General features: G+C 46.1%; 2 protein-coding genes and 1 non-coding gene across 15 annotated transcripts; 2 read left to right on the top strand and 1 right to left on the bottom strand.

The window, feature by feature from the left end:
• The first annotated feature begins 24804 nt into the window (after nucleotides 1-24804).
• On the top strand, nucleotides 24805-118406 carry Atp2b4 (ATPase plasma membrane Ca2+ transporting 4). 4 transcript variants are annotated; one of them, XM_047521708.1, is made up of 22 exons: nucleotides 24805-25269; nucleotides 70508-71168; nucleotides 83140-83337; nucleotides 84017-84274; nucleotides 84833-84958; nucleotides 85404-85529; nucleotides 86584-86619; nucleotides 88200-88361; nucleotides 90814-91028; nucleotides 91368-91610; nucleotides 92203-92444; nucleotides 93388-93619; nucleotides 94825-95004; nucleotides 95710-95797; nucleotides 96641-96747; nucleotides 100551-100742; nucleotides 101190-101403; nucleotides 101800-102011; nucleotides 103037-103144; nucleotides 105162-105338; nucleotides 108885-109062; nucleotides 113902-114079. In XM_047521708.1, the coding sequence occupies exons 2-22, from the start codon at nucleotides 70976-70978 to the stop codon at nucleotides 113925-113927; spliced, it is 3513 nt and encodes a 1170-aa protein (XP_047377664.1). In that variant the 5' UTR covers nucleotides 24805-25269; nucleotides 70508-70975; the 3' UTR covers nucleotides 113928-114079. The 4 variants fall into 4 exon arrangements, with proteins under 4 accessions (XP_047377664.1, XP_047377665.1, XP_047377666.1 ...); XM_047521710.1 differs by having other exon boundaries at nucleotides 24806-25269; nucleotides 108885-108989; nucleotides 113902-118406; XM_047521709.1 differs by lacking the exon at nucleotides 113902-114079 and having other exon boundaries at nucleotides 108885-109070.
• On the bottom strand, nucleotides 57037-57145 carry LOC124962520 (U6 spliceosomal RNA). The gene has a single exon (XR_007104527.1). It is a non-coding gene; the product is annotated as a U6 spliceosomal RNA (small nuclear RNA).
• A 2448-nt stretch (nucleotides 118407-120854) lies between the features above and the next one.
• Lax1 (lymphocyte transmembrane adaptor 1) lies at nucleotides 120855-140864 on the top strand. Of its 10 annotated transcripts, none has more exons than XM_047521715.1 (6): nucleotides 120855-120956; nucleotides 130162-130346; nucleotides 134195-134304; nucleotides 134653-134763; nucleotides 135275-135354; nucleotides 138238-140864. In XM_047521715.1, the coding sequence occupies exons 2-6, from the start codon at nucleotides 130258-130260 to the stop codon at nucleotides 139036-139038; spliced, it is 1191 nt and encodes a 396-aa protein (XP_047377671.1). In that variant the 5' UTR covers nucleotides 120855-120956; nucleotides 130162-130257; the 3' UTR covers nucleotides 139039-140864. The 10 variants fall into 10 exon arrangements, with proteins under 10 accessions (XP_047377671.1, XP_047377677.1, XP_047377672.1 ...); XM_047521716.1 differs by lacking the exon at nucleotides 120855-120956 and adding an exon at nucleotides 122426-122517; XM_047521714.1 differs by lacking the exon at nucleotides 120855-120956 and adding an exon at nucleotides 129477-129814.
• Nucleotides 140865-142617: the final 1753 nt, after the last annotated feature.

The raw sequence follows: 142617 nt of genomic DNA, 5'->3' as shown, positions 1-142617 counted from the left end.
GTGTGTGTGTTTGGGGGTTGCCGGAGACTGAACCTTGAGAATGTTAAGCATGTGCTCTGCCACTGGGCTATACCTGCAGCCCCCCTTTCCAATCTCTCCCTCTCTCTCTCTCCTCTCTCTCTCCACCCCTCTCACCCCCTTTCTCCCCCTCTTTGTATGCAGTGCTGGAGATTGAACTCAGGGCCTCACACACACTAGGCACGCGCTCTACCACTGAGCTACACCCCAGTTCTTTTTATTTTTTATTTTAAGATCAGGTCCTGTTAAGTCTCTGAGGCTGGCCTCAAACTTGGGACTTGCCATCAGCCTCCCTGGGATGACAAAGCTGGGATGGCAGCTTTCATTTATTGCTATATGCACTCCTAATGCCTCTTCAGCCATCTGCCTGGTAAACCAATGGTGTGTGTGTGTGTGTGTGTCTGTCTGTCTGTCTGTCTGTCTGTCTGTCTGTCTGTCTCTTACCCACCAGATACTCACCCCAGGCTGAGCAACGTTTCCTGCATTTCTGGAGCACCCTCACCACCCGCCCTCGGGCCTGACACACATTAGTTCCCAGGTAAAGGTCTGAATTGAAACAAGCTCTGGAAAGTATCCCTCACAGCTCATCCCAGACCCTTGGTACTGTAGCAAAGACAGACAAAGGTCGCCTCAGCCTGCGGGCTGAAGAGGCAGCCAGCCTCCCTCTCTTCCTCCCCAAGGTTTGGTAATCAGGAAAGGTTTGTGCCATATTTAAAAGCCCCAGCTTCTGCATACCCTCATCTCCCCACAGCCACCCACACACCCAGAGCCTGGTATAAAACACTCAGATATTCTACCTCTGGGGAGGGAGGGGGTGGAGAACATTCCCTGGCCCCTCTCCATTCCCCTCCCTCGCGTGTCCCCGGTTTGGACCACATACCACCGGGAGATCATCGCTAGGGACCGTTGCCCAGAGAGCGGAGGGAGGTGGGAGGAAATCATTTTGATTTCTCTGGGAGCATAAATGCTTTTTTAATTGCTGTCAAGGCAGCTCCTTGGGAATGTATTATTGATAGCAATTGAAATGAAAGAGAAGAAGAAAGCGGCTCTCTGCTCTGCGGCAGGACCACCCCCTCCTGGTCCTGCCTCCCACCCCCCTCCCTCCAGCAGCCCCCAGGCCTCGGTCTCCCCTCTTGGCTGTGGAAGTCTCTTTCCTCTCCTCGTCGCCATTCCTCCCTTCCCACCTGCCCACTCTCTTCTTATCCCCTGTTGTGTCCCTGCCTTTCTCCTGTCCTCAATGTCTCCCTGCCTGCCTCGCACAGAGCTGGTGCCCTCACTTCTGGTCTTTCTTGCCATCGTCCTCCCCTCTGGCTTGGCCTTGCCTTGCTCTTTATCGCAGGGTCCCCACCTTTATCTTCAGTCTCTGCCACTTAGCGCCTGCACCCCTCCTCCCCGCCCCCTTCCCCCGCTTCCAACTCCTGTCCCCGCGTCCTGCTTGGTCTCTTTTTCTTGGAATCTTGGGCTCTTTTTCCCTCTCCAACCAGGACAGAGGCTAGGCTAGCCATAGGGTGTTTCCTGACCCCCAAACCTGGGAGATGGACTTTTTTATTTCCATTCCCCTCTTGTACTCAGGCCTCCACTGGTTCCCCAAATTCCCAGGCTTTAATCTTTGAAATGTGCCAACTGGTCAAGGGACCCTTTGTCCATCCTGCTGGTCTGAGTGGAACCAAACCCATCAGAGCCCAGATGAGGACTCAGATGTAGAAATCCCCCAGGTTCCTTCCTTCCTTCCAGGATTCCAGATTTCCACACACCGCCTCCCCAAATCCAGCACCATGGGGTTCTCCCTGCATTGGGTGTGAGATCAACCTCTTTCTTTTACCAGAGGTGTCATGGGGGAAGGGGCGCCCCCTCCAGTTCTCCTGCAGATCCTTCTGTGCCTTTAAGAAAGCTCTGAGCCTTCAGGCACCATCTTCCCTACCCCTCCCCAGCTGGGGGGAGGGGAGCAAGCCGGCCCCCTCCCGACAAGCTCATAAATAATGGTTGCTCTTCCCATGGGGGACAGGAACTGTTCTGCTCTTGTGTAGTCTGGGAGAAGGTGACAAGGCTCATTTATCTCCTCCTGTTCTCACTGGTGGCTTCCAGAACCTAGGAGAAAGCGGGACTGGGATGGGGAAGAGGACCGAGGGTTCTCCTGCTTCCCATCCTCTCCCGGCCCTCAACAGGCCTGCCCTATGCCTCTGCCCACAGATGCTTCCTGGGCAGACACTAGTGCAGCTACTCACAGCAGCAAAACTGCCAGCCCTTTGTCCTTCCCCAGACCCCCAAACCCATCCTACACCCCACACAGCCAGGAGCCCTGCTCACAGCCTCACTCTGCCTCCCAGAAGGGCCAGATCTGTAGCCTCGACAAAGGTGCCAGGAAAGCAAATCTAGTTATATGATGTTTGCATGCCTTAGTTTTTAGACCGAACATGCAGTGAATTCCCCAAATCTCTCCGAAAGTCCCTGAGCTCCTGTTTCTCCTCCCCTGAGCTGGGGCCTCCGCGCGCACTCTTCTCCTCCCAGGCCTTCCACCCCACCCTCCAACCGGCCAGCCAAATCCAGTCCAACTCAGCTGGGTCTGACCCTCCGCCGTTCCACCTCTGTGCCCTAACCTGCCCTGCCGCCTCCAGGGCCCTGGGGAGGAAGGTGTTTAGACCTTTGGGAGCAGATTTCTTTCAAGTACCTCTGCGGCCACACCTGTCACTAGCTGTACCACAGTCCCTTGCTTCCTCAGCCTCAGCTCTTTAAAGGACACACTCTGCCGCTGCTGCCACCACCACCACCACCATTGCTACCACCACCATCATGTATAAGCGAGCAGCACACCATCCCCACCCCCAGGCTGCAGGCAGACGGCCTGGGACCCCGGCTGCAGTGGTTGGCTAATGCCAGGCCTGAGCCCCTAATGAAGATGTGGGCGGCAGGCAGAGGTCATGCTGCCTCTGTTCTAAAAATGCTTTGAGGCAGATAAACCATTACCAAGGGCTTTCAACTGGCCGGGCCAGATGGGGTCTAGCCTGGGGCTACTTCTGTCGCTCTCCACTCCCCCCACCAAGCGAGCACCTGCTCGACAGCAGGCTGCTGAGCTGCACTTCCATTCCCAGCCACCCCTGAGTGCTCTCTCCATCCTCCCCCCTCGTTCCCAGCTCCCTTGCCCTGCAATTCTTTTCTGCATCTCCTATTTTCTCGCCATTCCAACTTCTTTTCCGCCTCTGCCTTTTTTTCTGTCCCCTTCACATCGTCACTGTCTTTCTCCTTCCTCTCTGCGCCCCCCTCCACTTCTCCTCCAGGCTTCCTCCCCCTGCTTTGTCCCTCCCCACCCCCCCAGATCCACACCACCTTCCCTCCTGCCACTATATTTAGCACAGAGCTGGGGGTTTAAAAAAGACGCCCGCCGCTGGAGCTGGCGTCTAGTCTTAAAGGGTCTGTCAGCGCTTCCATAAGAGGCTCCTCTGCAATGAGTTTATAACTGAGCTGTTTTCTCTTCTTGCGGGCACCAAGCCCTGTGCTGAGTGCGGGAAGAAAAGGAACCTCCAAGCACGTTGGAGAGTTCTCCCCCAACCCCAGGTGAGCAAGTTCCTCAAGGGGGAAAGGAACTGCAGGTTAATTCAGAGGGTAGATCTGGGGCCTGGTGACCAGGAGGGCACAGCAAGTTAGGACCTGTCATGGGTTAGAATCTTCAGGAACCTGTGGACAGACCTCCCTAGCAAGTGGCGTTCCCATAATTTTTTTCTTTCTTTTTTTTTTTTTTAGTAGTACTGGGGATCAAACCCAAGGCCCTTCACCACTGAGCTACATCCCCAGCTTTATTTTTATTTTTTTATTTTGAGGATCTTACTCAATTGATGAGGATCTTGCTACATTACTGAGGCTGGCCTAGAATTTGTGATCCTCCTGCCTCAGCCTTCTGAGTGGCTGGGATTACAGGTCGGAACCACCATTCCTGGCTTTGTTGTTTTGTTTTTGTTTTTGTTTTTATATTGGGGATGAACTCAGGGGTGCTTTGACACTGAGCTACATCCCAGCCCTTTATATTTTTTATTTTGAGATAGGGTGTTGCCAAGTTCCCAGGCTGGCTGAAATTTGTGATCCTCCTTCCTCATCTTCCCTAATAGATGGGATTAAGGTGTGTACACTGCAGTCTGCTTGATCTCAGAATTCTTACTGTGACCTGGGAAACTTTTAAGAACCCCTTCCCTCAAAGCGGTCTCACTAGCCTGCTGTGGTCCCTGTGACCTCCACCACTATTGCCGTTTCCCCCTCACTACTGAAAATTGAACGGTAAGTACCATACCACTGTCTGTTGAGCTAAACCCCCAACCCCTTCTCTTTTTTGTGATAGGATCTTACTAAATTATCCAGGCTGGCCTGGAGCTTGTGATCCTTCTGCCTCAGTGCAGGCCATATAGCACATCTCGTAGAGTGCCAGCCTCTCATGCTGGAGGCCCGGGTTCGGGTCCCCAGCACTCTGGGGTTCTGGAAATAACAAACAAACGAAACCTTCTGCCTCAAACTCCAGAGTCGCTGGGATTACCAGTGTGTTCCACGGCACCCGGCTTCATAGCCATTTCTTTATGGTCAACCAATGCCTTGAAAAGACATTCAATAAAAATCACATCCAATATTTGAGGGATACTTCACAGTTGACTAAGTAGTTTGACTACATCATTGGTTTTGGTCCCACGGCGATGATGCCATGACAGAGATTCAGAACAACAATGCTGAGGAGATCCTGATTAGTAGAAGTAAATCTTCAACTTGAACGTGCAGCTTTCATCTCTGTTGTGCTCTCTTCACGGCAATGAAGGAAACTGCCCATCCTGGCTAGGTCATCAGTCCTGGGGAGCCACAGGGGAAGGTCAGGAGACCTGGCTAGAATCCTGGTTCTATTACTTGGTGCCGCAATACCTTGGGTGGAACTCTTCACTCCCCGAGTCCCACAAAGGATCAAAGGGCACAAGGATCTACGTGTTCAATAAAAGATACTCAATAAAGGGAAATAGTATCACTGGAATGCTCACATAGGTCCCTGAAGGTAGGGGGACATGGGACATATTTCAAGGGAGAAGATAACAAGGGTCTGGACAAGTGTAGGCTATGGCGTGGGTGGAATGGGCAACAGAGCTGGCTAGCATATGGCAATTACATGGGACAGTGGCTGGTGGGACCTCAAATATCGGCTACTGTGTGGTACCTGAGGGGGCCCAGAAAATTATGTTGTATATACACTGTGCACACCTGTCCACTGGATTACTGCTGAGGGTTTGAGATTGGTTGGGAGTGGGAGAGTGACACAATTTCCATTTTATAGATATGGAAACCGGGATTGAGCATGGGGAAGTAATCTGCTCAAGGTCATAGCTAATTACTTCATTCATTCCCTTATTCACTCCCTGGTCAGCTGGTTAGTGAATTACCTACTACAAGCTGATGCTGTTTTACACTGGACATATCTCGTGACCAAGTGAGAACTAGAGCTCACCATACAGATCACGGTGCAGCCTTAGGGCCAGATTGGCAAGTTCTACCGGTGACAAGTGGGAATTGAACCTGGGGGAGGAATGGAGACACAGCCCCATATGGACCATCGCTGATCTTTTGGCCTATCCTACCCTTCCCACTGGCTTGAGAGGGGGCACATCTGGACATTTCTCTGAAAGATGGGCAAAAAACATGCGAAGTAAAGAGACTTTGGACCTTGAACAAGCACTGTTCTTGGACCTTGAACAAGCACTGTTTTAGGCCTTCACCTTTCTAGAACCCAACCACAAAAGCCATGTCTACGCTGCAATGGAAGAAGCCTCCAGCAGGAGCAGCCTGGGTTCCCTGGGGCCTAGTATCCAAGTCGACTGCAGGACATCATAGACATTAATTGAGCTAGAGAACAGATAGGAAGGGACTTTCCATTCCATCCACCTTTCTTCAACAACTTGGGACAAAGGAAGTTACTCCCCAGTTTCTCTCTCAACACTGCACTGATAATCTTCGTCCTGGGATGGGAACAGCATTTACAGCATGAGACAACGTAGATGGATTAAAAGATGGGAGGAACAGAGAGATAACATCAGGAGTTATAAATAGAACCATGGAGTGAGGAGGGTGTTGCCTGAGTGGATGGTAACTCTTTTCACCCACCCACCTATTCATCCATCCATCCATACATACATCCATTCATTCATCTATCCATCCACCCATTCACCCACCTATCCTTCTACCCACCTATCCATCCACCCATCCACCCACCTATCCATCCAGCCATTCAGTCATCCACTCACCCGCCCACCCACCTGTCCCTCCATCTATTTACCCATCTTTTCTACTGATCTAATTTCCTGGGCATCTAAAAGATAAATGCCGACACTCAGGTTTTGCTTCTTTTGCTTCTTTTTCTTTACAATATTCACAGGTAAGAAGTGGGGAGATTTGTTCTATAGGTCACTTCTCCCACCCATCTGCCTCTAGGAAAAACCATGCTAACTTCACAAGCAGATAAGCCAACTTCCCCCACAGATATGCCTGCTGCGAACAACCTTCACTGCCCAGAAGCTTTATTATGTTTAGCCTGAAGCACCATCTATTCGGTCATCTGGGCTCTCCCCTGAGCCCTTCTGCTTCTTTCCATTGCTGTTCTATTTTCCATTTGCTTTCTTGTTCTCATGGCCTCCTGGAAAGAGCTATGGACTTGGAATTAGAAAACCTCATTTTGAATTCTAGTTCTGTTACTCGCAGTTGAATGGCCATAGCCTCAAATTCTCTGGGCCTCAGTTTCTTCATCTGTCCAATCAGTATTATAATAGTTGCTGCGAGGATCAAATGAGCTAATGGATGGGAAGCCATTCTGTAAACTGTAAACTGCCCTACTCACGTAAAGCTTATCATTAATTCCCCTTGTTTCTCTGACACCAAAGAGAGAAGAGCTGGGGAAATCAGTGGGACTCCAGGTCAAAGTTGGGGACACATGCATTGAATCCTAACTCTGCCCTCTGGCTCTCCACGTAACCGTGGGAAAGAAGCCATGTAAACTCTGAGCCTTGGTTTCCTCATCAGGAAAGGAGGAGTCATTAGACCTGGACGCCTGCACCAGCCAAGAAGAGAAGCTGCTCATAAACCGGGATTGCTCATTCTCTTTCAGAGTCACTTCCGAGCTCACCACTGCCAATTACTATTTATTGAGGACACACAATGCAGTGTCCTGGGCTGGGTAAACAGAACTTCCAAAGGCCTAGGCCTTGCCCCCAGCAAAAGCAGATAACCTAACCCAGTCCTGCTAAGGAGCAGAGCAGAGCAAAGCAATCCCTCACCACACACACTCCCTTGACCTCTCTGCTCTTGGGTAAACCAACTTGAGTAGCAATGACAGCTGTGTCTCACATCTGACATAGGCCACCAACACTTGGAAGATCATAGAGGACCAGAAAAAGGAAGGGTTTTCTAGGCATGTCTGGGTCCATTCAGTGGCTAGGAGCTGCTGATTTTGGCTTCCCAAAGCCTCTTGCCACTGTCTCTGTCCTGTTTCTGCCATGGGGTGGGGAGTCTGCAGCTGACATTGTTGCAGTAACCTGACTGGTGCCCACAGCGTGGGTCTTCCTTCTCTTCCATTCATTCCACTTCCGGCTATGACATTGAGCTTCCTAAAACACTAACACTGCAGCTTCTCCGTTTCCTGCTGGATACTTCCACTGAGTCTCTGTTGCCAGAAAGATAAAGTTCAAAACAGAAACTTTGGAACCAAGCTGATCTGATGGAAATCCCAGGTTTACCCTTGATGGGCCGATTGCTTTGTCTTCTCTGGACAACTGTTTCCTCCATTGCAAAATGAGATCAAAAGTTCTGATATTATATTACTGTGATTAATTTTTTTTTTTTTTTTTTTTTTTTTGCGGTGCTGGGAATCAATTAAATCTTAAAATATGCTAAGGTACTGTGCCTAGCTCTGAGAAGTCCTTCAGTATGATCAGCTCTTCCTCTCTCTTTTGGTATTACCTCCCTCCACCATCTCCCTCACCTGGGGGCACTATGTGAGCTTAATTGTAGCTCCACCTGGGGGACCAGTTCTGGCAACCAATAACATCACTTTGATAAGGGTCGGGAGGGCACTGAGAAGAAGGTAAAGAAAGGGATTTGGGATGAAGGATCAGGCTCCTGACATGTCAGGCTTAAAGGCTCAAACCAAAAGGAAAGATGAAGTCTGCTCCCACAAGAGAGTCTGAGAGCCCTGGGAGGACAGATTAGAACCCTGATTCCTGATGCCTAAGAAAGGCTTTGTAGCTACTGAGTGGATCACTTAAATGGCCTTGGCTCAGCCTCCGGGGAACCCACCTTCTTTCAAAGACACTGTAAAAACAACAGAGCAACATTCACCATGGGGTCCCTGCTCCAGAGGCCAGGAGCCCAAGGCAGCCCAAGGACAAGGGCAGCAGGTGTGGGGTGTGGCAGGAGATCACAGCAGCAAGGACAACAACAACAAGATGACTTCATTTACTGAGTTATCAAAACCCACAACGTCTGCAAACCACAACTCTGCCAAGAAAGAGTGTGAGTCACCAGGACGCACAGGAAAGGGGCCGATGGGGTGGTGGGTGGGATGGGGTGGGCAGCATGGCACCATGAGGAAAGCTAGTATTTTGACAACACACGGATTCAGACGCAGACATAGCTCTGGGGACTGCAGCTCCCTGAGTCTCAGTTTCCTATCTTTAAAAATGGGGAATAATAAGAGTGTTTGCTTCATAGGTTTCTTTTTTCTTTTTTCCTCTTTTGTTTTGTTTTGTTTGCTATTGTTTTGTTTTTCCAGTGCTGGGGCTTGAACCTGGGTCCCTGTGCATGAGGCCAAGTGCTCTCTCTTCCACTGAGTCACACCCCCAAACCCATAGAGCCATTCTAAAGGTTCAATGAGTTAATCTACTTAAAGGACTTCAGCAATAAATGTGACTTATTATTTTGATAACCAAGTTCTTAATTTTTCCCCAAGTTGGAGAAATGTGTCATTCTCTCTTCTCAATTCTCTCCTCACTTTCGCTGCTCCTGAGAGGACACTTTAACTTCATTTGGCGGCGGGGGTGGGGGGGATACTGGGGATTGAACCAACCCCGGATGCTCTACCGCCAAGCTACAATCTTTAAAATTTTTTGTTTTTGTTTTTGTTTTTGTTTCTGTGGTACTGGAGGTGAACCCAGGGATGCTCTGCCACTGAGTTGCATCCTTCAGCACTTCTTACTTATTTTTTAAATTTTGAGACACATCCTCACTAAATTACTGAGGTTGGCCTTGAACTTGCAGTCCTCCTGCCTCAGCCTCCCGAGTCACTGGGATTACAGACCTGTTCATCTTCCATTTTGATGGAAGGCCTGAAGCTCAGGCCTCCCTGTCTTGATTCTAGTCCATTCCTTGTAAGGCCAGACCAGTCTGATCCAGAACCTTAAAACCCTTGGGGCCTAACTCAACTCCCAATGGAGTTTCCTTGACAATCCCAGTGCCCTGTCATCTCACCACCCTCAGCACTTCCCTTCTGATCCACTCAACCCAAATCACAGACCGTTCTGGGATGTTCTGTGTGGTTCATGTCTTATTTTATTCTGTTGTTGATTCATTATTCAGGGTGTAAGTTCTTACTCACTCACAGTACAGCCTTTTCCTAACTCTTTCTACAGCTACTACACGGTAAGACACATACCTGATCTAGGGCAATTTATATTTTCAATGCATGAAGGAGCTTAGTCTAGAGCACTAGGCTAATGAGATCAGGGCTTATGGTCCAGGCTGTAGGTGGCTCTCAGAGCACAGGCCACCTGTGCTGCTCTGCGCCCATGGTCAGTCAGGCCTTAGAGGAGTGACAGAAGGAGTAAGTCTCCTACCACCACAGCCAGAGGCACATGCCCTGCAGGGGGCCAGTCACCTCTTCCTCCACCACCCTACTGCTTTCCCTGATACTGACTTAGTTCAAGGTGGTTGATGCCTTGAGGAAAGGTGGAATCCGACGCAGAAAACTGTGTAGACACAGCTCCTGAGGCTGGGGCAGGGCAAACATCAGGTGGGCTAGGAGCAGAGTCCCAGAGGATACAGTGCTTTTGTGCTAATGTGAAGACAGGTAGTGCTGGGTACCAGAGAAGCAGAGAATAGGTCATCCATGGGGCAGCCAGAGGTCTGGAGTTCATGGGGGTGGACATGGTCATTGGGAGAGCAGTGCAAATGCAGAAGAGATCAGCCTTGAAAGGCACTTGTGGACCTGGTCACAACCAAGTTAGGAACAAAGAACTCTGGTCCCTTGTCTGGTTGGTAAGGTCCCACAAAGAGAAGGATGGAGCCTACCCCGCATGACTGCCTCACTGTTCCTGGGTTGGGACATTCTTCAGCTTCTTTTCTTCAGGTATTTGCTGGTTAGAATGTTCTTCCTCACATCTAAGCTCAGAATCTCTAGATGAAGAAGAGGAGACAAGAGGGGACAAACAGTGGAAGTGACTCACACAAGGCTGCTTCTCTCAATGGGGAAAAACAAACAAACAAACAGATATCTTGGCGTTTCAAGGCAAGAGAAATAGTTACCTCAATCTCAGGAGTCAGAAGGGCAGGGCTGGCCAGCTCTTCTTCAGGAAGGTGTACATACTGCTGTCTGTGGGCCCATGCCATTGGTCACCTGCTACTTCCCCAACCCCATCTTAATCACCTAACATCCTTAGAGCTGTTCCTGGGTGAAATGCAGCCTGGGGCCACCCCAAACCAGGCTCCTAAAACACTTTCCTTTGCTTCTGGGTTCCCCCAAGTCCTCACCTGCACTATCAGGACAATGAAGTCTGCAGGTGTGCCCCATGGTCCACACACCCTCACATGCTTGTCCTCGTGAATTCAGGTCACACCAAATTCCAGGGGTCACCTTAAAAAGGAAGAGAAGTGAAAAAAAGGTCAAGGTGAAACAGATGTGGGGAGGAAAAGAAAGCCCCTCCTGTTCCCTGGGGCTAGTGAGAAGAGGCAGTGGTAGTGTTGCTTCTGTAAGGAATAGGAACCTTGGGTTCAATATTAGTCAGGATTTTTTTTTTTTTTTTTTTACTACCAATGAAAAGAAACCCAACTATAACTGGTTTGAGCAAAATCTATGTGTATATTATGCCTGACTGCATAAAGGGCTCATAAGATGCCAGTTGAGATGGTGAATGCCTGTAATCCCAGCAGCTCAGGAGGCTGAGGCAGGAGGATCGCAAGTTCAAAGCCAGTCTCAGCAACTTAGTGAGGCCCTGAGCAACTTAGCAAGACCCTATCTCAAAATTTAAAAGTTAAAAATTTTAAAATAACAAAAAAAATTTTTTTAATGGTCTGGGGATGTGGGCTCAGTGGTTCAACACCTCTGGGTTCAATTCTTAGTACCCGCCCCCAAAAAAGAGAAAAATAACTCATAGAATGTGGATGTGACTAAGACTGATCTCTCTCCAATTCACAGATGGACTTTCCTCCATGTTGGTTTCACTCTCTCAGGCAGGAAATGGCAAGGTGGCCCCAGCAACTCCAGCTGTATACCTTGCTAGCATCCATCTTGCCGGTAGGAGTTGAGTCTCATTGCCTGGTTTGGGTTACACACCCATTCTTGGAGCCAGAGTTGGAGTCAGTTGCTTCAAAACTGTAAGTTTTTAGCATGAGGGAGCAGTGGTTTCTCAAAAATACAAAAGCAAAATCAGAGGCTGTTATCAGAAGCAGACAAGATGACCAATGATCACTATGGATCCTATCTTGAATCAGCAGCATCCAATCAATCACTAAAGTATGTATCAGGGTTAGGTGAATCATTTCAACAGATGGACGAGGTGAGCATGGTGGTGCACACCTGCAATCCCAGCTACTCCGGAGGCTGAAGCAGGAGGATCTCAAGTTCAAGGTCAACCTGGCCAACATAGGGAGACCCTATCTCAAAGATAAAATTTTTAAAAGCCTGGGGTGTGACTCAGTGATAGAGCACTTGCCTAACATGCACAAGGCTCTGGGTTCCATTTCCAGTACTGCAAAAAATAAACAATAAACAGATAGATGACATGAAGACCTTCTGACAATCTCCTGACTCTCCAAGAACCAGGGCTCAGTTTTATGCACCTTTGCTCCCCAGTCTTAAAGAGAGGCATGTGGTCAGTGCACTGGTCTTTACTACTCCCAAGGCATTTTGGAAATGTGTGAGATCAAGAAAAATGAAGGCTGTGTTGAAAAATAAACTTCATGTCTCCTGGGTGTCCAAAAGAGGTAGAAAAAAAAACTACTTGGAAAATTCTAGTTTTCATGATTCAGGAAATCTGATAACTTGGGATTGAGATACTTGTGATGAAAGTAAAAATAATTTTGGTGCCCAGACTGAGGGCATTTTGCTTCTAGTGTGACAAGAGAAGGTGAAGTCACCCAGATCACAGACTGGGATGGAAGGAATGGGAAATCAGAAAAGGGGGATTGGAGAGGTGACTGCAGAAGCTGGTGTGTGCGGGAGCCCCTGTCAACCCATCACAGATGCCAGTTTGTGGTGATTGAGGTTATACACCAAAAGGCCAGACCCAGCAATAAATTATTTTGTGAAGTTTAACCTGGCAGTCAGGTACATTGGTGCACGACTGTGATCCCAGTGACTCAGGAGGCTGAGGCAGCAGGATGGCAAGTTCAAAGCCAGCCTCAGCAACTTAGCAAGACCCTAAGCAACCTAGAGAGACCCTGTCTGAACATAAAAAAAATAAAAAGGACTGAAGGTATAGTTCAGTGGTAAAGTGCCTCTGGGTTCCAACACTAGCCCAAAACAAAACCCCAACAATAATAACCTTTCAACAGCAAACAAGATGTTAAGTACAAGAGAGGGCAAGTGGAGGCAGGGGGTAGGAGTGGAGGAAAGTCAGAGGTCTAACATCTAGGGAGCCTGGGACCAGAGTAATTAGAGAAGAACACATGGACTTTTGAGTAAGGAAACTAGGTTTGAAACAGAATAATATTACACACCAGCTGAATGACCTTGGGTAACTTACCTAGCCTCCATGACCTTCAATTTCCTCATCTGTAAAATGAAGATAATGTATCCTTTGACATGGGATTCAAATACAATAGCACAACTAAAACCTTTAGCATGACACCCGGCACTTTGGAAGTATGTGATTAATGGTGGAATAGACTCAAGACTTCCTATCTCAACAGTTTATGAGCATTTCAACATTTGCTTTGCCAAAGATGGGGCTTTTGATTGAAGTGAAGGAGAAAGAGGGTCAGTTTCTAGAGAGTCATTGGACCTATACTTCATTTCTTTGCTTGGTGTCTATGACTTCCAATGGAGTCAGGAATCCACAGCCTTGTCCCCAGTTCTGGCAGAACGCAAGGATAGCCTAAACCAGGAAGATGGTGTGGTGTTGTTCTTTTTTTGTATAATCTTTTAAAAAATTATTTATTTATTTATTTATTTATTTATTTATTTATTTATTTATAAGTACTGGGGATTGAAGGCAGGGCTTGGTGCATGCCAGATAAGTTTTCTGCCATTAAGTTACACCTTCAGCCCTTTATTTATTTATTTTTGAGCATAAAAGAGTAGAATATCATTTGTGTACAGTGTGTCAAAATGCATTCTACTGTCATATATAACCAATTAGAATAAATAAATTAAAAAAAATAGGTGATATTAAAATGAGATGAGACAAAACTCCTGGGGGCAAGTGGAGACCTGATAGGGGTTGCCCATATTGCTCTTTCTTTTTTGCAGGGAGGTTACTAAGGATTGAACCCAGGTGCTTAACCACTGAACCCCATCTCCAGCCCTCTTTTATATTTTATTTAGAGGCAGGGTCTCACTGAGTTGCGTAGGGCCTCGCTAAATTACTGAGGCTGGCTTTGAACTTGCAATCCTCCTGCCTCAGTCTCCCAAGTCGTTGGGATTACTGGCATGCACCACTGCACCCACCCAGCATGTTGCTCCTTCTTAAAAACCTCTAGGAAACAAATTTCTTGACCTGCCTGCCTCTGGAATTCTTTAACATAATTAGGATGCTTTTCCTTTTCTCTTTCTTTCCATTTTTTTTTTTTTTTTTTTTTCAGTGTTGGGAACTGAATCTGGGGGTGCTCTACCTCTGAGTGACAGTCCATCGCTTTTATTTTTTCTTTGGTGACAGGGTCTGGCTAAGTGGCTGGGGTTGGCTTTGAACTTCTGATCCTCTTGCATCAACCTCCTCAGTAGCTGGGATTACAGCTCCCCCCGCCAAGGTGTCCCTTCTTGTAACTAAATCCTAACCTTCTGGCATCTATAGCCATTTACATTCATTCATGCATCATTGCTTCATTCTTTCATACTCACTAAAATAATTATGGGGCACCTGTTATGCCAGGTAAAATGCCAGCTACGAAGATAAAGGAATGAGTAAAATACCTTTGCTCTCAAAGAGCCTGGAGTCTAGCGGGTATGAGGCAGATCATGAGGCTCATCATAGCACACAGTGAGCGCCTTGGCAGAGGGAGCTCCGAACGCTCTGGAAGCCCTGAGGAGCACCTAATCTGGGTTTGAGACAGGGGTGTCTTCTCAGAGAAGGTGGCATTTGAGCTGAGTCTTATGGAGCTGCTGAACAAGCAGTTCTGAGCCACAGTTATTTTGTGTCTTCTGTTCTTTAGCTTTTATTATGCAAGAAACTTCTGGTTGGGTTGATTATCACAAGGAGATGATATCACATTAGCAGCACTGGCGTAATTACCAAGCAGGTTACAGTTTAGCCAGGTACAAAGGTGGACCCTTGAAATTCCAGCAGTTTGGGAGACTGAGACAGGAGGATTGAAAGTTTGAGGCCACTCAGAGATACTCTGTCTCAATATAAAAAATAAAAAGAGCCAAGCTTGATGGTGCATGTCTTTAATCCCAGCAGCTCAGGAGGCTGAGGCAGGAGGACCACAAGTTCAAAGCCAGCCTCAGTAATTTAGCAAGACCCTCAGCAACTCAGTGAGATCTTGTCCCTAAATAAAACATTAAAAGGTTTGGTGATGTGGTTCAGTGGTTAAGCAACCCTGGGTTCAATCCCTGGTACCAAAAATAAATAAATAAATAAATAGGGCTAGGGATGTAGCTCAGTGGTGGCGTACCTCTGGGTTCAATCCATCAATCCCCAGTGTTAAAACAAAGCTTCAGCCCCAGTGCCTGGGATTACAGCTTGGTGCCCAGGGTCCTGAAGCAGGTGGTCCAGTCAGGATGAACCATAGGGGTTGGTGCAACTTCTGTGTTCAACACAAAGTACAGAAGCCCAGACTTCACAGAGAGGGGGAAGCTGCAGCCCACTGGAAAAGAGTGTGTCCACACAAGCCTAGCGAGTCATCTTTTCCAGAAATCTTTCTTGTTCCAGAATCAAGATGCTTTTTAGGTAATGGCAAGAACACTCCTGCCTAGAATGTGGAGGGGGAAAAAAAACAGGTCCCTTTCTGTCGGTTTCAGAATCTGGCTCTGTGTTTCTAACTTACCCCTGCCATCTTGGTTCAAGGCGCTGCCCTTCACCTTTCCCTCAAATGAATTAGCCAGGTCTCACCACCTGGGCCCCTGGCATCCCCTCTCAGGCTCCAAACCCACAGAAACCTGGAGAAGCCAGGCAGTTTGCAAAAGGTTACTCAACAAACCAGAAATAGAACGTTGCCTGTGGCCATTTACATTCCTCTGATAAGCCACCCCTCTCCACAGGACACACATAGGATTAGCTTTTCTTGCCTACCACAAACTTTCTCCCCATTCTCGACCACCAGACTTCAGAAGAAACCAAGAAGGTGGATGAAGCCATGTTGGAGCCAACTATCCGAGCAAGCCTGCTCACCTCCACACGCTGGCAAGCACCTCTCTCTCTCACCTCCACTTTTAGTTCCAGTAGGTGAAGGTGCTTCTAAGGTAGAAATCTAGGCCACAAATGTCAGTGTGGAATGGGTGCCAGGGAAGTTCTGGTAAAAATCTCATAATGTCACATACGTCAGTTCTTGTCCTTTTTTGTTTGTTTCTGGTGGGGACCCCATTTAGAATTCACAATAAGGGCTGAGTGCCCACCCTCCAGAGAGTTCGCCCCTTCTAACAGAAGCCCAGGTATGGTCCTCTCAGAGGGATCTCCATTCATTGGGCCGTATGCAGTTGTGTTTGGAGTCAGGGGTCTAGACTGGGTGACTTCCCAAGAGCACAGGGTGCCTCCTTCCCCAGAGGTTAGGGGAAACCTGGAAGAGTAGGGAGCAGGGTGGGGCAGACAGTTGTTAGGTAGTGTTAGTTAAAAAAAAATTATAGCTCAAGGTCTGCTGTGACTCTCCCCAAACTCAAGTGTTGAAACCCAATCCCTAATGTAATAATATCAAGAGGAGGCGCCTTCAGGAGGTGACTAGTGCCCTGATACAAGAAAGAACTCCAGCCAAGGGTGTGGTAGAGTGCCTGTCCTACATGTGCAAGACCCTGGGACTCCCAGGGTGCCATCCCCTCACTGCAAAAACAGAACCAAAAGGAGCCTCCTTTACCCTGCTAGCATGTGAGGACACAGCAAAAAGGTGACTCTATGAAGCAGAGAGTGAGCTTTCCTCAGACACCAAATCTGCTGCACCTTGAGCCTCAGTCTCCAGAATTGTAAGAAACAAGTTTCTGTTTATAAATTACCTAAGCTCAGTTTTGTTATAGCAACTCAAGTGGATGAAGCCATGACCCTTCCATTCACCTTTTTTTTTTTTTTTTGCATTGGGGATTGAAACCAGGGTTACTTAACCACTGAGTCACATTCCCCAGTCCTTTTTATTTTTCATTTTGAGAAAAGTTTCTTGCAAAGGTGCTTAAGGTCTTCACTGAGTTGCTGAGGCTGGCTTTGAACTTTCTAGCCTCCTGCCTCGGGCTCCCAAGTCGCTGGGATGACAGACATACACCGTTAATCTGGCCGGTCTGCACTCCATTAGCCAGCTCTCCCACTCACACCCCTCCCACTATCCAGGTTAAATGTGGAGCATGATTATCCTCTTCCCTCCTCCTCTATTGACTTAGAGCCTATGCAGTGGGCACATACATTTCAGTTTCTGCCTTCTGGAAACGGTGAAGCTGAGATGAATGGACAGCCTAGACAGGCATTTTAATGTTCACCTGTAGGCCTCTCTCTTTCCCCTCTGGTTTGGGATAGATAGTGCCCTTTTTCACAGGTCCACTCTTTCATTCAAGTAGCACAGAAGGAGCTAGTTGCCCTGGCACATGCCTCTAATCCCAGCAAAGGCAACAAGATCTCAAGTGTAAGGCCAGTTGACAATTTAGCAAGGTCCAATCTAGAAATAAAAAATAAAATGGGTCAGAGATGTAGTTCAGTAGTAGAGTGCTTGTGCAGCATGTCTGAAGTACTAAATTCATTCCCTGGTACTACAGAAAAAAGAACAGAATCAAACAGAATATACCCAGAGAGGCTGAAACTCTGCTCCTGGATTGAAGACACTACCAACCCTGTCCCCCACCCTGCCCCCACCTGTTACCCCTCCCACCCAGGGCTACTCTTCCCAGGAATCCTTTGGTCTCCCTGATACCCCTTAAGTCTAGACCAGCAGCCAGAACACTTTGGTTATATTCCTGCCTTTCTCTCTCTCTTTCTTTTACTTTTCTTTCCTTTTCTTTTCCAGTAGTGGGAATTAAATGCAAGAATGTTCTGCCTCTGAATTATGATCTCAGCACTTTTTTTTTTCTTTTTTTAGACAGGGTCTTGCTAAATTGCCCCCAGTCTGGCCCTGAACTTGAGATCTTCCCCTCTCAGCCGGCTGAGTGGCTGGGATTCCAGGCTTACCTCATCATGCCCTATCACACAGGAGGGTTTTTAAAGGTTCTGGAACAGGGGCATGTGAGATGGGACAGGCATCAGAGCCAGGAAAGATTCTTCCACTGGGTTTCCTTTGATCTTCATTTGAAACTTAATGAGCACTTAGGGCATTGCTGACACTCTAATTAGTATTAAAAATTAAATTTAAAAATCATCACTTAATTCTCTTCCTTCCACACTCACCTCCTCAGCTCTACTGAGCACAACCATTAACCAAAAACTATTTTTAAATGGCACTAATTTGCTGTACCCTGAAACAAATGAGAGACAAATATTTTGCTAGAAAAACAAATCATGAACCAAACTTGAGTTAAAAACAAAACAAAACAAAACAATAACCTAGTTAATGAGTTCAAAGTGAAATTAAAACCAAACCACCGCAGCTTCCAAAACAATTGAAGCAGAGTGAAATTTGAACAGTAAAACATGCTTCCAAGTACATCGATCTGCTTCCTGCATATCATCAAAAGCCCGAAATCAAAAAATACTTCGGATTTTCCCATATGAAATTCTATACTCCTCATTTGAGAGGATGCACCAGATGTCTTGGATGTGCATGCCACAGGATGCCAAGACAAGGAAGAGGACATCCCTTCCCTCCAGGATTGCACGACGAGGCACAGAGGTTTCTCAAGCCTCTTCCAACCCCCCGCTATGGGGACATGAACCTGAGATCGAAAAGCAAAATGGAACTCTTGGCACCCTCAGTACTCCTCATTATTGCTAGAATCAGAGCATGAAACCAGCAATGGAACAAAGAACAAAAAATCCAACACAATCAACCCACAAAGATCTCTGTGGTGACAGTGACTAGGTGGTCCTCTGAGACCAGCTCCTCAAGCCAGCAGAGAAAGTATCCTTTGATTAATTCCTCAACCCATTCTTGCAGATTCAGACATACTTTCTAATGATCTCCATAAAGGTTGTCCCCTCCAGTCCTCTCCACAGGAATCCCAGGAAGAGGAAAAAATGAAATTGTTGCTTGTAGTGTAGATGACCACCCACACTCTGCAAGGGGTGAGCCGGAAGCCAGGCCTCCTGTGGTGGGCCCAGCAAGGTTCCTGCAGAGGAGAAGGGGCCCAGCTTGTGGCTGATGCAGCTGCTGATTTGCTTCTCTCATATGAGTACAGCTAGAACTATCCATCCTCATCATTCTTGGACCCTCCCAGCTGAAGTCACGATCATCTTCCATGAGCAGAGTTCCCCCTCCTTGGTTCCTTCTAAATCAATCGGTCCTCCTCAATGGACTTCAGAATAAGCTATTTTTGTTTTTAACTGTAGATTGAACCCACATACACTTTAAACAGAGCTACATCCCAGTCCTTTTTATCTTTATTTTGAGAACAGGTCTCACTAAGTTGCTGAGGGTCTCACTAAGTTGCTAAGACTGGCCTCAAACTTGTAATTTTCCTAAGTTTCTTGAGTCACAGGGATTACAGCACACGCCACTGTGCCCAGCAGAATTCCATGTTTTGATTGTACGTGAGGATGTCTTGGAGGGGAATTCAGGCTGTGTTCCTATCTAGTTGCAGGCTTTCCTTATCTCCTGGCATCATAACCCAGGATGAGTCCATGGATTTCTGTCTGGTACCTCTGCCTAATATTCTTACCCATGGTCCTTGAGTTAGAGCTAGCTCGGTGTCGTCCCAACTGTAGGCAAAGCTTAATCAGCCTCCTATGCTCTGTCTTCTTCAGTTCAGTTTCTTCCCCATCAAAACCCTTGCCCTGACTATGTTTGATAAGGACAGACAAAGAGCATGGGAGCACATATTACTCAATTAAGTGCCTCTGTCTGCCCTGCCTTCAGCCGTTACCCCCTGTTCTGCAGGGAGATAGAAAGAAAAACACTGGGAAGAATTTTCAAAGTTTAGCTGGAACACCACCAACTCTAAGAAGCCTTCTTCAAACTTTCTCCGAGTTTTTCATCTGGATCCAAGTTTTAGATTTAATCATACTTCGGTCTGTTGTCACCTGTTTTTGTTTTTGTGGTAAGGGGACCAAGCCAAGTCCTTGAGCATGCGAGGCAAGTATTCTATCACTGAGCTATCCCTCAGCCCTGTTATCTGTTTTTTGTGGTTCTCCACCACTAGATCAGAGGTTTCTGGAAGGCAGGGACTATGTTATACATGTCAAAAGATTTTTTTTTAATTTAAAGATCTTGGTTGACTTTATCTTACAATTCTAGAATAGGCTACATGATTTCATTCCATCAAGTAGAATGCGTGCTTCAATAAACTGAGCATAAGAATTTGTGGGTTTTTGTTTGTTTGTTTGTTTTTTGTGGTACTAGGAATTGAAGTCAAGGGTGCTATTTCATGAAACTACATACCCAGCCCTTTGTATTTTTTATTTTGAGACAGAGTCTCACTAAATTACTGAGGTTAGACCTGAGTTTGCAATCCTTCTGCCTCGGCCTCCCGAGTCACTGGGATTATAGGCATGAGACAGCATACCCAGCTAGGAGTTTGGTTTTCTCTGCAAAGGCTGAAAAAAACTGGATCAAAGAACAAAAGCAGATTGGTCATTTCAAAGTTACTCTCCTTGTAAGTCAGGAATTTGGATAGGAGACATATACTTGTAATCCCAGCGATTTGGGAGGTTAAAGCAAGAGGATTGAAAGTTTGAGGCCAGCCTGGGCAACTTAGATTTTATCTCAAAAATAAAAAATGAGTCAGGTGTGGTGGCTCACACCTGTCATCCCAGCAACTGGACGGCTGAGGTAGAAAGATCACAAGCTCAAGGCCAGCCTCAGCAATTTAGCGAGGCCCTAAGCAATTCGTGAGACCCTGTCTCAAAATAAAACATAAAAAAGGGTTGGGGATGTAGGTCAACTGTGAGTGCCCCTGAGTTAAACCCCCAGTGTCAAAATTAAATTAAATTAAATATTTTAAAAAGGTCAGGGATGTAGCTCAGTGGTAAAGCACCCCAGAGTTCAATTCCCAGTACTAGGAAAAAACAGGGGAGAGGAGCGGGGATTGGAAATGTAGCTCAGTGGCAGAGTGCCCCTAGGTTCAATTCCTAGCACTGAGAAGAAAAAAAGAAAAGAAAATATAGCACTTTCTGCTGTAAGTATTCATGATATGAACTTATCTTCCTTACCTCCATTAAACTATATAAGCTTATTATCTCTATACTCATGTGGACCCAGTGGATTCTGAGACAGTAAACACTCAATAGATACTGAATTGAGCAGCAGGTATTCAGTAATACTTACTAAATGAATAAATGCACAGAAATGAGTATATCTAAATGGAGGTACCAGTTCAAAGGGTTTCTATATTACTTTCCACTTACAGTTTTATATTACTTAGTACAAATGACCAAAAAACCGAGTTTCATCTAGCATACACATGTGCGATGAGTCATGTAACTCATCTGAAGGAAAGGCGAGGGTATGAGGTACCGCTGACTCAAATGCTGCCAGCACTCACTCCAGCTTTCTTCTCTGCCTCTCTCTGCATGTGACCTTCATTCTTTTCTATTGGCAGCTTCTTCCACATGGCAGGAAACAGCCCCGACACTTCCAGAACCTCACAACTTAGCTGTGTTCACTGCTGGAACTGAGCCTTGTTCCTCGATCTTAATTTCAAAAATCCCAGGAAAGGGTGCAATTGGCTTAGCTTGAGTCCGCTGTGGGTGGGACCTCTAATAATATAATGAAGTGGGGTGATGGGGGGAAGAGAAGAATGAAGGAACTTTGGATGGTGTAGAAGAAAAAGGGGTGGGAGGGGGTGGGGATGGAAAAACAGTAAAATGAAATAGACAGTATTGCCCTATGTATATGTATGATTACATGAATGGTGTGAATCTACATTGTGTACCACCATAGAAATGAAAAGTTGTCCCCCATTTGTGTACAATGAATCAAAATGTGTCTGTAAAAATAAAAAATATTTTAATTAAAAAAAAATGACAGCCCCCTTCTCAACCATGGGGAGGAAGAGCATTATAAAGAAGCCCTGAGACTCGGTGTGAGAAGGATATTTGCTGTTCTGGATAAAGTGAAACAGTAGATATCCAGATAGGGAGTGTGCAGTCCTCCTTCAAAGGAGATGGAGAAAAATGGTGAGGGGGCTGGGAGAACCCAAGGCAGAGCTCTCAGGAAGCAAAGGAACACCTGAGGGCCAGGCACAGTGGTGCACACCTCTAATTCCAATGGCTCTGGAGGCTGAGGCAGGAGGATCACAACTTCAAAGCCAGCCTCAGCAACTTAGCGAGATCCTATCTCTAAATAAAATACAAAAAAAGGGCTGGGGATGCAGCTCAGTGGTTGAGCACCCCTGGGTTCACTCCCCAGTTCCAAAAAACCAAAAGCCAAACCAAAAAACACCTGAGGGATAGCAGTGCAGACTGCATTCTCTTCAATGTAGAGATGAGAACATCCTGACTATGAACTTGCCAGGGCGGTGCCCTCCCTCTTGCCCCAGAGGGGCAACTCGACTTTCCCACAACTAGTGGTTATTTTTATGGATAGATTTATTTTTACCCATTCTAGACCTCAAACATGCTGTTGGAAGAACACAAGGCACTGAAGGCTTCTAGGTTTCCAGAAAACAGGTTGCAGTGGCTGGTTCAGTTACAGGGATGAGGCTGTGGTCCCCTTTGGGGTCATGATGGCCCACTTCTTGCATCCTTGTGGGTTCTGGGTCCCAGCCCACAGTCAGCCAACAGAGAGCACTACTCTGAGAGAAGGGAGGATCTGTAGCCTCCACGAAACTCATAACGCTGGCCTGCCCGTGAATCCCAGCTGGTCAAAGGTGGGACAGTCCTAGAACCTCTTTCCATAGCACCTCTCCCGGGGAGCCGTCTCCCCGGAACCTGGGGAGTTTGAGGAGAGGATCTTGCCTTTCAATAATAACCAGCTATGGATGGGCATCATTTCCCAGGCCCCACGGGCCAGGAAGCCAAAGTAGATTTTTTTTCCTTTAATGGGACCACACATCTGGCCTAAATTGTTTTTCCCTCAAGACGAGTTTACTGAACGTTTAGGCAATGCCTCTGCACATAGCCACTGCAGACAAGCTTAAAATATACTTTAATATATTTAAAGAGCCATTTCAGAGACTGGCTTTCTCATGATAAAGATGCAACTGACACTCATTGGGTGCTAAAATGTCAAGTTGTTGCCATCCAGCAGGGAGCCTGACAAGCCATTAAATCTGAAGCTCTGTTCAGCCATTCTTCTCCTTTCCGTTTCCATGTCTTCCCCAACAATTGATTTGGGCTGTGGAAGTTGACATTTTGGTAGGACCTACCAAAATCTAACAAGGTATCTTCTCTGTCTCCCAAGGAAATGCCCTGGGGAGGTGAGAGGGAGCAGAGGAGTAGCAGGGGTGAAGAGCAAATGAGAACAAAAGTCACCTTTGGTGTCCTCTAAGTGCCTTGAGGGCAAGACTTTTAATCCCAGAAAGAATCGACTACTTGGGAACAATTTTCAGACATTTTCTTATAGAGGGTGACCCTAAAATCTCCCCTCATCCCTGTAAACTGCCTTCAATGGGGCTGGGTTGGGGACCAGAGGCACCAGCACAGGCAGGGGCTTATTTTGGATTTGGTTCCCCAGATAGAAGTGACAGGCAATCTCCACACCACATTGAGGAACTCTGAGTTCTGAGTCCAGCACAACTATTCCAAAATAGTTTCTTTACTGTTGTCTGTTTAACATCGCTCAGAAATGGGATGTGGATGAGTTATTGAGATATAATACAATGAGAAAATAAAGAGGAAAGAAAAGACCCAAACTACAGGAAATTGGGAAGCATGCTGTGTTTTATTCACAGTCGCTTCTCTGTGCAGCTACTTGGTTCTGCATCCTGGGGCAGGGAAGGAAGCAGGCCAAGGGGACAGGTGTGGTATGAGGTGTTGAGTTAGGATGGTAAGATCAAAGAGGCTTTTTCAAAACCCTGTTAAAAAGTTTGGAAGTTGTGGCAGGTCACCTTCTTCACAGCATAATTTACAACTATAATCTCTGAGATGATGTTAACCTGCCTTCCATAAGCATATAAATCTGAGTGAGTGTGCTTACTGAAGTAGGTGTGGGAATGTATCAGTCAATGAAGATATGTTGTGTGAGCCAGCTGATGGTGCATGTTTGTACTTGAAAGCCATAAGGTTCTATGCAAAATCTATGGGTGGCACTGTTGCACAATGCTGGTGGGTGCGTAGGTGTGGGGGTGTGATTAACAGTTTATAGGCCATGTATAAGTGTGCATGGATGTCTGCGTGTGTGCAATTTAATTAGAAATGTGTGCCATACCGTGGGATAGGAGGGCAGCAAAGTGTATGGGCTTTGGAATCTAACTTGGCCTTGATTCTGGCTCCGTCCTTAGCCACATGTGTAAACTTGGGCAGTCACTCAATCCTCAATTTCCTCAACTGTGAAATGAGGATAATAATAAATCATTCAAGATTGCCATGAGGATCGGAAATGATACTGTAGATACAAAGGTTTCGGTGTATAACCCACATACAGGAGACGTCAAAAGCAGGCAGTCATTCTATGCGCTAGGAATGTGACTTGGTGGCAACAGGGGCAAGGGGGAGCAAAATGTGACCTGTGTGCGAAATGAGGGTGAGGAGGGGTGTAAATGTGTGAGCATCCAAAGCAATTCCTTCGCCTTCCTCAAAGAGCCCCCTGTTATAGGCAGGGGCGGAAGGCTGGGCGGGGATGGTATAAGCGTCCACAGTCACCTTGGGTTTCTTGGTCCTGGGTATAAATGAGTAAGAGGTTGAGAGGCCGGTAAGAACTGCAGGAAGCCAAGGGCCTGCAGACGCTTCCTTTATTTCCCCTCCGCGTAGCAACGGTTGAACACCGCCACCCACATCCACTCCCCACCTCCCTCGCCCCACCCCACCCCTACTCTGCGCTCCTTTCAACAAGTGAGGGCAAGCGCCGGAGGAAACCCCGAGAGAGAAGAGGATCCCTCCCCGTCCCCTTCCCATTCCCCCTTAACACAGTCCAGGAAGCAGCCGCAGCACGGAACTGCCAGGCCACCTTAACAGGCGAGTAATGGTCTGGCGCGGCGCCAAGCCCCACCTCCGCTCAGCGCGCGCCCCTCCCCTTTCTCCTCCCGCACTGCTCCCGGAGAGCTGGGGAGCCCGAGGCTGGCCCGAGGTGGCTGGAGCTGTTGCCATGACAAGCATTTTCTTAAGAAAGCTCCGCTGTTGAGACCGTCCAACGCTGCGGGTGGGGAGGGGGCAGGAACTTCCTGGGGAACATCCCTCCGAAGAGAGCAAGATCCGAGACGCCCACCCAGCTGCCTGCACCCATTCTCATCCAGGAAGGTCCTTCTCATTGGAAGGGCCGGGGGAGGAGACCCAGCCCACTCCCCGGCCGTAGCTGGAAAGGCGAGAGCGCGAGGCCAGCATCTCTAGCTTGGTGGCCACGTTGGGGAGACCGGTGGGTGGCCACCTCGCCCAACCCGTCCATGGAAACCCGGAGGGAGAGTCCCGCTTGGAGAAACCTGGATCTTTGCTAGAAAGAGAGGTAGGCTTGCAGAGAATGAATTGACTCGCGATTTGCAAACTTTGTTTCCTTCCTCTCAATGGCTTCTAAAACTCCCTGAATTTCTTCTTCTTCCTAGCATATTTCATTCGACTGAGTCTGGAGGTTTGTGTGTGTGTGTGTGTGCGTGTGCGCGCGCGTGTGTGCAGAGATTTGTCGAATACTGTATTTCTTATTCTCAGTTCTGAAGAACCATATAATCAAACAAGTGATTTTCTTTCCCTAGTTCTTGTCATTCCTGGGTCGGGGGCGGGGTTGGGGAGGGGTATAGGAGAATGGGGTACTGTCTTTTTCACACCCAAATTGAGCCCTTGGATAAAGCATTTGTTCCTCCTCATCCGTTCCTGCCCTCGCCCTCCCCCTTGGCTTGGGAATGAGACGCAGAATGGAAAACTATTGCAAAAATATTTTCCGCGTCTGTTCCCTTTCTCGAAAGCCCCAAAGAGACAGAGAGAGAGAGAGAGAGAGAGAGAGAGAGAGAGAGAGAGAGAGAGAGAGAGAACCGAGTAAGAAATCTTCAACAGGAAGGAGGGGCTGCCAGGGGGCCTGGGAGGGGGCACACTGGGGGATGGGTGGAGGTAGGCTGGGAGAAGTTGGGGGGGTGGGGACCTGGGAGTGCACGCATTCAGTTTCCTTGGCTTTGCAGAGAAACCTCAGCAGTTTCTCTGCCGCTTGCAAAACATCCTCAGACTTTCACGTCTATAATTAGCTGTGGAAAAAGCTGGGAGTTCCCTCGCACCGCTGTTGTTGGAGTGTGTGTAAGCGTCCAGGACCAACTGTATGAGTGTCTCTGAGGGCACCGCCCCGCACATCTCTGTTCTCAGAGGGTAGGTAGCAGAAGGGGGCCAAGTTGAAAAGTTTTCCGTTTCAAGGCCGGAGACTGGGGACCTGGTTGAGGGTGGGCCAGGGGCGTGCTTAAGAGGGTCCCTGAGCAGCGAGTTGAAGAGCTAGAAATTAGGGCTGGGATTGTCCTCTTGCTCCCCCTCCTTTCACACACACTCACATACTTGGCTTTGCTCTCGGTGGAGGAGGCCGGCTGGCGTCCTTCCCCAGGGCAAGTCTGGCCTCACACTCTTCCCCCACGGAGGGTGCCCACTGCTCTCTTCCAGCTGGGTGTACAGGGCACGGGAGAGGCCAGCGCATCTTGGGAGAGGAGTGGGCACTCCACTGGCCAGAGGCACCTCCCTCTGGGGCATTCCTGCCGGACTTACAATAACTTGACATGATGCTGGCGCCTGCTGGCCTGGGAGGGGGAATGTCAGATGAAGAAATAGGCGGGCACTCAGCTGTCGCTGTGGGCAGGGGAAAGGACAGTGGGGAGGGAGGGAAAATGAAATCCCATTTTTACGACGCTGCCTGCTGCCTCCTCTTCTGGGTGGGGTGTCTGGCCAAGAGACTTCAGATCCTCCCTGTTCATCCTTGAGAACACCACCCCCCAGCTGTCCCTGCTTCTGATTTTTTCTATTTGGAGGCCTCTCTGCAGCCCCTTCAGCTCTGGGTCTTCATTACCTGGAAGGAAGGGAGGAGACAAGGGTCATTCCAGGCTGGGATGGAGATGCTGCAGGGCCTAGGGGTGAAGGGTGGGGAGGATTGAAGAGGAGGATGGCAGGATGCATCCCGCTGCTGGTGAACTGGGTTACCCTCCTTGGCCAAGGGTGGTGGCTGAGGAGCAGGCTCTGGAATGGGAGGGATGGTGGCAACTGGGAAAGGGTGCCCTGGGTTGTGGGTCCTAGACCTGGAGTCCCCCAGGGAGAACCTGGGAAAGAAGCAAGCAGAAGACTTGGAGGGAAACCTACAAAGGGCCCAGAGAAGCAACAGGAACTAGTTTTCATTTTGAAAACATCTCGTTTTTCATTTTGAGGTGTTTGGTGATTGATCTGACTGCACCCCAAGTCTGGACATTTCTACTCTACCTGTATTCTGATCCAGAGAGAATGTGGCCTTGCCCAGTGCACAGGGGCTCCAGGACAGATTCAATGCCCTTGTTCTGTAGGGAGGGTGTAGGGAGGAAGCCTTTTCTTTGCTTCTCCTAGGGAGCCCCAATCCTCCCTGCCACCATCTTGCTGAGTGCAACTCTGAAATCGCGCCCCTCCCATCGTGGGAGCCCATAATCCCACCTTTCCTGCAGCACCCTTCCTATTTTCAGTTCCCTGACGAGTGGGTAGATTCTGGTAGACTTGGGGAAGGCTTCACCATGAGAAGCACGTCCCCAGTTAGCGCGCACCAGGGCTCTTGCTCCTGTGGCCCAGAGCCATCGGTCTTTGGCGGCGGGTAAATGTGTCCCCGCTGCGCCGGCCTTACCCCAGGGGGCTACGGGGCAGGATGGGTATTGCAGCAAACCCGAGGCTCCCTCCCTTCTCCGCTGCCTCCTCATCATCCGTGGCCCCGCCCGATTGTCCGCCTCTCCCGCAGCTCGGCTCCACCCTCCCGCTCTGCCCTAGGCTGAGTACTGGGTGCCTACTTTGCATTTAGAGCTAGGAGCGGAGGTTTCCTGCCTCTTAGGTGCTGCCGAGCCTCAGTCCCTTCCCCCTTTATTTACCACCTCTCCGCCCCTGGATTCAAGGTCAAGTTGAAGGAACACAAGTTGCTTGCCCCTCGGATTAGCAGCACCTAGCACAGTGCCCGAGGCATTAGAGGCTCTTGGTTAATGCTTGCTGAGAGAAGAAAGGGGCCCTTTGGAGGAAATTGTGAACCTGTACCGTGGAGGACGAGGCAGGAGTGGGTGGGCTGCCCTCTGGCATTCAGTTTTCCCTCTGCGCAAGGGAAGAAGCTTGCTCCCCACAGTTTCGGTGGGAGGGAATGGTGCAGTCAAATTCGTCAGATTGCTGTGGTCTTTGATGTCGAGAGAACTCAAGTGGGAGGTCCAAGCTAGGGGGCAGAAGTAGAGCAGTTAGGATTTTCCCGAGGTGTGAGGACTGGAAGCAGTAAAGTGGTGAGTGGGGAGTGAAGGGGCCTGATGTTCTTCCCCACTCTCACTTTCTGGAAGGTCCTGAGAGGAAGGGGGACTGGGAGTGATCAACCCAGCATTTCCCCAGCTCTGCCACCTGTCAATAATCAATTCAACCCCCGCCCCACCCCCGCAACAAACTCCCAAGGGCTTGCTTCTTTTTCTTTTTTCTTTTTTTGTGGTGCAATGATCAAACCCAGGGCCTCACCCAATGCTAGGCAAGGGCTCTACCTCTGAGCTATATCCCCAACCTTTTTACTTTTTCTTTCTTTTTTCCTTTTTCCCCTTTATCTTTCTTTCTTTCTTTCTTTTTCTTTTTCCCTGAGACAGGAACTTGCTAAATTGCCTAGGATTTTGCCAAGTTGCCCAGGATGGCCTTGAACTTGCCATCCTTTTACTGCCACAACCTCCCTTTTCTCTTTTTTCAATACTCTTGGCTTTGCACCTAGCACATTTATTAAGGGTTATCAATACCCGTCTAGAGTATGACATTCCAGATCCACTAAGCTTTGGAGGGAAATAAGGAATATGTTCGTCCTTAGGATAATGCAAGAAATACCTCACCCTGGTCTGGGCTTTCCCTGGAGGAAGGAATTCTTCAGGCCATCTGCATTCTTTTCCCCCTAGGGTTCCTTCAGACTGGCCTCCCCATCTGACCCAGTGCCCTACTCCTTGAAGGGCTTCAATTCCTGTCATCCCCAGTTGCTATGTGAAGAGGGAGTATGAGAAAGGCAAAGTGTTTAGACCCTGTCTAAGTGGACTTTCTCCACTCATTTCTTTATTTTAAAAAGTTATATATATAATATATATATATATATATTAATTGACATGTAAAAATCATACATTTATAGGTACCATGTAAAGTTTGCTACATGTATACATTATAATGTTCAAACCAGGGGGAACATATCTCTCTCATTTATCATTTCTTTTTGGTGCAAACATTAAAGCTCCTTTCTCCTCTTTAACTGTAACTTAATACCTGTTGGTCCATCTCTCCTCATCTCACCGCATACTCTTTCCATCCTCTGGTAACCATTATTCTACCCTCAGCTTCTATAAGATGAACTTTTTTCAGATTCCAGATATGGATGAGATCATATGGTACTTGTCTTACTGTGCTGGCTTATTTCACTTGACAAAATGACTTCCAGTTCCTTCCTTATTATTGCAAATGACAATTTCATTCTTTTTTAAAGACTGGATGGTATTCCACCATGTAATGCATACCACACTATCCACTTATCAACTGATGAACGCTGAGATTGTTGCCATTTCTTGGCTATTGTGAATAGTGCTACAATAATCATGTGAGAGCAGATGTTTCTTTGACATACTGATTTCATTTCCTTTGGATGTATACCCACTGGTTTACCTGGTATACCAGTGCATTCCATGGTAGTTCTATTTTTAATTTTGTGCACGGGTACTGGGTATTGAACCTGAGGTCTCACTCATATTGGGCAAGCATTCTACCATTGAACTACACCCCATCCCCATTTCCAATTCTTTGAGGAACCTCCGTACCATTTTTCCATAATGGCTTTATCATTTCCTCTTTTCTATAGGTCACAGGAATGGAGCAGGTCCTGGGGCTGGTGTCCAAAAGGGCTGTGTGGAATATTCTGTGCTCCGCTTCCTCTCCCAGCACCTCTCTCTTTGTCTCCGCTTTCCTCTTTCCCTTGTGTGAGCCATTCTTGTTCCACTGACTTATTTCCTCCGCACATGTTAAAACAGAAATGACAGGCTCTACTTCTGCCTCCCCCTTAAGCCAGTCCTGTGTTCCACCCACATGAACTTAGAGGGAGAGAACTCAAAGGAGGAAGCCACCAGGACCTGGCTAGAGCCAGAGCCAGAGCCAGAGCCAGAGCCAGAGCCAAGGGCTGGCAGGCAGGGGAAGAGGCTGTTAGTAGGCAGTGGGTGTGTGTGGTGGGGCTGGGAAAAGGGTCTGAGTACATCTAGCATCAAGGGGCATGTCCTCTCCCCTCTTTTGTCTCCTTCTCTTCCTGCTCTAGTTCCTCCTTGGCTCAGGTTTTCAGCCTCATCACTTCTGTTCCCAAGTTTTACACACAAATCTCTGGGACACTTTGGGGAAGATGAACTGGTATGGGATCCGTGGGACCACCTTCCTCTGGCCTTCTGGCCATCATATAAGGTGGGCAGAGGAGGTTTGCTGTGGTGTTTTTATTGGGAGATTAAGGACTTTCACTAAGTTCAAGGAAACTTGACCCAGGACACCGCATACCACAGTCTATTTAGTTTGCAAAATCAAGCAGTTGGAGTGCAAACCAGTGCCAGCCGCGTAGAGGGGGAAGTTAGCAATATGTAACAAAACTTCATACACATTTACCCAACAATCCTACTTGTAGGAATTCATCCCAAAGGTGCACATTCACAAATAGAGAAAGATATATGCATATGGTGATCCTTCCCCTACCCTTTTTTTTTTTTTTTTTTTTTTGGTACCAGGGATTGAACCCAGGGGTGCTTAACCACTGAGCCACATCCCCAACCCTTTTAAAATATTTTATTTAGAGACAGGGTCTCGCTGAGTTTCTTAGGGCCTCATTAAGTCACTAGGGCTGGCTCTGAATTCACCATCCTCCTGCCTCAGCCTCCCAAGCCTCTGGGATTACAGGCATGTGCCACCATGCCCTGCTTTAAGACATATTTGGAAATCATGGGACGCTATCCAAATGGCCACCTTTAAGAGACTGGTTGAATGAACGTGCATTCGCACAGTAGAGTGCTGTGCAACCAACCAAGTGAGGAGAAGCCCTATGAACTGATGAGACATGATTTCTAGGGTCTGTTATTAAACAAAAACACAAAGTGCAGAAAAGTGTAAGCCACTTTTGGGGTGAGAAACCTAGAGAAATAAGATTTTTTGCAAACCTATATACAGAAGAAAGATAAACTGGAAATGAAAATGGTTTCCTATGGGGATGAATGGGAACATAGTAGAGGAGATAGGGACAGAAGTGAGACTTTCTGTTATACTTTGCAAACAGTTTCAATTAAAATATTTACATGGTTCAAAAATTAAATTAGATCCAAAAGAAAAAAAAATAAATCGTAGGGCTGATCACAGAAGAAGACAATCCAAAAAATAATTTATGAAAGAAAGAAGTAATTTGAGTAATTTTTAGTCTTAATGTTCTGATTATGTTCTTAGTGGAATATATATATTCTAAGGATTAGAAAAACTGCAAAGACCTTTGTAGGAATGTTATTGTCATGGTACTGGTGTCATAAATTGGAAATTATGTTGTTGTTGGTGGTGGTGGTTTTTGTTTGTATATTGAGGCAGGGTCTCACTCTCTTTTCCAGGCTGAACTTGAACTCCTGAGTTCAAATGATCCTCCTGCCTGAGCCTTCTAAGCACTGATATTGTAGGCTGGAGCCACCATTCCCAGCTGGAAACTTTTCTGTTTATTGTAGGATAGATCCAATAAGTAACTACATTGTGAGTTAGGCTTCTAGAAGGCAGGGTCTTTCTGTGGAAGAAGAGAGATATATGTGTGGAGTGGGGAAAGGAGAGGAAAAACTCCATGGTACTTTGTCTCATACATCTGTCTACCCAAAGAATCCAGAAGCAATGGTACACCTAGTACCTGGGATTTTATTTCTAAGTACCCCTTCCTGCTAAAAGAAACCAGTGCTGGGCTGGGGATGTAGCTCAGTGGTAGAGCGCCTGCCTAGAAACAAGTGCTCCTTGGGAAAATTCCTGATTCCAAGTGCAAGGTTGCAATAGCATATGGGAACCATGTTGTGCCAGAGAGCCAAAGCATTAGAGTACATAGGAGCCGGCTTAATGGGGCTCCCACCAGTCAAAATGTGGAATACATATACGGTGGGAAGAGGAGGTTTGCTGTGGTGTTTCTGAGCATCAGAAAAGATAAGGTCATAGATTGTAACACACTGAATTAAAAGATTCCATAAGTTTAGTCTGAGAATTAATAGGGAGGGGGGACATGAGCATGTTGGCCCACACACCTATAATCCCAGTGACTCAAGAGGCTGAGGCAGGAGGATCACAAGACCAGTCTGGGCAACTTAGTGAGACCTGGTCTTAAAATAAAATAAAAAGGGCTGGGGTTGTGGCTCAGTGGTAGAGGGCCCCTGGGTTCAATCCCCTATACTACATAAAACACACACACACACACACACACACACACACACACACACACAGGAGCTTCACAGGGCAGGGAGGATCAGGGAAGGAAAACTTAGAAATGCCAACTAATCAAATGTAGAAGTAATGACAGAACTTTTTAAAATTTGATTTTTAATTGGCAGGCAATTGTATATATTTATGGAGTATGCAATGTGATATTTTGATATATGTAGACAGTATACAATGATTGAATTAAGATAATTAACATATCCATTACCTCACATATTTATCTTTTGTGTGTGGCATATGAATTTTGAAATCTACCTTACATTACTATTAGCTCTGTGCAATAGATCTCAAAAATTATTCCCTCTAAATGAAACTTCATACCTCTTGGCCAACTTCTCCCCATTTTTCCTGCCCCTATCAGAACTTTAAATTGACTAGTTTTCAGCCTCTGATATAATAACTGATCCAGGCTAGGCTTACTAATGCATTATAAAACTATTGGGTAAAATTTTGGAGGGAGGGTACTAGAGATTGAACCAAGGGTCAATTTACCACTGAGCTACATCCCCAGCCCTTTTTTTTTTTTTTTAATACCAGGACAGGCTCTATCTAAATTGTTGAGGACCTGACTAAGTTGCTGAGACTGGCCTCAAACTTGTAATCCTCCTGTCTCAGCCTCCCAGATCTCTGGGATTACAAGTGTGCACCAGCAAACCCAGCCTGCCAGATTTTTTTTTTTTTTTAATTTTTAGTTTACCTTTTATAAAAGAAAAAAATCTGTCTTTATGACAGAAAGACCTAGCGTTTTCCACCTTAATCAGGTGGGACCACCGAATAGTAGAGCCTCCTTACACCCTTAAGTAGGAAGCTCAACCATACTATCTGTATTCTTATCTGAAATGTTTATCCTGAATTTAATTATGAAGAGAGAAAAAGAGAAATCTAGAATGTGAGCCATTTTAAATAGCAGCAATGACTCTTCAAAAAAAAAAAATGAATGTCATAAAAAACATAAGAATTGTGTACTACAGGGGGCAGGGTGTGGGAGGTAGAAACCTGTCTAGATTAAAAGAAACTAAAGAGCTGGGCACAGTGGCACAGGACTGTAATCCCTGTGACTCAGGAGACTGATGCAGGAGGATCGCCAAGTTTGAGGCCAGCTTCATCAATTTAGTAAGGCCCTGCCTCAAAATAAAAAATAAAAAGGCCTGAGGATGTAACTCAGTGATTGAAAGCCCCTGTGTCCAATTCTCAGTTCAAAAAAAAAAAAAAAAAAAAAAAGAACCCCAAAACACACACACACACACCAACCTGACTAGACATTCTAGCCAAAAGTAATGCATAAATTTTAATTGTACCCTGGCAGGGGGTGAAGGGGCATATTGCAAAAGGCATCCTGGGACAATCAGGATTGTGTGTGTGTTTGTGTGTGTTACTCAGGTTCTCATGCCTGCCAGGCAATTGCTGTCCCACTTAGCTACATTCACAGCCAAGAAAATTTTTAATATAGAAATTAGATGGTATGTAATTATTTAGCTTTTCAGGTATGATAATAGTAACATGGTTTTGTAGGGGAATGTACTTATTTCTAGAGATTATTTAGGAGCAAAGTGTCTGCAAGTTATTTTTAAGTGGTTCAGCAAAAGTATGTTTGTAGCTGGGCGTGATGGCACATGCCTATAATCCCAGTGACTTGGAACGCGAATGCAGGAGGATTCCAAGTTCTAGTACAGCCTAAGAACTTAGCAAGACCCTGTCCCAAAATAAAAAATAAAAAGGTCTAGGGGTGTAGCTCAGTGGTAGTGCACACCTGAGTTCAATCCTCAGTACTATTAAAAAAAAAAAAAATACATGTGTAAATACATAGATACCAAGAGAGAGGGCAATAGTACAACTGGTGGATCTCAGTGAAGAGTGTAGTTGTTTATTTTACCATTGTTTTCAACATTTCAGGTTTGACATTTGTCACATACTAAGATAGGGAGAGAAGCCTGGATTCCCGACTCCTCTCACCCGTCTCCAGGCCCTCAACTGCAAGTGCATCTGGCGGAAGCTCTGAGCTTCTGAGAGTCCCTGTAGAGCACACAGAGTCCGATGCAGTGGTGGCCCACAGGATGTCTTCCCTTCCGCCCCACTGCATGAAGAGTGGGCCAACTGGGCTGGGGCAGTGCATGATGGGCATTTACCCACTGTGCCATGGATGAGGTATGGAAGCTTAGGGACTGAGGGCTTCCAGAATCATCCACCTATCTTTTGAGGAGAGATCCCAGGTAGTAAGAGGAAAAATGCACCAGCAACCCAGAGGTAGTTGCTGATCAGTCTTTTGTGTCCCTTTCGAATTCTTTGAGTCTGAGGGAGCCTGGCTGTGCCTATCTGGGTTAAGCAAGGCCTCTCAGGTCCTCCTTTGGCATACCTAGCTGTACTCTCAGTGACCCAAAGATCCTGGCCATGGAGACAGCTTAGGTTTCCCAGGGACACTATTACCTCCCCCTGTGCGTGTCTGTCTGTCTGTCTGTCTGTCTGTCTGTCTCTCTCTCTCCCCTCCCCCCCTTCTCCTTCTCTCCCTCTCCCTCTTCTCCATCCCTAGAAACCTTGGGCTAGGCCTGGCATGACTCAGGACTCTTCATGTGGGAGAGGGCTATTGCTCCTTCAGTCAGTTGTCAGGGAGCCTAACAGAGCAGGATCCATGAAGTTGGGAAGCGGACAGACAGGAGGAGCACAGGACTAGGAGGAGATTTAGTGGCAGGTGATATCTCTGGCCCTTCATTTCCCTCACTGTACCATGAAACCAAGTTTTGACATACAGACTTTTCTGATCAAGACCCTCTTCTTGAGGGTAAAAAGCCCAAACCATTCTTTCATCAGAGACTAGTACCATATAAAAATCTGCAGCAAAGTTCAACCTTCTACCCAATATGACCCTAAGAAACCAGAACAGATCTGTCTTTGGACAGAGAGGTTTTAGGTCTCCCTCCTCCACCTCCCTGGAACTTCAATTAGGAAGTATTTACTCAGTGCCTTCCAGGGCTATGATTCTGCTACGTCCTAAGCTAGAAATTTTAAATTTAAAAAAAAGAAGGTTAGAGGTTGAAGTTCAGACCTTTAGGGAGTTTACTGTCTTCTAGGGAATATGATCCTCCAAGGAGTTATTAGATTGAGCCATATGAAATTGCCAATATGCAACCACTTTTGACCTGGAAAAGGAAGTTTCATATGGTTCAACCCGATGTTAATAATATTAGACACTGAGAATTGGGGATTGCAGTCAATTCTGTGGGTTGGAGAGGTTAGGTTTTTATCTGAATTGTGGGTTGGGTTAAAAGAAATTGGGTAAAGCTACCAGCTGGTAGGCCAGCTTGCCTTCCCTCTCCATTCAGACTTTGGGTCCTGAAGGTGGACACATTGGGAGGCCCTTGTCCAGACCCCATTGACATTCTCACGTTAGCCTTCCTGAAACTGGCCAGGGCCACTGCCCAGGGGTAGAGAGGACAGTACCATCCATCTATTGGGGACTATTCCTGTGTCTTCGATGTCTGGCTTCACATCTTGGCAGCTGAGGATGGAGGAAATTTTAAGGGAACAGGAAACACCCAACCCATTCTTCCTTCTGTCTAGTGTCAGACAAGAACAGGGACACAGGCTTGGCACAGGGACACATGACCATGTGATGGTTGGTAGCTCCTAATGGAATGGCTGGGAGTGGAAGAGGTGTTCCTGGGAAGGCGGAGATCAGAATTTGGCAGGACTTAACTGGAAGTTATTCTTGGAGGGGGTGATGGCCAAAGAGGATCTGAAGGAGGAGAGCTAGGATAATGGGGTGGGGGGACGCTGGGGGAAGGGCTGTGCTGCTGCACAAACACCCCCCACCCCCCCACGCTGACTAAGGACAGGGCAGAGAATCAGATGCTCCCACCTGCTGGACCGCCTCCAGCCTTGTCTGAGCCAGCACGGTGTCGCGGGCGGGATGGCATCTGGCCTCAGCGGTGGCTGCTGCCTGCCTGCTTTCCTGGCGCCCATGAACCATTATGATGATTTTTGATGTTTCCTCCCTGCCGTCTGCACTAGAGCCTTCCTCACAGGGAGCGCTGGTAGGACATCTGTTAGGCTGCGAGGACAGGCACAGCTGGCATCCCAACTTCTGGGAGCTTGCTGACCTTGTACAGGGAGACGGTCACCAGGCTTTGGCTGGGGCAGATCATTTTATTGAGCCACAGCATGTGAGGTGGACAGTTGATGAACTGGTCCAATTCCTTTCACACGTGAGAAAATTGAAACCTAGAGACTTGCCCAGGATACTGGGCTAGTTGGAGGCCAAGCTGGGGCTATAGCCCAGTTCTCTCCACTCCAAATCTGACGGGGGCGTTCCACCCCATCCGCACATCACTATAGGACCTGGATAATCACCAAACCTCCCTGGTGCCCACGGTCTCTCCCATGTGACAGGGAGAAGCATTCCTGTCCCTAGAGATGATGTGCCAGACACAGTGAGGTCAGGTGCTAGGAGGACTGGGGTTGGGGGAAAGATGCTAGAATAATGGAGCCACTGTGTTTTGGTTGCTGTCGTTTCAACGATTCTTAAGATCAAGGTCATTAGCATTGGAGAAAATGCAAAGGAGAAGCACTCCCGGCACAGCCTTCATCCCAGGGTAGCTCCTAATGGAGGAGTGAGTCTCCTTTCCACAACTCCTCCATACCTCCACACACAGGCTGGGAGAAGCAGGGTAATTGCAAGGGGAAGCTGAAGTCCTGGGAAGGGGTGGACCAAGCCTTCCTCTGACTCGGGTCTCCCTGGCCCTGCCCTTTCCTCAGGGTGGGGCTTCTCTGAAAGGAAGGTCAGAGGAAGTGCTGCGAGGGAGCGGAATCCCTCCTATCTCCATTTCTTCCTTGGCATTGACCAAGCCAGGTTGGCCCCTGAGCTCCGATTCGGGGTCTGAGTCAACAAGGCAGAGCCGCTATAACATGACGACACAGGTCGATTTTATTGCCAGCGACAATCTGTCATTCATTTGCTTGTTCATCTATTCATGTATTCATTCAACCAGCGAGAAGTGAGTACAGACCATATGGCAGCCACTATGTCGGGGTTTAGGAGAGGCGGTATCCAGGAGACAGGGAGGAGTTAAGAATCCCTGACCTTCACTTCAGAGAAGCTTTTCCGAAGCTGGGGACCCACAGCAAGTCTGGACTATGGCAGTGTTCCAGGAAATTTGCCTCCTTTCCCTGGAGAGCACTTTTGACCTTTGGCTTCGGGAAGGTAAGGCACATGGGAACTGGGAGGAGGTGTCAGACCCCATTGCTAGGCAGCCCTGGAGTTACCAATGAGACTGTGGCCTGAACGGCAAAGGACCTGCCCCTGTCCTTCCATGGGCCAGGACATGATGCTGAGCCAGGAGTTTATCTGCCTGGTAGATCCAGTCCTCGAGTTGGCATCCCAGTGCCGCCTGACTTTATAAGCCCCGCACATGCACATCTGGATTCTCTGACTCTAGGGGATAGAGACATCCCATCACTGAGATCCAGATGGTACCTAGGAATAAAAACATAAACTTGAGCAGGGAAACCCTCAGTTTCTCTTCCAACCCTGACTTCCCACTTCCGCCCATCCACCCTACCTTCAGAGGCAGTGTGATAGAAAAAGCGGATTTAACTTTGGATGGTCCAGTCTGTACACATGCCTTCCATAAAATGAGTGTAAGAGGACCTTTCCTTATGTGCCCTGTAGCGTCATGACAGACAAATGAGACGTTGTAGGTGAAAGCATCGCATAAACATTAAAGTGCAGGGAGAAAAAAAAATAACAGAATGAATCAAAAGCTATTACCCTAGGTAAATGTATGATTACACAAATGGTATGCCTCTACTTCATGTAGAAGCAGAGAAACAAGATGTATCCCATTTGTTTACAATAAAAATGAATTAAAAAAAAAGATACTCAAAAAAACAAAAAGCATTAAAGTGCTAGGTATATGTGACGCTGTCCCCACTGTCTCCACGCCCCCTCCACTGCCCAGTCCCCGAACACTCCCCAGAATACCCTTCTCCATTCTTTGTTTACTCTAGATCCTGCTCTTGCCCTCTCCTCCTTCCCTGCCTAAATCAAGACCTAAAACATTTGTTGAGTCTTATATAGCAATGACAACACTAGACGTGATCACCTGAGCCAACGTTCGTTAGTTCTGTGCTCGGTGTTAAACTTAGTTTATCTTGTTTAATATTCCCAGTCAACAAAGGGGCCAATACTAGTAGTCTTCATTTTACAGAGTAATCAAGATATTCCTAAAACAAAAGGCCGAGAAGCAACCCCACTCTAGCCTATTTCTGGATTTCCTCTTTCTATTGCTGAGTGACTAGTAGACAAGCATATGAAGAGATTCGACAGCTTTTATTGAATGTCGACTTAATGCCAGCTGCTTTCAAATTATGTCACAACAACCACCTTCTGAGACAGGTACAGGATTTGTCTTAGAGATCAGCTGGCAAGAATAGAAACCTACTCACAAGAGCAGGAGTCATAAGTATGAGAGGGCTTTGCAGGGACATTGGATGCAGTGGTGCACACCTATAATCCCAGCAACTCGGGAGGCTGAGGCAGGAGGATTGCAAATCCAAGGCTAGCCTCAGCAACTTACTGAGACACTGTCTCAAAAAATTTGAAAGGACTGAGGGTGTAGCTCAATCAGAAAGTTCTTCTGGGTTCAATCCCTAGTACCAAAAAAAAAAAAAAAAAAAAGACTGCAGAGAAATTTTACAGCACTTAGTCATGGGGAGTATAGTCCCACATGGCTGTGCCTTCTCCGGGGGGCTCAACACACCCCTTTCACAGACGGGGCCCCTGTGTCCTTGTCCACATGCCCAGGACCCAAGCATCAAGGTTCAGCCATCTGTGTGGACTTTCTGCCCAACTCTCCAAAGTAAATTAACTCTGTCTCTCAGTACAAATATCAAAAGATGCTGATTCCAACTTAGAACTGCTGTCCACCCCAGCTCCAGTTGTCTGGGTAGAGCCCAATCAAACATGGCCATCCAGACCTATCGGTTCCACAGGGGCCACAGTGAGCCGGTATTTCTAGATGGGAAATGCTTTGATCTTAGGTGGATTCAAATTCACCTGTGCTCATCAGCACACCAAACTGTCTCTAGGACAACGATTATCCTAGTCAAAGCTCCTAAATAAGAAGCCACACAAGTTGTTCCAGAATCTGTGGGTTCAGGTGGGCCTAGAAGATAATACAATTTTTTAAACCCTGGGGTGTGCTAGGCATTTTATGTTCATTATCTTTAATCCTTCTAACACTTCTGCTAACAAGAAACTGTATGGTTCCAGTTTTACAGATAAGAAAGCTAGTGCTCACTGGGCCTCATGGCACCCACCTGTAATTCCAGCAGCTCTGGCTGAGGCAGGAGGATCACAAGATCTAGGCCAGCCTCAGCAATTTAGCAAGGCCCTGTCTCAAAATAAAAAACAAAAAGGACTGGGAATGCATCTCAGTGGTAGAGTGTTCCTGGGTTCAATCACTAGAATTGCAAAACCAAACAACAAAAACCTGTTGAGTTAAACCAGACACTATAGTGTGTGCCTTTAATCCCAGCTACTTGAGAGGCTGAAGCAAGAGGGTCACAAATTCAAGGCCAGTCTGGGCAATTAATAAGACCCTGTCTTAAAATAAAGAAGAGGTGCAGATGTAGCTCAGCAGTAGAGTGCTTGTCTGCATACGCGAGACCAAGGTCTCAATCCCCAATACCACATACACACACAAAAAAAACTGGTTGAGTGGATTTTGCTTTAGTGACTTCTGCACTTTGAGCTCCTCAAAGTCAGAGGGAAAAGGATTATTCACTAGGCCTTAGAAAATGGCCCATTGAAATCAGTGGGTAGCCCTCTGGGTGTGCTTCTGTTCTCTAACCCCAAAGGCTACTTAGATGGAGAATGGTAGGAACAATCCCTCACTGTGAAAGTCTAAAGGAAAGTATGACCCTCCATCCCTGTTTCCTGTTTTGTCCATCTGACCCAGAATACTTGGCCTTGTAAGGGAAGCAGGTAAAGGGAGATTTCCCTAACACTGGAAAATCCATTTACTGGGACTAGGAAATAGGATACAGAGGTCCTATATGGACAGAAAAAAGAATGCTAATTTCCACTGAACTTTCATCCCCAAGGGTCAGACTTTATTAGCTCCTGAATCCCCTCCAGTGCCTTTCTCTACAGCCATTCCCTGTGTCCCAAGTCATCCAGTTGGCCTTCTCAATTGCAGTAGCTGGAGTTATTTAAGAGTACAAGTGTAGGGGAGTCAGGTGCAAGGGTTCAAGTTTGCCTGGTCAGCTGTGCGACCTTGGGCAGATTAAAAAGTGATACCTGTTCTGAAGGCCTGGCCCATCATAGTTGCTGATCAAATTTTAATTTTTCCTCTTCTCCATCAGTCTTGGCATCAGCCTGCTCACCTGTTCCCTGCTAATTTTTGGCCTCAGTGCATTTATAAAATGGTCATAGCCCCATGTTTCCCTGGACCTGAAAGGCTGAGAGGCCCCAGCCTCCGGCCACCGGCCACTCTCTGGCAAAGCACCTGCAGTTGTGCACTGGGGACTCCATTATTCCCATGTGACAGGTTACCTCCACTTGGTGCCAACTTTAGGGTTTTGCTTGATATTCAAGCAAGAGGAGTCCTGGCTAAATAAGGTGCAGCGGAGAAGTACAGCCATCTTGTGTTGTTTGCCCTTGCCCTGCGTTTCTCTCCCACGAGTAGGTGCTGTAAGAGCCAATGCCAGGAAATTTCTTTTTGATAGAGGGAGTCAGACCAGGTGACAATGCACTTCTTACTTTTGTAGAAGCCATGATGGCCCAAGGGAGCCATCACTGTATGGTCACCCACACCAGCTTCCAGCCACCGCTGGAGTTGAGCATACCTCTGGATAAACAGGCAGGAGTGTCCCACACCGGAACCTCCCTTGCTTCCTGTGGTACATCCACAGACACTAACTGGTATGAAGTTGCAGCTTGGCCAAGATAACACGTGAACCATTTTTGCCTTCGCTATGCTGGAAGGGGCTTTGGTGTGGGGCTCCATCTTGCTCATATTTCCTGTGGATCACACTCCAGACTTTCTTGGAGTGGGAGACATTCTACAGTCCTTGCCCAGTTTCTCAGGCATAGCATCCAGCACTGGGAAATGATTTCACAGGAAGTGACGTAGAGGCAAAGGTGTGAATATTAGTTGAGAGTTCATGCAAACAGGCTATAGCAGTATGGTTGCTGGGATGCAGCATTTCCCACAAGCCCACTCACCAACCTGTGAGCTACTTGAAAGAAGAAGCTGTGCCTTAGTCATATCTGTGTACCCCATATTTAACACTGTCTTTGGCTTATAGCATGATGATCAGCAGAGTATGCATGGATGGGTGGGTAGATGGATGGATAGATGGATGGATGGATGAATAAACAAGTAGAAAATTGCAAGTTGAGTAAAGTTTAGCCACTTTCTTCTCAGGGTCCCCATCTGTATCCGATACCTCATCATCTCATGAGCCTGAATATTTGCAGAGGCCTCCTAATGACTGGTAGGATAGTCTATAGAAATGAGTTGTAGACTAAAAGTTGGGAGACCTGGGATATGAGCCATTTAAGTTGCTCTGTCATCTTTGGGAACTCACTGAACCTTTCTGCATTTCAGTTTGTTCACGTATCAAATGAATAGTTTGGGTTAAATGCACTTCAAGGACATTTCAACTCTAAAATTCTCTGCCTCCTCCTACCCAAACAACCCTGCAGGTTAATTATAGTTGGTTACCGAAATTTAAAAGTAAGAAGATTTCACATTAAAATCCAGATTTCTTGTTTCTTTCCCAAAATCAGAAGCCCTGACGATATCAGCCTACCTTTTTTCCATGGCAACGGTCAGCAGGAGCTAAGTAACTGCTGTCCCATTCAAATAGGCATGTAATTTCTCCTGTGCCACAGTCCCCTCTACTGCAGCTCAATGCTCAGTCCACTTCATTTATTTTTGATGTTTGCCTGGTTACTGTGGCCTTTGATTGTGCACATCTAGGAAGGGGAAAGCGGAATTTTGAAGGGCAGAGTTAGAGTACCTGGGAGGTTGACAGCCCAGGAGCCAGCTCTCTTGCTCAACTGGGGGAGTCTTTCTGGGAAGCTGGAGAAAGAGCGACTAATGCCCTGCTAAGTGCTCACTCTACCATTGAGCTAGATCCCCAACTCTAGATGACTTGTTAAGAAACAAACCCACCCCACAAAACTAGTTAGATCAGACCACAGAACAACTGATCACACTCTACAGCAACAAGCGTAAGAGAAACTCACGGTCCAGAAAATAGAAAGAGAAGAGTCTTGGGACTTGGCCTCCCAGAATTATTAAACCCTTGTCTGAGAAAACTCTACCTTCAGCTATCCCCCTCCTCAGACCCATGGGGCATTTGGGAGGTCCCCTGTGACTTCCCTGTATAACTTTCTGTAGCCTTTTCTCCAGGTAGGAGAGGAGGGCGTGGGCTCCATTGGAGAACCCTGGCCATGGTGGTAATTCCTTTCTTTCTGGTATCTAACCTCCTCATGTGTCTTTGGCACAAAACAGGCCAGGCTGTTGAAAGGTCAGACTGCTTCAAATCAATGTGAGGAGATCCAGGATCCCAGCTACACTGGAATCAGCGAAGTGTACATTCCCGGGTTAACTGGCTCGGCTTCTCCTGTGCACCTGTTTCTGTCAACATGCTTTGCAGAGCTTTCTGCGCTGGCCTAGTTCATACCCAGAGCCCCAGTTTAAGCCAGGGCTGTTTCTCACTGAGCTCCTTATCATCCCGTCTGCACCCTCAGCAGCAGGGCTTCTGATACCCTAAGCTGCCAAAGCGTCCCCTGCTGACTCCACCCATAGACTCTTCTCTTTCTATTTTCTGGACCGTGAGTTTCTCTTACGCTTGTTGCTGTAGAGTGTGATCAGTTGTTCTGTGGTCTGATCTAACTAGTTTTGTGGGGTGGGTTTGTTTCTTAACAAGTCATCTAGAGTTGGGGATCTAGCTCAATGGTAGAGTGAGCACTTAGCATGCACAGGGCCCTGGGTTCAATCCCCAGCACTGAAAGAAGAAAAGGAAAGAAACCCAAAAAACCACCAGCTGCATTTTCTTTCCTCAACTGTCCATTTCTCATTTCTCATGGTCATTGCTTCTTGTCTGACACTCTGCCCTTTTACTATTTCTCCCTTTTCCTCTGAACATGGACACATCTAAACCCTACTTTTCTTTACGGTTATCCTTGTTCCAGTTACTTTCAGAGACACTACATTTCCAGGAGGGTTTTTTGTTGTTTTCTAAGTATACTTTAATGCAAGTGGTGAATTTTTAGCAAAGTGGTTCTTTGTTTTTTCAAGGATATTTACTTTTCCCCTGAGTATAAAAGTAATACATAAAAATATCTAACATTTACTGAGCACTTACTATGTATCAGCCGCCAGATGCTAAAATCACACGACCTCATTTCCTCCTCCTGACAACCCTATAAGGAAGGTGTCATTCCTGTCCTCCCTTTCAAAAAAAGAAACCAGGGCTCAGAGAGATAAAATACTTCATCCAAGTTCCCACGGCTACTAAGTGGGATTGTGGAATTCAAACCATGTCTTTCAGACTCCAGAGTCTGAGCTCTGTACTGCTTCTACCCAAGATCATCCCAGAGAGTTTGAGAAATTCAGAAATGCACAGAGAAAAATAAAATTCTATCAGCCCAGACTGTTAATATTTGGGTGTATTTTCTTTTATTCTTTTAGATATGTGAGTGAATATATGTGTGTGTGTGTGTATGTGTGAGAGAGAGAGAAAGAGAGTGTGCATGAGAGAGAGAGTGTGTGTGTATGTGTGATAAGAAATCGTGTCTAACTATATTGCTCAAGCTGGCCACAAACTCCTGAACTCAAGTGGTCCTCCTGCCTCAACCTCCTAAGTAGCTGGGACTAGAGGCACATGCCACCACGCCTGGCTCTGTGTGTGTGTGTGTGTGTTTGGTACCCATGACTGTGCGCATGCTAGGCAAGCACTCTACTGAGCTACATCACAGTACTTTTTGTGTTTTATTTTGAGATAGAGTCTGACTAAGTTGCCCAGTCTGGCAAAGTTGCCTAGGCTGACCTCAAACCTGTGATCCTCCTGCCTCAGCCTCCCAAGTAGCTGGGCTTATAAGAGTGTACCACTGTGCCCCGCAGTATATGCATTTTTGGAACAAACATGGGAACACATTGAATACGGGGCTATTGATTTCATCTTTTTCCTACCCAATGCTCTATCATGAGCATTTTCTCACATTATAAGGCGTTGGTCACAAGTCAGCCCCAAGCATGAGCCAATGAATCCAACAATAGCAGAAACTAGAGGCAGAAGGTCAATGTGGTTTTAGAAGGGAAATAATGATGTGGATGCCTGCAGCCTGTGCCTTGAAAGCTGACGTCTGGAGCCAGCCTGGGCAGGGTACAGAGGTCTGAGCCTGGGATGACAGATCAGAGAAGCAAGAAGGCTTAGAACTTGGGTTGCCTTTGGGAAATTTTTTCCACCCTCCCTATTTCAGGATCCCACATGAAGGTGTGAGATGAGCAGGCCAGTTTGTTTGATGTGGAAATTAAGAGCACAAAATGGCTTTTCCATAGGCTCAGCTCAAGGCCAGGCTTTTTGGAAAAGATGTGGCAAACCCTAAATAAGGTTCCTCATTGATCATTACTGACTGAGAGGTCAGCTCCTCCTGATGGGTTTGGAGTCTCACACTGGCCTTGGAGAGAACAATGTAAAATTAACCTTTTACATGTAACTGTGTGAAGACATGCTAAGTGTATTTCATCTGCAGCAAAGTTTAAAGAAAAGAAGTTATTTTATTTATTTTTTTTTTAATAATCCAAGAATATAGCAGGGAGGAACAGAGAGAAAGGAGTTAGGGAGATCCGGAGGCTGACAGCAGCCAAAAGATGATTGGCAAATGTAGACCTGAGGGCAGACAGTGTCTGGTGTGTATGATGGGGACCGAGAGACTAGTGCTTCCAGTACCCTACTTTGCACCCCCAGCAGTTTGCATGCTTTGGAATGACAGCCTAGGGTGCCAGCCTCTTGGAGGCAGATTGTACCAACTGGCTGCTATAAATTCGAGTAGCAAAGAGTCCTGGTGTCCTTTATGACTGAGGCAGGCTTGTCCAAGCAATGTTGGTACATGTTTAGTGCAGGAGCAAGGGTTGGGACGTGAATTCTTGGGTTCATCCACAAACTGGCACCACCTTGCTGTGTGGCTCTGGGAAAGCACTGGGCCACTCTGTGCCTAAAGTCTGACTCTGGCCCATAGAGATGTTTTACTCCTCCACTTTTGTACTTTCTGAGCACTTTTTTTTTTTTTTTTTTTTTTTTTGTACCAGGTATTGAAACCAGGGGTACTTAACCTCTGAGCCACTTCCCCAGCCCTGTTTGGGGGGGGAGTATTTGTTTGTTTGGAGACAGGGTCTCACTGAGTTGCTTAGGGCTTTGCCAAGATGCTGAGGCTGGCTTTGACTTAATGATCCTCCTGTCTCAGCCTCCCAAACTGCTGGGATTACAGGTGTGTGCCATAGTGCCCGGCTCTCCTGAGCTTCTTGGGGAGAGAGTTGAGAAAAATGGAGGGAGATACTGTGCGTTTCCATCATGAACATAGAGGATTTTTCATTATTACATGATTAACCCATAATGTCCTGCAACAAACAAGAAGGAACAGGGTATTACTGGACATGCCACTTAACTGCTAAATTTCAGCCTTTTCACTAGCCTTAAAATATCAGATAATTCTGAATACCTTACAGAATTATCACAAGAATTACGTGACAAAATGTATGTGAACATGCTTTGTACACCATACAGTGCCTACAAATATGTAGGTAATCATGTATGAAGCTTATTGAGTGGGGGAGCCTCTCCTGGCTCTGCCTGCTCCCCTGAGCTTTAGAATGCCGTTTCTCCAGCTCTATAGAGTTTCAGCCCTCTTTCTTGAGTATAGATGTGTGAGTCCTAGCAAGTGAAGGATATGCTCACAGTGGGTGAGAAATCTGGGACTCCCAGAGCACTAAAAGAGTCCCTGCATTGAGTTATACCCTTGACAATCCCACTAGCTAGCAGTGTGACCTTGAGCAAGTCACTTAACTTCTGAGCCTCATTTGTCATCTGCTCCTAACCACAAAGAATTGTTATGATAATCCAGGGAACCATTCTGAATCTAAACCGAAGTTCTCTGTTCACTTAAAAGGGGTGTATTTTACAGACCAGAATTTTTTTGTATAGACTAGAAAAACTGAGGCCAAGGAAACTGGTGGTCCCCTTACCCAGGTAGGTCACACTCTGCCCTAGGGCTCAGGCTCCGCATATACTCAGAGGGATGCTCTCCAGTTTGCCTCCCCCTCCTCCCGACTGCTGAATGAGGACTACTGAGCCCACGCCCCTGTACACACTGTAATGTCCTGGTTTGAAGATCTTGCCTTCACCGCTGTTTCCCTTCCACCTGATGCAGCCTTCCAGGCTCACTTCCCAGAATCGCTCCAGTTTTAGTTTTACTCATTTGGACACAGGGTCTTTGTATATTACCCAGACTGGCCTGGAACTCTTGGTCCTCTTGCCTCAGTCTCCCGAATCCCTGGGATTACAGGCACGCGCTACAGTGCCCGGCGTCACCCCAGTTATTTGCCCCGTCCTCTGACATCATGCATCCCTTGATTAATCAACGCTTAGTAAGCATGCATGCTGTGCAAAGTATGGCGCCGGGCCCCGTTCCCAGGGGTCCTGGCAGTACCAACAGGGACTCTCCCGAGGAAACTGCTGAGAAGTCGCTGAGCCACTGAAATCACGGGGTTTGTTTAAGGGAGTCCAGGTGAAGGGCGGGGCAGGAACTGGAAGGGCTCCCGGGGTGTCCTCCTCAGGGCGTGGTGCAGTGGGATGCGGGAGGACGAGGGTCATGGGGAGAGAGGGGACCCTAGGCTGGCAGGGCCCCAGTGAGTCACTGGTCCCCTGGGTGAGCAATCGCTGCTGCCAGGGTGGAGCCAGCCGTCTTATTTTGGGCTTCTGGACTGATGCAGGCCTCAGAGGCTTATGCATTTGTTTCCCCAGCTGCTGCCGGACTGAGGCCCGGACCGCGCTGCAAGCCAGCTGCGCTGGGCGCCGGCGACCGAGTCCGCCGAGGGCGGGGTGCAGCAGGTCCCGACCCAGCCCGCCCCGGGCTAGGGCGGCTGGGCTAGCGGAAGGCGAGGCCGCGGAGCAACGCAGCCGCCCCGGGGTTGGCAGGCCAAGTCCCCGCGCAGGGCAACTCCCAGGTGCCTGCCGCTTGTCCCTAGCCTCCCGAGCCCACAGCCACAGGGCTTGCCTGGTTGGGGATGGTCTCCATTTAGTACCCAGGAAGTCTCGGAAGGGATTTGGGTTCTGCCCTAGGCTGTTTTATTTTGGATCCCAGAGGAGATGCGCGGTTAGGTTTGTGGCCCCAGTTGCTAACTTGTAGCCTTCATCCGTTGTGAAATGTAATGACTGTCCTCTCCGCAGCCCCACCCTGAGCGGGAGATCGGGCCAACCCCAGCTCCTCCCCGCCCACTTCTGTGCTCCTGCGTGGCTCGGGTCCCTAGAGGGTGTTGCAGATCAGCCCTCAGCCCTGCCTGCCTTTACTCGCTCCTCTCTCCCACACCACGCCCAAGTCAGAATTTCCAAGTTCATTGGTATTTTATTAGGCTGATATGTTCAAATGCAGAATACTGATGATTCGTTCGACAGCAATTTCAGATCATGGAATTGACAACAGAGGTTCCTATCTTTTAAAAGAGTCTTTCTATCTTTTGGTGGTTGAGTCATGTGAGTTAAATTTTTTTTGCAGATGGAAAGAGTGAAATCTCCTTTTCTAATTCTTCTATTTCCTCTCTTTTCTCTTATTTCTAGTTCTAATGCGTTATTCTTGAGGGGCACAAAAGTGGATGAATCAAAAATGTGTGGTTCATAATGCATTTTCTTTATTGGCTTATGTTCCTTTTTTGTAATTTATTTGTATAGGTTTATGATGTATTTTAATAACCTGATGAATATACTTAAACCTACCACCCAAGACAAAAATGAGATCACTACCCTTAACTTACCTTCACCATGGACCGTTCCCATCCCTGATCTCCCCATCACCCATCCCAGCCACTATCCTGAATTTTTAATGCATGCATTCCCTTGATAAACAGATGTATGCCTAAAGAAATATTGTTTCATTTTGATTTACATGCTTTACTGTATTATTAATTAATTTTTTTTCTTTCTTTTTTTTTTTTTTTTTTTTGTCCAAAGGATTGAACCCAGAGGTGCTTTACCATTGACCTACCCCCTTAACCCTTTTTATTTTTTGAGACAGGGTCTCACTAAGTTGCTGGGGCTGGCCTGCGACTTGTGATCCTTCTTCCTCCCTCTCCTGAGTAGTGCGGATAACGGTGTTTGACACCACGCCCCGCCAGCCAACTTTTTTCTGTTTAAGTCAAGAGTAAATATTCTAGGCTTTGTGACCGTACAATCTCAGTCATAACTGCTCATTGTGCTGTTGCAATGTGAAAGCAACCATAAAAGATATGTAAGTGATGGGAGAGGCTGTGTCAATAAAACTTCATTTACAAAGACAGGCAGCAGACTGAGTTTGACCCATGTGTTATAATTTGCCAATTCCTAGACCCTGGAATTGAGTAAAAAGATCCAAACAGACATTTAACTAATGCTCTGGAAGGAGATAATAGAATAGGAATAGAACGACATTTGAAGAAGCAGTGTTCAAGAATTGATGAAATATAATCATCCTGTCTGTGAGACCTAATTTATCCCAAGTGATAAATAAAATTCACCCATAATAAAACTGCAAAACACCAAAGATAAATAAATTTAAAGTAAATTCAAAAGGTAAGTTGCCTTCAAGAGAGGACAATTGGACTGATAAATCACTTTCTCAGTATCAACAATAAAAAGCCAGAAGATAATGGAAAAATCTCTTTAAAAGTGCTGATAAAGTAACTACTGATACAGAATTCTAGCATCAGTGAATGTGGGCAAAATAAAGCCCTTTAGAGACAAATAGACCCCCTCCCCAACCAAACAAATTCCTAAAATAAGTTGTTTAAGAGTTCAATGCCGAGGAGGAAGGTCTAAGATTCAAGGAGTGGGGCTGGGGTTGTGGCTCAGTGGTAGAGCACTTGCTTAGCATGTGTGAGGCACTGGGTTCGATCCTCAGTACCACATAAAAATAAATGAATAAAATAAAGGTCCATCAACATCTTAAGAAACATTTTACAAAAGATTTAAGGAGTCATGAGTAAATAAAATGGCAAACAGAGCTAAATCTAAATCTTGTTAAGAAAATTAAGGTAACAATGTCTAACAGGAATAAAAATGAAGCTATAATTAAAATCCTTGGTAAGGTGAGTAATTGGAGTTTAAGTGTCTGAGATCCTTGCATGGTTTGGGGAGGAAGTTGAAAATATTATCAGAAGTCTAAGTTAAACATGCATGTTAAGATTTCTAGATTAAAAAAAAAAAAAAAAAAACCTAGGTGTAATGTAACTTCCAAGTTAGTAGAGGGGAAGTAGAGGAAAGAAGGAAAAGAAACACAGATGAAGACAATAGAAAATGTGGCAGTTAAAAAAAAAAAACCTACCGTTTCTGGAATAGCTGCCGCGTTAGTCACTCTGAATCATTAATCTTTGTAATTCCACATAATATATTTAAGAGTACCAGGTGCCACGCAGGCATTAAAAATGATAGTTTCTATTATTATTGGATCTCTACCTAAAACAAGTTCTCAAACTTAAATAGGCACTTATGTCTATTTAAGAATGAATTAAATGGGCTTGAATACTGATTCCAATCTAAAGTTTGCAGACTGGGTCTCCGAGAAAGGGTGTGGTGAAAAGAAGAGAGGCAGGGTAAGTCTAAAACTCGCCTCTTCTGGCCAGGAACTTCGTGGTTGTGAGCATAGTACAATATGACCCCCTGTTGTTTAGCAGGCCCTTTGTGGCTCCAGACCTGACAGGTGTAATGGGCTAATTGATTGAATCCAGTAACAACCACAGTAGTTACATTTGGGTGCTCATTATGTGCCAGCACTGTGTGCTTTTACATGGGTTATTTAATTATCTCAAAGTTCTTGAGAGATATGTACTATTTATTATTACACCATTTCATCAGTACCAAAACTAAGGAGTAGAGACTTTCACTTTCCCAAAGTCCGACAGGTAGTGATGGTGGATCTAGGCAGTCCACAGAGCCTGTGCTCTTGACCATTGCTCTGTATACTTTATGAGGTGACCAGAACCTAAGAAAGAAAGAATTCCTGCCTGGAAACACCTGGAAAGCAATAATTATGGAAAGTGCGTCCTTCGCCAAACTTAGGTTCTGGCTCTGCTTCTTTCTCTGTGACCCTAGACAAGGTGTTTTAACCAGTTTTCTCCTCTGTAAAATGGGAGCAGTAGGTGATTGATGTGTGAGTGTGTGTGTTTGTGTGTGTTGGGGCGTGTCCAATGAGATAAGATAGAAGGTATTCAGAAAACCTGGAAACTCTGCCTCTCCATCTTGGGTCAGGAAGACCTTGGCTGTACCTGTTCTCATCAGGTATCTGTCCTTTCAGCTGATGTTGGGGTAACTTTGGGAGTGCAATAGATGAAAGCTAACTTTTTTCTTCCACTCTTTAGAAAGGTGATTTGTCACCCTCTGCCAGTCACCCTCAAGGCCGTTCTATCACCTCCATCGTACGTACCCGTTCACACACATACATCTTGCATGGTGTTCAGAAAGCCGGCCTGTTTCCCAGCCCCATGGCCATGTCACTCATCTCCCAGGCCATCCTGATGAGTTGTCTAAAGTTGCACCAGGGCCCTTGCTGGGTTCCCAGCCCCGAGCATGTCAGAGGCCATTGCCTATTTTGTAACTGACTCTGTACCCCCGGCCTCCGTCTCCATTACCACAATAGGCCTGAGCTCTTGGGGACCAAGGGGGACAGTCCTGAGCTTAGTTCTGCTCTTTCCTTCTCCACCCTTCTCACCTGTCTGTGCCAGCACTTCTCTTGCATTCGTGCTTGTAAAAATGTTTTATTGTGGGGCTGGGGTTGTGGTTCCGTGGGAGAGCACTTGCCTAGCGTGCATGATGCACTGGGTTCAATCCTCAGCAACATCTATCAATTAAAAAAAAGTTCATTGATAACTAAAAAATATATTTTTAAAAACTGTTTTATTGTGATAAAATATAGTTTATTCTTTTTCATTCCCCGCCCCCTTCCTTAATGTGTTACTGGTAATTGAACCCAGGGATGCTCTACACGAAGCTACATTTCCAGCCCTTTTTTATTTTTTATTTTTGACACTGGGTCTTGCCAAGTTGCCCCGGCCTGGCCATGAACTTGCAATCCTACCTCAACCTCCTGAGTAACTTTTAACTATTTTTAAGTGTATCGTTCAGTGACATTAAGTACATTCACACTGTGCAACCCAGACAAAAATGTTGTACCCATGGACCAATATCTCCCTCCCCACATCCTCCCTCTGTCCAGGTGGGCTTGGGCCGGGGGATTCACAGAGCTGGCTGCTTCCACATTTCCTGCCCTGCTTTTGTCCTACTCCTTGTCAAACTGGATTCAATTCTGGCTTTCCTCCTCCTATTTCTTAGTGTCTTGTGGCTCAAGGAAATAAGCTAGGTTGATAGGTACAGCTGCCCAGACCCTGGTAACCTCCTCTACTTCCTGTTTCTGTGAATTTGTCTATTCTAGGTATACATGTGAATGGAATCTGCAGCATACGTCCTTTTGGGTCTAACTTATTTCACTTAGCATCATGTTTTCAAGGTTCACCCATGTCGTAGCATGTATCAGAGTTTCCTTCCTTGAATAATGAGTCCATTGTATGGAGGTACAGGGCACTTCCTTTACCCATTGCTCTGCTGATGGAGGTTCTTTCTTGAATCAGGCTTTTTTGGGCATATCTTGGCTGTTACCTAGGGAGAACAGCTTATTTTTTCCTTGAAGCAGGACACAGAGGGGGCCACACTCGCAGATGGTGGGGGGCAGGCCTGAAGGGTGGACTATTTGTAAATTGCTCCCACCCTCTTCCAGGTTTCTCCTTCCAGGAGTCTCTTCTCAGCAGGTACTTAATATGCATGACATCAACCTTTACACAGTAGGGTTTATGTGGGGGCACAACCTTGACTTTGCCCACCTTCCCTGGGAAAGAACCTATTGTGTCACCCCAGGGATCTTGTTTTCTAAAGTCTGGAGGCTGTGGAGCAACTTTTTTTCCCCCTCATTTTAATGTTTTTGGATATGTTTGTTTTTATTCATTTACATTTTTTCCCCTTATCAGTCTTTTTCATTTCTGGTCCCCTGCTTGGCTTCGGTGCCCTTCCAAAGTTTTCTCTGTGCTATACCATTTCTTAATATGGGTGCGTCTTCTGTTCTTTATTTAGACTCTCCTGGACTGGGAATTCCCTAAGGGAAAGATTTTCTCCCTTCTTTTCTCTGACTCTTCCTCCACCTTTTGTGATTCTTTCTCTGTGTGTCTCCCTTTTACACCCACTCAGTGCCCCAGGAACTACACAGCCTCTACCTAGACCGCAGTCTGTACCCTCAAGGTGTCCAGGGCCAATAAGGATGACACGCACAGACATCACACATATATTCAGCGTGTCTCACAGTCACCCCTGGGAGGAAGTAGGAGAAGCCTATATTAATCCTCTGAGGTCATCAGGACAGGAATCCCCAGCTCCAGTGTCCTGGTTTGGGCCTGAAAGTCTGACAAGTCTGACTTCATACCGACTGCCTATTCTCTTAGTACTGTTTACTCTTTTTGTTTGTTTGTTTTGAGATAGGTTCTAAGTTACCCAGGCTGGCCTTGAACTTGAGATCCTCCTGTCTCAGCCTCCCAAGTCACTAGGATTACAGGGGACACCACCTGTCCTGCTCCATTTTCTTTATCGGATCTGGAGACTGTAGTAGACCTTAGCAGCTTCTGGGCTTTTCGTATGGTTCCATGGCCTTAACTGGGTGAGTCACTTCACCTTTAAGACTATGTGTTACAAAACCTGTAGAAAGAATAATATATTCAGTCCCATCTATCTAAAGAGATTATCACAAAGACCAAATGTCCTAATGCTTTGAAAACTGGGAAGCATTACCCCAGTATGAGTTTTTCCTGCAAACTTCTTTACTCTCACGGACTGTTTTCTGCCTTTCTGCTGAGTCTTGTTTATGCCATTTAACAAGGAACCTCAGGCAGACAGATTGCCCAGCTGTAGCTGCCAGTTTGAGATTCTCGAGTGGCCTGTGATTGGGGAGTACCAATGCCTTCCTAATTACAGAGACCAGGACCAGACCCCAGACTGGGAAGCATAGAAGCTAGGTGGCCAGAGACACTTTGAGGGGCCAAGACAGTTTCCCTCCATCATCTAATAGCTTCCATTTGCAGCTCATCTTTATCAGATGGCATTGGGCCTTTGCACAGAAGGAAGTACTAATCCTCACCTCTGTATGCAGTGGATTACCTGTTGATCGCCATTTTTCAGATGAAGAAGCTAAGGCTCATGAAGAATAGATCAGGAAGAGCTGTCGTGGGAAAGAGTGAGCCATGAGGGGCAGGAGCTTCACCAAGCATGGGCCGTTCTGGCCTCCTGGACAGAGTTCCAGGTGGGCCTGGCCAGGGGGCTCACAGAGCCGAGTGCTTCGGCATTCTCAGCTCTGATTCTGTTTTAGCTCTAGTCAAACTGGATCCACTGCTGGTTTTCTTCCTGATATTTCTTAGGGTCTGGTGGTCCAAGGAAATGTACCAGGTTGATAGATATAACTGCTATTCTGTAAGGCACCTTTACAAAGATTCTATTAAAAAAATTTTGGCAGTGGGGGCATACTGGGGATTAAACCCAAGGTTGCTCTATCACTGAGCTACATCCCGTCTTTTTTATGTTATTTTGAGACAGGGTCTTGCTAAGTTACTGAGACTAGCTTCAAACTTGCAATCCTCCTGACTCTGTCTCCTGAGTCACTGGAATTATAGGCATGTTCCACCATGCCTGGCTGCCTTTATAAAGATTCTAGAAAGATGCATATAGCTTATAGTTTCCTGACCTGTACAGTAAAACTTAGGGTGAATTTCATCTCCCAACCATTTCCTTATCTGGTACTCATGTTCAGGGGAGAGCCTACACAACTATATGTAGCAGCTCTGGAAAGACCTAAGAAAGTTCCCCTTTGCTCAGGCTATAGCGCTGAGCCCACTAGGCAGAGGTGCATTCTGTGAGTGAGCTCTGTTGGGGCAGCTTGATGGTCACAAGATGACCTGCAGTGTAGACACCAGAGGCATTGGATACACACATGCAAATGGGTAAGGGAGATGTTTCTACCCTTCATTTGACACCTGATACAGATTTCTTTGCATCAAGGCCTGTTTGTCCAGTGCCCGGCACAGTGTTTGGCTCATAGGTGCTTGAAGATAAAATCAGGGTGTTGTATTAGACTTTCCCCAAGTTTCCCTAAAAGACTGGTTCTTGGATTCTGTGAGTTGTTTGATATAGTTGGTGAGGAAAGCAGGGACTTGCACTCTGAAAAGGTTGGGAACTTATTAGTGCATTTACTAGTGGTGAATTGTGATGAAGTCTGACCTACCTCCTGGCTTGCAGTCAAGAGACCACAGGTTTTCTATGCTTTGAAAAGGCAGAAGTGGTATGGAGCTCACAATGGTGCCCTAATTGCTGCCTTGGAGGGTAGCAGAGGCTTGAGCAACTCTGGCCACTTGAGTCTCTTACCACTTCTCCAGTGGGAGCCAAACTTGCAATCCTCAGCTCAGGAGGAAACATCCAAGGGGGTTTTCCTAAATTGTGGAGAGCAGCCCATGAGTCTAAAAGGGAACTCCTTGACCAGGTGACCACATTCAGTTGACAACTGCTGGGAGGACATGGTAGCATGTTGGCGCTTTACACCATTCTACCCATCTGGCTCCTTGGGAACAGAGTTGAAAATGCCCTGACCAACCAGGGGACCTGGGAAGACGGTGTCCTGATGCCAGTGTAGGGTGGGCAGTGGGCAGACCCCAGTTCTGGGGAACTGTACCTCCACCCATCACTTCTGGGCACACAGATTCACCTGACTTCTTGCAGACAGAACTCTGAGATTTCCCCAAGCAGCTCAGTTTTGGCCACCTTGGTTGATGGACAGTTGATATAGAAGAGAGGAGCTTCTCTTCCTGTTAACCTCCTGGAGGAAACTCCCCTGTGCCTGGGGCCTTATCCTCCCTCCAAGGGCCCTCCCACCCAGTGCTCACAGGAAGAGTGGCAGCTGTCAGAGCTGTCCACACTCTTTCCCCTGCTCTGCAACCTTCTCATTTTGCCCTCTCCTTTCTTGACTCTTGGAACTATTCCCATAGAAAGAAAAATGCAGTTCCCATCTACCCGCTTTAGGGCAAAACCTCTGTTTGTCCTCTTGGAAACCATGGAAACCTGGCCTAAGAAGACACTTGTACCATCTTAGAAGTTAGTGTTTCAGAGCCTTGGACTCAATCTTGTGACTCTCTAGCACTCCCTGCTCCCCCACCCCAAGGGGGACCAGAGCCTCTGATTTTTCAGATCTGCTAAAAGGAAAAAGTTTCAAAAAAACACAGCAGCCCCCAGGCAATCCTTTTATGAATAGGTTAGCAATGGGAGCAGTCTCCTTGTAGGGTCAGGATTGGGTACAGGCAGCATTTGCTGGGAACTTGAAAGAGGGCTCTGGAGTGTAGTCTGTTGACTTGGGGGCTCCTTTCCTCTTTCCCTTCTCACCGTTACTCAGAAGACCTGGGCTGGGAATGGCTAGCATTTCCTTACATCAACTCTTTTTTTCCCCTCTTCTCCCAACATGTTTGTCCTTCTGGCTCTGGTGCTACCTTTTAAAGCCCCAACTTGGGAATGCAGAGAGCTGAGATGATTAACTGCAGGAGCCCAGTGGGAGAATTCCACAGCCTTAGACGGCAAAGTTTCCAGGGCCTTGCTGCCTGCAGGGGGGACTGGCAGTCCTCTGGAGCTGGTGGTGGAGGAGGGAGGGGAGAGCAGGCCGCTGTCCTCAGCTTCTCTTTGGACCTAGCAGCCCTCAGAGAGGACTCAGCAACTGAATCCCTAAGGGCAGGCATGGTCCCCTCCCTGCACTGACAAGGGTTGTTCTCTGGTGATGGAGATCTTGCTAATTTGGAACAGCTGGTCAGGGTGTGTGAGGCTGGGGAAAACCGAGAAAGCTCCCTTGAGCAAACTTGTATAGTGAGATGCCTGCCGAAGTTTGACTCTGCTCAGTTAGGTTGCCTGTTGCTACTTCTCTGGTCCCTTCAAGAATCCTATAGGGTGGGAAGAGCTAGAAGAAAAGACACCTTGTCACCAGAGAGTTGGATTTGATCCTCCATGTGTCTACTACCTACCCAAGTTCTTTTTTTTTTTTTTTTTGGTACCAGAGATTGAACCCAGGGGTGCTTAACCTGAGCCACATCCCCAGCCCCCCCCCTTTTTTTTTTATTGTAAACAAATGGGATACATGTTGTTTCTCCGCTTGTACATGGCGTAAAGGCATACCATTTGTGTAATCATAAATTTACATAGGGTAATGTTGTTTGATTCATTCTGTTATTTTTCCCTTCCCCCCCACCCCTCCCACCCCTCTTTTCCCTCTATACAGTCCTTCCTTCCTCCATTCTTGAAAAATATGGAACGCTTCACGAATTTGTGTGTCATCCTTGCGCAGGGGCCATGCTAATCTTCTCTGTATCGTTCCAATTTTTTAGTATATGTGCTGCCGAAGCGAGCACCCCAGCCCCTTTAAAAAAAATTTTTTTTTTTTTAAATTTTGAGACAGGAACTCACTAAGTTGCTGAGGCTGAGCCTTGAGCTTGTGATCCTCCTGCCTCAGGCTCCCAAACTGCTGAGATTCCAGGTGTGCACCACCATGCCCAGCTCCCTACCCAAGTTCTAGAGGCTCAGGTGGAACACAGGTGGGACAGTGGAGCCATTTGAAGTTTGTGGTTGGATGGGACCAGCTTAGTCCCTCTATTGCTTGGACTTTCAGCTTCCTGGGGAGCTTTGAAAGGAGCCAGGGTCCTATTACAGCTCTGGGTGCCTTTTCCATCTGTCAGTCTCCCAGCCCCTTCCTCCATCTGGCTGCTTGTCTGATTTTACTAGATTGGGAGCTTGGCTGAGTACACTAAACCCTGAATTTTGTTTTTAATTCATAGGAATACTTTTATATTCCCTTCTCTTTTATCTCTTACAAATTCTTCATTTCTAAGTCCTTAATTTTTTCTTTTCTTTTTTTGCCTCAGTTTTGAGCATAGTTAGATGCTGCATCAATATCTGACTTTGCCAGGCAGGTGCCAGCCTGATAGTTTCAGAGAATGCAAAGTGGTCACAGGGTCGGGTCCTATGTGTCTTTGGCCCATCATCCATGCCTTCAGTGACACAGTAGGCCCTGCGTTGGTGCCAGCTCTGGTGGTCCCACAGTCCCTGGCCTGCTTCTCAGCACATCCTGCTCCTTCCACCATTTGCGCCAAGGTGGACTCAGACAGGACTGATTGGATTTAGAATTTACCAGGTAAGGAGGGAGGACTCCATCCGATGAGGCTGTCCCTCATCTGTGGAAAGAGAGAATGAGAGGAATGAGATGTTGTGATAGATAGGTGGTGGGGGGCCCACCTAGGTATGAAAGACAAAGACAGAGGCTTGAGAACGAGGTATAGAGAAAGCAAACTGAGGAGGTGGAACGAGTGGTACTGGATGTTTTTTCCATGATTCTGGACAACTTCGTGCTTCAGAAATAAAATAATCCAGAAAGCATCCTTTCTGCCACTTCCTACAGACCCCACCACCACCACTACCACCACTCCACTGTTCTCAGGTCTCCCTTGGAGGTGTCGGGATGCTGATTAAAATGCTGTGTGGGGCTGATCGTGGTGGCACACGCCTGTCATTCCAGTAGCTTGGGAGGCTGAGGCAGGAGGATCAAGTTCAAAGCCAGCCTCAGCATCTCAGTGAGACCCTAAGCATCTCAGCAAGATCCTGTCTCTAAATAAAATACAAAAAGGGGTGGGGATGTGGCTTAGTGGTTGAGTGCCCCTGGGTTCAATCCATGATACTAAAACAAACAAACAAACAAACAAAAATAAACTGCTGTGTGGGGGCGTTAGGAGTGGAATGGGTCCTGTTCCCCTTTGCCTCTGCCAGAGATTGAAGAATCCCTGCCGTGATGGTTCACGCCCCCCACCTCTACACTCCTGCACCAAAACCTGAGTCCTGTGACTCTGTTCTGGAGAACAAGGTGGAGGGGCATCCAGTCCTTTTCGGTCAGGGTGGGCTCAAAGGAGAAGTGCTGAAGGAGTAGTGCTTGGGACTTAGAGTTGATTCTCTCTGGTAAATGTGTCCCCCGCTGGGACTTCCATTGCTTTTCCTTTCCTTGGAGGCGAGGAGGATGGTTCGCCCATTAATTCCACATGGTGAGCCAGGCCCTGGGCGGAGGTTGGGTTTAATAGGTGATACAGCCTTTCTGCTCATTCATAAGAAAAATACACAGTACCCTCCACTCTCTCTCCCCTGAGAGACTTCCATCAACAGTGACCAGCTGGGGCTGAGTCACCTCACAGGCCTGCCCTTTGTCTCTTGTGACAATGAATCCCTCATCCACCACCATGGATCCGAGCTCTTTTGAATACATGTTCTTCAGAGTTCGTGATTTTGGGAAGCTCGGTCTGCCTTGGGATTCTGAGATGTGTCTGCATCTCTGTTTGCTTTTGTATGTATTTCCAAGTATTAGCCGCTCAGCTGGAGCTGAGGCCCTTAGATCTAGGAGAGACACACTGGTGATCTGGAACATTCGTTCATAGTTGGTGTCTTTCTACGAGCCTGCTCTCGAGTGCCCAGGACGATCGCCCCTCTGTCTCCTCTGGATCCTTTACTTGCCTCCTCCTTCTCCTCCCCTGCCCTACAGGAACTGGGGTGCTGATGACAGTTGGTTTGACAGGCTTAGAAATGATGCCTGCTCTGCTCTTTTGACCTCAAGGTGCTGCCAAGACTGATATCTGTCCCAAGTTCTGATTTTTCCAACAAGACTTTGTCAGCTAACTGGGGCTGTCAATTAGGGCTCTGACCTCTCCTGGGGCAGCACCAGGGTGCTTCCCCGCTGGAATCATCCACTTCCTTCCCCTTCTCCTGCCCTCTCTCCTCCCGGGGGGTTGTTCTCTGTATCCTTTCTGAGCCACAGTGGCATCTTGGAGGCATTTAGTTATCTTATGAGATGGAAGGAATTGGAACTCCAGGATTTGCTCTTTTTGAACACGACCCTAACTTTATTTTTATCTGGTTAATATGCCCATCAGCAGTGGGATGTTTCTTTCTCCTAGTAAATATATACCAATCAGGAAGGAGCTAGAATAAGGTAGGGAAAGAGGGATATTAAAATCTGCAGCATCTTTTGAATCCTAAACAGCTATTTCTGGAAAGGTGACTCTCTTATACACCACAAAGCGATTAGCAACCTATAGCCTATTCACCCAAGTCAGGACACACCTGCAGCTTAGTTACGTGTATGTACACATATGCTAGTGACTTCCACTCTCTTGCCCCTCTGGAGATGCCTTTGACCCTTTTTCTTATTGATTGTTTTATTTTTGGTTGGGAGAACAGACAAGGCCGAGGGCCACAGTGTCCTATTCAGTAGATGGAGATCAACTGATCCCTGACCACTCCCTACCTCCTCTGCCAAAAGCCATTCCCACGTGTCTGATGCCATGGAGACGTGACTGTCTAAGGGGGAATCAGCCTTGCTTTGAATCATCTTTCAGCATCTGAACCTTGAAACGCACCCCTGGGTGCTAGCTAAGGATCCGCGCCATCCTGGCTGCCATCTTAAATGTGTTATGCAGGGATATCCCTTCACCCCAGAGCTCCCTGAGGAATGAGAATGAGACGAAAGTTCTCTGTACAAGTGAGGGACTTGTGAGGTGCCCTTCAGGGCACCTAGAGGCTGTTCCTTGAGAGCCTCCACAGGTGCACCCAGCTCTGCTGGCAACCCTGCTGCCCAGGAGAGGGGGACAGTCTGAGCTGCTCTTCCCACAACCCTGGAGCAATCGTTAGTATCTGCATGCTGAGGTGGGGCCCAGGCCCGGGCTGGAGGAAGAAGACAAAGGGGGCATTATCCCTGTCGGCCCTAGAAGTGGAAGAAAAGTGACAGGAACCTGGGTTGGGGCCTTTCTCCTTGATAAGCTGGGGGCATCCGCAGGGCCGCAGTTCCCAAGCTGCCGGGCACATTTGTGCCCAGAGGCCCCACGGTCCCTTCTTTAAAGGAACTCATCCGTGCCCCTCTCTTCTTCCCCTTCCTGGCTCAAGACATAAACTCTGTTTTCTGGCTACTCTTTTCAGTCCTGAGAAAGTCCTGGTGGCTCCCCCCTCCCTCCTTTTTAAAAGCTGTTTTAGGGGGCTGGGAGAGGAAAACTTTAAAAGTGAAATAATAAAAACAGACCACTCTGCCATCACAGGCACATAAATAGCTACACCGTAGCCAGGCTGCACGCTCGCTTTGCCATAGCAACCTAAAACGAGTGTTTATAACAGTCTGTCAGCCGGCCTGGAAAACAGCAGCTGCTGCGCTCTGCCAGCCGCCCGGCGGCCGCTTGGCCTGGGAGCGGGCAGGCTCCCCGGGAGGTGTTATGGAGGCGGTGGGCCTGGCCCTTCTGCTGGGGCCCTGCGGTTGGCAGAGAAGTGGCAGCCTGGAGTCCAGATGTGGTGGGGGCAGTGACATTGGAGAGGGAAGGGAGCAGGGCTCTTTTGTTTGGCCTGCACCTGGGTGTTATTTCCACCCATCCCCGGCTCCTGTGGAGACAGGAAACAGGAGTGGGATGGACTTAGCTCCACCTGAACCTGGAGGGGACTGGCAGCCCTCTGAACCTCACAGGGGAGATGTTTTTTAAGTTTTTGAATAAACCCAGGCTTCTGCTGCTTCAAGCATGTTGAGTGACCTCCTCTAGAGTCTGTTTTCTTGAGATCTGAAAGGAGGTGGGCTTTCCTTGGGAAACTCATGGTTCTCCAGAGAAGGGGCTGCCCTGGGATGAAGGAAACAGAGGTCAGTGTCCCACCCCAGGACTGCAGGAGAAGAGGACAGAAGTGACGAGGCCTTCCTGCATCTTCTTCTGTCAACCTGGAGCAAGGGCAGTGCTCTGACCCCTGGTTTGGATTCTCAGAGCAACGAGACCTAGTGGTCTTGGAGATTCTTATGAGATTGATGGCGGAAATGCTTCAGAACCTCTGCTGTGTTCTGTTCTCAAAGTGTGGGCCCCAGACCAGTGGCATCAGCTCGCCTTGTTAAGGAGCTTGTTGGAAATGTGCATCCCCAGCCCTGCCCCAACTCTCCTAAACCAGTGACTAGGAGGGTCCGGCAGTAGGGTTTTACCAGACCACCACTCCTCTGAAGCACTATGCAAGCCAGCACAAGGGCGGTCCACAATCCAAAGTGATCAGATCGGTCCACTCTCTAAAGCCCTGGGCTGACTCAGTGGCTGCAGTCTGTGCCATGTGTGACAAGGCAGAGTGTAATGGGGCAGAGAGATAGCAGGTTACTAGGGAGTGCCCCAGCTCTCTTTCTTAACAGATGTCATCCTTTTTACTTGCTCATTTGCCTGTGACTTCCAGGAAATAGCTGGACTGAGAAAAGACGGAGATAGGCAAAGGAAGTGTGGAGCTCTCTGTACCCTGTGAGCTGAGACTGCCATGGAGTGGTGAGCAGTAATGGCGTGTTGACCAGGCATGAGGGCCACTGTGTGAGTGCTGGGTCGCTCAGGAAAGTTACATTGCTTCCTCTCCTGCTGAGCCCCCGGGGATAGAACAGCTGTCCACAGCTTGCCCTTAGGGCAGGAGGGTAGGAGAGATGTGTCCTCCTCAATCTGAGGCCAGGCAACTTTCCTCTGGTCCCTAGGGGCTCCACCAGAACCTGAGGTCGGGAAGCAGCCAGGTCCTGCCTCCTGTAGCCAAGGGAGATTGACCTTCCTCTCCCTCTTCATAAGCATGACATGATTCTGCTGAAATTTGTTTCTAAAAATAACCCAGATCCAATCCAGCTGCTAAAAAGCCCCTTTGTTCCCTTGGAACCAAAAAGTGGAAAAGCCACAGCAACCCCAAGAAAGGCAATCTGTGTTGCCCAAGAGAGAAGACATACTGAATACTCTCATGTCACTGCCCAAGGCCTGCGTCTGTCTGTGGCCTAGTAGCTTTTTGTCCCAGTTCTTAGGGGTGAAAAGCAGATACTCTGACAAAACCTGATCCTGTGAATTTCCCATCATTGGGTGGGAGGGATGGGGGAAGCTCCCCTGTGTTAAATAGCAGCCCTTCTGAATGACACTGTCACCCCACCTGAAATCCACTCTGGTCCTTCTTAACCAGCAGAAGGATGTGGTCAGCATTGCTTTCCTCCTCTACATTTTTTTGAGCTTGGGCTTGCTGTGACCACACACACACACACACACACACACAACACAACACACACACACACACACACTAAGTCACAGGAGGACACAGAGGTGGCCTGGGCCAGTGTGACCCAGATTATTTGGAAGGTGGTATCTTCGCCATGGCTCTGGGCCCAAGGGACTGCCATTTCTTTTTCTTTTCTTATTTCTTGTTTTCATCCCTCAGTACTGGGGATCAAACCCAGGCCGCACACATGCTAGCAAGTGTTCTGTCACTGGACTGTATCCCCAGGCTCCCTTTCTCATCTTGATAATACCGATGCTGTTTTAGGATGGAGCTAGGGGTGACGCTGACCTCTCAGGCCCATTCCTGCTTCCTCCCACACCATGGTTCCCTGCCCACACTCTGGAGCTTCCTGTCTTCACCTGGGTGCACCCTGGGGTCTCTGACCAGGGCTGGAGCTGAGAAGGCCATGTGATCAGAAGCCAGCCACCAACTATAGTCAACTCTCAGTATCACTGTTTAGAGAAATCTTGTCCTGTCTGTGGACCCTACCTTCTCCTTTTCCTCCTGAAGGCATCTGGCCAGAATTAATAAGTTTTGCCAACATTGTCACAACATGTCTTAGACAACGCAGCCCCTCTAAGACTGAGAGGTCTTAGCATCATAGCATGTTTTATTTTATAATTTTGGACCTGAGAGCAAAGGGCTGAGTCAGTCATGGCCCACTATTATCATAGGTCCATACATGACCCTGTTTTGCTCACTCTTTCCCCATGTCCCATTTCTATTCCCTTCTCTGCCCATGAGCAGCATTCTAATGTGCTAAAATGTCTTTTTGTTTAAATACGACCCTTAAAATGAGTAGTGCACTGCTTTAGATGCATGTATTTTAAATTTTTGTAAAAGCTGTGAAATCTTTTTCTTCCACGAGGCACCGTGTTTTTAAGATCAGCAGTGTTTTCATGTGTACATCTAATCTGTGTCTCTAACTGTTGCATAATGCTCCGTGTTACCTAGCTAGTGTGTCTTACCTGTCCATTGCTAGGAGAATGGACCTCAGGTTGCTTCCAACTCCCTGTGAGTCAGTGAACATCCTTCCACATGCTGCCTTGAGGCCCTGTATGAGAACTGCTTTGGGAGATGCACCCAGGAGTAGATGACTGGATCCACAGGATGCACAGTTTAACTAAGAAGCATGTGGTTTCTCTGGGAAGGAGGGATGAATTCTGGATTCCTGAGATGTGGGGGTCAAGGATTGACACATTTTCTCCAGATAGTTACTTTGATTCTAACACTGCATTTCTGCAGCTCCATTGAAGAAGATGCTTTCAGAGTAGACTTGGGGAGAGGGAGAGGGTGTATGGCAGCCTTGTGCGCACCCCTCCCAACCAGGAAGCAGTGATCACTTTCAGGAAGGAAGGAACCAGCAGAACCCAGAACTTGGGGAAGGGAGCTTAGAACCAAGCACCAGAAGGCTTGGTTCTAAGGCTTGACAAGTGTTGACACCAGATTCCCAGGCCAAGCCACAGAGTGCCATCCTGTGGTCAGTGCAGAGGCCTGGCCTTGGTGGCCCAGCCCTCACTTGGCTTCCTGGCATGGGTGTGGCTGCTGGATGCTGATTAGAAGCAGTGCCACCCACCACCTGAACTTGAGCCAGCACATGCTGATCTGACCATATTACTATGCCTCCAAAGGAGGGCACATGCTTGGGTCAGTTCTGCAAAGCAATGGACTTTAGAGCAGAAATTAGGGCAGGGTGGCATGGGAAGGAAAGGAGGAGGTGAGGGCCACGGTGAGGGTGGCTGCCAGACCTGTGTGATAGGCACTGGCCGTGTGGGCTGGAATCTGAGTCATGGAAAGAGGGCCTGTAATGAGAAGGGACATGGAACAGCCTCTGGTGGGCTTCCTAGCCTCAGAGAAAAGGACTTGCCTGGGGTGCTTCAGGCCAGCAGCCTGCCATCTCACCAGTTTTTCTGGCGGGACACTGCCCTTTTGGAAGCAGAGGAGAACCTGGGAGAAGAGCAAAAGCTTAAAAAACTCTGGGTGATGTTCAGGAATTATCCCAGAGCTGGATCTCTCTGTGCCTCTCCCAGATCATAAAGAACCACTGGATCAAGAGCATGACAAGATAATATGGAGGGAACTCCCCTCCCCACTCCTGGACTCTTCCCAGGTGGGAATCGTGTATGCTTGCAGCTATGCCATTCTAGATCCCTGTGGCTCAGGGTCCTGGTAAGCAGAGCATGAGGGTGTCTGTCCCTGATGAGCTGAGGGTCTATCTGTACACCTGCCCAAAAGAGGTAGGTGTTTTCCTAACCTATTCCAGAACCTTTTAGGGGTCCTGAGCAAGGGACTGATGAGTTTACATGGGTCTTCTCATCAAGGGTTAGGAAGTAAATGCATAGCTTCGTTTCCATTTTCTTATAACATGTGTCTTATACTTGAGGCAGGGTGGCTTTGGATTCAGACCAGGGCACACAAATCCTGGCTCTCTGAACCTTTAGGTTCCTGCTATAAAAGGATGTCCTCTTTATAGGGTTGTTAGCAAGGATCCAGTGACATAGCTTATGTAAAATGATAATAGCGACTGTGTATGGACCAACCCCTACATATCAGCCACTTTCCCAGGCACTATATAATACTTACATTAATATATATTGAACTTCTCGCTGATTTTCACATAAAATGTATCATATGGTACCTAACACATTGTAAGTGCCCAAGAAATATTTGTCCCCTCCCTTCCCACCCCTCCCACCACCACCCTGTTCCTACCTCCCCTGGGCTGAGGGAGACTCTGGGGCAGAGAAAAGACTGCAGGCGCTGCCTGGAAGCAGCTTTCACATATCAGGTCCTCCGGTGGGACCAGCCTGCCTCCTCCCCTCAGGGCCTCCCTCGTCACTCCTCAGGTCCTGCCTGGTGGATGCCAGCACTCCCGCCGGGTGTCAACTTGCCCCTGAGCAGAGGCTCTCAGCCCAGAGAAGAGGACAGCGCGGGGCAGGGCACCCAAGTCCGCTCCACTGAGCAGCGCGCTCCCCACCCTCACACAGCCGGAGGCCAGAGTTGACGAGAGTCACTTAGTATTCCGGTCAGCTCTGTCTGCGGCACTGCACCAGCCCGCAGGCCTGCCCGCCTGGCCCACCACTCGCTCTCCCATTTCCCTCACTCTTGGCTGCCTGTGCCCGGCGGATTCACCTCCCGTCAGCGAGGGAGGCCCCGGGGGTGGGTCCCTGAATCTTCCACATGGTGCTCTCCACCCTACACAGGGCCACCCCTTCGCCTCATGGCGGGGGATGCATCTCTTCTTTAGCACCTTGGGAAGGCTTCTAAGAGTAAGGGATTCCATGGACTAAATGGGAGGAAATTAGAGTGTGTGGCTGTTGCTGACAGTTTGGGGGTTGGGGAATCAGACTGCTGTCTCTGGCCGCTCCTTATTTCTAGAACTTGCTAGTGGGCCTCTGCAGGTTGGCTTGTCAGGAAGTGTGAGGTCCTGTGAGGCTCCCTGGGTGCCCTGTTTCCTCAGATGTGATACAGTTAACTCTAAAAGGGAGAGAGTCAGGGAAAGGGTGAGCCTTTCCTCCACGTGGAAGTAGGTATTTCCTTGTCCTTAGACATGCCTGCGTTTTAAAGGGCCTTTGTCAGCAAACTAAGGAATAATGTATAAAAGAAGTACCAGGCAGTTTGGCAAATCCCAAACTTATGTGTAATTGTAATGTAGCAATTTTTAAAAGAGGAAAAAAATTAAAATAAATAAAGTCGAAGGAATAAAAAGTACCAGGCAGTCTTCCCTGCCCTCATCAGCTTCATCTGTGAGGTGGGGAGTCACAGCTGTGCTACCTGGAATGCATATGACAGTGCTTTTGCATGACATCTACAAATTATAGAAAAGATGTTATGGAACTTTGTGTGTGGTGGGGGGTTTGGAGTTAAAAGAACTTAAAGTAATATGACTTCTTGTCCCAGGAGGAAGGGTTGAGAGAGTTCCCATTTGTATCCTATCATTCCCCTAGGTTTGCAAAATTCCAGAAATGGGGAGTGAGGACATACCTTACCCAGAATACCCCAAGGCAAATGACTAATCCTGACCTGACAAGAGGTAGTGCCTCCCAGGCTAAGTGGCGTGAGCACTTCCAGATTATTCTTTGGCAGTTGCCTAATAAGGTTAGGGACCAGGCAAGCTCAGCAGTTGCAAAGAGTTCATTTTCGAGAGAGCTCAGAGAGAAGCACAGACACCCTGACATGCTGCCTAATTACAACAGAACTTTACAGAGATCCCACCTCAAACCTGGGTGCCCAACCACGCACCACCTCTTTGACTTTGTGCCCACTGCTGGATACTTAATCTACTGTGTTTGTGTCTCCAGCTCAACCTGGAACATACAGACCTCCTCATTCTTTTCCACAGTTTTTGGTGGTGTTGTTGTTTTTAGTACGAGGACTTGAACCCAGGGGCACTCTACCACTGAGCTACACGCCCAACCCTTTTTATTTTTTATTTTGAGGCAGGGTCTCACTAATTTGCTGAGGCTGGCCTCCAATTGCAATCCTCTGGCCTAAGCCTCCAGAGTCTGTAGGATTACAGGCATGTGCCACAGTGCCTGACTCAGGTGTTCTTTTCCATTGGTGGACTGTGTGAGTAGAAGAATCTCCCCTTTGGTACCCTAAAGAGAGGTTCAAAGTAAGGAATTCACCCTTCTAATTTCCCAGAGATTCAGGACACAGTGCTAATGGTTATAACCTAGCTAATGGCTATTGTTAAAGAAGCTGCCTTGGAATTTTCCATTCTTTTGAGTGTGGGTGGGGGGTTCCTGGCAGGAAAAAATGGAAGGGTATGTGGATCTTATTGTTCTTCTACTTTCTAATATAACAGAAGTTCATTCATGTCAAATTCAGCTTTCTTCTATCACTTGAGTGCCCTATACTGGACACTGGGCATCCTTCCAAGATTTTGAAGCACTAATATTTTTGGTCAGTAATCCCATTTATTACTTTCTTAAAATGATGTGAATAACAGAATGAATCAAACATTACCCTATGTAAATTTATGATTACACAAGTGGTATGCCTTTACGCCATGTACAAATAGAGAAACGACATGTATCCCATTTGTGTTCAATAATAAAAAAAAAAAAATGATGTGAAAAGATAGGGCTGATTCTCCTCCCAGTTAAAAAATAGGAGGAACTAGTCCTAAGAAGGCTAAGCGATTTGCCCAAAGGATAACTGAGGAGAAGATGGTAAATCTGGCTCTGAATCTGCTACTGGTCATCCAACAACTGCAACACAATGTTAAATTGAATGCCCACTCTGTGTGGCTTCTCTCCCAGGAACTAGGGACAAAGCGGTGCTCAGGACAGGTAAGTCCCTGTCTTCATGGAGCAAACACGGTAGTGGGTGGAGGTAAAAATCTTCTGTTTCCCAGTTTCATGTTCTATGAGCCTTGTCTGCCACTTTCTCTTGAAAGGTTAAGGAGTTCTGGTTAAGGGTCAAGATGGGTTTCTGGCTTCACTAGCCACTCCCACTCCTTCCAGTCTTGGAGGAGAAGCTAAAAGGAAGAGAAAACCCTGTGGTACAACCACCATCCCTTATTGGCAGAGGCTATATTCCCAGATAGCCAGTGGAGACCTGAAACTACAGAGAGTGCAGGACCCTCTATCTACCATACATATCTATTCATAAGTTATAAGTTAGACACACTAAGAAATGAACAATAATAAAATAGGACAATTATCACAACATACTGTATTAAAGGTATGTGAATGTGGCCTCTCCCCACCCAGCCTCTCTCCAAGCGCCTTATTGTACTGTATGCGCCCTTCTTTCCACAGGGCTGTGGATCAGGAGGGAGTGCGGTATGCCTGGACCAGGTTGAATAAAGGGTAGTTGTCCCTCAGGTCCTTTTGAGACCTCGTTCCCCAGGATTCCCTGATGACATTTAAAAAGAAAAGAGATAGGATATGAAAACAAACAGACAATCATTTGCTTAACTCTTTGTAAGACATAGCAGTCTTAAAATCTAGGATAGAAATCCAGGCGCCGTGGCCTACGCCTGTAATCCCAGCAGCTCGGGAGACTGGGGCAGGAGGACCAAGAGTTCGAAGCCAGCCTCAGCAAAAGTGAGGCACTAAGCAACTCAGTGAGACCCTGTCTCTAAATAAAATACAAAAAAGGGCTGGGGATGTGGCTCTGGTTAAGTGCCCCTGAGTTCAATACCCGGTACCAAAAAAAAAAAAAAAAAATCTATGATACGAGGGACTACAGAGGCACCTTGCTGGGCGGGAGTAACAACCTTGATCCCAGAGGAATCTGTGGGGAACAGCATTGGTCGGAATCAGCAGGGGCTTTGGCCACGTGATTTTGAAGAAAGTAATTTATAAAAGAATCAAATCCTTATGGGATGGTTCTTAAGCTTCTTTCAACTGGTAGAAGTGAGGACGTCATCTGTTTATTAGATAGGCTGAGGTTCAGAATTCTTCTCCACCTCCTGGCAACTCCCTCAAGTCGGTGGGGACTACTGAATCAGGAACAGGCCCCACATATTCTGGTGCTGCGCTCAGGAAGAGACCCTCCATGATAGAATGGCTGATGTGAGGCCAAAACCCACTCATGATACACAGCCAGCCCCTGCCTGAAGCTGAGCACAGGGCTCAGGATCAAACTTCTTCCTGCTTTCGGCCCTCAATATCCTCACTTACGCGTAGCTTCTCCCCACACCTTAATTAGTCAGCTGTGTGCGAGGTTAACGCTTGTCTTCCTGGTGGGGAAATGCCGCTTTCCTCTGATATATTTACTGTGCAGACTTGAGGCCCTCTGGTGCTCAGTCACATGCAGGTGAACTTGTCCCTCCTGATGACCTTGCTGGGGCCCCATGCTCTAGCAGAGCTGATAGCTGCCTTATCCCTCCCACACTGGAGAAACTCTAACATTCACAGCCTTCAAACTCACTATCTTTCCTTCTCAGAGGTCCTTCTGTCCCCTTTAGAAAAAAAGAAAATTCCCACCCTATATCAAAAACTGCCAGTATTACTCTGTCCTTCCCCACAAAAGCCTCTTGGAAGAGAGATGGGGCTTAGCCCCAAGAACCACACTTGATACCTGACTTATTAACAACTGCCACCAGCTGCCTTATTTCCATATAGCTGAAGATTGAGTATTGAAAGTTTCCTCAAAGGATTTGGGCATCTTCTATCAAGTCATCTTCCTGGTTTGTAAATGTGCACTGGGAGTGAGGAAGGGCATGAGGAATGGCAGACAGCAGATTGGCAAGCCACCCTCCAGACCACTTAGCCCTGATCTCCTTTTTCTGACTTCTTCTCACCTCTTAAAGCCCTTTTGTCTGGCCTTAACAGACTAAAGGATCCTGCAGTGGGTCCCTCAACAGGGAAAACATTAGAGTTGTTAGAGGTCATAACCTTTTATTTCCAAGTCTTTAAAGCTGTGGGGCTTGTTGTATGACTTGGTTTAGGAGACTGAGACCTGAAGACTGGGGTGTATCTGAAATAACTTCTCTACATTGCAGTTTTCAGGCTGCTGGACCCTTCCAGGGAATAGGGCCTCCCCTGAGTCAGTTCCATCAGTTCGGGCCTTACCTATCAGTTCAGCCCGGACATCAACTGTCATCTGCACCCTTGTGCTAGAGTGGGTACAGTCTGCCCTTGAAGATGCTGGATCCTCATGGCTGTTCTAATTGTTTCTTTTTGTCTATCTTGACTCTATTCCAGAAATCCAGCTGTCATCGGTATCCAGGGAGCCCTCATCTTCCTCCTCCTGCTGCCACTCTACCATCGAAGTTGCTGGTTGTTGCTAAGGTTGCCTCCATGGTAACATGTACATCCTGTTTACACCTTCATCTGGGCAAGTCAGTCTAAACTAGGAACCTACTTACTCTGGACAACAGCTTGCATCACCACCCAGGGGACACCCATCATCGTGACACAAGGTCCGCCTTCTACTCAGTTCCCCCATCCTCTTCCTCCTCTCACTGCCAGGCTTCATACAGAAGAAAGTATCTAGGTTTGGGTTTGCTACCCTGAAGCTTACTGCACAAGATATAGTCAATATATATTCTAACTGGGCCCCCAGAGAAGCAAGAAGCAGGAAGAAGTGGGGACAAGAAGGCAGGAGGTACTGATCTGTTGAAGGGAAACTACTCATCTTCTCTGGTTGAGGGACTGGTAACCGCAAGCAAAATGACAAACCTATTAGAACATTCCTTGCCGGCCAACTCAATAGCCGAAAGTCATGAAGGGGACTTTGGCTGCACATTAATGGAACTGAGGAAGCTCATGGAGCTGCGTTCAACTGATGGACTGAACGAGATCAATCTCCACTATGGAGGTGTACAGAATCTCTGCAATAGACTGAAAACCTCCCCTGTGGAAGGTAAAGGCCACTTCAGGGGCGGTGGAATTGGAGAAAGGTAGCTAATGTCTCACAATATTGTTTTCCAGCTTCTAGGGAAGGTACATTTCTGGAGACCCCACAGGTATATTTTTGTCTGGTGGGAAAAGTGTGGCATTTGACGCTCTAAAAGGAGGTGAGGCCATGAAGAGCCATTATTTTTTTCCCAAAAAAATGATATTTAGGGACTGTGGCATTCTCTGAAAATCATTCTCTCCTTATTTTTCAGTATTGATATACAGAAAGGAGGATGTTTATCTTATAAATGTTTATGGTGTAAATGCTTTTTTCAGCAAATAATCATCTAGTCCCTTATTCTGTATCAGTCTCTGATTACAAAAGAGTTCCAAGATAATGCTTCCTTACACTGATTTTAAAGTGTAATGGAGAGAGGGCACCAAAAAGTTAATAGTCCATCTACACATTTGAGCACTTTGTTATACACAGAAATGGGATGGCAAATTATAAGGTATCCATATCTTTGAATCAATCACCCACTGTTTTCTGTTAGGGAATTATAAATGATTTTTTTCCAACCCTGCCTGATATACTATTAATATAGTTTTTCTTCATTCTTAGAAAAGAATGAAAAAAATATAGCTTCATGCATGCCTAGCTCAGCCCAAATGCCCAGTGCACCATGGTGTTATGAAATTTTGTCTCATCAAAATGTAGAGAACAAAAGGGAACTTGCTTTCTCACTTTGGCAAGATTGCAGCATCTTTGTAGCAAATTGTTTGTTGGTCCTATGTATCAGGCAATCCATGATTGAGGAGCCCGAGATGGAGCAAAGATTCTAACCTTAAGAGGCCTTCAGCCTCTTGTCTCCTATTTCTGAGCTCTCCTCAGAGGTTACACTATATTTCTTGTGAATTCCAAGAATAGGTTTTGTCTCCCAACCAACTCTATATTGTAAGTTAGTTGTTTGGAGTGTAGACTTAAGTGTGTGTGTGTGTGCTCAGTACTGGAATGGACCCCAGGGCCTCCTTGTGCATGCTAAGCAGGTACTGTACCACTGAGCTACACCCCCAGCATGAGTCTAGACTTTGTGATAAAGGAAAGGGAGAGATTTTTACATAGATATGTGCACATTGCCAAATCTCTTGTTTTCTTTGCAACCTAAGAGGGCTTCCCTACATGTTCTCTTTACTTTTTGAATTCAGTTTCCTATCTCATAAACTTTGAGTTGAAATATTAGTTCTACTATTTACTAGATGCATAGCACAGAACAGTTTACTCAGCTTCCCTGAGTCTGTTTCTTCTTTGAAAATAATATTGATAATAACTAGCCCATAGAGTTAGCCCATAGATTATATAAGTATGTGTATGTCCAAATTTATAGCAGGTGTTCAATAAATTCATTGTCTCAGATTAGAGCCATGTGTTTGGAGATATTTGCCAGAATATGAGTACCTTTGAAGTATAATTATCATATCTGATGAGCTTACTACACGTGTAATTGCAACTACTTTCTATTTTCTCCACTCACTTTAGGATCATAAAAAGACACCTGGTGAAGGTGGCTTTTGTGTGGCTCTGTCTCTGCCTTTTTGCTGGTATCTAATGACTACCCTTTGGGCACTGTCTGGCTCTTGTCAGCTGAATTTCTTTATTTGGTAACTTTTCCAGCAGTATTAACCTTAATGAAAGTCTGTACCTAATTATGTTCTCACTGAGATTAGGCAGTGTTTTACAAACACCCATCAGAATTTAAGCAGGATCTTTCTTTTTCCCTTCTTAGGCTGTTCTGGTCAGTTGTTTCTTTTACAAAATGGAACTCAGGGTCCAAATAAGCTGTAACCTGGGGAGCTCCTAAAAGCAGGATCCAGACTCTTCTCCAATTTTCCACTTTTCCAAATCCTTTCCTATAGCTGCAACTATTTACTGTCAGATTCCCAGAGGCCTATCCCAAAGGCCAACACATGCCATACTTTTCTCGCAGCGTTGGATATCAAATGTTATAAACATGGTTAATGCGCTTGGATTCCTCACCAGTTCCAGTTTCAGTCCTATAGCTAAAAGCCACCCCTTCTGGTGGTAGGTAGGTGGTAGGTGTCTCTCTTGCTGTAGACTCTGGTGATGCCAACATCTCAGGACTTCTGCCTCTGACACAGTTGACCACTGCCTTGCTTCTGTTTCCTGTAAGATTTACCATAGGGTTTATTCTGCAGCTAAGAAGGCAGGCTACTGGGAACAACCTTTCTGTTAGTCATTTTTAGCCCCTAATTTCAACAATGAACTCCTGGGGTGGGAAACAAAGCGATAGGAACAGGAGACACAGAACTGCTAAGGCACAAGAGCATCTACCCAGGCAAGAGTGATGCGGAGCTATTTAGTTGTGCAGCCAGAGAAAAGAGTGTCAGTATCTGTGTAACCCCTTGATCTAATGCTGTTAAAAGCCAGCTTATCCACAGAAGACCACAATCAGGTGCCTGACAGCCTAGCATAATTTTGTCACCTGTGGGAGACCCCTGTAGACTAGTAATAGGAATAAAGATATTTACCTGTGCTTAAATTCTGGTTGGAAACCAAGACGAAGTAAGATTGGGGTGATTGGAACCCGGTGCTGTGATGAATGCCTGTGGTTCCAGCTACTCAGGATGCAGGGGCAGGAAGATCTTGCCAGCCTGGGCAATGTATAGTAAGACCCCCATCTCACCAAAAAAAAAAAAAAAAAAAAAAAAATGGGAGGCTGGGCATGGTGGCACATACCTCTAATCTCAGCATCTTGGGAGGCTGAGGCAGGAGGATTGCAAGTTCAAGCCCAGCCCCAGCAATTTATCAAGACCCTGTCTCAAAATAAAAAATAGAAAGGGCTGGGGGATTGGATCAGTGGTTGAGTGTCCCTGTGTTCAATCCCTGATACCAAGAAAAAAAAAAAAGATGGATATTGGTTCATAGAGTATGGCTCTTTTATTTTCTATGGAATGATTGCTTGTTTAATATAGTTTGAGTGTTGTTTTTTTGTTTTTGTTTTTTTTTTTAACTATAACTACTAAGGGGCTCTATAAAACTTGGGATTTATAACATTTCTGATACTAACATGGTTTTATTAGCCTGAATTCACACAATTCTAAAGGCAGATGGGACTTAATTTTAATATTCTCTCCTGGCTTAAGGTCTTACTGCCAGGTAGTAGGTGATGGAATAGTTCACATTCTCTAGCTCACATTCTATTAACGGTCCGCCCTCTCATGCTAAAGCAGCAACACAAAGACCCTCAAAAGCATGCAAAATGTTAAATTTTGTTTTGCATTTTAATGGCTGGTAAAGTGTGCAGTGGTAACTGGAAGCTCTTGTTAATACTGTGTTCCTTGAGTATGCATGGGCTAGTTGGAGAAGGAGTTGTCCAGAGGCCTAGAGTTGAGTAGACTCAGGAAGACATGGAGGTACTCAGCCATCTCAGCCTTCAACAGCAACCAGAAGCCAGGCTGAAAGTGTGAGCAGAAAGGGGAAATTTTAGGGAAACAAGAAGAGGTGGAAGAGAATTGAAAGAGGACATATTCCTAAATCTAAGTGACTAAAGATTTCAGTCCTTTGGGGGATCTAACCCAGGGGCACTTTGCCACTGAGCTACATCTCCAGGCCTTTTTTATTTTTTTATTTTGAAACAGGGTCTCACTAAGTTGTGGAGGATCTTGCTAGGTTGCTGAGGCTAACCTCAAACTTTTGACCCTCCTGTCTCAGCCTCCTCAGTCACTGGGATTACAGGTGTGTGCCACTGTGCCCAGCTAAGAGTTCAGTCTTCATGGAGATGTATGAACAAAAACTAAGATGTAGGCCTAGGCTTCAACTCCTGAGTAGGCTACATTGTCTTGGGTTTATCAGGAGGAAATATCTGAGCATTTTGCACCAACAGAATCCTGTTAGTTTGTTTGCTTCTTTCCTGAATCCAAATCTTCATCCCCTTCCTGTTATTGCCTCTTCATCTTTCCCCACCCCTTTGCCACCCAGCCTCTCCAATCCCCAAATATCTGAGCAGTTCAGTTGACTCAGGTCAGAAGATCGCCGCTTTTCATCCATGTGGTCCCAAGGGACATATTCTTTCTTCCCCATAGAAATTTACCAGGTTGGTCCTCACCTGTGCTACCTCATTTAGGAGGAAGAATGATAATTTCTGTAGAGGAACGAGGCCAGCAGTTATGGGGAGGGTCTGAGCCTAGAACAGAAAGAGCAGAGGAGGGAAGTAGTAGATTGTTAGTTGGGGGCTTCTTTCCGAAGGCTAAAGACAATTTCTGTTGAATTTGGATGTAGAAGAATATTGGTAGGGGGCTGGGATGTGGCTCAGTGGCAAAGCACTTGCCTCATATCCACAAAGCCCTGGGTTTGATCCCCAGTTCCAAAAAATATATATGTAAGAAAAAAAAAGAATATTGTTAGGACTTTCTGTTTCTCATTCCCTTCATTCCTTTCTGTTGTCTCTTCTTCTCTGCAGTGTGGTATGACAGTGAGATAATAGTCCTCTGATCCCCTCAACAACATACAAGTATTTAATCCCCAGTCAGTGCTAGGGGCACAGTGGGGAACGTGACAAGTTCCCAAGAGCTTAGAGAAGTTGCATGCAAATGAAAGCAATTCTAGAAATACTGGCATAGTGCTATGTTGGGGAAGCATAGGGCATTATGGGAACACGCAGCACAGAAACCTACGCCGAAGGGACTGCTTGGAGAGGAAGGGGGCTTTAGATGCTGAAGGAAAAACTCCTGTGTCATCTCAGGGTTGCCTAGGGAAAATCCAGTGTGGCCACGCTCTGTGGTAATGGTACCGATTCCTGAATGTTCCTGGCTCATGATGCAAGCGTCTTTGCCTTTCATAATTACTGAGTATCTGCTGGGATTCTTTGGGGAGTAAATGGCATAAGAGGAAAGACTCTGTTTTAAGACAGCCCAAATTAGGACTTTTGTACATTAACTTCAGGACCTTTTTTTTTTTTTTTTGCGGTGCTGGGGATCGAACCCAGGGCCTTGTGCTTGCAAGGCAAGCACTCTACCGACTGAGCTATCTCCCCAGCCCTGTACATTAACTTCAGGTTTTAGATTAACATCTCCTGCCACTTTAAGATCTCTGGGACTTTACTGTGTTCCTGATGCTATGCCTTTTGAGGGCAATGACATGTTTTACCAAGAGTTGTCTAGGCTGCCACTAGCTGGGACATGTTGGGCCTGGGCTCTTCTTCAGCATGGAAGGCTGAAATTTTTTTCCTTCCTTTCTTCCCCTTTCTTCCTTCCTCCCTTTCATTCTCTTTTCTTTTTTTGGTGGCACTAGGTGTGGAATGTAGAGCCTCCTGCGTGTTAGGCAAGTGCCCCACCACTGAACTACATCCCCACCCCTGAAGTTTCTATCAGTGTTGTCAGTTAAGAGGGAAAAAATAATCAAACCTATACCGCAATAAACATTCACCTATAATACTTCCGTATTACTAGTAGTATTTGTGATACTGATCTTATTTATTTATAATAAATTTTTAAAAGTTCTAATATTTTCCCCACACTCAATAGATGCATGTGTGCTCCCCACCCAGAGACCACTGCTCTAGAGACCATTAGTGTTGGGAGAGGTGAGGGCCAAGTTAGTGAATGTAGAAGGAAGAGACGGGAGAGGAAGACTGGGACTATCTTCTTTGGTTTTCCTCCCTCTTTTTAAAGCTCATCACTGTGAAACTGGAAGCATAGCTGCTGTCCACCGTCACGCTCTCTGCCTGATAGCCATCTCCTTGAACTCTTACCCTGCTTGTCCTAAAGATGCCAAACTTCTTGATGACAACTCACCTGGGCATGACTGTAGAGATGGCATTCTGTGGACCACTCTGCCCATTAAGCTTTGGGCGCATATGTTAGCACTAGTTTTAAGATGTGAGAAAGAGGGCTGGGGAGATAGCTCAGTCGGTAGAGTGCTTGCCTCTCAAGCACAAGGCCCTGAGTTTGATCCCCAGCACCGCAAAAAAAAAAGGAAAAAAAAAAAAATGTGAGAAAGACTCGCCATAAGAGTATCTTGGAGGGAGGGGAAGGAGTGCAGGTGAGCAGGATTCCAACAGCTAGGAGGGGCCATCTCCACTGCGATATTAAGTGGTAGAGGCGAGGCCAATAACTTCGTCAGGAAATTCTCAGTACTTGATAGAGGAGTCAGAAAGGTTTTTATTTTTTATTTTTATATTTATCTTTATTTTCCATTTTGAGATAGGATTTTTGCTAAGTTACCTAGACTGGCCTTGAACTTGCAATACTCTTGCCTCAGGCTCCTGAGCTAGCTGGGATTAAGACATGTGTCACCTCACTCAAAAAGGTTTTTGTAAGACTTGGGGGAGGCGACATTACCAGCCAGATGGTAGATGAATAGGGAAGACAGAAGAGTGAAAGTGCCCTCCTCTGTCCCTCCTCCCCCACAGGGAATTCCCTAGTGCACCCTGGGAATTCCCTGTCCCATTTGAGTTACATGCCTAGGACTGAATGAGGCCAGGACAGTTGTGGGCCCTTTCTTCCCAGCCTAACCCTGAGCTCCATGAATTCTCCTCTACCCAGCCCCTTGCCAGAGCCAGGCTTCTGGCTTAGCTGGCATAATGCTACCAGGTGGGGCAGCCACGTCTTGACGGGGAGAATGTGGCCAAGTCTTCTGCCCTGCCCCCGCCGGGCCTGCAAACTTTGATGCTACATCCATTGGCAGCTTAGCAGCCGCTCCTACAAATATTTTTGAGTTTGGCTTGATTTGATTTCATTTTTATTTATTTATCTATTTTGCAGTACTGGGGATCAAACCCAGGGCCTACCCATGTCAGGCAAGCACCTGACTACTGAGCTACATCCCAGCCCTGGTCTGACTTTTCTTTTTCTTTTGTTTAAACTTTCTTGTTGCCTTGAACCCTCCCTGGGTGGGAGGAAGATGGCAGTCCCTCTTTGGCTGAGGCAGATATCACGTCTACTCTTAAAAATGGCCTTTCACTCTTTTTATTTAGCTCCAAGGTGTGAGCACTGGGCATGTGACACTGGATGGAAGGAAGCACATGCATGCGGTGCAGAAGGTGATAGCAGAGAGCTGGGGACAGCGCTCAGGGAGCTCTCTCTTCCCTGTGCCAGAGCTGGAGTTTTTTAAAAAGGCCTGGGGCAGGGGCAGATGAAGGGAGGCTTCCCTGAGGCAGTGGCCCACCTCAGGCAGGCCCGGCTTTGTGGAGCAGGATGAGGAAAGGAGGGAGCACTGTGGTCTAGCCCATCGTCAGTCCTCTGCTGTGACCTTGATGCCACGCTGTATCCGAGGGGCTGAGTTCAGCAGATAGAGAGTGCATGGCCTGGCGTGTTGAGTGGCGATGCTGCAGCAGGGAAGGTGCGCCACAACCCCCAGAGGAGTGGCGCTTGGTTTTCAGCAGGAGCTGACGCCATCCTGCAGGCCCTGTGATCTCTAGCCCCCCTTCCCCTTGGTCCAGGGTTTTAAGGTAGGACTTGAAAGGTTCCCCTCCCACCGTGCTGGGGATAGAACCCAGAGCCTCACACATACTAGGCAAGCTGCCTACTAATGAGCTACATCCCCAGCCCTTGAAAAGTATGCTGATATCTGTTCCAAAAGAGGGCTGCCTGCAAACCAGCCACTTCTTTGTACTATCTGTGTGGGAGCGGCTTCTGCTGCCTCCTTTGGCAAGGTATCATCACTCAGGCAGCTGGGAAGTCCCTCATGAAGTCTGACCTAGCCCCACCCTTTCTGGAGCTGAGCTGGTTCTGATAAAGGGTACTGTGCCCCCAACGTCCTTGGTGTCAGAGGGAAGTTGACCAGAGCCCTTACCTGGTCTAGGCTCTGCAGATCCTCCCAGACCCTGGGCCCTGCACAGGCTCACAGCAGAGGCATACGTTCCACTGCTGCTGGCTCATCCTGCCCAGCTCGCCAGGGGCCTCACAACTCCCAGCCTGGGGTGGGGGTGATGACTTCACTGCCTAACATTCTCTTTGCCTCTCCCAGCTCATGTGCGCAGTCTGGTTCTTAGAGCCAAAAGCACTCCCGGATTGGGTGGGGCTTTCTCTCTTATGTTCTTAGGGACAAAGTTTCCTCTCATTTTCCTGATGAATTTCTCGGGGAAACCCTTTCCTGTGTTTCCAGCATCCACTCCCTGCCAAGTCTTCCTTCCCCTTTCCAGCAGCCTGTGTGAATATTTGAGAAGCCACTGCAGAGATCAGGGCCCAAAACATTTTTCTGGGCTGGACAAGTATTTGTGCAAAATTACAACTGCTGAGATCAGGGCCTGAAAGTCTCTCTGGGGCTGAAAGAACTGGAATGGAAAGCCCAAAATTGGGGATTGGCTGAGCTCCTGGCCCCACATGGCTTTCCCGTGCAGCGCCACATGTCAGAGAGGATTCCCAAGGCTACTACTGCTCACAGCCCCAGCCTGCCCTGCCCTGCTGCAGGGCGTGCTGGGAACTAGGACAGCCGCTTGACTTCTTAAAGTAGCTATTGTAGGCAATCTCGGCGACTTAAAAGTGGAACAGAGAAATGAGTGGAAAACGGCAAAAAAGAAGCAAATATGTGACTTTGAGGGTGTCCAGGCAAGAGCAGGCCTGACCTTGTATGGTTTCCATAATATGTCCTTCTTCATTGCCTAGATCCAAAAAAGGCCCCAAGGAGCCTTTTTGGAGCACAGAGTGTACAGGTTGGACTCATATGGACCTGATATCATCACCCTGATGACAGGAAATAGAAGACTAACCATCCCAGTTGTAGACCACAGGAGCAGCACCAGCTTGCTCAGAGGTGTAGAAGAAAGCAGCGCGTGGGCTTGCCCCAGTGTAGGAAGTAAGGTGGCCTGTTTGCTAGGACCAAAGAGAATCCCCTGGAGGCAGAAACTTCAGTGCTAAAATGTGGCAAGCCCCAGTGAAGTGGGATAAGTTGGGGACACAGATGCCTCCACACCCCACCCTTCTGGATACAGCCTAACATCCAGTTGCCTCCCGTGGGGGACATAGACTGCCACTGAGTCGTTCAAGGAGTCCTTTAACCTCTCCAGGCTTTAGTTTACTTATATATAAAATGGGGTTCATAGTAGCTGCCTCCTGGGGACTGTGATGTTTTCATGGAAAGACACAGATGTGCCTGGGGAAGCTTCCAGCAGAGTAATCATTTAAATGTTAGCAATCTTATTCATTACTCACTCATTCAGTTCATTCAACAAATTTGTATGTGTACATAGTGCCAGGCGCTGCTATGGGCCAGAGGATCGAAAGCAAAACTCCTACCCTGTGGAGGGGGACAGATAAACAACCAATGCACAAATCATGCCATGTCAGGTGAGAAGACCTGTGGCGGGAAACGCTGGAGCAGGGTCAGGAGGGTTGAGAGTGCTGCGGTAGAGAAGTTGCCATTCTAAATACAGCCAGCTAGGTCAGCGTCACCTGAGGGGACAGCAGTCCAGGGACCTGCAGGAGGTGAAGGAGTGAGACCTAGCCCAGGAAGAGGGAGTAACCACGTAGAAGCCTAAAGTCCAAGCCCGTCTGGTACATTCAGAGAACAGAAGGAAGGCTGACTGGGCCGAGCTAGAATTTGGTGAACGTGGGGAAGAGAGGGGAGAGAATATGGTGACTCATAAGGGACATCAGAGGCCATCGTAGAGGCCATTGCTCTGCAAAAGCCAGAGGATTTTGAGCAGATGAGTGGCATGTACTGCCTTGGGTCTTAAAAAGCACTAGAAGACAGCTGCAGTATCTCAGGCAAGAGATGCTGGTGGTGAGACCAGCGTGATGGCGGTGGAAAATGGGAAGGGATTGGGCTTTGGATATATTTTGAAGGCAGAGCTGTTAGGATGTCCGGACCAAATGGGTATAGCAGATGAGAGGCAGAGAGGGTGGGAGTCAGAGATGATCGTAAGCTATTAGTGTGAGAGCTGAGAGGGTGAACACTCTGAGAAGGGGGGTGGCTATTGGCATGCCCCTTATGATATTTAATATCTGATGTCCTGGTTTACCCTCATAATGGTCTATTAACCCTTGTTCAAGGAGGAAAGGGCTTCTCCTCCCCCTGCATTATGAACACTGTTTCTTGGAGGAATATCCCAGGTAAATTAATAAATTATCAGAACTCCTATTTGACCCTCTAGCATAGTAATCCCAAGTTGACACAACCCTGCTGTCTCTGGTTCTTGGGGAGAAAGGACCACCAAGGTCCTGCCCCCTGGCCTCTCTGCCCCTAGCTGCCTGGACATCCACATGGCCCTTCCAGAAGGCACCTTCTACAGGCCCTTACTTTCCTTTCCTACTGGGAACCTGATTTCTCAGGGTGGAAGAGGTAGGAGCATCTGGCAAACAGTTCAACTTGCTTGTAGTGCTTTGGTCAAACCCTGCTCCCCTGTGGAGCTCAGGTGTGCCCCTCAGCTGGAGGCCGGATGAGGTGCTTGGGCACTGGGCAGCAGGAGGCCCTGGATCATAGCTTGGGACACCAGGTCCCTAGGCAGCAGCCTGTTCTCTTTCCTAACACTAGCAAGGGCAAGTGGCTTCACTGCCAGCAGGCCCCTGCTCCCCAGCCCAGACACTTGGGTATCTTAAAAGCAACTGTGGATGGCTTTTGTTTTGTTTTGTTTTGTTTTGTTTGTTTGTTTGTTTGTTTGCAGTACTGGGGAATCGAATCTCCCCAGCCCATGCGGGGCTTTGTTCTGGATGGGAAGTGGAGGTATCTCAGAACCTGCAAGCAATGCTCCCTGTGTACCTGCTTTTCCATTTTCAAAATCTTTTCCAGTCTTCCTGTTGACTGAGCATGAAGACATCCTCTGGCTTTGCTTCCTCTGTTTTGTTTGCAGCTCCTTCCAGCAAAGTATCCCCTTCCCTTGGGTCCCCGCAGCTGTTTTTTCAAGACAAAGGTTGCCCCACCCTGCCTGTGGGGATCGCATCAAACCACAGCCAACAACTCCAGTGCCAAAGCCAGGACTAATCTGCTGCAGTGTAAACAACTCAGTGAATGCCAACTGGCGTTAACCACCACATTGGGATTCCACCCTGGCCTTAAAGAGTAACTTTTTTGGGGTCTAGTAGAGGGGCCTAAATTCTTAGGAAGGCACAGAAAATAACTGCCTGCCTCTTTTCTCTAGAATGTACGCCAAGGGTATGCGTGGCGTGTGCAGTGTCATGTGGTTACGTGTGTTGTGTGTCTGCAGTATGTATTTTTGTATCTGTCGTGTGATGTGTGTGCACATAGGGGTATTAGCATGCATGCGCATTAGTGCAGAGGATGCTAGGAATCAAGAACAATGTAGGATCTGAAAACTTTGTGGCCTTGCCTTTCTTGCTCTTTTTCTATTCAACCTGAATATCAGTAGTACTTCTCTTAGTACCTACTAAGTACTTAGTTCTTAGTAAAATAATATTACCTCTTAGGTGTGTGTGTGTGTGTGTGTGTGTGTAGAGAGAGAGAGAGAGAGCAGGGGTATGCATGCTTAAAGGGTATGACTGTAAGTTACAGTCTCAAAACCTCTGCTCTGACAATCTGCGATCCCTTGGAATCAGGACCTGTGGGTGGGCTCTGCCTCCATCTTGAGGTGACCTTAAGGAGGTAGCTTGTTTGTTCTTTCTGGTCTTTGCTGTGAGCCAGTGGGTGGAATCTGATGCTATTCAAATCATCATCAGTATTTCCACGTCAATAATGAGAAAAAGTGCTGTGTGCATCACAAGGAACATGTTAAGGTTTATGTTCTTAGAGCAAGAGCCTGCAGCATGCTCCGGGAAGAGGAAGTGAACTTCTACCTCTGCGTTAGCTTACTCTGGTTGCTAAGAGAAGTGAGCAGCACCTGTCCTGCCACCAACTTGTCACACTTTGCCCATTTTTAAACTAAAAGTTCCATACCGCCCAGTCCTGGGCAAGTCCGGATGGTTGGTCACCCTAGCTGGTCTTATATTTGGGCAGATCGCGAAGTGAGGAGTCCTTTTTTAAAAGAGGGTTCTTAACAGCCTTATTACCATTCTTTTGTTCTCATTCTTCATCCTCTCCTTTTCAGGTCTCTCTGGGAACCCTGCAGATCTGGAGAAACGCAGACTTGTGTTTGGACAGAATTTCATCCCCCCAAAAAAACCCAAGACCTTCTTAGAATTAGTGTGGGAAGCCCTTCAAGATGTCACACTCATCATCCTGGAGATTGCAGCCATCATCTCCCTGGTCTTGTCCTTTTATCGCCCCCCTGGTGGAAAAAATGAATGTGAGTGTCTAAATGGCTCAGCATGTCTCGGATTGGGTTCTTTCCACTACCCCCCAACCACTCAGCTGACGAGTTACGGCATCAACCCCCGACCCCCATCATCCAGCGGGCTCTCCAGAGGGAAAGAGCTAGCAGCCAAAAGCTATTCCTTTAACCCGTTCTTACTCCAAGGTTTCCCATCAAACCCTTATTCAGAATGCCATGGATCCACTACCCTTACCCAACCAACAAAGCCCTGCTTCTCCAAGTGTGCCCACCTGCTTTCTGGCATCAGGACACCACTGGGAACCCTAAGTTCTTAACATGTGACTTGCATTGACATATTTTGTTCTGTTTAGTTGTATGCTTCTTTTGGATTAACACAAATAGATATGGTGGTGATGAGGTGACACTCAATCCTGCTAACTTCTGATTTCCTCAGAGGATAGCTCTTCTATCTGGGTTTTTTTTTTTTTTTTTTTTTTTTTTTTTTTTTGTGGTGCTGGGGATTGAATCTGGGGCCTCAGGTATACTTGGCAAGCGCTCTGCCACTGCACCACATCCCCAGCCCCAGTGGGTTTTATTTTTTATCATTCTCTTTTTCTAACTGTCCATTTTGTGGAGGCCATGGAAGTGTTACCCTCATTTCTTAACGTCAGCCAAAGCTCTCCATGACTGTTTCTTTCCCTTCCCTGGCTAGTGTGTGGTGAATCTGCAAGCAACCCAGATGATGAAGGGGAGGCAGAAGCTGGCTGGATCGAGGGGGCAGCCATCCTGTTCTCAGTGATCATCGTGGTGTTAGTGACAGCGTTTAATGATTGGAGCAAGGAGAAACAGTTCCGAGGGCTACAGAGCCGCATTGAACAGGAGCAAAAATTCTCCATCATTCGGAATGGCCAGCTCATCCAGCTCCCTGTGGCCGAGATTGTGGTGGGTGACATCGCCCAGATCAAATACGGTGAGAGTGCCATGTTTCCCAGACCCGTGTCACCCCCACCCCAGTGTTTGAGGTGTAGGTCCTTTGGCAAGAGGGAGCTGGGAACTGGTAAAGACCCTAAAAGGTAAGCTCCCAAATTGTGTTAATGTCTAGGTTAGAATTTAAGGACGTTGTGGAAAGGAATTTCAAAGAAAGCAATGGAAAAAATTCTCCCAAAAGACTATCAGACATGTACCCTATGTGCCTTAGCATTAAAAGTATATAGTTTGACTTTATAATACCTGGAAGGGAAAAGGAATCTTGTCCAAAGCTGTACAGAGCTGAAGTTATCTTTCTTTGATTTTTTATGGTGCTGGGGACAGAACCAGGACCTTGTGTGTGCTCGGCACACACTCTTCCTGAGTCACAGCCCTACCCTAGAGTTGTCTTTTAGAAGCTCTCCAGGTCCTGCCTGGACATAACCCTGTAAGTGGGGTCTGTGGGAGCAACTGTGAGATGGAACGGAGGAGTCGGAGGTCCATACCCTCTGCCAGCTCTTACCTACTCTCCTTCGCTGTCCCTTTCCCCTTGGTGCACCAGGTGATCTGCTGCCTGCAGACGGAATCTTGATCCAGGGAAATGATCTGAAGATTGATGAGAGCTCTCTGACAGGGGAATCAGACCATGTCAAGAAGTTATTGGATAAAGACCCCATGTTGCTCTCAGGTATAGTCTTCTGCCTCCCCCAGGAGAGCCAGGCCATGGGTTCCAGACCATGCTCTCTCTTCTAGCTCTGTCCCTTCTGCTTTCCTTGGGTTCAGTTGGGGCAGTAGCATATTGGTGGGTTGCATACAGGATAGCAGGCAACCTGAAAGAGACTTTCTGTGAAACAGATGCTGGGGTAGTCTTGGAGGGGCTCTTCTGGTTGGGAGGCGGGAATGAAGAGAGGGCTAACTCTAAGACAGATCCACTTTCCTCCTTACCCTCACTTCGCTTGGTCTGTTCTAATGTGCCTAGGTCTTCGCTTTTTCGTACTATCTGCTGAATGTATCCTTATCCATGGGGGGTGGAGGATGCTTTTTTATTTTTATTTTTTAAGTTTCTGTTTCACACCAAATCATAACTAGGAATAAAAAGCAATACGCCTTCCCATCTTCTCCTTTCCATATAGGGACCCATGTGATGGAAGGTTCCGGCAGAATGGTAGTGACTGCTGTGGGGATCAACTCCCAGACAGGCATCATTTTTAGCCTCTTAGGGGCGAATGAAGACGAGGAGGAAGAGAAGAAGAAGAAAGGTAAGGGCACTCGGGCATTCTCGGAGAGATTCTCTTCTTATCCCCGTGAGTGAGTTAGAAGCAAGGGCTCATATCTGGATGAAAAGCCTGGTTGGGAGAACCCAACGGAATGAAGAGGACAGCTATTCCAAACTCCATGCCGAGACGAAAGCGTAAACCGTGGCTCTCAGGGAGCTCTGAGGAAGCCAGGCCCTAGCTCTAGGCTCCTGAGTCAGGCTGCTTTGGGGCCTTGATTCCTGTGTCTTCGGGGGATTGTAAAGGGTTAAGCTAGCAGGTGAGACCACCCAGCGTCCTCCATGTACTCCTCCTCCCCTACTTTCTTCCTCAAAGAAGGGGAAGCTGGAAGCTGCCAAGAGGAAATAAATGAATTCCTGCTGAAACTACAGGCTCTTGGTGGAGGAGACCCAGCTAGAAGAGTGGACAGAAAGGCGAAGCTAGTCCAGTCTTTGCCATTCACTTACTCCTTCCTAAGTAGGGACAACAGGAGAAAGAGGAAACGATACTAAAACAAAACCTAGACCTTTCCCTGAGTGTGCCTTCGTCCCTTGGGGAAGAGAAGGATTCTGCCACGTAGCAGGAGGATCATCTTGGGTGTTTAGTGGAGGGCAATTCAGGAGCAGGAAGCAACCCATTCTCTGGGAATTAGACTATTCATTTCCACAGCCGTCTGCAGCGAATAAGGAGGAAGGTCCTACTGACACGAAGACACCTTGTAGGGTCTTTGTTCCCTCCTCTCACTCCCTAACCCCCACCCCATTTTTCCAAGAGATGTGACTCCAGTCCGAGCAGATTCCCTCGCAGCAGCAGCCATGCTCCACGAGAAAGCAGCCCAGGTGTGAACACAAGTATTCTGCTCATATTCCAGGGATTCGTTAGGCCTCTGGGAAGAAAGAGCAGAGACATGAGCTTCCTTTATGTTTGTTTCCCTTCCCTGCAACCCACCTCCTTCACTGCGGCCCTTCTGGACTCAGAGCAGGACAGAGAAATTGGATATCTGATCTCTTAATTGCCACTTTGGGTCTCCACCCCTCTTTTTTCTTTCTTGTTTAAACAGGTAAAAAACAAGGAGTCCCTGAAAATCGCAACAAAGGTAACCTCTCCACCCGTTCATTTACCATCTCTATCTGTCCTTGCTCAAATCAGACTTTTCCAGGCCATCTGCCTTCTCCCCTTTCCTCTTCATCATCTGTTATCTGCTGCTGTGGCCCAGATGCTGAGGAAGGTGCAGAGATGGGGTGGGCTGGAAGCCCCAGTTCCAATCTAAGATGGAACAGCAGCACCCTCTGCTGTTGGCTCACGGAACCTCATGTCAGGGTTTCTCTTGGCTGTGGGATTGAGCTGTTCTTCCCAGGGTGTTGAACTCTGCTTCATTGCCCTCGGCCAGCCAAATTTAAATGCCAACAGTCACCAATTCCCAGGTTGGAAGATCTGGGGTTCAAATGGTGTGGGGTGTTGAGGTGGGCAGTCCCTGCACCCTCCTCTTCCTGGCTTTCTCATCGATGTCTTCTGGTCTGGAGTCCTTCTCTGCTGGTCTTCTCAGAGGTCCTTAGAGAGAGCTCTTTCTCTCTGCCTCTCTCCTCACCTTTCTTTGTTCTCTCCACAGTCTGTTTTGTTCCTCCTGGTCTGATGTGTGTTTCTCTTTTGGTGACTGTGTTTACATCTCGTCTCTGTCTTATTTGTGAGTCTGACAGCAGAGACTATAGCTCAGGAAAGGCATCCTAAGCCAAAGGCTGAGCTCTGCAGGGCTGAAGCTGGAGGGATGCTGGGAACCAACAAGAACTGCTCTCTTGAGACAGCTCCTAGAGATTTTTTTTTCTTTGCAAACAATATCATAATAGTCTTTATAAATAAAGTCATCATATCATAGAACCAGGGCTAAGCAAAACTAATTCTTTAATTTTAGGTCTCTAACTCTTCTTTTGAAAGCACAATGGATTTATATGTCTATCTTTATCTCTGCTTCCTCTTATTCCAGGGGTCCCGTTACACCAGCTTCTTTCCTCTCCCACAAAAGTCTTAACCCCAGGTTCTACTCTGTACCTCCCTACCTTTTCAGGCAGGAGAGAAGGGGGGTTTTCTTCCCATCCTTCAACTTATATGAGAAGGAACTGGAAAATACCTTGGGTCCTGAGTCTGTTTCTTCCCTGACCAGATAGATAGATAGATAGATAGATAGATAGATAGATAGATAGATAATAGAGTGAGAGAAATGAACCTTTTAACAGAGAAAATTAGAACCTCATGCTGTAGAAACATCTGCCAGTTTCCCCTTCAGCCCCCTTTTGCAGTAAACATTCACTATTTTAAGCACTGAATTCCAGGAAGGATAGTTATTGGTAATAGCATTTAGTGGCATGATTAATTCCCTTGCTGGAATAAAACTGGCTTGGGGCTCTGAGGTGGTGCCAGGAAGCTGCCACTGAAGAGGAAATCCAGGCCCTGAAAGCACCCCCTGTTTCATTTCCAGTTGTTAAGCTACCATTGCAAAGGCCCTATTAGAGCACTGAAGGCAAATACCACATCTGGCATGGGTGGGAGTGGTCAGAATTGACGTCAGGGGCCCAAGGTATATTCCTGGAAGAAAACTGAATGGTTTTCCCGTTTCTACCTGTCTGCCACTCAGCGCTGCCACCCCACCTGTTTACTTGTCTATTTGTGTGTACACCCTAGCAAAGACCCAAGATGGAGTGGCCTTGGAAATCCAGCCACTCAACAGCCAGGATGGGGCCGACAATGAGGAGAAGGAGAAGAAGACAGTCAAGTTGCCCAAGAAGGAGAAGTCGGTGCTGCAGGGCAAGCTGACTCGCTTGGCTGTTCAGATCGGGAAAGCTGGTGAGTCGGGTGGAGCCTGCTGCTTGTGGCTTACCAACACCTCTCTGGCCACTTGGCTCACTCGCCACTTGGATCCCCTTCTTTCTGTACCAACCAGGAGTGGCAGAAGGAAGCTGAAACTTCAGGTGGCTGATGGAGTCCAGCTGTCTTTTCCACAATTTGACCACTGCCTAGGCTTTTTCAGAGAGAAATGTTTTCCTCTGTGTCAGGGTTATCAAGCCCTGAGGTCTCTTTCATCCAAATGAATGGGAAATGCAGAGAACATTACCACAACCAGAAGATTCACTGTAGCTCCAATACCTGACGTGTCTCTGATTGTGGTTTGTAAATCCCTTAAGGATAAAGGAGGCTGCCTCTTGCTAGAGGCAGTTCCAATGCATATTGGTAGCATATGGCCCATCGCAGAGCAGTGAATAAAAAGTAAAGACTGGAAAGAAAAAGAAGATAGTGGTTAGAGAGGCTCTCTCCAGAGCAGGACCACCGAGTGCACTCCTATGCAATGTGCACAACAGTGGCTTCTCCGTCACTCTCCTGGGCACTATATACTACTTTCTTTTAGAGGTAGGGAAGGGGTGGAAGAGGGAGCAAAAGGAAGATTGCTTCTCAATGGAATGTCCCCACGATGTGTTCTGCATAATCTCTGAACCCACCCCTCTGTTTGCCACCATGATAATCAGCACGTGTGATTCACCTGGGTTCACCTGGAGTTCTTGATAACGTGTAGATTGGTTCAGCAGGTCTGCAGTGGGGCCTGAGATTCTGCATTTCCAACAAGTCCCCAAGTAGGACAGCACTGCTGATCCACTGAGCATGCCTTGGGTGGCAAAGATTCCTGCTGCCCACTGCAGCAGCCACTAATCATGTGTGGCTATTTCTATTTAAATTAATTAAAATAGTGAGAAATTCAGTTCCTCCATCACATTAGTCACATTTTAAATGATCAATAGCCCCGTGTGGCCAGTGTTTTACCTTATTAGCACAAATAGAGGACAGATTTAAGCATTGCAGGAACATTTTTAAGCACTCTATGGGAGTGAGTTGGCCCAGCCAATTCATTCTTTCCAGTACCCAGCTCATTTTAAATACCTTGAAATCTCTTGCATATAAACTCTACATGGATGAAATGAATGAAGATGCAGAAGCAAGTTATTGAGCCTGATTCATGGGTTTGAAACACTAACCAGACCTCGTCTGACCCCATTTTTCTCCCCACCCCTGCCTTGTTCTTCTTTGTGGGTATGAGCTACCTGAAAAATTGGCCACTGATTTCCTGTTTTTGTATTTCACATATTGAACCAGGCCAGGACTGGGGTGGGCAAGAGAGGTACCTGATTTTATACCATAGATGAGTGCCTTTCTAATTTTTTACTGCAGGTATCTTGCTTCCTCGGCATGCCCTAATCAAGTGAAGTAGAAATGAATGTGCTTTCATTGCTATCATCACCCTCTAGGGTCACACTGAGGTCCCTGAATCATCAGGCCCTCAGGCAAAGCCAAGGCCAAAACAGAACATGATTTCAAACAGAGTTTTAGTCCTGAACACTGTGCAAAAAACAGGTATAGGAATGCCCAGATATTGATCCTTTCGGCCTTCAGGTAGCTAGTGGTTTTGGAAGGGGTTTTGGGGGTTTTTTGGTTTGCATTTTGTTTTTAACCCTTGAATACATTCTTCCATTTACCTCAATGTGAAATAAGGTGGCTAGCTGTGCTAGTTGACTTGGGTCTTTCTCAATTTGAGCACTCAAAGTCCCATGTCCCAGGAAGTTTTTTGGTCTCGGGCAAACCAGAGTGATTGGGTCACCTTCCCAGTGTGCCATTCTAGAAGCCTTTCGGTGTCTTACTTTTCCCATCTTAAAAAGACAATGATAATAGTAACCCATCTCATGGGGTTATTATAAGGTCGTTGTAAAGGTCTGGCCTGGCCAATAGCAGGTACTACATAAATTTTTGCTATTATTATCATCTTCTGTGTGTGCCATGATAAAAGGGTTGAGAGGCACTTTTCCTAGGGTCAGTCACATAGGTGAGGTGCTCGCATCTCTGTAACCACATTGTGAATTTTCATGGCTAGTAGGGGAGAAATCAAAATCGATAAACTACTAGTGAATGGACAAACACAGTCACTATGTTTGAATTGTGGGATAGAATCATCGAATGCTATTTTGGAAAGTAGGGCAACCCCCTTATTTATGAATGAGGAGTTTGATCTAAGAAGTAGGGCCAGAGAGGTCAATGACTAGTGCAAAACCATGAGTCAAGTTAGCATGATCTGAGAAGAGAACTACAGTCTTTTCCCTCCCACCACAGTGTACAAGCAAAAGAGTGTGCGTAGAAGATTTTAATATGACTTCCTAAAGACTGTGGTTTTAAAAATTAGTAGAAAGGCTACAACTCATGCTAATCTATCACAATGCCCCAAGACTATGTTCATGTGACTTGTTTCCCTGAACAGGCCTGATCATGTCTGCTGTCACAGTCATCATCCTGATTCTGTATTTTGTGATTGATAACTTTGTGATACAGCGAAGACCATGGCTACCTGAGTGTACACCTATCTACATCCAGTACTTTGTCAAGTTCTTCATCATCGGTATCACTGTGCTGGTGGTAGCTGTGCCAGAGGGACTGCCACTGGCTGTCACCATCTCACTGGCCTACTCTGTGAAGGTGAGACTGGAACAATACTGTTTCTCCCTTTGGAACAGACATGGGAGGGGAGGCTACCATGTAGCCTTTAGTGAAAGGACAGGTCATTCTATTCTCTACAAACTTTGGGTAGCCTCACAAAAGCAGAAGTACCTGGCACTGTGGAAGAGTTACGTCAATCAGTTGCATCAGCATTTAAATAAACCAGTAGAATCTCAAGAAAGTCCCCAAAATAGTCTTGCATTTTTGTGTAGAACTGGAAAGTGAAATGTGGAGAGATGTTGGCTAGGACATGACCTTTGACCTACATTCAGGAGAGCCCAGGGGGTTCTCTCAAGTCTTTTCTCTTTTTCTTTGTAGAAAATGATGAAAGATAACAACCTGGTACGGCACTTGGATGCTTGTGAGACAATGGGCAATGCCACAGCCATTTGCTCTGATAAGACGGGCACATTGACTATGAATCGCATGACAGTGGTACAAGCTTATATTGGAGGCACCCATTACCATCAAGTCCCAAGCCCTGATATCTTCCTGCCCAGGGTCCTGGACCTTATTGTCAATGGCATTTCTATCAACAGTGCTTATACCTCCAAGATTCTGGTAAGTTCTCCATTTATCTGGGCATTTGGAATGGATAGTTGGAGAGACACATTAATTTTCTCAGGGACAAAATCCCTTTTGTTTGTTCTGCCTGAATTGCCATCCTTCGTCCCATTTCTCACTCCTGATTGGAAGGGTTGGAGGTGAGACTAGAGAATAATCCATGGAAGTAGATGGAGGTTTAGGTATAAGGACCTGTGGGGAGCTACAGCCATGAAATGCTCTTCAATCACCACGTAACAGCAGTGTCTCTAAGGAGGGACCCAATACTCATAGCAAACTGGGACTTATCAGGAGTAAATTACTTACTTTTCAGAAACAAAGAGAGGGTGTTAGAATAAGACCCATGCAGGGTGAGACACCTGTCCTATCCCTGGAGCAAACTAACAAATTCTTAAAACCTTGATGGTTCTTGGATCAAAGTCACCACCGACCAGTGTCTGCCAACCCTTGCAAAAACAAAAAACAAAAACAAAGCCAGGAGGTATCTGTGAAGTTTTTGTAAGGGAGTCCATACCTTCCTAAGTTCCCTCTCTGGTAAAAGTATCTTAATCATCAGCCCCACGACTATTTTTTTTTTTTTTTTCCTCAGCCTCCAGAGAAGGAGGGAGGCCTGCCACGGCAGGTGGGCAACAAGACCGAGTGTGCTCTGCTGGGCTTTGTCACTGATCTGAAGCAGGATTACCAGGCAGTACGCAATGAGATGCCTGAGGAGAAGCTCTACAAGGTGTACACCTTCAATTCAGTACGCAAGTCCATGAGCACGGTCATCAGGAAACCTGGTGGTGGCTTCCGCATGTTCAGCAAGGGCGCTTCTGAGATCCTCTTGCGCAAGTGAGCACCCTTCACCCCTCTTCCCTTCAAGACCCTCCCCTCAGGAAGGTCTGGGAAACATGCCACACACTGAACGCATCTGAATGAGCGAGCCCTCCAGTCAAGAGGTGATATCTAACTAACATCTGAGCTTTTCCTCAGGCCACACACTGTTTTTAAATACTTTAGGTGACTCCTTTTATTTAATCCTCACGACTCTGTGAGGTGGGTACTAACATTACCTCTAATTTACAGATGAGGAAACAGAGGTACAGGGAAGTTACATAACTTGCTTAAGGAGATGCAGCTGATAGTGGCACAGCCAGGATTCAGATCTGGACAACTTGAACATCGGTTTCCTAATCTGAAAATGATCATACACAGGATGCTACCCATCTTACTGTGGTTAAATGACTCAGTGTACATAAAGTGTCTTGCACATAGCAAATACTAGCAATGTTAGTGGTTCTCTTTCCTTTTCTTTCCCATTCTTAATTCTAATTACAGGGAGGTTGCATAATTAAAAAGTGGCTAGGCTCCCCAAGAATAAAAGTTGACCCAGTTTGGGTAGAGGGCCAATAGGGCTGAATTAACCAGTGCTTCAACTACACCTTCTTTTAATGAACACACTCTTCTTTAGGACCCACCCTATGCATTATTCTAGATCGAAAAAGTCTCTCTGCTTTTAAGAAGTGCAGGTGAACTCAGCCTTGCTTTCCTCCATGGGTAAAATGGAATGACATGGAAAAATCACACTCCCACCTACTCAGTCCTTACTCAGTCCACAGGCCCTCCCACCTTGGAAAGAGGGACTCAACTACGCAGCTAGATAGATAAAGGAGATACTGGACCAAGGAATAATGTCTCTTGGAATAACGCAGAGCTGCCAGAATGTCTGTAAATGATTATAGAAGCATACTGGGTGGGAAGGGAGAGGCTGCTTTCTGACCATGTGCTTCCCTAGGTGTAATCGGATCCTGGACAAGAAAGGGGAAGTAATGCCATTCAAGAGTAAAGACCGAGATGATATGATACAAAATATCATTGAGCCTATGGCCTGTACGGGACTCCGGACTATCTGCGTAGCTTACCGGGATTTTGATGACGAAGAGCCCACATGGGACAATGAGAATGAAATTCTCACTGAGCTGACCTGTATCGCAGTGTTGGGCATTGAGGACCCTGTACGCCCAGAAGTAAGGCTTTGTATTGGAGAAAGGAAACATAACTGCCAGCTTCCTAATGGCTACTCGGCCCAAGTACAGGCCCAATATATCCTAACGAGAAGCCACAGGAAGTCACAGGAAGTGGATACTAGTTCTTTGCCTAGTTATGACCCCAAGCAAGTTGCCTAAAGCTTCTCACTTTTAGGCCTAGATGTTCCTGTGCCTGCTGCTTCCCACAACTGCTGTAGTGTGCCAAGTCCGCAGAAAGTGGCATTCCTAGGGTTAATGCTGTTTAAATGGTAAAAAGTGGAGGTTTTATTGGCCTTATTGTTTGGCACTTAAGAATGATCAGGCTGGTTGTGGTGGCACATGCCTGAATAATCTCAGCAACTGAGGAGGCTGAGGTAGGAGGACTGCAAGTTCAAAGCCAGCTTTAGCAACTTAGCAAGGCACTAAGCAACTTAGTGAGACCTTGTATCAAAAGAAAATATAACAAGGGCTGGGAATGTGTGGCTAAGTGGTTAAGCTGGTTAAGCACCCCTGGGTTCAATTCTTGGTAACGAGAGAGAGAGAATGAATGGTCAGGAGGCAGAATTAACTGGGATACCAACTTTGTCTTTAGCAGCCTTGTTTCAACCAGCACCTTCTTTTCAAACAGTCCCTAGGTGCTGAACACTATTCTAACACAAGGGAATTGAAAGTCTCTGCTTCAGAATAATGCAGACAGATGGACTATTGATTGTCAAGGCCAAGGCTGGCAAGGTTATCCTGCATTTGGGAGATGACAAAGAACTGATATGGTTGGAGCTGAGGCCAGGCAGGTAGAGAGTGGTCAGAGCTTCTGCTAGGGAGGAGAGCAATGGCCACATCTCCAAACACTGTCCATACTCTGTCAAGGAGTTTGGATTATAGGTGGAGAGCATTTGGCTCCAGAAGCAAATTTCCCTTTGAACTCATGAGACAATTGGTGAAATACAAATGTGACTATTGTTGAGTTGGATAGAAATGAGGTAACACCAAGTATTTCAAAAATGGCTGACCAGGACTGGGGAGATAGCTCAGCTGATACAAGGCCCTGAGTTCGATCCCCGGTACTGCAAAAAAAAAAAAAATGGCTGACCAAACATAGCCCACGTTCCATGGCATAGCTTCTCTACTGAAGGGACAGCTGAATAAGCAACTTATCAGGTGTTCCATTCTCATGTCCACCTTTCCTTGTTCTTCACTCTCCACAGGTACCGCAAGCTATTGCCAAATGCAAAAAAGCTGGCATTACTGTCAGAATGGTGACAGGTGACAACATCAACACAGCCCGAGCCATCGCCACCAAATGTGGCATTCTGACACCTGGGGAGGACTTCTTGTGTTTAGAAGGCAAAGAATTTAACAGACTCATCCGCAATGAGAAGGGCGAGGTAGGTCCTGGGTGGGAGGAACCAGGGCCTCACTTGACAAGGAAAGGGCTGATGTGGGCATACAACCAACAAAGGGGAAAGCGGATGTTTCTAGGTTGCAATCTACTTACAGTGAAGCTTCCCTTTCTACCAGAGTTGCTCAGATGGTAGCGAGGGGAGTTGTCTTGTCTTCTCATTGTCTTCATTCCCAAGTTGTCTTTTCAGTCAGTGTGACTAACTTTTCATGTCTTTCCACTTTTTCGGTCATGGGATGATTTTGTACTTATTTTCCCCTACCCACCCCTTCCATGTTGCTGCCCTGTGGTGACTAGTGGCACAGGTTTGTAAGAGAATGTGATCTGAATATGTAGCAGACCAAATCTTCCTGGTCTACACAGAGATCAAACCTAAGACCTTGGAAGTACCACTTGAGCCACCTGAGTAAACAGCTAACCCTAGCCCACCTCCTGTCAAGGATCTAAGAAATAAGGACTGGCTCCCAGGTGGGAAACTGGGAGGCAAATTGGACGAGCAGGGTCTGAGTGGTTACCATCAGTGAGTCCTCTTGGAGACTGAGTTGGTCGTTTCATCTCTACCTGGGATAAGGCTCCCTGATGGGGCTATGCAATTCCAAGTCTCCCCGAAACGCAGATTATGTGAAGAAATAAGCCTTTCCTGCATGACTGATCTGAGTGTGGCTGATCTGGGTGTGTCTGGTGTTGGCAGGTAGAACAAGAAAAGCTAGACAAGATCTGGCCTAAGCTTCGGGTGCTGGCACGGTCTTCCCCCACAGACAAGCACACGCTGGTGAAAGGTGAGTTGGTTCCTGAGTAGGTACCCATGATAGATGAAGACAGGCTGGGGCCAGGACAGGTAAGAGCCATCAGCCAAAGCAACCCTCCTGTCCTGAATAGAGGAGTCCTAGGAGAACATGTGGGCTAATGGAGAGAACATTCAGTTTAGCAAACTTCTGAGCCCTGGGTATGACCTGTAATAAAGTTGGGTTTTTTAAACATTACATGTCTTATGTGCCAATAGTACTGAACTAGTCATGGCATGTTTTTTTGGTTTTTGTTCTGTTTTGTTTTTTGTTTTTGGTACTAAGGATTGAACTCAGGGGCGCTTAACCACTGAGCCACATCCCTACCCCTTTTTTATATTTTATTAGAGACAGGGTCTCACTGAGTTGCTTAGAGCCTCTCTAAGTTGCTGAGGCTGGCTTTGAACTTGTGATCTTCCTACCTCAGCCTCCTGAGCTGCTGGGATTACAGGTATGCACCACTGTGCCCAGCAAGCTATTCTTGTTTTGTCAATAAGAAAGTTGGATGCTGAAAGACAAGTAACTGACCCCCATTGCCCCACTGGTAGGCAGAAGGTGTGTGATGCCCAGGCCTCTGCATTCCAATCCATCTGTGCTTTTTCCACTACCTTAGGGCACTAGAGGAGCACTAACTTTCCTCGCTCAGAGTGCCACCCATGAAACAATGACTGCCCTTCAGGGGTTGCTGCAGAACTTCTGGCATGGGGAAGAGGGAAGAAGAGGGGGATAGATTGGGAAGGGTGAGATCAGGGAAGAGGACCCATAAAGCGCCTTTCATGGGAAACAGAGTGCTTGCCAAATAACATGTGTTGACTGTGGTATGTGTGTTTTCCCCAGGTATCATTGATAGCACTATTGGGGATCAGCGGCAGGTGGTGGCTGTTACTGGTGATGGCACAAATGATGGACCCGCTCTAAAAAAAGCAGATGTTGGTTTTGCCATGGTAAGCTCAGCAGTGTCTCCCCGTTTGCAAGCCACCTCCACCATCCGCAAGCCAGGACAGGCTTCCGGTTGCCTGCTGCTTCCTGTGCCACAGTGTGCTCTTTTCCTCTAACTCCATCTCTCCTATCTTCCTGGTCAGTAATAAAATGTGTAATGGGGGACCCACCAAGTATGAAAAATAGATGACAGGCAAGGAAATCATGAAGTACCTTACCCAAGAAAATAAGACCAACTTCAACTTGACCGTGAACACACTGATGCTGTCTGCCCAGGTGAATTACAGAGAATCGTGTTCCACAAGGAATGTAGCAAGCATTGTTTGTTACTCTGCTTTTCACTTTTAAGCCCAGAGGCATCAGCATCACTTGGAAAGTTCATTTAAAATCCATATTCTAGGGCTGGGAGTACAGCTCGGTGATACGGCATTTGTCTACATGTGGCTGTGGGTTCCATATAGCATCGGCAAATTAAAAAGTTGGACACATATTCCAAAGCTGGACATCCTGATTCAGTAGGGTTTGGTGTGGGTACTAGAAATGTTTGGTGTTTTGTTTTTGTTTTTTGTTTGTTTATTTGTTTGTTTTGTTTTTTAGCAAGCACACCAGCTGATTCTGATGTTCAGGGAGTTTTAGAATCCCCCAGACTGCAAAATACACCCTCACACTGAAGTAGCTAATGGTTGTGAGTCTCCCACACAAACTGAATTGTTGGTTTTTGTTTGTTGATTGGTTGTTGTTGTTTTGAGACAGGGTTTAAGTTGCTTAGACTCTCAGCCTCCCGAGTACCTAGGATTGCAGGTGTGTGCCACTGTACCAGACTCAGTTGGAACTTTTTAAGCCATGAATGGAAACTCAAGAAATAATCTATATTTAGGAATCTCTCTTTTAAAAAAACACTTTTTTTTTTTTTTTGCTACTAGGGATTGACCCTAGGGGCAGTCAGCCACTGAGCCACATCCCTGATCCTATTTTGTATTTTATTTAGAGACAGGGTCTCACTGAGTTGCTTAGCACTTCACTTTTGCTGAGGCTGGCTTTGAACTCGAGATCCTCCTGCCTCAGCCTCTCAAGCTGCTGGGATTACAGGCATGCACCACAATGCCTGGCTTAAAAACAGACAAACAAACAAACAAAAAAAACCCTTTTAATTCAAGGAAACTGGAAGAATATGCAAAAGTAGGGAAAATCATATAGTAAATCCCCACGCACCTATCACTTAGCTTCAACAGTTACTGACATTTGGCCAGTATTTCACTGACATCTCTCATACTACCACCACAACCCAGCAACTTTCCCCATCTCCAGCTGAATTATTTTGAAGCCAATCCAAGACATTGCTTCATATCTGAAAAATCATAATACCATATTCTACCACTGAGTTACATCCCCAGGTCTTTTTAATTTTATTTTTTTATTTTGAGACAGGATTTCACTAAGTTGCCCAGGCTGGCCTCAAACTTGTGATCCTCCTGCCTTAACCTCCAGAGCCTCTGGGATTACAGGAGTGGCCATCACAGCTAACCATTGTGTATATTTCTTATCCTAGATCTGGAATCATCCATTTCTCCAAGGAGTCCTGACTCACTTTAGTAGGAAATGGTATTTAGAGAACACAGAATTTAGGAGTGCTTCTTGCCACTGAGTACATTGTTTCTAGGTCTTATCAGTAGACAAAACTAAAAAATAAGCTTTCGTTTCTTGTTGTTTTATGCTTGTTTTAAAAATAAAATACTTTGTGAATTTGTACTGATAGTTCTCATTCAAATTTAGAATTATAGAATTCTAACTTCCTGTTTTCTAACTTTCTCATTTTATTTAACTTCCCTGATTTAATATTTATAGCTCTAAAACTAAAATTTTTATTCATAATGGTATAAACATAATTGATTTATCTGAACATATGTAATCGTTTTAAAACAATAATATTAATAATAATACAATTACTAAAAAAAAAAACAGTTAAATACATTTCTTGTAGTTCTTTTTATCTGTAGGTATAGCCTACTAGGAAGTTACTGTCAAATTCATAAAGTATGACTTTTATTGAAAATTAAAAATAAAATACTTAAAAGTCATTTGCACCATTTCTCTTTTGTACAGTCATGATACCAGTTGGCTACAGCAGTTTATTTATATCACATTGCTTTCCATTTTAGAGATTACTTTTTTTTTTAATGTTTTTCTTAGTTGTTTATGGGTACAATGCTTTTATTTATTTTTATGTGGTGCTGAGAACTGAACCCCGTGCCTCACACATGTTAGGCAAGTGCTCTACCACTGAGCCACAACCCCAGCCCGAGATTACTTTTAAACTTAATTTTGTTTTCAATTTATATGGAGTAGTTACACTGCTCTAAAGTAAAATATGCAAAGCAAGGTGTATTTATAGAAATCTGGCTTCTGTCCCTGTTGCCTTTACCCTGTCAATTGCCTCTTAACCTCTCGGGTAACTTTTTTTCTTAAGTTTTTAGTTTATTCTTGTTTTGCTTCTGCAGAATATAATCAAACAGACAATGTATGTATACCCCATCCCCTTAGATGAGTGATTCCATACTATACTTTCTTTTCTACCTTGCTCTTTGCACTCAACAGTGTAAGTTGAAGATTATCCCATAATTCTAAGGATTATTCTTGGTTCTTATTTATCCTTATAGTGCACTCTACTCTGTAGAAGTCCCAGGGAACTCTGATGGAGAACCGAGTTGTTTATCTAATGGATATTCATTCGTTGCCATTTAGATAGGAAAATAATACTAACAGGCAATGAGAACAAATAGTCTACTACTAAAATACACACACCAAAGTAAAGGGTACGCTCCTCTGCAGACCGCAGTAGTGGCAAGATGTGAGATAGCTGTGTGGTCTTGGGGCATTAGGGGCCGCAGGGCAAGGCAGCTAAGGTTTAATGAATGGGACCTTGATGACAGGATTGAAATGAATGGAGAAGGAGGATGTTTCGAGCTTGGAGAAATGGTGAGAGTAGAAGTCTAGACTCAAGAAGCGAATGAGAGACTCAGGACTGTGAATGAACCAGTAGGTTTTGAGCTGAAAGGTTACTAAGAGCAGGTTAGAAAATAAGGCGAGTGCATTTGTTAAGACCCACTGCTCCACGGGAACGGGTCTCAAACCACTGACGTGCTTGGAAATCTTTCATGGTTCTCCAGTGACACGATTTTGAACACGAACAGAACATCTGAAATGTACTGCCACACTGCTCCTCCTAGAACAAAATGTAGGGTTTCTTAAAGGTGTGGGGAGACCATACTTAAATCAGATACTGGCAGTGGCAAAAGAAGTGCAAGCCAAGTGCAGTGGCACATGCCTATAATCTCAGCAACTTAGCAAGACTCTGTCTCTAAATAAAATATTTTTTAAAAGAATGGGATGTGGCTCAGTGATTGAGTGTCCCCAGGTTCAATTGCCAGTACCAAAAAAAAAAAAAAAAAAAAAAAAAAAGAAGTTTAAGAACTTGGAAGTAAAACAGATAGGTAGGACTCGATCCCTACCTTCTAATTATCTTCCAAGGGAGGGAGAGTCAGAGGGGAGGGAGGAAGGCTTATCAAAGATGACTGTAATCCCCAGCCTGCGTACAAGAGTTGGGCAGCAACCTCAAACACCAGCCTTCTTCTGTATGTTGATGGGGTCTCATTGTCCCTTTGTTTTCTTGTGTGCTGTTAGTGTGCCCTCTGGTGTCCATGCATAGTTCCAAGGCTTCTTGGAGGTCAGGAAGTGGATTCTGGGTACAGAATGCAGAGGAGTCCTTCTCTACCACTTCCCCACTGTTGCCTTTCCCATCTTGGCTCAGGGTATTGCAGGCACAGATGTAGCAAAGGAGGCATCAGACATCATCCTGACAGATGACAACTTCACCAGCATCGTGAAAGCAGTGATGTGGGGACGAAACGTCTATGACAGTATCTCCAAGTTCCTGCAGTTCCAGCTCACTGTCAATGTGGTGGCTGTGATCGTCGCCTTCACTGGAGCCTGTATCACCCAGGTGGGGGGCAGGAGGTGGGCTGAGATGGAAGCAGGAGCTGAGGAACATGGGGCAGGGGATCCAGTGTATCTACAGAGAATAAGGACAAGTGATATGGGGCAGGAATCAGCTCTACTAGGCCCACTGTCTCCATCTACTTATGTGGAGTGATAAAGACCTCCCTACCATAATTTAGCACTTGGAGTCAACTGAAATGATATGCATGTATGTGTATTATCTCTATTCTTCAAAAGCAAGTTGTAATATAGGTATTCACCCCATTTTACAGGTGAAGAACTTGAGGCTCAAAGAGGTTAAGTAACTTTCTCAAGGTCACACTCAGCTAATAGGTGGCTAGATCCAAAGTCTAGGTGAACAGAGGAAGCTAGGCCATCTCAAGGGAAACAGTAAGTGAGCGAGGGTTTGTTTCTGAGGGAAACTAAAAGGACTGGTTCTTCTTCCCACCAGGATTCTCCATTGAAAGCTGTGCAGATGTTGTGGGTTAATCTAATCATGGACACTTTTGCTTCACTGGCCCTGGCCACAGAGCCCCCTACAGAGTCTCTATTAAAGCGACGCCCCTATGGCCGAAATAAGCCTCTGATCTCACGTACTATGATGAAGAACATCTTGGGCCATGCAGTCTACCAGCTTACTGTCATCTTTGTCCTGGTCTTTGCTGGTGAGCCACAACTTGGGGGTAGCAGTGGTTGGGGTGCTGGGTAGAGATGGGGGCCAAGACTGACCTGAGCAAAGAGATTCCACCTGGAGCAGGTAGAGCACAGTCTAGGCACAATAGCTTCACCTACTGTCTCCTGTGCGCTTCTGCTACGTAACTCCAGTGCAGAGTCTTTCTGCCATGCTCTAGTACAAGTACAAGAAAACAAATATCAATGGAGCAAACCAAGAGATAAGGTCAGATATGTTGAGACCAGGGCTAACATTTAAAATATCCAATTAACAAAGTATTGATAACTAATGTAACTCAGTGCAACTGGTGGCCACCAACATGCTCTGACTCAGCATGAACTCTCGCTGAGATCACAGCTCTCCCCCCATCTTGCTCTCTCCCCACCAGGTGAAAAATTCTTTAACATTGACAGTGGGAGGAAGGCACCTCTACATTCACCACCCAGCCAGCACTATACCATTGTCTTCAACACCTTCGTGTTGATGCAGCTCTTCAATGAAATCAATTCCCGAAAAATCCATGGAGAGAGGAACGTCTTTGCAGGCATCTACCACAACCTCATCTTCTGCTCTGTAGTCTTGGGCACGTTCATCACCCAGGTGAGATTCTATCTGGAGTTGGGATAGGAGGTCTGGGAAGATCAAGGCCAGAGGCTGGGAGCCAGGATTCCCTAAGTACCCAGGAAAAGGAGTAGTAGGGACTGAGGCTATGGGGTGAACACTTGGGATTCCCAACTTGCTTCCATTTGTACCTAGTTCTAGAATCAGAGCCTAGGGTGTCAAGTGCTCCATTTCAAGGCAGCATGTTGACTGTAGATAAAACAAGACTTGTAGAATTCTTTCATGACCTTTCTAAATACACAGAAATTTCACAAAGTGACCAAGACAAGAGACTCTCCCCTTTAGCCCCTTTCCATGCCTCCTACCAGCACACATGTGCATGCGCTCATAGTACAGGCTCCCTCCCTGTCCCTGCCCTTTGTTCTGAAGGGGATCCTGGTGGAAAATGCCCCACAATTCACAGAAGAAGAGAAGCGATGACTGGTGTGTGTAGTCGACATTAGGGGCCTGACTTGGGCTCCACTGTGGGAACCGGAGTCCAAGCCTGGCTACCCTGGTGAAATAGAGATCAGGCCCCTTCTTTCTTATCTTAGTCAGAGGTCCACTCAAACATCTGAGGACACAAGGGACTATGAGCAGGCTGTGCAACAGAACCCTTGCCTCATCCCTTCCTAGCCACCCTCAGCTCTGGCTTGGGTGCTACTTCCCTCTGTAGACCCAATACCTCCTGGATTATCCCCACCTTCAGTTCCTCCTCTCCATTGCTGTGCCTTTTCTTTGTCACCTACTAACCATAATCACAAGAAGTCTCCAACTGTCCCTACTCTGCCAGACCTTTCATTAATCATCATCACAGCAGTCACAGGAGGTGTGTGTCTCCCCAGAAGACCTCTCTGTAAGAGCTATCTGTCTCCCCGTCTGCCTTTTTAGATTTCTTCTTCCCTGTTCTCCAGCAGGAAAATCAGGGTCTGTACCACAGAGATCCCTGGGCAGGGGGTGACATGGTTTCAGTGCCCATGGCTAGAGGACCTGTCTGATATGGGCTGCATCTTTCTCTGTTCTAGATTTTCATTGTGGAATTTGGGGGTAAGCCCTTCAGTTGCACAAGCCTCAGCCTGTCCCAGTGGTTGTGGTGTCTCTTCATCGGGATTGGAGAACTTCTGTGGGGCCAGGTGAGTGCAGGCACACCCTCCTGTGGGTCCACACAGTCAGCAGACTTGCTCTCCTCTACATGAGGTGGAACAAGTGACTGTGGAGAGTCCTGTTCCTTGCCTTTGTCTTCTCCTCCCTATCAAGTGTTCAAGTTCATTCCATCTCATAGGATCCTAAGGTGGAATGATCACCTCCCATCACTTCAGAGCTTCTAGATCTCTTCTCTAATCAGGCCCTAGCTTCTCTGAGACAGGAGTGGAATTTTTCAGTGAAATTTTGCTATTAAAAAAAAAAAAAAAAATTAAGGATCTCAGAAGAGCTTACACATGTCTTTATTTTAATGAAGCAGCAGTCTATCTGTGGCCCCTGTACTGATGTGATCCAGGGCTCCCCCGCCTCTTCTGCTTCTCACTGTGGCTTTATCTACATTGAATGCCTGCCTCTCACCTGAGATAGGTTCAGATTTATAAGATCTCTAGAGAAGCAGCGTAGCATGTGGTTCAGAGCATGGACACGGGAACGGCCGGGTGTGCATCCCAGATCTCCTTTCTCCAGCCAGATCACTTAGGCAAGTTACAGAAAAGACTCAGAACAATGTCCGATACCTTTGGAAGTGCTAAGTGAATGTTAGTATTAATTATAATAATATCATCAGGCCTGGTGAGAATTGTATTCCTTCCCTAGTACCATCTTCAGCTCTGGCCTAGAATGTACTTCTCTTTATAGACCCCAAGACTCTGCTGACAATCCCTTAGTGCCCTACCATCTGGATAATAGAGGCTGTGCACTACCTGGCCCCAAAGAGCCACGTAGTCATTTCTTTCATACCTCCTAGATGCCTTCCTGACTAATCTCTATCCCAATTCCTAACCCACCTCCCTCCACCCTGCTCTGTTTGCCAAAGTTTATTTACCAGAGGGCCTAGAATAGTTTTGCACTTGAGTGAAGCTTGGTTGTTTTGCTGGCTGTTTGAAACTCTCTGGAGTCTGGCTTTTATGTGACCACGTGGCCTTAATGCCAGACAACAGCCTTCCTTCGACATCGTAGCAGCTTCTTCCAGCATCCAAAAGCAGAACTTCAACCTTCTTCCCATTTCAAGCCTTTCGGCTTCATTCAGTTGAACTGTCCAGACAGTCCCTCTGTCCCACCTGAGCCCTGTGTGCTCCTCATCTGGTTTGTAAAGAACTGACCAACTTCACTGAGCTTACTGAGTGATCTATCTCATATTGCAAGTCTAACCTACTGAAGTTCATGCCTTCTGATAATACTCATATGTCTCCCTTTCCTTTTTCTTTCCTCCAACACCCCCCTACCCCGGTATCAGGGATTGAACCCAGGGGCACACTAGCACTGAGCTACATCCCCTGCCCTTTTGATTTTTTATTTTGAGACAGGGTGTCGCCAAGTTGCTGAGGCTGACCTTGACTTATGATCCTCCTGCCTCAACAGCCTGAGTGCCTGGGATTACAGGCCTGGCCCATTGTGCCCAACCCTTGTGTCCCTTCTTTCATGTTCTGTCCCACCCACTTCCTTATCCCAACTGTCCTTTTACTATCATAACAATGGAGCTACTTTGCATGTGTACCTAGGGAGGGGCTTATTCCCTTTTCATTCCTTTCTCTACCTCTTCCCCACACACAAATCTCTTCAGATTTGTTTCCCACAGGTCCTGGTCTCTGCCTCTTCCTATGATGTTCCATGCATTATAGTTCTGTTTTTCTTAAAAGACAGATGGCAAAATAAAAAGGAAGAACTGAGACAGTTCTATAATGAAGCAAGTTATAGAATATGCTACCTGGTTACCAGAATGTAAGTTTTCTTTTGTATGTCCATGAACAGAAAACCTTCGTAAGAGCTTGATGGCTGGTGAGCACATGGTGAATGCTTGCCTGAACAGATTGGTGCTCCCACACTGCTCTCCTGGTGAGCAGGGTGATAGAGCAGAGTAACCTGCCCAAGGGTCTGACCTGGGTAAGTTGACTGACGGCTCTTCTCCCCCTGATTCTGCTGTCTCCCTTATGCTGTGCCCGTCCTCAGATCATTTCTGCAATACCTACCCAATCTCTGAAGTTCCTAAAGGAGGCTGGACATGGTACTACCAAAGAGGAGATCACCAAGAATGCCGAAGGACTGGATGAGATTGACCATGCGGAGATGGAGCTGCGCCGAGGCCAGATCCTCTGGTTCCGGGGCCTGAACCGTATCCAGACTCAGGTACTCTGCTAGTGGCCTGTCCTCACCATGGGAGTAAAAACCTCCCTATTTTGGAAGGTGTTGGGAGGGCAGCAATTTTTGGTGGCCAGCATTTCTCCCCTTCTTAAGGCTCACTACCCAAGGGCAGCCCTAGCTTCCTAGCTTTAGGACCAAGAGGGGCAGAATATCTGCTTGGGCTCCTGAGAGGAGAGTAGTCAATGGACCCAGACCATGGGACAGTGTTAGCAGTTCTTTGCTGTGGGTTGATCGTAAAGGCCATTCCGCCAGGCTTTGTTGGCTAGGCGGGCTTTCTGCTTAAGGTCTCTTGCAAGCAAGCTCTAGTTCTGGCCCCGGGTAGGGTATGTACCAGTCCTCCCAGAGGAAGGAGTGCTATAGCATCCCTTTGTCAGTGTGCTCAGCAGTTGCTTAAGGTGACGTTCTTGGGCTGCTGTGATGGGAATAGATGTTCTCCAGAGGGATCTTTGTAAGAGGCTCACCCTCTTACATCTTTCCCATTTGAAATTCAGCGTCCTGGCGGGGAATCTGAGGGTTGCACATGTATAAACAGCGATACATTTCCATGCCCGAGTGTCTTTTGCAGGATTCAGACTTGCTTCTCGGAAAGGAAGAAGCTATTGTTTCTTCAAACCCTTTCCCTTCTTGTAATTCTGAAATAGGACAGAAGCTGCTCCCCCTGCTCTTAGGTGCCCTGCCTGTAGCCCTACAGTCATTATTTTTTCCTTTCCTTGAATCAATTGTAATTACCTCCCAGGTGAGCGGGCTGGGTTAGTCATTGATAATTCTCTTCCCCTGCTTCCAGCCCACACATCTTTTTCGTTTTATTTCCAAGATTCCCCGTCTCAAGAAATCATCAATCCAAAATTTTAAGGGTGCTCACCCTGGTATAGGCCTATTTCTCTTCTGATTGACTGGGGAATCCCCAAAGTGTTTGACTCTCAAAAGTTGGCCTTGCAGATGACTGAGAAAACTCCCAGCAACCCCAGCTCCTTAACACATAGGGAAGATAGGTAAAATGGATATTCTCAATCACATACCTGGTAAGAACTTACTTCCATATCCAGACTCAGGTACTCAGCTAGTGGCCTGTCCTCACCATGGGCAAGATAAGAGCTAGAAAGGTAGAAAAGAGCTAGGTAGGGGAACCCTGGGGCTCCTTTCCCTTTTCTTGAGTTCCTCCGCTCAGAAAAGGAAATTGCAGGGGACCTGCACAGACTGCCTCCTGGTGTCCAGCATCCCCACAGCCCCCACACTGCCCTCCAGGCTGCTGACTCCAGCTAGTGCCCATAGAACCTGGCACCTTGGCTCCCGTCTCTGAAACCCCCCGTGCTTTCTTTTGGGTCTGCTCTTTTCAAAATAACCTCTTTGCTTTTCCTCCCTTTAGGATCACCTGCCTCCTCTTCTACTATGTGATTTTTTTCCTAGCCAGGATTTCCTCATTCCAGTGCCTTCTCGCTCCTTGCCAGTGTTTCTTCTGGAGACAGAAAGTCCTGGTCTTCCTTCCCCTCCACTGCCTATCTCCATTCCCTCAACCATGCTTCTCTCTGTTTGGTCTCACTGCCTATGTAGCCTTAGGTTTACTACCTGTTCCTGTTGGATCATGAGGCAGTTGGCAAGAACGTCATTAAAACCTAAACTTAAGCCCCAAAGGCAGCCTGTTAAAAATGCCATTGATAATCATGCCATTCCGGTGTCATCTGACTCTAAGATAATGTACATCCTGGATACCTGTAGCCAGTCAGCCTTTGGCCCTACCCTTCAGCTTCATCAGAGTTCTAACAAAATCCCCCTCCATCTATTTGTGGAACCTTATTGTCATTCTCACTGTGACCCTTGGGGTGGGAGGAGGTGCTGAACTATTACTCATTCCTGGATGGAATTTCCCCTTTCCTTGGTTCTAGGCTGTTCTTCCCCTCTCCTTTACCCCTAGTTTGTTAAAAGCAGTAGAAAGCACAAGTTTCAGGAATTTGAGTCTAGAAATTTGGAAAGATAAAGCTGGAATGCAATTTTATGGCCAAGATGACCCTTGCCTCCCAGTGAGCATGGAGACAGGTGTCTTTACAACCCATCCTCCTTGGAGCTGGAGCCCACCCCTCCCAGGTGCAAACCCTTTCCTCCTACAGATTTAGGGCCCTGGAATTGGAAACTCTAATGTGAGGAAGGGGTGATGTTTTAACACAAACTTATCTGAATCTAGAAACTAACCCTAAGCATTTCATGGCTTCTAGGGAAGCTTCGCAAGTAAGAACAACAAGTGGGCATGGTGTTGCATGCCTGTAATCCTAGTAACTCGGGAGACTGAGACAGGAGGATCACAAATTCAAGGCCAACCTGAGCAATTTAGTGAGGCCCTCAAGGACTTAGTGAGACCCTGTCTCAAAATAAAAAATGAAAAGGGCTGGGGATGCGGCTTAGTGGTAAAGCACCCCTGGGTTCAATCCCCAGTACCAAAAATAAAAGAAAACAGATAAGAACAACCATGAGTCCCAAGACACCTGCTTTCCCATCATCATCAGAGGAAAAGAAGTCAGAGTGACCAGATCAACTCCTTTCCTATTCTCCTGGGGAATTGACCTTGAAATTAGGCATGTGGGTGTCTCTTAAGAGGATTCCGTCAGATCCATGAAGGATAAAGGAATCCTTTTAATTCATTCCTTGTTACTTAGAGGTCAGGGGTAAGGATGGTAGATTTGATGGAGGCCTCAGATCAAGGTGATTATTGGAGAATGAATGATACTGATTGCCTGTGTCTCTGAGGAGCAGCACAAAAATCAGAGGCTACCCGGGTAGACCTAGGGCTGCAGCTGCTCACTATCACCCACAGCAGCTCCTGCCACTGAGCTCTTATCAGCATTTCTGCCAGGTGTTTCAGGGTCTCCAGTGCATTCATTCAGTTTAGTAGTGTTCTCTGTAATGGGTTTGGCCACTGGATTCTTGAACTCCACGTCAGCCCAAGTGGGAGTGTCTTAGGAAAGGCAACCAGAAGAGAATGAACCAAGCAACTCACGGCCCAGTGGCCTTTCCACCATGTCCACATATGTATGAGCTACTACACTACCTGTTTCTATTTAACCAATGAATTAATGCTCCTGGAAAATTTGCATAAATAGGTAGTTGGTTTAATTGAGCCTCGAAGCTCAGTAACATGCACTTTACCTTCAGTATCTCAAGTGGCATGTCTTATTTTTAAGAGCACAGGCCAAAACCATGAATTAGCTACTAGACTGTCTAGCTGACAGGAGTGGTGGGTTGGGAGAAGACCCTTGGACACCTGTACCTCTAAAATGTCCACCATAGGCTAAAAGGGAAGAGAAAACTGGATTGTGGCTCAATGGCAAACAGTTCCTTGAACGAAGTGTGATATGCAATTATTGTTTTCCCCCTTTCCTCGCCATAGCCTTGTGGGTGAGGAAATCTGCTTTCCATTTCCTATCCCTTTTTCCCAGCTGCTTCCGTCCCCTGTTCCCCAACCCTCCATGACCCCGCCTTCCTCTTTGTTCCCCTCTCTGACTGTGGAGCAAAGCTGTCTCACTCTCTGATTCTTTGCAGATCGAAGTAATTAACACATTCCAGACGGGATCCTCTTTAAAGGGAGTCCTAAAGCGGCAGAGCATGGGTCAAGCGCTTGATGTAAAACTTCCTAGCCCATCCTATGTATCAGTTGCACCAATCAAATCTTCCCCCACCACTTCTGTTGCTGCTGCTGTATCATCTCCTCCTATGGGCAGTGAGTGATAGTCTATTATGATGCATGATTTGCTAAAATGACCACAAGAGAGCACGTGGCATCCACTTTAACCAACCATAGTTATCTTTTCCTTTTGTTTTTTATCTTTTAATCCTTTGACTTATGGGAAGAAAAGACAAAAAAAAAAAAAAAAAAAAAAAAAAAACCCACTCTAAAACCAGGCTGTGTGCCTTTTTATTTTATTCTTTTTTTTAATGTTGGAAAACTGTTAAACCTTAACTATTTTAATGACAATACTCCTGTTTCCTGACTTTTCTCTACCTTACTTTATTCTCTCTTTCCTTGAGTTTTTGTGTTTGCTTTGCCTTGGTTTTTTTTTGGTTTTTGGTTTTTGGGGGGTTTTTTGCGTGTGCTTGTTTGTTGCTTTGATTGGATATGTTGTTGTTCCTCTCATCTCTTCCTGCTCCTTTGAGTCTAAGCTGTACCCTCTTAGCTTAGATGTGAGGTTAGGCTGAATGAAAACCCAGGAATTTCTTTATTTAGAAGAAGGCTTGGTACTAAACCTAAAGAAAAGTAGGCAAGGAGCTACTGCACCTATGGGTTTACTAGGGTTAGGGTAGGGTTAGGGTTAGGATTAGGGTTAGGGTTTGGACTTGTGCTTAATTAAGACAGTATTGAACTTGATCAATAATAATAGCCCTTCTGACTACCACTGCATTGTTAGCTGTCAATATTAGCATAAAAGTTATAACTGGATATAAAGGAAGGAAGTAGTTCAGTTCAAATGCAGAAAGCTGAGCAACCTTATTATCTTACTTTTTCAGGGGATTTAAACAAAACTCAGATTTAAGAATCAGTTGGTTCACATATGAATTATGAGTAAGAGAAATATATGAAAAGTTTAAAATGACATTTTTTCTTCACTTACAAATAAATTTGTAGAAGTTTCTGAAGAGCAACGCTTTTTTTGTTTCTTCTTTAGTTTGATTGTTCCACCAAGAGTCAGCCCTCTGTGTATTATTTTGCACACAATGTTTTGAGAACCCTTTCTCAGTGAACCTTTCAATTAGAATACTGTCAACACTCAACCTCAGACCTGGGTTCTTATTGGTAACTTATAGGACTCTTCCTATGCCTTTCCCAAATGGGAAGCAGAGAGGAGAGAGGAGGCAGCCAGTAAGGTAACTGGGGGAGAAGGAGTTCCACCCGATTAAATATACTGTGGATTTGCCTGAGTGTTGGGTCTGTCCCTTCCTCCCCTACTCCCAACCCCAGTCCTAGGACATAGGGAGAAGACAGAACAGTTGTTTTGTCTGTGGTTCACATGACTGTGATCTGGGTAGGCTAATCAGACTTAGATTTATGTTTTCTTTTTAGTTAAGTATAAGTGTTCTGGGTGAGGTATGGGGGTGGGAGGCCATATTTCTTTAGGACTAGAGGCAGGTAAGAAGGCACTTAAAAAACTTACCCACCAATATCCAAGAACCTCTCATTCTATTCCTTCCATGTTCCATGTTCCTTTTTTAATTCCTTTTTTCTTCTGGTTTTGCCATCTCCTTCTAACTAGCTTCTGTCCTATTTTAATCATCCCTTGCTGGTAGGAAGGGTTAATATCTGATGTCCTATCGATTTGATGGTGCAAGGAGACAGGCAGAAGTCAGAGCCCTTTGGGCTTGCAGAGGAGCTGGTAGAAGATATGCCCTAAACCCTCAGAGGCTAGGAGATCAGAGAGACAGACCACACCTGCTCTTTCTCCAGCTGTGCCTTCTTAACTGAAGGCCCTAGAGGTTATAGTCATACATTTTAAAACACTCTTTCCCGTTCCAGAACTCCAAATGAATTTGACTGTGTCCAACCTTTGTGAGCTAGATCTCTAAGATTTCTCTCTCTAGGAAGACCCTAATCCTTCTCTTCCCCTGACTTCTGAAAAGGGAGGAAGCAGAAATCCACAGAATTCCAGCTGAGGAAATGGAGTCTTCACCTGACCAGTCACTGAGCTCTAGAGAGTAACCTTTACATTCGTACCTAAAGTCCAGCTTGGTTGGGGCTCCTGAGTCATCTAGGACTTGTCCTTCAATGAGCCCCAAAGAGACTTCTGAGAGATTTTCAGAAATGAGGTTCAGAAAGGGAAGGGTCAGTTGGCTAAGTGAAGAAGGTGCAAAGCTTTCCCACACTGGTTTCACCAGCCCTGCCTTGTCCCCACACCCTGTTCACATACCAAGTACCATAAGGAAGATGCCAGCCTTGGGGTGGATTGGTGGTCATATTGTGTGGTCATTCATCAGCATGTGCTCTCTGAGCCAGTGTTGGCATGAGGAGCAGTCTACCACAGCCCCTCACCCTGCTGTCCACCTACTGGGCCAGGTGGCGCCCCTTAGCCCTCTGACTCCTCTTCACTTGAGCTTCCCTTACAGGTGCCTGGTTTCCCTTTAGACTCCAGAACTCCTGCAGTCTTGCTGGATGACTATTCCTTTCTCCCCCAAAGAAGTTTTCCCTATTTTTTCCACCTATCCATCCCCAAATCACTTTTATCTCCCTCATTTGTTTACCTATAACAGTGTTATTGGTCACCCCAACAGGTGGGAGGAAAAGCCAGCAAACAGGGCTCCAGACCCTCACTGCAACCTTAAGTTCTTAAAATCTATTTTTTATAATGGGTTTCATATGTAATTGCCTCAATGAAATATTCAATTGATTTTTAAAAATAGAAACAGGAAGTTTAAAAAATCACTGATGTAGAAAATGATGAACTGGTGGCATAAAGGTACCTGTCCTACTGTAGGACTTTGTTAGAAACTTTGAGATCTCAGAAGTAAACTAAACATGTGGATCAAGTTATCTCACCTACAGGATTATTTCACTGGTCCACTGGCCAGCGGATCTGTAACAGAGCTGTAGGAGAAGCATTGAATGTGGGCTCAACTAATCCAAGTTGCCTCTTTCAAAGATTTGTGTAGCTCACTGAAAACTTGAGACCTTCTGAAGCTTAGATGGAGCCCCCATTCCACCTGATCTCACCTAGATCTGGAGTATAGGCAATGTGACAGCTAAATTACCGTCAGGATAGATGGATGGAAAAGTGGCTCCTTGCTCTCTGTTCTGCATGGTGAGTTTGTGCCCAGGCTCCTTTATTCCTCTTGGCTGAGGTGTTGAGCTGATCCTGCAGAGTGGCAAGAAGTCCTTTGCCTTCTGAGCTCTGAGCACCCTCAGCACTGAGTGGGTCTGCAAGCTGTGGAGGAGTAAGGTAAGAGGTAGGGAAAGCTTTAGCAGCAGAGACCAATGGCAAGTCTTCCTTATGAAGTATTTTTGAAGGTTCTATTCAGTGATAGGAAGTGGTAGGACAGGAAATCCAGTTTATTTGACTAATGCATTATATGCTCAGCTGCCCACATTCTTGCCTCTTCTCCAAGAATATATATTTTTGCTTAAACAACAGAGGAATGAAAGAGGTACCCTACCTCAACATTCACCACTCCTTCCTATCCTCCCCATCTTAATGACTTCTCCTATGTTACTCCCATTTCTCTTCGAAGGGAAGAACTTTGGGCAGGGCTAGGAGTGGCCACCTCCCCAAAACTAAACTTTCCTGCAATCCCTTACCTTTCTCCTGGCCTCCCTCTCCAATCTCTCTGGAATCTAACCCCTTCACCAACCCAAGTCTACCAACCTGGATCCTAAGCCACACCTCATAGAAACTTATAGTTCAGAAAAACAGAGCCACCAAAAGAGCTGGCACCTGTGGAGAAGAAAAAGCTGTTCATAGGGCCCAGTTATGGTCAGTTTTTTCCCCTTGAATCTGAATTGCTTGCATTCCTTTCCATTTGGTGGAACAAAGACTTTGAGAAGGGGTCATGCAGTTCCCTAAAACTACAAATGTTTCCTTCCTCCATCTTCTTCATCACTGCCCCTCCCTGCACCACCAAAAAGGCCACTTGTTCCTGGCCTGTCTCCTGGATTACGTTTCTCTTCTGGCCCCATGCTTTTCCCTTCCCCATGTAACAGCACGCTCCTCTTTGCGATTTGGAAAACAGCTGGAGAAAGCAGCATGATCGGCCCACCATTGCTGTGGATCAGAGACATGGAATGCATTTGAGTTGTGAGGGCCAGGTCTTCTCTCAGTAGGCAGAGCGAAGGCATCTTTTGACCCCTGTATGTTATCCACATCTTCTAGGGGAGGGAATGAAGAATTTCAGGGGAGGGGACGCAGTGGAGGTTGTGGAATGTAAACACGTGCATGTCTTCTGACTGACAGGCAGTTTATTAAGCTGGAGAGCTTTAATTTCCTGCATGCTGCTGAATGAAGATTGGTTTGTCTGCCTGGCTGCACAATATCCATGATCACTTGTCACCCAGTGTGTTTTATGGCAGATTGGTGTATGTTGGCTCTTTGAAGGTTTTAAACAGATGACTAAACCTCAGTGTGTAATTTTTCCATTCCACATTCACGAACTGTTTGGCCTCGATACAGAAATCCACATGTGTGAATCATCTTTTAGTTTGGCTGTTAATTTGTGCCTAGTTCCAATGTCCTTACCCTCTATCCAAAAGAACTAATAAATGAATCTTTTTGTTTTCTGTTTCATTTTAAGAGTGGATTGTTTGGGAATGCTTACTTTGTTTTGGATTTTCTACTTTTTTTAATGCAACTTTTGAAACATCATCGTTGTTTGCCGTCACTCACCCCCACCCTAGTGCTTGAAATCTGAGCCACATGACACTCCTAGTGCCCCATGATCTCTTCTTCCATGTTTGGTTTTGATTGTTGAGCAGTCATGTTTTATAGTTTGGGTTTTGTTTCCTCAAGCCACTCGTTCCTTGTTCTGTGGGCCAGTTCTCACCATCTACTTTCTCATCCTCCTTTTCCTTGCCCTGATGCAGATCAAAGTGGTAAGAGCGTTCCATAGCTCCATCAGCATGCAGAAACTTGGGAACCAAGACTCCATCCACAACTTCATGACCCACCCTGAATTCGCCATAGATGAGGATTTGCCGCAAACACCATTCCTGGATGAGCAAGAGGAAAACCTTAAACATGTTCCTACGACTGGGACTGGGGTGCTTCTGTTGGATGGTGAGGTCACTCCGTACGCCAACAAGAACAACAACGCGGTGGAGAGCAGCCAAGTGCAAGTTGTCGCCTCCCATTCGGACAGCCCTCTCCAAAGCCTGGAGACATCCGTTTGAACTTCCAGTCTCTGAACCCCATCCCTGCTGTCCCTATCTCCTTTTTCATCCATCTCATCTATAAGGTGATGATGAGACTTTTCACTGTCATGTCAGCCGCTCCCAAGTGTGCGAGAACCCCCACCTGACCACGAAGAAGCCAGAGCACAGCCCTGCGAGGATTCCAACTTACGCTTGAACTGGGGTTTGTAGCAGGACCCAGTCAAGTGCCAGGCAGGTAATGGTAGAATCTGCTCCTCGGTCTATCAGTTGGCCATTCCTAAAGAAGTCACAACAGTCCAGATTCTCCTATGTTCACACACATCACCATCTCCTGACTTGTGGATTTTTATCCTGAGTATCTGCCATTTATAAGCCAAGTTGAGTGTTTGGAGAGAAAGATAATCCACAAATTTATTGAGGCAGGAATGGAATGTAAAAAAAATCAGCCAGAGAGTGATTGTTTTTAAGACAATTTTGCCCATTTTGAGTTCTTAGACCCGAAGTCCCCTGGTTCTTTCTGCCTTCCCAGTCAAACCTCCCTCAGGTTCTTTTGGTCCTTTGTAGCCCTCATCCTCTTTCCTTTCACTCTTTTTTTTAAAGGTTGTTGTAATTAAGAGAATGGAAAAGCTGTGGATGAGTAGAATCCTCTTTGACCATTCTCCCCTCAAGCCCCAATTGAAGCCTCAGTTTGATTCTAGAGGCAGACAGATTCTTTGCTAAAAGGGTCAAGAGCTGGTAAGAATGTTTCCCTCTCTTTGTCAGGTTAGCTTCTACTTCTGAACTGCCTTCTTGTCAGGTATATGTGGTTTTTAAGTACCAGGAAGGTCAACCTTCCCCACAAAGCTTGCATGTATGACATCGTTTTACCATAGGCCTGAGCTTCCTCCTGTTCCCAGAGTGGTGGCAAAAGAATGAAGCGAGCGTGACCCTGCCTCCTAGACGGACTTGGATTTTGAGGACCAGAAGCTGACAGGCCTAGGATAAACCAGACCATCAAAGCGAGCAATTATGGGGTTCTCCTTGGGGTTACCACTGCTTTCAAAGCCATCTGCCAAGACTCTTCCAGGGCAGGACCCAGTTGTTGGGGAAGTGAGTGTGAGAGGCCTTGGGAGAGGCCACAGAGCCACTCCGGCAGGATCTGAGAAAACCTCCCTGCAGGCACCCAAGACCTTGAACTTAGGTGCCCGGGGACCAGCTTCAACATTCTCTTCAGTCTCCACCTTCTGTTCTTGCTGTGTCCCACAACTTGTTCATCCTCAGCCTTTCACCCATATTCCAATTTTGAAAACACATACCCAAAGGGAGAGGCCCCTGTGTATTGTGCTGACTTAAAGGAGCAAAAGACCCACCCTGTGGGCTCCCCTGCCTCCTCTCCTCCTTTCTCCCACATGCCCCTCTCCAGCCCCTCTCCAGCAGTGTGCTCCAGCAGCTGCCCAGGAAAGCCCTGTGCCTTTTGCCCTGAACACTGCCCAAAGCATCCCCTGCCCACCTGCCTCTCAGGAGTTGGGGATTTTGCTAGGAGACTTTTCAAAGTGTTCCTTACTGGGACAAGGTGGAGCCATATTTGCAGGAGCTCCATTTTTATCCCTGCTGATGTTGATGTAAGCTCTTCTGTGCAGGTGGAGCTAATTCACGTCCCCAATTCCCACCTCCCATTAGATAAATGAAGCCCCCACCCCGACCCCGGCCGCCTTTTGAGTGAGGGCAGTAAGGAGAGGGCTCCCGAGCCTCTTGGGAACTGCCACATTTCCACTTGGGAGAGGAAGGTGACCTGAACCTGTCCACTCCAGCCTTTTCTTCTGGACCCCTCCTCCCTCACCCCTTTCACCTGAGCTGTCCGAGGTAGGAAGAGTAGAGAAACAATACCCACTACGCATTCCCATGACTACAGGATCCACCATTGTAGGAAATAGGAAGACAACTTTGATTTTGGTTTTGTAAGGGTTACATGCTTCAGCTATCTTTTCTCTGTCTTAAATACTCATGGGGGGGGAAACAGCTCACCCAAGGTGTTAGGTGTTCACATTCATATTTATTAAGTACATTGGAAGATTTAATTCTGTCAAGTCTTTTCTTACCTCAGATCATTTTTAAAAGCAAGCCAATAACAAGCTTCGGAGGCCATGTTACCATTCCTTCTCCCAAAAGACTCTCACGGTGCCTGAGGGCTTGTGTCTACTTTTTTAAAGTCAACAGTTTTTTTGTGTGTGTTCTAGTTTCCATAGTAAGAGAGAAAATATAGAAATATTATGCAAAAAAATATAGTTTTCTTTAGATCAGAAACTGATATTTTCGAGTCAGCCATATGTATTTTGTTTAAAGGATTTAAAATAAAGTGCCGTCATGTAACCCTGTGGAAGGGAGTGCGTTACCAGCTGTTCAACATGACAGGTGACTTAGTATGTTTGTAATTGGTTTAAAAACCAATACACCATACTTCCTTTCTCCAAACAGCCATCTTTATACATAGGGGGGGAAAAACTTGTTGGGTTCTAGACTTTTTTAATATAAATTTTGTTGATATGGAATTGAATAAGTTTAAGTGTTTATGTGCATATGTTTTTTATATATAAGTTTTTTTCTATTCAGTTTCAGTGATCCAACTGGCAGTGAGTAAATATGGCATAAGTTAATAATGCTTTTCCCCAAAATGGTGCTTTGGATTTGAAAAGGGTCTGATGGGGAGGAGAAATGATCATCCTAGATTCCTCTCTTGATAAACCTAGCAAAACGGGTAGTAAACCAAGGATAGAAAGGAAAACAGCCAGGATGAAGGGACACAGCTGTCAGGAAATGAAGGTGCACTCCACTGCCCCACCTGCCCGCCCGCCCGAGTGCAGATGTATTACCAGGCTTGTTGTAACTAGTGGCTAGGATTAGGACCCTCCTGTTGGTTTTGTATTTCTCAAAGAATAAGCTGGCAAAGTGGCACCAAAGACATTAATCTCTCCTGGTCTGCAAGGACACTCTGATTTGGGGTTTGCATTTTTTTATGGTTCTTCCACTTTGTTCCCCCTGGAGTTTTCCATTAGTGAGTTTTTGTGCAAGGATCTGATTTGTGACTCCTTCTTTCCCCTAAAAAGATTTTGTGCAATATGTTAGATGGGAGACAGAGCTCCAGATGGAGAACACGATGACTGGTTCCGACCCTGGGTGACAGTCTCAGGGCTACGTCCTTCCCATGGACGTCCTCTGTCCTTTGAAATGACTCTCCTACCCCTGAAGGTGTTAAGAAAGAGACCACCTAGAAGTCCCTCTGGGCACTTGTGGATTCTTCGGGGTTGGGTTTCTTCTTCCCTTCATGCTTCCAAGGGGAGAGTTTGCACAGACAAATCTGAGTGATTACCTCACTGCCAAAAACCCAGAGGGGCGTGGCAAACTCAAATGTGCCAGAAAACCTCTTAATGCATCCCTTCCTTTCTTCCCCAAATCCCTTGCCTTACAATTGAAGCCGCCCGTGGTACCATCCCAATATGCACACTGCTTACCTTTCATATCTAGGAACCACCCACTGCATTGGTGGGGGTGGGCGCTTACAAATGCCTGCTGTTCTTAAGCCATTCTAGCCTCTTCCTCAGAATAGACCAGACCCCCTTACATTCAGCTCAGTGCCAGAACTTCTGTAGTTAGGCCTGCTGTCCCCTTTCCTCTTGATTAGGAGAGATGGAGGGAGAAGAACTCCCATGACTAAATTGGCCTTTGGTTCATGCTTTCTCCCTATGTGAATATGCCATATATATGTGCCAACAAATCTATCCACGTTGTTCCTTTCAAATCAGCACACAGATAGGACTTTTGAGTTTCTTCTTCTTTTCAGTAACTAATATAGCAGCACAGGTATTTTTGTACAAAAAAAGAAAAACAACAAAAGATTGGCTGTTGTGGTCTGCATGACAAACAAATGTTGATATCAAAGCAATGTGTACCCTAGTGTGTGTGGCCATACCTGCAGTTCCGCTTAACAGCGCACCCAACCTGTATTTGCATTTTGATATTATTTAAGCTCTATGTACAATGTTTTGCATGTATTTATGTGGTTCTTAGGGGAAAAAATGCTATAAACTGGCAAATCTGACATTCAAATATGTTGTTCCACTGAGACGGCAAGAAGAGGAGTTTTAAAAGGGGTAATTTTTTGGAATCAATAAAGCTTTTTGCTGATGAGCAGAAACCAATACTGCCATGCACTGAGAATAAAAACCCATGCCCACCTGTAACTGTGCCATCCTCAATGTGTCTCCACTTTTGGGTCATGCCACTGGGTACTGTCAAAGTACCTACGGAGGGTACTGCCCCCACCACCCCATCGGAACAAGTACAGACCCAACTTGTTCTGCCTGCCGCCCTCTGGGGGGCTCTCTGCCCTGGGTGCCGTTCTCAGGACCTTGGAGCACAAGCTTTGTTCTACCCACCAATGAAGGTGGTGAGATCGGCACTTTGGGAGTTGGGAAACTGGAGCTCTAGGAGGACGGAGCAAGAGGCCGTCCTGACAGGCCGCTCTTCCTCTCCCCCTTTTTAATGAAATCTTTGGGGCATTTCCCTTATATTGGCTGCTTTACCCTCTGAGGTTCTCCCCCACCCACCTCTTCTCCCGTGTTTTCTTTCGTTTTGTTTATGGTTCCACTCACTGACTCTCTAGCACCACTGATATCAGGCCCCAGTTTCAGTTCAGAACAGCTTCCTGCCTGGCAGGTCATTTACGTTCTGAGTTTTCATATCTCAGATAACTCCTTCCTGCAGCTCTCTTCCAGGTGTACAAACAAGTTCCCTGCTCTCTTTCAAAAAAAAGGGCTAGAAAACGATCTGTCTCCTCCCCAGGCTTCTTTATGGAAAGTGTGAGCTGAAGAGCAGCTCAGACCCCCTGGAGGTTTTCACAGGCTGATTCCAAAGGAGGAACCAGACTTTGTTGGAAAAGATGCCTGCAGCCCTGCATCTTATCCCCACTTTTCTTGCCATAGGCACGGACCTATACCCACCTCATTTCTTAAAAATAGAGGCTCAGGGGCTGGGGGTAGGGTGCTTGCCTAGCACACTTGAGGTCCTGGGCTCAGTCCCCAGGGCCACAAAAAAGAAAAGAGACTGTGATTTAATTAATTATTATACAATAAAAATTTAGCCAGGCTCAGCGGCACTGGCCTGTCATCCCAGCTACTCAGGAAGCTGAGGCAGTAGGATCACAAGTTCAAGGCCAACCTGGCCAATTTAGCAAAACCCTGTCTTTAAAAGGGAAGAGGATGGAGTCATAAAAGAGTCAGAACAAAACTGAAGTCTTTTTAAATTCCTTCCAAAATTCTCTTGCTTGAAAGGATACCAGACAAACGTGCATCTATAGAGTCCTTTCCAAAGCCTGGTCCTTTATCCCTTCTCGCGCTCCCATCTTGTCTTTGTTGAACCTTAGACTTGTGCCTCTCTTCTGTGCCAAATAGAGAACCTTAAAAATCCAACCTCCTGACCCCAATATGTGGTGAGGAATGGTGAAGAATGAACCCCAACAGTGTCATTCAGGCGAAGACTCCATATCCTAAGACGCTGGTCCAATGGGGTATAAAGGCCAGCTCAGCTCCTTGGGTCAGGTGACGATGGACGACAGCATGCTCTTCTCTCCTATCTTTTTCCCTACCCCAGTTCTAGAAAATAATTGCTTTGCATTCCATCTTAGTAACGGTTTGTGAGCTCTCCTTTCTCTACCACCATATCCTCTCCCTTTGGTCACTGGATTGGTTTGAAGTTGTCTGCCAATCACACCTGGTTCCCTCTGAAGCATACATGTGGTCAGACTGTAGCAGATCCAAAGATAACTCAGTGGGTACCACTGAGCTGGATCTATTAGGGTGTGGCCTTGTCACTGAGAGGAAGAGAATGGCGTGTCCTTCACCAGCAAATAATTTTGAACTCTGTCATAAATAAAACATGTAAACATGTTGCTTGGTGTGGTGTCATTGACATCCAGTTGCTCCCAATAGGGACCTAGAACACAAGAGGTAATACCCTGCTAGATTGGTAGACCACAAAGCTTTTGCCTTGAAGAGCAGTGGATTCTGTATTCTGTATCCTGATGTGTAGCCAGCCATAATCAAGTCTTCTCTAAAACTCTTTTCAAATAATACCTCCCTAGTCAGCCCGACTTCATGACCCTTAGACGCACATACATGGAAGAGAAGGCTCTCTGGAATGACCTCCCGCTGCCATCTCTTAAGAGGAGGGTGTCGAAACCAGAACACCATTTCATTACTTACAGTAAGAAGTTCAAAGGCCCATAGATTTTAAGAGTCATATTACACCCAGAAATCTAACCTCTGCTCAAGAAGTCTAAGCAAGGCAAATACTTGAACTGTCTGAATGGCTGGTGACGCCACACTTTCAGGGGTGTATCCATCTCTACTTCAGAAAAGTGCTCAAGCTCAGGTGCCACTTGGTTTCTCTGTTGTCCCTATATAATAGGAGCCACATAAACCGTCTCCTTTTAGCACACCTTCTTCCAACACAGCACAATTGTTTACATTAAACTTTAAGCTGGCAGGGGGGATTGAACCCAGGGACACTGTACTTCTGAGCTACATCCCCAGCCCTTTTTAGTTTTTATTTTGAGACAGAGTCTCACTGATCTTGAACTTGTGATCCTCCTGCCTCAGCCTAGCTGGGATTATAGGCATGCGCCATCCCACCTGGGTAGGTTGAGATTTCTTGCTGTGCTAGACACAGGAATACTACATTGGAAGACTGACAAGTGTTTTAAAACTCTAGATCTCAGGCCTCACACATGCTAGGTAAGTGCTCTACCACTGAGCTACAGCCCCAGCCCCTTAGGGCTGTTTAAGGTAAGTATATATCAAAACTTATTTGAAAGAGGAAGTAAGGTTGGGGAGGGAAGATGGGAGGAACCATCAACTGCCTTCAGTCATGCCTAAGAGGAAAACCAATGCAGCTGTGGTCATCCAAAACCTTTCATTTGAGGCAGGAATCCCTGCATCTTCCCTGTCAAACCTTTGAACTAAGATGCTGCTGACCAGGTAGGAAAGTGTTTGGCTATATTTCTGCTCACCCTTTGGTAAAGGAAGTGAAACATTAAAATCAGAGATGAAACAATGTTCTGATGCTTGACAGAGAACAAAGCAGGAAGCAAACGCCCTGTTCTCAACCTGCCTCTTCCCAGGTACATTCCATCTCTACAAGACCATCAGACTACATGGGTGATTTTCAAATTACACTGTGAAGATGAGAAAAAGACTCCTTAGAGACAAGCAAGGGCCTAGAGGTGTTTGACAAAAATAGCACCTCTTGAAAATTGTTCTCGGCCTGACCCGGTGGCACACACCTGTAATCCTAGCAACTCCGGGGGCTTAGGCAGGAGAATGGCAAGTTCAAAGCCAGCCTCAGCAACTTAGTGAGGCCCTAAGCAACTTAAAGACCCTGTGTCAAATAAAATTTTTTTTAAAAAAAGGACTGGAGGTGTTGCTCAGTGGTTAGTGCCCCTGGGTTCAGTTTTAGGTACTAAAAAAAAGAAAAAGAAAAAAAAATCTGCTTTGTTGGAATGGTTTGGCAATCCAAAAATTTTGCCAAAGGAATGCCAAAGTTAGAGAGGAGAAACAAGATGTCTCAGTGGAGTAAGGTGCATAGAACCTGGCCTGGGAATTAGAAGGCCTGGTATAATCCTGACTCCTGCTCGTCTACTGCGTGACCTCAGGGTCATTCCAACTGCGACACTCTAGCATCTAGTTTGGGTTAATACCACTGGGGAGTGTCTAAATGGAATTTCTTTCGTTGCTTTATCTCCCCTGGAATGTAGCATAACTGAGTGTGTATTGAACCCTGCTGCATGCAGGGACACGTGGGGGCAGACTTCACTTCAGGCTGAGCCCCTGGTATTTACAACAAAGACAATTGCTACATACCTTACAGCGTAATATGCTTCTTTCCTTTTCTCCATTGAAATCAGCACTAAACCAGCTTGCACTCACCTAGTTCTGAGATTCCTCTTGGTCATTTTTATGCTCTGGTCTCCTCCCCAGTGGATATTAGTCTGCTCATTAAGTTAACAAGTATAATATTTACTGTGCCGGACACCGTCGTATGTACTGAGGATAAACAAAACAAAGTCCCTGACCTCTTTCAATTTAGTCTCATGGAGAAGAGACAAAAACAGGAACTATAGGACATGTCAAGCAATGATAAGGACTAGGAAGAAAAGTAAGGTAGGTTAAAGGAAGTAGGGAGCACAATGTATGAGAATAAAGAGGTCAGAGGAGGATGTCACTGAAAGTCATTTGGAGGAAGTAAGAGAGTGAGCTAGGAAGTACATACTGAAAGGAACTCCAGGCACAGAGCATGGTAGGTGCAAAGGCCCTGAGACAGGAGAACTTGATTTGTTTAAAGACATGCAAGGAGGCTGGGGGTAAACCAAAAAAGATAAATTCTAAACCTGTGGGTCATTTTAAGTTTGGCTTTCATGAAACAGAAACTCACTGGAGAGTTTTAACCAAGGACTGCGATGACCCAGCTTAACAGTTCTACAGGGTCACGCTGCTAGTTGTGTGACTGTGATATAGAGGGAAAGGAAAGACCGTGGCAGCATCAGCTTTAGTAAGGGGAGAGAAGGGGAAGGAAGTCCGAGCCTCATCGAGCTGTCGTCCTATGACTCAAAGGAGCAAAAAGAAAATGCTGGCTTAAAAAAAAAAAAAAGAAAACCAAAACGAAGTGAAAACACAGCGCCTGCCACACTAGCCTGTTTGGGGCACTCTGGTCACAAGGTAATATCTAGTTAGTGAGTGAAGTATTTTGCTCACACCTGAAGGACATGAAGAAAACCACCTTGACCACACCTTCCCCTTCAGGCCTTGTGTCCCATTGTCCCGCGCTCTGCTCTCTGGTCCCCACGCAGGCCTTCTGCCCTCCTTGCCTCCAAGGAGACTCACTGTGGCTGCCACCTGACTCCTAGTGTCCTGCCAGGGCCTGAGGTCAGCAAACCTCAGCTGCTGGGCTTGCAGGAGGGATGGGTTGACGAGGGGAAGTCTTGCTCCTCTGGATGCACCTCAGCGGCACTCTGGCTGGTAGGTCCCCAGGGACATTTGGGAGGCTGGCAAACAGAGACCCCCAGGAGACCAAGGAGGCAGAGGCAGCCCTGCCATTGGGGCACCAGGATTAAGGAAAGAGTTCAACACCAACCCACCTCCCCGGGAAGGAGACTTCCCCTAGTCCAGTCACATTCCTCACTTCCAGATAGTCTTCTCAGGGGCTCTGGGGCGTGGGGGTAGGGAGCAGAGAAAAGAGTAACGTTCTGTCCTCACCTGCTCTCTCCAATCTTTAACTTGAAAGCAAGGTATGCGCTGCCTTTGTTCTCTGCTTCAGACTTGTCTGGACTGGAGAGGCCTCAGGGACCCAGGCAAAGAAGTGGAGTGTAGGGTGGGGTTGCCTCCCTGAAAGCTCTCTGTCATCCGATCTGGTTGTCCCAGCCCCCAAACCTTCAAAAATAAAGCCTATTGGGTTGTCTTTCAGACAAGGCGATTTGGGCCTTTTTTTTTGGTTCAGAAATATGACAACTGCTATTAACACTTCCAGAGGGCAAAGGAGACCAAACACAAGCTCACTATGAGGGCTTCCAAGGGTGGCCTTTTTCCTCTGCTTGATGAGTTCAGAGCAGGGAAATGACTGACCATTGGTTTTGTCCTCAATATCTCACCCCATGACACATCCAGGTCACAAATTCACAGCAGCAAGGAGTGCCCAAGAGAACTTCTCAGAGGGCCAGACTGACTCTTAGGGTCAGGCACTGTGCTGGGTGCCAGAGAGGCACTCACTGAAACTCAGCCCCTGCCCTGGAGCTTCAAAGGCTTCAAAGGAGACAGACACGGGGGGCCAGGAATCTCCACAAGCTGAGCACAGTGCCATGGGGACCCCGAAGAGGAAGGCCCAGATCTTGAGAGGGGCACAGAGGCTCACAAAGGGAGGGGCCTATGGGCCACATTTTTCTCTTAATAACAAATTTTTTTGAGGTGTACATGTTTTTTTTTTCTTTTATTTCTCAAATGGCATCATTAAAATCATTACCTATAATAACAACTCAAATTTGATGAATTATGGATTTTAATTCATTCTTATTATTCAAAATTCAAAACTTGCTACGTTAATACCATACATAATAGGTTCTTTTTTTTTTTTTTTTGGGTGCTGGGGATCGAACCCAGGGCCTTGTGCTTACAAGGCAAGCACTCTACCGACTGAGCTATCTCCCCAGCCCCCATAATAGGTTCTTTTTTTTTTTTTTTTTTTTTTGCGGTACTGGGGATCGAACTCAGGGCCTTGTGCTTGCGAGGCGAACACTCTACCAGCTGAGCTATCTCCCCAGCCCCATAATAGGTTCTTAATAACCATTTTTTAATAGAAATGATGTTCGATCTTTGTAATCATGCAAGCAAAGTCTGAAGAAGAAAGTAATAAAACACCTCAAGACCCTAAACCCAGAAATGATCAGAGTAAAGTTTCAAAGTGCAACTTTTTTGGGATTTTACAAGAGAAAGAGAAACCACTGATAAAATAAAGGAATTTGTGCAGAGTGGAGGAGAAAGGAAAAAAAAAAAAAAAAAGAATAAAAGTAAAATCAGAAGAGGAATAAAGGGAACAAAGAGGAATAAAGGGAAGGGAGGAGAGATGGGATAGAGACAGTCATATGAATATACAACAGTGAATCTCACCATTATCTACATCACAAGCTGATTTTAAAAAAACTATACATACACACACACACACACACACACACACACACACACATATATATATATATGTATATATATATATATATACACACACATATAATATATATATTTTTTAACAGGCACAGACCGAGAGTTAAGGATACACTCTTAAAAAAAACTTTGAACAATTCTTAATTTTTTAAAAAGTTTAAAATTAAAACTTTAAAATTTTTTTTCTTTAAATTGACTATATGTTGTTTATCATTGATTAGGTTGTTGGATATATTTTATTAAATGGATTTCCACTTTCTTGTCATTTTTTTTCATTAAACTTAAAAAGTCTAAATTTTTTTTAAAAAATGGTTATTTCCTGGGACAGTGGTGAATGGCAGTGAGGCAGAGATTTCTCAGTAGCCTTAGAACTACAAGAATAGGTTTCAACATCACAAGGTTAATGAGAATTCTGGACCAACCCTCTTCTGCTTAAATTTCCTTGATTTCCTCTTCATTTTCCAAACCTAGTTTTCTGGATTTCTTGGATTCAGTAGACTAGTTATGAATTTTCCCTTTTAAAGACAATGCCCAAATCAAGTTCTATTGTTTGCAACAAGATTGTTGAATAGTACAACATGAAAAATATATACCATAGGGTCTTGTAGATGCATAGCAAGAATTTTCCTTTTCTCCTTCCTCTCTGTCCTAGTTACATTATAAGCCCTTACAGGCTTATTTCTCTTCATTACCACCTTCCAAAAGGCTACTTAGTAGGCTACCTTGTACAAGCAAAGCAGTCAATATTATCTCTTGTCTAACCTACACAATTAGCAAAATGGGATTCATCGCTAGTTCCACAAAGTTTCTACACCTTCCAAAAATACAAAAAGGCCCTAGCAAGAGAGTTAAAAATAGAATTGGTAGCATTAGTTCTGGCTAGCTTCTTTGGTTACCAACATTTATATGCTTAGATAATAGGAAGAATCAAATATGTTTATTTTTACCTAACAAAACAGTTTGCAGGTACGCCTTTACTCCATGTACAAACAGAGAAACAACATGTATCCCATTTGTTTACAATAGAAAAAAAGAAAAAAAAACATATCAGAAAATGATTCCCCAAATGAATTACTACTGCAAAATTGGAAAATAGGATATAAATAGGTATTTGGGGCTTTCAGATAAAACAACATATATTTTGAACTGTATACATCTTTATGTTCCATAAAGAAAAATATGGTGTAGTGAAAAGAGTGTTGAATTGGGTCTGAGTTCTAATTTTACTTTTAACAAATGAAATAGCTAAGTCATCTAGAATCAATTTCCTAATCTATAAATTAAGAGATTTAACCTAGACAGTCTCTAGTCTAAAAAAAAAAAAAAAAAAAAAAACAGCTTGCAAATTCCTTTGTGGGAAACAAAAAAAAAAAAAAAAAAAAAAAAGGAATTTGTGCAAAGGCCCAGAGTACCAAGGGGCAATAATCCAAGTCCACATCAAATGCAGAGCGCTGGCCAGCCGTGATGCTAAACCCAGTGCCTGGCGCCTGCAGTGGGTACTGTCCCAGAAATATGTGTTTAAAGGAGAAAGCAACACGTGGGAGGTAGGCAGGGAAAGCATCAAGGAGGGGACCAGGCCAGCAAGGGCACCAATGGGGCGGTTCATTAAGCATTTAAGTATAAACTAATGAGACCCACGTCATAATAACAACACGGTATCCCCCATTTAATAAACTCTCTATATGCCAAGTCTTAAGCTAAGCATTTTTCATCATTGGTTCAATTGATTTTCACAACAGCATTACACGAGAGTTTTTATTATTACTGTCATTTTACATGCAAGGAAAAACCTAAAAAGAGTAGATGACCTCCAAGATTCTCCAGTTGGTAATTGACAATCTGAACCCAGGTTGACACTGTTCATGCAGTGCTTCTGTCCTCCCTAAGGGGACGGGTTTTTTGTGGTAGCAGCATCATTACGATAGTACATAGTCCCCAAACCCCATAAGAAGGCTTTGCTCACCTGGATACAGAGTCTACTTAAAAGCAATCTTTCAAGCTGGGTGTGGTAGCTCACACCTGTAATCCCAGTGGTTCAGGAGACTGAGGCAGGAGAACTAGAAGTACAAAGTCAGCTTAAAATCAACACACTACAGTGACGCAGCCACATCAATGTTTACAGCAGCTTAATTCACAATAGCTAAACTATGGAACCAACCTAGATGCCCTTCAACAGATGAATGGATAAATAAGATGTGGTAGATATATACAATGGAATATTACTCAGCTTTAAAGAAGAATGAAATTCTGGCATTTGCTGGTAAATGGATGGAGTTAGAGAATATCAGGCTAAGTGAAATCAGTCAAACCCAAAAAACCAAAGGTTGAATGTTTTCTCTGATATGGGGATGATAATTCACCATAAGGGTGGAGGGAAAAGGGAAAAATAGAGTTACTTCACATTAGGTAGAAAGTGAAGGGAGGGGAAGGGGTGTGGGGGAGGGAATGACAGTAGAGTGAAACAGACATTATTACCTCATGTACATATATGACTGCATGACAGATATGATCCTACAATATGTACAATCAGAAAAATGAGAGATTATACTCCGTTTATGTATGATCGTGTACAACTAATTAGAACAAATAAAGAAAAAAAAACAGCCTCAGCAATTTAGTGAGGCCCTAAGCAAGTTAGCAAGACCCTATCTCAAAATAAAGTATTTTTTTAAAGGGTGGGGAGGGGGTGGCTGGGGATGTGGCTCAATTGTTAAGTGCTCCTGGGTTCAATCCCTCGTTTAAAAAAAAAAAAAAAAAAGAACTAATCTTTCTACTTTATAATCACATTACATGCAACTCCTAAAATCATTAGAAACGGCTACAAAGAAGCACTAGAGCATGCAGGTTTAAACGTGCACCCTTTCCTAGGAATGAGTGTTACTTCCACTGTTTGGATGAATCTTCTGGACACCTGCTTTTGGGTTTTTTTTTTGTTTGTTTGCTTTGGTTTTGTACCCGGGATTGAGCCCAGGGCTGCTTTACCACTGAGCTACATCCTCCGCCCTTTTAATTTTTTATTTTAAGAGTTGAATGTATTGGCTAGACGGATATTTGTGCCATGGGGACGGACAGGAGGGCAGGATGATGAAGGGACGTGGAAACTTGGAGCCCTGACGGCAGCCTCAGCAGAGGACCCCTCTGAGGAGGCTGCTCCTCGGGTGTGGGACAGAAGAGAAGGGGAGGCCAGAGGGGAGACCGGTCTGATGGCAGGCTGGCAGGTGAAGGAAGCGAGGCCCTGAAGGGACGGCACGCAGCGGCACGGGCTGCGAACACGTGGTTTTCCTTGTTTAAATGGCAGTCAGGGCTCTGCAGTTTGGTTCTACCTGCCCTTTTCCTTATCAGCTTCCCAGTTCCCAGTTCACACACTGTCTCTCATTGATTGCAATGGCTCAGGTTGCTGGCCCCAGCCACTGGCCACCAGGGCGATAGATCTTGTCAGAAGTCCTAGTTCTTATTCAGACCTGATCCAAAGGAGGTGTGAGCAGAGACCCAGGTTCCTGACAGGCATGGGGGGCGCACGCCTGTATCGCAGCACCTCAGGAGGCTGAGGCCGTTTCCAGACCAGCCTCAGCAACTTAGCAAGACCTGCCTTAAAATAAAAAGTAAAAAGGGCTGGGGATGCAAAGTGCCCTGGCTTCAATCCCCAGTCAAAAAAAAAAAAAAAAAGATAGAAAAACAGAGAGAGAGAGAGAGAGATCCAGTTTCCAGCTTAGAACCAGTTCTGACTGGCATCTCTGTTTCCTGCCAGGTCAGGCTCCTGGGAGGGAGGGCAGTGAGGGCCTGTGATGGCCGAGTACCCTGGAGAGCTGGCTGCCAGTCACCTCCCTGGCCTGTGAGCCTGCAGCACAGAAGGGCAGGGTGGCATAGGGAAGCCGAGGACCCTGATGCCCACCGGGAGGGGAAGGAGACAGCTGTGGTGACCATCCTTCTGAGGATCTGCCTGCCTATGGAAGTGGGATCAGAGAGGCTCTTCACGTCCTTGGAACTGTCTTAGAGGCCAGTCCCAGGGGACTCCTTCCTAAGATGAAGCTCTTTTGAAGATGAGAAGGTTCTCCCTTTGAACAACCTTCAAAGCTTGGGGCACTTCAGATAGCTCCTGGGGAGAAACACCTGCCCTCGGAGATGGGCTGGGGCTGGTTTGCAGAAGAGCCCTGCTAGCTGGAGGGAGTCAGCAGCCAGGTGCCCCGGACGCAGGCCTCGAGGGAGCAGGGGTGGAAGAAATGGCCTCCAGTGGCCCTGCTAGCCCAGGTTCTCCTCCATTTGGGGGATAGTACCCCGAGCAGAGGTTGTCAAAGCATGAAACACAGACCAGCACTGTCAACATGGCCTGGAAAACCATTTTTAAAGCCTGTGCCCCTGCACCCTTCACCCACACACACGGAAGCAGGTGCCCGAGATCTGCACTGCTCTCTCTAAAAGCACGTCGCAGGGTTCTTTCTCCACGAAAAAGCACGATGACCCCAGAGGCTTATAAAATCCTCAGAATAAAATGTCTCAGAAGCCAGGGTGGACAATCTCATCCCCGACTCTCCCGCCCCATTTCTAACCACGTGCAAGCCTGCCTGGGAAACGGCGGCAGAGGACGGGTTTTCTTCTGTCTTATGAAGATCGGCAGCATTTCCTGTGCCCCGGGCCTCATTAGCACATTGGTGGTGTCGCTTCCTGTGGCTGACTCTGTGTTTCCATTCTGGCAAAGTGGTTTGCTGTTTTCGCTCTGAGGTTCTGGAGGGTGGAGGATGACGAGTTTCTCACGGAGCCTTTCCTGGGCCGCTTGGCAGTTTCTCCCTTGGAGCCCCTCATGACTCTACCCGAAGGCAGAGGCCAGACGCTCTCCCTGAGTTGCCTCACGCTGGGAACACCAGCTCCTGGATGAGAGCCCACCTCCTGTAAGCATTGTAGTTGCCCCAGGTAGAACCGAACCTGTTGTTTGGTAGGTGGAGTCTACTCAGCCTAGCATTTCAGGGAGTCTTTTAGGAAAAAGAAAATTCTAGAATGGAAGATTAAAATCTCAAGAAAGAAAAGTCAAAGACTTTTTTTTTTTTTTTTTGGCAAGGAACTTTGGTGAATAAAGATTTAAAAAGAGGAAATTTTGAGAGTAAAGTTGTGTGTTAGGGAGCGTTTGGAGGACATAGAGATTAGAAGGATTTCTGTCATTCTTATATTTTCTAAAAAAACACCGAGTGGTGTTTAAATTCAAAGTGCAAACCAGTTTGTCTTTTCTCCTGGGAGTCAGCAACATGGGAAGAGCAGTAGACATTTGGCTAGCATGTTATGATTGAGGAAAGGCACAGGCGTCCAAGTCAGAGAGCGTCTCAGAGGTTGTCCTACAATGGATGTCATCAGTATGACGACCCTATCGGATAGCAGGAGGACCTTGGAGCCCAGCACTCTGCGGGTGACTCTCAGCAGCCAGGAAAGGTGAGTGATGGGGGCAGGGGTGAATTCCACTCTCCTCTGCTTTAGTCAGAAGGCTGTCCAATCTGAGGAGGCTTTAACCCAGCAGTACGGGCTCAGGCCCACTAAGAACACCAAACTTGGACTCAGAGCATTTGCTCAGAGCTGGTGGAAAGAAAGAAAGGAGATGTTAGGGGTGAATAAAAATTGCTGGTTGTATTTCCTGGCCCGGTCTCCTCTCTGAGACCCTGATCTCTGTCTCCAATCTGTAGAAACAAAAAGCCCAGTGTTCCAAGGATGTGTTTTTAGATCCTAAAACCTAACCAATACATAGGAAATGTAATATTAGTGTTATGGTGAGATTCCAATAAATCGCCAAGTCAATCTTAAAGCAGGGGAGATGGAACCATTTTTACCTGCCAGTTGGCAGGACAGAGGGGCAGGTTGCAAGTCTACACCCTTCGACCCCCTCCAGGGGTTAGAGTACACCTTTTCTACTATAAGTAAAGCATGTCGGTACATTAATCATAAGTGGCTGTTGCTATGATTCAAAACTACAAACAAACATCATGAGATCTAAAATCATAAGAAAAAGGGGAAGTGTGTCAACAAGACCCTAGATGAGTACAAGTTAAAGAATGGTTACTAATATCTAGACAATCATTCTCTGACAGGGTACATTGTCCAAGAAAAATGGGAAGCAAAAAGAGAACAATTTTACATTGTATAAGAATTGCCACTTTATGTTACCATGCTAAGCAACTGTTCATAGGTACAGAGGCGGGGTGTTCCCACAGGAGAAACATTTCCTACATGGCATGGAGTCTCAGGGTAAAATGGAGTCTGTCTGGTTATTGCCCATATAGCCTGGCCCATAACAATAGATGTAATAAAGATATGACTTTAGAATATAAAAATCTCATGGAACTAACTGCAGTTGTAAATCCATTGCTAATGTTTTCAGTCCCATACCAATGAAAATAAAAGGTCCATCGGGAATTGAAACTTTAGCAGTACTGGTAGGTATAAATTTCAGTGCTATGATAAAAATAAAACCCAAGGGTCATAAATTTTAAAATTGCTTAGTTTGGGGAAACAAATTTTATCAGAACCAACACCTGTTACTGGCAGATGAACATGGGCATTGATGAGGAATGAATTTGTAAAAGTTGTTTACAAGCCTGAAGTACCCATCCAAAACTACTTCTCTTTTAGCTTAGTTTTTATTTTTCAATTGACAAATACAAATTGTATCTATTTCTTGTGTACAACATGTTGATCTGGAATATGTATTCATTGTGGAATAGATAAATTGGGCTAAGTAGCGAATGCCTTACTTTACATACTGTTTCTTTTTTGTGTGTATGTGATAACACTTGAAACCTACTCTAAGCAGTGTTCAAGAGTACAATGCGTTGTTTTCAACAACACCATGTTATATGATAGAGCTCTTGAACGTATTCCTTCTATCTAAATGAAATTTCGTATCCTTTGCTCAACATTTCCACAGCCCCTGATAAACACCACTCTACCCTGCTTCTGTGAGTTCCACTTTTTTAGATTCCACATATAAGTGAGATCATACAGCATTTGTCTTTCTGTGACTGATGTATTTCACTTAGTAAAATATCCTTCCAGTTCTTCCACATAGACACAAAGGAAAATTTTCTCCCTTTCTAAGACTGACTAGTATCCATTGTGTATATATATCACTTTCCTTTTCCATTCTTCTGCTGATGGGCACTTAGATCGATTCCAAACCTTGGCTATTGCGAAGAACACTGTGGTGAACGTGGGACTGTAGACACCTCCTAACAAGCTTGGGATGCAGCTGTACTGACTTCATTTACTTTGGATCTATATCCAGCAGTGGGATTGGTGAATCGTGTGGTCACTCTATTTTTAATTTTTTAAAGAACTTTCATACTGTTTTCCATAATGGTGGTACCACCCTCAAAACTTTTTATATTCATTCATTTGTTTACCATTTCACTCACTTGCTCATTTAATAAATTTTCATCAGACTCCTACTCAGTACTAGGCACTGTTGAAGGCACCAGGTGACCAGGACAGACAAGTCCATGACCTCCGGAAGCGTATAGTCAAGTGGGAGTGTCAGATGAAAAACAGATAAACAAATGAATATCAAATAGTATCAATCAGTCATAAATGCTTTGAAGAAAAAAAATAGAGCAGGATAAGGAGATTTCAAGGAACAGTGTGGCCAGGGAAGACTTATCGGAGGAGGTCTCATTTCAGAAGAGACTTGAATGAGATGAGGGACTAAGCTGTGCAGACAGCTGGGAGAGGGAGAGACAGATCTGAGACAGTACTATGCTTTGCATGGGAAGGAATAGCAAGGAGCCCTGGAGGTCAAGGTCAGAGGAAAAGTAGCAGGAAATGAGATCAGAAGGTAGGCAAAGGCTAGATTATACAGAGCCATAAAGTCCTTACTGGGTAGGGACTGTAGCCTTTCTTCTAAGGCTGACTCATGTGTGGAACATGGGAGGCAGAGCCAGGAGAGCCATTAGGAAAGTTATTGAAAAGTTCTATGTGCAACCCCTGCTGACTTGGACCAGGGTGGAGGCAGAGGAGGTACAAGAGGTGACTGGGTTTGGGGTAGATGCCCATGCCCAGGGTAAAGCAGACAGAACGTGCTGGTTAAATAGAAGGTATGCATAAAAGAAAAAGAGCGGTCAAGGATGGTGCCAAGATGCTGGGCATGGTAGTGTCCGCCTGTAATCCTAGCTGCTTGGGAGGCTGAGAGAGGAGGACAGCTGTTCGAATCCAGCGTCAGCAACTTAGTGAGGCCCTATCTCTAAATAAAATATTAAAAAGAACTGGGGATATGGCTCAGTAGTTAAGTGCCACTGTATCCCTCCCCCCAAAAAAAAGATGGCACCAAGGTTTCTGATCATGCCACAGATGATGAGAAATACCAGAGGAAGAGGAGCAAGTGGCCAGCACTGGGGTGGGGACGGGGAACAGGAGCGTGGGACAGGGGAAGAAAAGGAAGTTGGATGATTAGCTTAGAATTCAGAGGACAAAAACCTTCCCTGGTAGTAACCTGGTTTCTAATGTTGGGGGCGACGGCAGGTCGGTTACTGATTTCTGCTGTAACCCCCACTGGCTGCTTCCTGTTTCAGTAGGCACAGTCATGCATTTCAATACCTAAGCAACAGACCCGTGGCTCCGCCCTGCCAGGGAATTGCAAGGTAGTACAGAACTTGCATTGGTTAAATTCCACACAACAGTCGGGTGTTGCCTGGAAACCAGCTCCACAAGTTGGGAGTTACCCGAGTTCATGCAAGTTGGACTCTGTCACAGAGCCACTCCCTAATTGTGAATTGGGTAATCTCCTCCAAGCAAGCCAGGAACCCAGGAGGAGTGGGAACGAGGAGAAGCAGGGGCAGAGGAATTTGATTTTGCAAGTTGGGAGGACAGTGTGGCAGAATGGAAAGAGCAAAATCTGTGGCCCCTGGCATACCTAGACTCACATTTCATCTCTGGCCTTCCTACCTGTGTAACCTTGGACAAATTACTTTTCCTGAGTCTTAATCTCAGGTTCCTTGGCCCCAAAGCAAGATAGGATTGTTCTAAAGAGTGAATAGGTTTCCCATGCAAACCTCTAGCACTTGGTAGGCATTCTGAGGGGACGGTTCTCTTCTGCCCTGTCCAAGTCCCCTCTCTCCTTGTAGTCGCTATTCAGAGATGACCCACTCTTCTACCACTGGGTGTGCTCCCCCACAGCTTTCCTTGCTCGGGCTCCTCTTCCAAATCCTGGGACTCTAACTCCTGCAGGAAACATTTTCTCTGCCCACCTCCCCACATCCCACAGCCAGCCGGAGCATGGCACTTGGTTTTCCCCCTAGAGACAACGCTCAGAGCAGCAGCATTTTTTCTGGGTTTGCGGGACTCCTCACCATCCTCCTGGTCATCACAGCTGCCTGCATCCTGTGGAGCTGGAACAAACGGAAGAAGCGTGAGTTCCTTTTTTATCCTGAGTTGAGACCTAGTAGGACTAATCCTCCAGCCTGGCATGGCTCTAAGGAGTCCTCTGTCCTTACCTCCTCATGTCCTGAGCTGCATGGCCCTGCTGATCCCAGAGCCACTGGGAAGAACATGACCCCTGCAGCCAGTTCCATCCTCGTTCTGCCTCTGTCCATGAATTTCCTATTCCTTTAACTCAAATGGAGATTCTAGCTCAAGTCTAAAAAGATATTTTTATGCACCTGGTGTGGGTGGGGAACATTTCCAGGGACTATCTTGCCCCCAAGAGTGCCCAGAGTTGACCCATACCATGACCGCCATCTCTCTCACTGCCTTGCAGGGCGGGTTCCTTACCTCCCAGTGACTGCCATGCCCTCACTCACTCTGCCTCGGCCCAGACAACGAGCCAAAAATATTTATGACCTCTTGCCTCAGCGGCAAGAAGAATTGGGTAAGTTTTTCCTTCCGATCGGTGCAGTCCTGATGCTCTGAACTTCTGCTCCCAGAATGCACCTGGAAGCAACTTTCTCTAAGCTTCCAGGCCATTCTGCCCTGCAGAGAGCACCAAGAAGAATGAGCTAGGTAGACTGTAAGCTGCACCCCAAGTGGGTGCCAGGAGAGGTCTAAAAAGGGAGCAAGGGTCATGTGGGCTTGGGATCTCGGCTCTTCCTGTGTTAGGGCAGCAGAGGAAAGCCGCATGTGTGCAGGTGTGGGGAAGACCTGCATAAGGAGACCTTGGCGCCAGCTATACAGGTAGGGATGGAGGAGTGCTCCGCAAGAGCTTCCAAGGAGGCTTCCAAGTCTCAGAGCACTTAAGCCTGATGGATCTGACCCCCTCATCACAGCACCAGGCTCCACCTGGAAATACCAGGTGCCACACAAACCCAGTTCAGCCACCAGGCAGGGACAGGCACACAGAAGACTGGCTAACTATCTTCAGGGTGCATTCTCTGTCATTTCAGGGAGACATCAGCCAAGGAGTACCCGCATGTTCAGTGCTGAGAGCCTCCTGTCCCGAAACTCTGACAGCACGGAGCATATGGTAAGAGCCAAGTGAAAGACCAGGGTGTAGCTCAATGGCAGGGCACTCACCCAGCCTGTGGGAAGCCCTGGTTTTATCCCCAGCACTGGAAGAAAAAAAAAAAAAAAAGTCAAGTGAAAAGCCAAGCCCCTTGAGACAGTGACAGGTCTCTGGCAGAAGAACTGAAGGGAATGAGTCCCAGGTCTCGGATCTGGTTTCACTACAAACACCATGTCCTCTGGCACTCACCTGCAGCCCTATTAATAAATTGAGACACCAACTGCAGACTTCCCTCCTGCAAAGGAAGAAAATTAAGAAAGACAGGAGCAAGTGCTTGGGGTTTTAAGAAAGGCACAAGTATTCAGTATGTACTGTGCAACTGAAATTGATTATTTAAACAAAGACGTGGTAATGTGTTCATCCAAATGAGTGTTAGATGTTGGTGGTTGGTATCATTTTGAGCACCAACAACACTGTTGGTACTCAAAACACTTAAAACCCAGCTCTGGGAATTACTACTAGAGTTTGTGTCAAATTATCTCAATGATCCTCAATAGCAAAAATCTCCATAAGTCAATCATTCAGCACTGAAGCCCTTGTAGAAAGTGTTGGATCAAATGAAGGTATCTTGGTCCATTTAGGATAATTTCTAATGAACCAAAATTTTTCTTCCCCTTTTGGAGACTGGGAAGTCCAAAATCAAGGATGCATCTGGTGAGGGCCTTCTTGCTGCATCACAGCTTCATGAGGGAGAGCCAGAGAGAGAAAGAAAGGGGCAGAACTCATCCATTTATCAGGAGCCCACTTCTGTGATAACTAACCCGCCATGACAACAGCATTAATCACCTCTCAAAGGTCCCACCTCTCAACACGGTTGCATCAGGGATTAAGACTTCAATACGTGGGCTGGGCGAAGTGGTCCACACCTATAATCTCAGAGACTTGGGAGGCTGAGGCAGGAGGATTATGAGTTCAAAGCTAGATTCAGCAAAAGCAAGGCACTTAGCAACTCAGTGAGACCCTGTCCCTAAATAGTCCCTAAATAAAATAAAATACAAAATAGGGCTGGGGATGTGGCTCAGTGGCTAAGTGACCCTGAGTTCAATACCTGGTACGAAAAAAAAAAAAAAAAAACAACAACAATAAAAAACTTCAACACATGGACTTGGGGAGACACATTCAAATCATCATGGGAATAGCCACTGAGGTTATAAGACGAGTGTTAGGATTCCCGTCAATAGTCCTGTGTGTTTTATGATCTGGTTCTGAAGGTGTCTCCCAAGGACGATTTCAATGACAGTTTGATTCAGAGGAACCAGAGACACTGGGGCTACTTTGAACATCAGGGTCCTGATTTTCGTAGACATGTTGTTTGCTTGTTAAAGAGCCAGTCCTGTCCCTCTGGTTTTGTGGTCATCCTTGGGTGAGTGCAGTGATGCTGCTGATGGAGAGTCTGTTGTCACTCAGCTTGTCATCACCCAGGCTCCAAGAAGTTTAGGTTCACATTGCAGCCACCCCACGTCACCAGCTTTGCTTCCTCTTCCTCCTCTCACTCACTGGGCTCTACTCCTGCCTGTAAGACTTCCTGGGTAGCAAGTCTGAGTGGCTGAGAAAGGGCAGTGCAGAGGAAACTCCCTTGCCAAAGTCATTCAAGGACTCGGGTCGTTCCCAAGGGGATTTTGCATCTAGAGCTTAGATCCCCAAACTTTTTTTTTTTTTTTTTTTGTACTAAGGATTGAATCCAAGGGTGCTTTACCCCTGAGCTCCATCCCCCAATCCTTTTTTTAATTATCTTTTTTATTTTGAGACAGGATCTTGCTAAGTTGCTGAGGGTCTCACTAAATTGCTAAAGCTGGCGTAGAACCCGCCTCGGCCCCCTGAATCTCTGGGATTATAGGTGTGTGCCACCAAGCCTTGAGATCCAAACTGTGTTAGGCCCATAGATATGTTTGGTTTGTACTCTATAGTATTTGAAGCACACTTTGAATTAGTTACCAACATTTAAAAACTGAAGACATTACAGCCAGGCATGGTGGCACACACCTATAATCCCAGCGGCTCGGGACCCTGGGACAGGAGGAATGAGAGTTCAAAGCCAGTCTCAGCAAAAGCGAGGCACTAAGCAACTCAGTGAGACCCTGTCTCTAAATAAAATACAAAATAGGACTGGGGATGTGACTCAGTGGTTGAGTGCCCCTGAGTTCAATCCCTGAACCCCCCAACACACACACAAAAAAAATTGAAGACATTATAGATTGAAAGTCCAAATGTCCAACTTTTCTTCAAAAATTCAGAAGTTCTGGAAATATCAGGCCAGGATCCCTAAATGGCAATGAGCAGCTGAATCTGTGTATCAGTGTCCCTTTAGAAATAATAGCAAGCATTTCTTAGTGTTGTGTGTGTGCTATTCTAAGCACCTTCTATGTACTGATCCATTTATCTCTCACAAAAACCTTTATGAAGTAGATACGATGATGAGTCTCGTTTTATAAATTAGGAAATAAAGGCAAAGAGTGATGAGATGAAGTAGTCAGACTCACTCAGCACAAATCTAAGCTTTTACCTGTAGTCCCCATGCTGTCTTGCTTCTCAATGTGATCTAGGGACTCAGGGACAAGGGCCTTTCTAGTTTATGACATTCCTTCCCCCTCCCACTGAACCCTCACACTATGGCCAAAAGCTAGTTGCAGCTTGTCATCACATTTGCATAATTGCTCTTCACTTGTACACATCTGGCAGCTAGAGCCCTGCAGTCTGAGACCCCAGCTGAGTCTGAGACCCCAGCTGAGAGCTTTTCTCCAAGGCCGAGGATGAATGAAGGAACTAGGTAGCCCGGTAGTGGTAGAAGAGAGACTTGGTCCATATTTCTGCTTCCATTCTGTCACTTTCTCTTCTTCCTCGCAGCCCTTCCAAGCAGCTATCACCCTCCAGAGGCATACGGCCCATGTCCATGCCATGGGCTATGCAGTTGGTGTCTATGACAATGCCACAGTGCCTCAGATGTGCAGGAACCTCACTCCCTCAACACACTACGTCAATGTCAGAGCGTCCAGAGACGTCTCGAGCACTTCTTCGGAGGAGTCAAATGATTACGTCAATGTCCCCCCGGCAGAAGAGATTGCTGAGACTCTAACTTCTAACGACAGCCTGCCTGAAAGTCTGTTTGTTCTTCCAAGTGCCCAGGAGTTGGACTTAACTGAGAAAAGACATGAAGCCTGTGGGGATGCCAGTGACTGTACCAGTTTTTGGTCTCCAGGAACTAAGGACGGTGATCCACTCAGCGATGGGGAGGATTCTTCTCAGACCTCAAATGACTACGTCAACATGACAGGTTTGGATCTCGAGGACCTCCAAGAGGAACTGCCCTGGGTAGTTTTTCAATGCTGCCGAGATTATGAGAATGTCCCACCAGTAGATCCCAATGGAAGCCAGCAGCAGACTGAGGACGAAGTGACATCTTCAAACACAGGCCATAAAGACGGAAGGACAGATGGTCCAGGGACTGACATCCATCCTCTCACAAGGAATTCCAATGCATATTGTATGGCTTTTCAGCCATCCATACTGAGTGAGAGCAGTCAGATGAAGCATGAAGAAGAGATGTCAAATGAAGACCCTCATGACTATGAGAATGTGCTAACTGCCAAGCTAGGAGGCAGCGACCCGGAGCAGGAGCCTGCTACTCAGCTCCCTCCTGGTGAATGAATACCATTAACCAGCTGGAAAGTCACATGAAGTGGTCTGTCCTGTTGGTTTCTCAACCACTGAAGAGTCTCTAGTGAAGACCCTTGACCACCCTAGTATGTCAGTGGATTTCCTTGGTTAGTTTAATGAGAGGCTGAAAGAAGCAGGAAGCTAAAAGGCTGCCCAAAGGTAAAGGTTTGGGAAATCCAGAAAGGAATTCTTCTCTCATGCCAACCTAAGAATGTTTGCTGGAACTGCCTTACTGGCCTGTTAAGAAATAAAAGCAGGAGAGTACTTAGCACACAGAGGAAGAGCACTAATCACCTTCACCCATACCAGCAGGTGGCAAGAGTGTAGATTATTTTGTGATCCAGGCAGAGGCCTAAAGGATAGGGGAAGTTGTTTTCAAAAAAGAGTGTGGACAACAAAATGCTGGTGAGGATGCAGATCAATGGGAATTCTCATTGTCACCAATGTGACTGTAAAGCATAGCAACTATTTGAAAAATTGTTGGCAGTTTCTTATAAGGATTTAGTTATGGGACACAGCCATTGCACTTCCAGAAACTGATCCAAGTGAATTGGAAACTTACACTCACTCAAAAACCTACACATGACTATTTATAGAAGTTTCATTAATAATTGCCAAAAAACTAGAAATAATCCAAAAGTGCTTCAACAGAGGGAACAGATAAACCAATTGTGGATATTCAGTCCATGAGTGGATATGAAGCTGTCCATACTCAGCAAGAAAAAGGAATGAACCATTGATTCAAAGAACAACATGGACAAATCTCAAACCATTTTGCTAAGTGAAAGAGGCTTAGACTTAGAGATCTACATATTGTACAATTTCATTTGTAGGACATTCGAGAAAAGCAGTTATAGGAATAAAAAACATGTCAGTGGTTGCTAGGTGTGGAGAAAGGAGGAGTTCACTATGGGACTTGCACAAGGGAATCTTTAGAGTGACAGACTGTTCTGCATGGTACTGTGGTGGTGGGTTTATAATTGTACACATTTATCAAAACACAAAGAAGTGGATACCATGAAGAGGGACTTTTATTTATGTGAATTAAAAAATAATAATCAGGCTGTCGGGAACTCAGAGTATGACAAATGAATCTAATTGTATAACAAATGTATGACATAACCTCATTGAAGGGAGTAAGGGATTAAAAAAAAAAAAAAAACTAAACTTAACCTTGGGAAACAAAGTTTTGACCTGAAATTATAAGATAAAGACAGAAAGAACTGTACACAAACACTGCGTTATTGTTGGTAAATTGTCTTGCAGAGGTACAGGTTGGCAATTCTGAAACTACTTTGTATACTAGGGTTGTACAAGTAAATGAATCTATTGTAGATAAGGAGAGATGGGTTTCTCACTGGCACTGAAAGACATGATAATTAAGTAGTGAAAGCTAGAAGGAACCCTGTGATGCTGCATTAGAGTTGGCAATGAGCTTGAACTCTTGTTTAATAAGTATGCAAATAGATACAGAACCATATAAAGAAATAAATGTATACACATAGGCTAGTATACAAACATGGGCTTCCTAGTTCTATTAAGAGAACCCAGAAGTAATGACACCCCAGCAGCAATGAGTACACTTAGCACCCAGATCTTGGTTTCAAACTACTGTTCTCCAGCTAAAGGAACCAAAGTTCCTCGGAAAAGTGACTAGTTCTAGGACTGAGACAGAGAAAATATGGGATGAGCTTGTGAACCTTATAGAAAAGGAAAGAAAGAGAGAGAGGGAGAAGGTAAAAATAAAATAAATAAAAGCCATGGTGGCCCATGCCTAAAATCCCAGAGACTCAGGAGGCTGATTCAGGAGGATTGCAAATTCCAAGTTAGCCTGGGCAACTTAGCAAGACCTTATCTCAAAATAAAAAATAAAAAGGGATGTGGGTGTAGCTCAGTGGTGGGGTACTCCTTGGTTCAATCCTCATTACCAAGGGGGGGGGGGACCCAAAAAATCCAACTAAAAGAGTTCCCAAAGACAAAGCTGGAACAATTTGAGCAAGAAAAATATATAATTATAATATTGACTAGTAATCCAAAGAATGAAATAAATATCCATAAATGCATAACAAGGTTGAATAAATAAATTAAATGGAGGAAAGGTAGACATCTTCTTTATAGATAAATTCCACATAATATATGTAGAATGAAGGAAATGGAAAAAATCTCCATTAAAATATCACAAAATAATTGCTACAGGCAAATCTACTGATGAATACTAAAATTACTGAGTAATACTTCAAGGAGAAAAAAGACAGTTGCATTTCTCAAAAAGTCATCCTCAAAGCCCCACACCTATAATCCCTGTGGCTTGGGAGGCTGAGGCAGGAAGATTGCGAGTTCAAAGCCAGCCTCAGCAACTTAGTGAGGCCCTAAGCAACTCAGTAAGACCCTGTCTCTAAATAAAATACAAAAAAAGGACTGGGGACGTGACTCAGTGACTCAGTGGTTAAGTGTCCCTGGGTTCAATCCTTGAGACAAAAAAAAAAAAAAAACTCCTTCAAATCACTGTGGTGATTTTAATATATGTTTACAAATTATTTCCTTCTTCCCCTGGACCTTAGTTCTCCTCCCCTTCAGTATGACCTGGATTTAGTGACTCTTTTCTAATATGACTAGAATATGGGAAGGGAAGAATAATAAATTAACCTTAACCAAGTGTCCAAGGTCAGTTCACAGTAATAAGTCATGTTGTTATCATGTGCCCTCTGACATGCCCAAGAATACCATCCCAAAATCCATAACCCAAATCTTATCATCAGAAAACCCAATATCATTTGACATTGTACAAATGCCTGACCGGAACTCCTAAAAGCTGAGGAAACGTCACAGAGTAGAAGAGAATAAGGAGACATGATGACTGAATACAACCTGATGTCTTGGATTGTATCCTGAACAGAAAGAAAACTGTATCCAAAAAACTGATGAAATTCATAAATGTCCACATTTCTAGTTAGCAGTAGTGCATGGGTGTTAATTCTTTCATTTTTACAACTGTACCTTCGTTATATAAGATTAGAGACATATTAGAGAAAAGTTGAGTGAAGGATATGTGAGAATTCTCTGAACTATTCTTTGCAATGCTTATGTAAATCCAAAACTATTTAAAATGTTGGGAAAAAAATAACTTTAGAGCATGGACATAGGTAGGAGAGAAGACATCTGGATTCATCCCACTTAAATAAATGTAAGCCATTCCGCACCTTTGTTCTTTCTGCAAAATGGATGTGACCTAAAGCACCCCTTAGTGTAATTGTGCTGGGTATTTGATTTCTGCTCTGTTTTGTTAGCAAATATGCCCAGTCTCCCCTATCTATCTGTTGTCACTTTGCCTGCTGGAAAACATAGTCAAGTCCTTTGTATTCACCCTGGTTCTTAGCAGAAGACCCAAAATAAAGACAGATTATCGATAATTGATTTTTTTTTTTTTTTTTTTTGGGTGCTGGGGATTGAACTCAGGGCCTTGTGCTTGCAAGGCAAGTACTCTACCGACTGAGCTATCTCCCCAGTCCCCAATAATTGATTAATAATGTGGTTCAGGGTCCTTAGTGATAGCATAACATGTTGAGTGAG

The sequence above is a fragment of the Sciurus carolinensis genome, chromosome 12 (genome assembly GCF_902686445.1).
Source record: "Sciurus carolinensis chromosome 12, mSciCar1.2, whole genome shotgun sequence".
In the NCBI taxonomy this organism is placed as follows: domain Eukaryota; kingdom Metazoa; phylum Chordata; class Mammalia; order Rodentia; family Sciuridae; genus Sciurus; species Sciurus carolinensis.
Note: the sequence above shows the minus strand (reverse complement) of the source record. Positions and strands in the feature narration are given on the sequence as shown.

What these genes read in the sequence shown, in the direction of transcription:
- Atp2b4 (XM_047521710.1), top strand. Translation starts at nt 70,976, where the DNA reads ATGACAAACCTATTAGAACATTCCTTGCCGGCCAACTCAATAGCCGAA. An exon ending in AGACCCCATGTTGCTCTCAG is followed by an intron (nt 84,959 to 85,403) that starts GTATAGTCTTCT and finishes CTTTCCATATAG; the next exon opens with GGACCCATGTGATGGAAGGT. An exon ending in TCTGAGATCCTCTTGCGCAA is followed by an intron (nt 92,445 to 93,387) that starts GTGAGCACCCTT and finishes GTGCTTCCCTAG; the next exon opens with GTGTAATCGGATCCTGGACA.
- Lax1 (XM_047521712.1), top strand. Translation starts at nt 133,776, where the DNA reads ATGGAAAGAGCAAAATCTGTGGCCCCTGGCATACCTAGACTCACATTT. An exon ending in TCTCTGGCCTTCCTACCTGT is followed by an intron (nt 133,846 to 134,160) that starts GTAACCTTGGAC and finishes CACATCCCACAG; the next exon opens with CCAGCCGGAGCATGGCACTT. An exon ending in CTGGAACAAACGGAAGAAGC is followed by an intron (nt 134,305 to 134,652) that starts GTGAGTTCCTTT and finishes ACTGCCTTGCAG; the next exon opens with GGCGGGTTCCTTACCTCCCA.